Below are 144,179 nucleotides of genomic sequence, written 5' to 3'. Positions count from 1 at the left end.
ATGTGAGTGTGAATGGTTATCTGTGTCTGTGTCAGCCCTGTGATGATCTGGCGACTTGTCCAGGGTGTACCCTGCCTTTCGCTCGTAGTCAGCTGGGATAGGCTCCAGCTTGCCTGCGACCCTGTAGAACAGGATAAAGCGGCTAGAGATAATGAGATGAGATGAACTCCGCTGACACATGCATGAAGTCTGTTCTGACTCACACTCATCTTTTCCTTTCTTTTCACTCATCCCTTTTCCCACCTTTCACTTCCATTCATTTTGACACAATTGAAAACTAGACTGCCTTTCCATAAACAAAGTATAAAGTATGCTTGTTGAGCTGTAACAGAACAACTATCATGCTAACATGATAATGATTAACATGTTGACTTAACATATTAGCCTTAGCATGTTAGCATGCTAACAAGAACATTTTGCATGCTAATATCTAACATGTTAACAGCTGGCATGCTAACATGTTATGCATATGTTCAGCATATTAAGTTTACATATTAACCATTAGCATGCTAACCATTAACATGCTAACGGTTAGCATGCTAGCTGTTAGCATGTTAACTATTAACATGTTAACAGCTAGCATGTTAACATACTAATGGCTTACCTGTTAATTGTTAGCATGCTAACACTAAGTTTAACAGCTAGCATGCTAACAGCTAGCATGCTAACCGTTAGCATGCTAATGGTTAGCATGCTAATGGTTAATATGTAAACTTAATATGCTGAGGCTAATATGCTACTGGTTAACATGCTAACAGCTAGCATATTAAAAAGCAAAGGCTAACATGCCAACATACTATCATTAAAATATGAACTGTTAGCATGCTAACATGCTAATCCTAAGATGCCAACAGTTAGCATGTTAACATACTAAGGCTAATATACTAATGGCTATTATGTGGTGTGTGTGTGTGTGTGTGTGTATGCATGCACGTGCATGCAAGTATTCCTACTAAAGTGGCCATTGAGTTGATGATATGTTGTCAGTCTCAAATGAACAGATCCTTGGCAAGTGCATTATCATCTATGGGGGAATGGTGGGATGACTCAGTCAAGCCGCTGATAATTGGCGGCAATGTGGAAGAAAAAGGAATGGATGGAAGGCAAGACAAAGAGGAGTGTGGGTTCAGACCTTATATCATGTGTGTGATGGTTGAGTTGGCCTGAGGTGCCATATGAAGTTTGGTTGATGTGTGGTGAAGTCTTACTGAGCATAACTCCATTCATTTGAGATGCACCAAACCTCATGTGATCCTTCAGGCCAACTCCCCCAACACATACATGCAATCGGTTCTGACCTGCACTCAACTTTTCCTTTCTTTTTGCTCATCCCTTTTTCCTCCATTCATTTTTGGCCCCATTGAAAATGAATAGTTTCTGGAAAAAAACTTTCACTCTCTGTCAATTTTTTGAACTGACTGACCAAATGTCATGAAACTTCACATGATGCCTCAGGCCAAGTCCCTGCACATATCTATCCCCCTCATCTGAGACCTGCACTCGTCTTTTCCTTGGTTTTCACTCATCCCTTTTCCCTCCATAGTCTTCCATTGATTTTTGACCCCATTCAAATGAAAGTTTTGTTCAGTAACACTTCACCACACGTCCACCAAACTTCCTATGGCACCTCAGGCCAACTCACCCATCACACACATGATATCAGGTCTGACCTGCATTCCTCTTTGTCTTGCCTTCCATCCATTCCTTTTTCTTCCACATTGCAGCTAATCATTGAAAGCTTGACTGAGTCATCCCTCCATTCCCCCATAGGTCATAATGCATTTGCCAAGGATCTGCTCATTGGAGACTTTGACAACAAATCAACTTCAATTAAATGGCCACTTTATTAGAAATACTTGCATACACACATATGCTAGCAGTTAGCATACAAGCCTTTGCATGTTAACATGTTACCCATTCGCATATTATCATGCTAGCTGTTAGCATGTTAGCCTTAGCACGCTAACTGTTAACATCTTGGCCTTAGCATATCAACATGCTAACTTAACATTTTAACCATTAACATATTAACATGCTAATTGTTCGCATGTTAACCATAACATTTTAACCTGTTACCTGTTAGCATGTTAACATGCTAGTAATTAATGTTAGCATACTAACTTAAGCTGTGAACAGTTAGCATGTAAGTAGGGTTGCCACCTGTGTCTGACAAAAATCCTGGACATTTCGACCATCCAATCGACCTTTTTGCTTGTAAGCAACGTCGCCCTTCGCACATCTAACCCAAGACAAAAATCGCCCTTCTATGCTGAAATTGTATTGCTCTAATTAGTAAAAATGACGCTTTTGCTAGTTATTTGTTTAGTTAATTGCTTTACATAATATAGAAGGTCTTCATTATTTTGGTTTATTTCCAACAGTTTTTGGTTGTGGACACCTGGGGGCAGTAGTGGGCACAGGTAAAAGGGGAATACATACTGTAATTAAATTCTGTTTGTTTGCTTATGTGGAATAAAAATAAATAATCTAATTTTTCATTGTATCTAAGAATACCTGAATGTAACAATGTAAGGTGTAGTGTCAAACAGCTTACCTGATTGCTTAGAGTGTGGTGTGTGCTTTGCTTGTGCCTCTGCTGCTCTTGGCTAAACAAATACATAGGAGGACATGTAACTGATATAACTGGGCACATACAGTACTACACTACACTATTTCATTTAATTCACCAAAACCTTACCTAATCTTCCATTTATATTTGGTGTTTTTCTTTGCTGCTGCTATGAGTCCTGGCTGATTTTCAATGAATGTCTTGAACTCAGTACAGGACAACTGAAAGTTTTGCCTGACTTGAAGCTCAGCCTTCACCATTGCAACAGAGAGTCTGTTTCTTTTATCAGTCCAAGCATCCTCCATTGCCCCTTTTCCACCAAAGCAGTTCCAGGGCTGGTTCAGGGCCAGTGCTTAGTTTGGAACCGGGTTTTCTGTTTCCACTGACAAAGAACTGGCTCTGGGGCCAGAAAAACCGGTTCCAGGCTAGCACCAACTCTGCTGGGCCAGAGGAAAGAACCGCTTATGTCAGCGGGGGGGCGGAGTTGTTAAGACCAACAACAATAAAAAAGACCGCGAAAGATCGCCATTTTTAGGCGATGAGAAGCAGCAGCTCTACAAACGCGAAGTCATCCATTATTATTATTATTATTATTGTTGTTGTTGTTGTTGTTGCTGCTGCTTCTTCCGTGTTGTTTTTGCTTTGATATTCGCGCCAAGGTTTATGCAAACGTAGCGCCGTAACTGACGTATACAGCGACGTAAGTGACGTATACAGCGACGTAATGACGTATTCAGCGACGTAATGACGTGCTCCGCTTAGCACGGCGAGCTTGGAAAAGCAAACTGGTTCTCAGCTGGCTCGCAAGTTGAAATACACATTTTGCCCATTATGTACAAAAAACCGGGACATTCAGTGTCCCGGATTTTTTTTTTTTTCCGGGACAGACCATGAAAATCCGGGACAATCAGGAAAAACCGGGACAGGTGGCAACACTACATGTAAGCCTTAGCATGGCACACATACCCACAGTCTCTCAGAGATTCTGTCCCTCGAGGTGACACTCTGCTACAGCCCAGCAAGCATGCTTTGCATTTTCTCTGTGGAAATGCAGTTTAGTTTTGTGTGTGTGTGTGTGTGTGTGTGTGTGTGTGTGTGTGTGTGTGTGTGTGTGTGTAAACCGGCCATTGGAGTTATGGTCTGCATCTTATGGAGTGGCTTCTTTTAGTTTAGCCAGTAGCTTGTTGGTTAGCTTGCATAGCTAGTTTGTCAGCTTTGAGGTTAGTAGGCATGTTCCAGCTGTACTATTCCATTGACCAGGCTTCACTATCCTTGCCCCTTTTTTAGGGTGACCAGATTTCCCTAGTCTGAAACCGGGACACTTTTGTGCGCGACCATGCTCGTGCATGCACACCTTTTTTTTACGTAAACGTGACAGTCAGAGAGGTGCTCTTATCATTTTGTTGAAGCTCACATTTATCAACATCTCACATGAAATAAAACAAACAGGCATTTTGTTATCTAGTAGCATAGTGGTATACAGATCAGTTAAATTATGGTCAGACAACAGATTTTGTAATGGCTGAGAATAGGCCAGGCTATGTCCATAGGCCAAATTTAAACTGATTTATTTCACCTGTTTATGAGAACACCAAGAAGAATGCATATGCACATGTAGGCTATATCTCTAAAATTGTATGCACTATAGCATGAACTTAAAAAGTAGATATGTGACCTCAACATAGCCTAGGTCAGAATCAACCTTACTAACCATTCCCCACAACTGAATGAATAAAGCAAGAAGATGTGTACAAAAGTGAACACTTTAATGGAAGGTGCAACAAGCTGTTCAACACAGCAATATAACCAAACTGTCAGAATGGTATGTTAAACAGAAACAAAAAAAGAGACAAGTGATTTGAGAATATATACTACGGAAGCCGAGAGAGGCCCTTCATATAATCCTTTTTTTTTTTAATTCACCTTGTTATCCCGAGATAACGACATAATCATGGATTAAAGTTTTCCGTCGTGTGATAGTGGGTCAGCATAGCTAACCTATTGTGCATTTTGTGATACAAGCACCAAATTTGGCACAAATGTACATTGACATATGGCGAACATTTTCAGATATTGAGCCACTCGGAATTCTCTCTTCATGTCCGCCATATTGGAATTCAAAATGGCCGCCATTTGAAATCTACATTTGCGCTTATCTGACCTAAACTTCACTTCCCTGTTGTTTCCATTCTGTGGACTGTTACATGAAGAATAGATATTTTTATATTCCAATTAAATTTAAGGTAATACTAGCACTGTGTTTGCCATCCAGACTGGTCCTATTGCAAGAGGATAGTGATGTGACAGTGGATTTTATACTTTTCCTCATTAAATAATATTTGGTGCAGGTGATGACCTAATCAATACCTCATTCATCTCATCTCATTATCTCTAGCCGCTTTATCCTTCTACAGGGTCGCAGGCAAGCTGGAGCCTATCCCAGCTGACTACGGGCGAAAGGCGGGGTACACCCTGGACAAGTCGCCAGGTCATCACAGGGCTGACACATAGACACAGACAACCATTCACACCCACATTCACACCTACGGTCAATTTAGAGTCACCAGTTAACCTAACCTGCATGTCTTTGGACTGTGGGGGAAACCGGAGCACCTGGAGGAAACCCACGCGGACACGGGGAGAACATGCAAACTCCACACAGAAAGGCCCTCGCCGGCCCCGGGGCTCGAACCCAGGACCTTCTTGCTGTGAGGCGACAGCGCTAACCACTACACCACCGTGCCGCCCCCTAATCAATACCTCATTAAGTAAAATGAGATGTGTTGGAATCCCAGCACAGACACTGGAATGAAATGGCTGCCGTACACAGAGATGCTGATTTAAGAAAAGATTTAAGTGGTCTCTTATTTCTTTTTTTTTCCAGAGCTGTATGTCATGTCTCTACACAAAATAGCCCATATTATTGAGAAATGGATTGATCAGTATAGTTTGCAAAATTATTTACAAATAAAAAAATTAATTTGTCAACTATTCACCCTCCATTGGTGTAAAACCCCTAAATTAGTTATGGTTAAATCAGCTGAAAGTTTCCAGAAACTATGAGGTGATTTCCATTCTAAAGACAGTGATTTGATTGTAGAAAGCTCCAGGGTTTATTAGAGAGCATACTTAAGCAAACAGCATCATGAAAACCAATAACCTATGAAAACACATGCAGGACAAGGTTCTGAAAAAGTGTCAATTAGGGTTTGGTTATTAAAAAAATATCCCAAACTTGGAGCACCCACAGAGCAATATTAAATCCATCATTTTAAAAAAAGGAAAGAATTTGGTACAATCATGAGGAAGTCATCCACCAAAAGTCAGTGACTGAGTAAGTAACCAAGAAGCAGAGGACGGAATAGATGCTCATTCTTGTCATTCTTATCTAGTTGTTCCAGTTAAACTTTCAGGAACACACACCTTCTCCTGCTTGACAATGCAGTCACCTTCACCCTTCCATCCATCCATAGCCACTTATCCTCTCCAACAGGGTCACAGGCAAGCTGGAGCCTATCCCAGCTGACTACGGGCGAAAGGCGGGATACACCCTGGACAAGTTGCCAGGTCATCACAGGGCTGACACATAGACACAGACAACCATTCACACTCACATTCACACCTACGGTCAATTTAGAGTCACCAGTTAGCCTAACCTGAATGCCTTTGGACTGTGGGGGAAACTGGAGCACCCAGAGGAAACCCATGTAGACATGAGGAGAACATGCAAACTCCACACAGAAAGGCCCTCGTCGGCCGCTGGGCTTGAACCCAGGACCTTCTTGCTGTGAGGCGACAGTGCTAACCACTACACCACCGTGCTGCCCGTCACCTTCACCTACTTTAGGATAATTGCTTAACTGTTGGAACTCCTTTGGGTTCCATATCAAACCTAGAACAACACAGAATCTAATCAATAACTCAAACTTGTCAAAACAATTTTTACTTCACAGACATTGAGTAAAATGTTGTCTTGTCAAAAATACATGATGATGAATATTCATCTCTCATGAATTAAGTGGAGTACTGTAATAAAGTATGTCATTTTGAAAAATGGATACCAGCAAATATTGTCATGTACTATAAAAATATTTGACCCAGAGGTAATCGCACATGTAGAATTCAAGTGGTGGCCATTTTGAAATCCAATATGTTGGCTAATTTATAAAGATACACAATGCAGATTGTAACCATCGGATTCCTTTCCTCCCAAAACATACATTTGGACACCAGAATCGAGTCAATAGCAGCATTAGACCCAAAGATAATCGAAAATGTAGATTTCAAACAACGGCCATTTTGAAATCCAATATGGCGACTCATCGGTACAAAATATGCGATGCAGATTGTTACCATTGGATTCCTTGCCCCCCAAAACATACATTTAGACACCAGAATCGAGTCAATAGCAGGATTAGACCCAAAGATAATCGAAAATGTAGATTTCAAATGGCGGCCATTTTGAATTCCAATATGGCGGACATGAAGGGAGAATTCCAAGTGGCTCAATATCTGAAAATGTTCGCCATATATCAATGTACATTTGTGCCAAATTTGATGCTTGTATCACAAAATGCACAATCCTTTTGAATATTCGAGCTAAACCGCCCCACTATGACGGATTTCTGTCAACTGAACTTTCCCAAGGCCAAATGTGAGGTCGGTGCTGATCCGAGGAGAATTAAAATGACGGGTGGTTGGGTAGAGATTGGGTTATAACACTGATGTGTTGCAACACCATCAACTATCAGCAGGGTTTATTTAACTTTTTTGTTTTTGAGCCATGCTTTGTTTCATTCATTTCCTGTTTGATCATGTTTAAACGTTCGCTGTCTACAGTGCGGCATTAAAAAAACATGCGCTATCAAAATTGGCAAAATACATTCCCATGTGCTTGGCGTGCTTGTGTCTGACCATTTCTGTTTTGTATTAAATTAAATCTTGCCAAAATGACTTAGTTCAAACCTGGACATATAGAAATAGAGCATGTTAAAAAAAATGAAAAAATAAACCCCGGAAAGCCCGCTCCTCTGCTTCAGCCAGACTTGAAGACCCGACGGTGCAATGCTTGCAGACTGTCAGAAGTAATTAGACCTAAATTTATAGCTAACAAATCAGCAGACGTCCCAACAATTATTATTTTCGTTAGGCCAATGTGTAAGGTATGTTAGAACCGTGCCTTATAGCCTATGTTATATCACAATTTAAAGGACGTTTGAGGAGTTGGAGGCTGCGAGCGCAATGATGTTCCGACATGCGCTAAACTTTATTCCCTGAAAATCATACACCAGCGTTCAATGCCCCAAACAGTCAAAATGTCTAGAAGACTATGGTTAAATAATAATCATAGCCTACTAAGTTAAATTACGTCAAAACATCTGTTTCTGGCCTATGAAATGATGGAGGAAAATTAGAACGAACGCAAAGTAGATAGCAGCCAAATTCACGCAATCTTTTAGGTAACTTAACACTCGTGTTGGCCACAATATTTCTCTTAATAAAATCTTGAATTGTTTTTGAAGTCGTATTCAACACAAAGTAAGGTCAAACCCCAATTTTAATTTAAGCGAAGATCCAAACTTTTTTCTATATTGACGTTGAGCATAGAGGAGCATGCCATTCTGCTTTCGGTTTCGGCAGCATGAATGCGCTTTACATGAAAGAAGGCACTGATGTGTCTGCCATCGATAAAGGTGTAAAAAACAAGTGGAGGTGGGTTTGGCTGTACGAAATAGGTGAAAACAGAAAGCCATTTAGTTCATGGTGCAAAAAACTAAACATTCCAGGCACTTGCATTTGTGTGGTTTGCCACAAAAAAATAATATACGGAAGCAATGGAAAGAAAGTGCAATCAGTGGAGATCCTAGAGTGATTTACTCCCCGGGCGAAACCCCCTGCTGGCGCCCCCCCAGCCCAACCCGACAACCACCTCCCACCCACCACCTAAGAAAACATTAACTTCGTCCAGAACACACACGACCCCATACACAAACTCACAACAGCTATTTTCAAGAACAAATTTCCAGTTTTAATGACTAGTGCAATAAAAATACAAAGATAAACAATAAAAGATAAACAAAAAGACTCAGTGACTTCGCATTACAGCTATCCACAGCTATTTAAGAAAGCACAACTGCACTACAGCACCACCCGATGGTCAAAATATTGCACAAGTCAGTCAGTTTTACCAACAGAGTGCACAATGAATTATCATAGAGTACCATTCACCATTATTATTAACAAGAAGACTTAAACCTCCATTAAAGTCGCACCATATAAATAACAAAAGAAGCTAAACAGTTAAACAATCACAATTACAGAATAACATGAAGTGACAAAAGATCTAAAAATACTATACATTAAAGTGGCAAAAATGGTAAAACGCAATCATGTATCATAAATAAATGAACTAACTACAGAGAAGAGGTAAATCCTATACATATTACTGTACACATGAAATAACGTGTATCATAAATAACAATAAGTAACAAATGAAGAAGTTAACACTCTTTAAAGTAGCAAAAATGGCAAACCACTATAATTTGTCATAAATAACAAGACGTGCAAAAGAAGTAAGAGGAAAACAGTCTATATACATTTAAGTGGCAATTATATTCAGGATGCAAAAGTGAAAGCACAACCTAAAAGTTGGCTTTTCTGGCCTTCCTGGATGCAAATTCTTCCACAATGTCTTCATATGAGATTTGTTCCCCTAAGGCATGGTTTATGCTGATCACAGCAAGGCCACTGAACCGTTCCTGTGACATTGTTGACCTTAGGTAAGTCTTGATCAGTTTTAGCTTCGAGAAGCTCCTCTCTGCCTGAGCCACAGTGACAGGCAGAGTGGCAGGCTACACTATGACATTACACAGAGTCTTAAGTAATACGTTACAACTTGATCATTGCCATTCTGGTAACAGCAAATTTATAACGGGCCGTGTCCGCGACGTACAACACACGACGAGAAATGTTTAAACGACCATGTAAAGCTGTTAACATTCTGTTGGCTAATACAGAGCCCAACGTTAACCCAAGGCAATGACATCAATAACTTTTAAATGTTTTGTTGCAAAGCCTAATCGTTATGCTGAAATTAATTTCGTGTTGGGGGCAGGCCAGGCCAGGTCGTCCGACTTAGCAAGCATCAATAATATAAGGCTAATTAGGGCACTAATTCATGTCACTCACTGAAATTGATTCATAAGCATACCTTTTTCTTTTGCTCGTTTCTCCTCCTCTTCTTTCCTTTTCTTCCGGAATTGGGCACCTGATGGCTTTGACCTTTTCCTATCCATTAGATCTATCTCCGAGTATGACTCCGTTTATTTGTCATTCGACCTCCTCCTAAATGATTCCCCCTTCCCCCAACACAAACTCACCGTCAGTGTGTAGTGGTGATCACCTAACGCGAGAGGTGAGACTGAACCATTTCAACTTGACCAATTGACCACCACGACCACAATAATCTTGGGAATTAATTCGGTTCATACACACAATCAAACGTACAGCCGTTTTGAAGTTGTTTGGATTGTTCTGCTTTTCTGTTCTCTCTTCTTTCTCGCACGCACATGCACACACAAAAGCGTTTGCTCAATGTAATGTAATGTGGTCTGCACATTTGAGAGGCGTCTTGAGTTTGTGTCCTATGCATTGCGGCACCATATTTGGTTTGTTATTTAAATTATACGGGGTTTTGTGCCCACAGCAAACGTGATGCATGATGGCTTTTGCTGCATGTTACACTTGTGTGTGTGTGTGTGTGTGTGTGTGTGTGTGTGTGTGTGTGTGTGTGTGTGTGTGTGTAACAATGCTGCAAACCCTTAATTACAATTGAGCTACAAGAACTGACCAACTTCAGGTATTGACGCCTCTTGTTATGATGACGTCACCTGCGCAACTTTGGTATTGGGCTTCCCCATCCAAAATGTTCACCACCCCCCCCCCCACCCCCCCCCCCCACCCCCCCCCCCCCGTCTTTTTTTTTTTTTTGGGAGGTTTTTTTTGGGGACCTTTTTTTTTGGGGGGGGGACCGTTTTTTTTTTTTTTCGCGCCCGCGCTCGTGCCGCCCCCCCTGCGATGCCGCCCCGGGCGGTTGCCCGGTCAGACCGCCCCCAGGACCGCCCCTGAGTGCAATAAATTGAATATATTAATCCATTAATTAATTGATAATAAAGTTATCAGTTCTAAGTTAACCATTCTCAGAATTTCATCGAAATCCACCCATAACACCCCCCCGTAAATTTTCAGTCAAATATATATATTTTTTTGCTTTAATCCATGCATAATTAATTCAGAATCTCGAGAAAACAACACAACTAATTCGAGATCTCGAGAAAACAAAACCGCTATTCCGAGATCTCGAGAAAACAAAACAATTATTTCATGATCTTGAGTAAACAGCTGAGAAATGGTTCATTCAGGTGCGTCAAGAGACTTGTGATATGCTGACGGTCAATAGAATGTCTGGAATAATCGATCACCTAATAAGGCAATATTTTGATCAGGGGTTGACACAGGGAGAGTCTTTTAATAAGGGATAATTTCAAAATTAGTCCGCGGCACCTCCACAGAAGACTGGCCCAGCTTCGTCTCTACCGACGGAGATACAGTGATCCAGCTGAGATCATGAAATAATTGTTTTGTTTTCTCGAGATCATGGAATAACGGTTTTGTTTTCTCGAGATCTCGAATTAGTTGTGTTGTTTTCTCCAGATCCTGAATTAATTATGTCGTTATCTCGGGATAACAAGGTGAATAAAAAAAGATTATATGAAGGGCCTCTTACGGCTTCCGTAAATATACACTCAAACAAAACAGCAATAAAGGAGGAGAGGGGTGACAGCCCGAGGAAAGCCCCTACAGGAGCGCACAGCATTTGCAACATAGGCTACCCAACTCAGTACAAGAACAAAGCACTTACAGTGTGTGGAGTAGGCTTTGTGCACATTGTTCTGCACCTCTCGGAGGAAGGGGTAGGTGCCCTGTAAATCTTTGGAAAAGGTACATTTTCTTTTCGGCATAATTGCTGCGGCATTACTGCTGCTAGCTGCTAGACAAAGAACATTCGCGCCAGTTAATGTTTATTTTATTGTTGCATGGCAACACGTTCTGTTGTCTGGAATAATGTGGCTAAATAAACACCCATGCCACAGGGCCAGGGGGCAGTAACCAGGAAAGTTTGCGATTCCTGCCAATTCATCAAAATAGTAAATGCAGACATTTATCCGCTAATGATTCCCACGCTGCTCAGTCGCAAACGTCGCGAGTGGCGAAAACCGGGACATATCCGTGTCCCGACAGACTTTTGTCGGGACTCGGGACACACAACCCCAAATCGGGACTGTCCTGGTAAAACCGGGACGTCTGGTCACCCTACCCTTTCTTCATTTATGGACTAGCCGAGATTTAGGCCGAGTTAAGCACTGCCAAGATGGCAATGCCTGTAGCTTCCTTATTTGAGCTTCAAACCCACTCTTCAGAAATCCTGTGAGTGACATCACAGAGACTTTGTCCATCTATTTTTACAGTCTATGGTTTGTACTTGGTATTATTAAAGAGCCTGGCTAGAACTAGACAGGCTAGTTCTATTTATAAGTTCTATTATTTATTCAGCATCATGCAGCAGGAATATTGTTTTTTCCTTCTTCCTGACTAACTTTGCTGTATAGCTATCTAAGATGTACCTCATATAGTTATGGCAACCTTAAATTATTTCCCATGATGGCAAAACTTTTAATACTCATCTCATTATCTCTAGCTGCTTTATCCTGTTCTACAGGGTCGCAGGCAAGCTGGAGCCTATCCCAGCTGGCTATGGGCGAAAGGCGGGGTACACCCTGGACAAGTCGCCAGGTCATCACAGGGCTGACACATAGACACAGACAACCATTCACACTCACATTCACACCTATGGTCAATTTAGAGCAGGGGTGCCAGGGTGAAATTGGTAAGGGGGCCAGATTTTTTTCAAGTGGGACCTTGGGGGCCGAATTACACTTTTGGCCTGAAAAGACCAGACACTAACTCAACAAAAGGACATTATTTTATATGATTTTTGAAGGCCTATATGCCCAAAAGGAATTGTAAAGCTATAGCCTCAAAATGAGGCGCACAATAACATGGCAGACAAAAGCAATTTACCCTCTGAAAATGTAACAGTCTAAGCATGCAAGTAGCCTACATTTATAAAAAAAAAAATGCTACAGAAATGGACTAAGACACAAATAACACAAGTGTAAACTGTAAATGACTTAGATCAGATTTATTGATCTTGCACATCAAAAACATGTCAATGCATAGGCCTAATTAGGCCAGTTAAAACGATTGGCAAGTAGGCCTAAACGAGTCAAAAGAAAGAAGAAGTGCCAGGGTAAATAATTCCACCAATAGGTCAAGTGACTAAATATCCAGTAGCATTAGTTTAAAAGAGCCAAATATGACTGAACATACCAATAAAAACAAACTACAGATGGCACATTAACTTTGCTGGTCAAGTCCCACATATATTTCCACACACCCATCCTGTTTATTCCCCCTCAAGCACACAGCACAAGGTTACATGGGGGAGAAATACCAGCTACATTTTACATGTGGAAGCCAGAAGTCTTTTACTTTTTACCAGCTTGTCACCATTGGGGGACAGACTCTGGGCAGTTGCCATTTTCATGACATCGTTGAGATGTCCATGGGTCAGACGACTACGCGGTTTCGATTTATTAATATTCATTACTGAAAATGCCTGTTCACATAAATATGTTGTTCCGAACATACAGAGTATTTTACCGGCAAAGGCCGTGATAATTGGGTACTCTGGTGGCAATGACTGATTCTGGTGGCAATGATTGGATTCCAACAAATGCGTATTTATCCTTGACGAATGCACCCTCCGAAAATGGCTTGGACACTTTTGCGATCTCCCACACGATGATGTAGCTCGCCTTCACTGCCCCTAACATGAAATAAAATGTACAACAAAGATATTGAGACACCCTCTTTGAAAACAGCCGTATTTAACATTAAAGGAGAACTGAAGATGATGTATGATATTAAAACGAACCTTCATGTGTCTCTCGAGACTTTGAGAAAGCTGCTTGCTGTTTTTGAAGGTTTGAGGCAAGCTCATTTAACTTTTCAGTCCTGCGTTGCCCGGTGAATTGGCTGTATTTGTCGGCGTGGGTCTCGTAATGTCTTTTGACATTGTATTCCTTCGGTACAGCCACTTGTTGCGAACAAATCAGACAAACAGGTTTTCCCCCTACTTCCCAGAAAAAGTATTTCTCTCTCCATTTTTCCTGAAAGATGCGACCCTCAGAATCAACTTTTCTCTTTTTAGACAACATCTTGTGAATGAGCAACAACTAGCCGACTCTACATTAAATCCGGGTCATTGCACCTGCCCGTGCTGCAGCAAGCAGAGAGCAGCTAAAAACGAACCGATGGATTACACGAAAATGGAATCAAATTGAAACATTAGATTTAAAATCATTATGAAAAAAACCACACAAAACATTCGATTTTTATTAATTTATTATTTAAAAAAAAAAAGTCTCATGAACCACCGGGCCGGATGTGATGACCAATCGGGCCGTATCCGGCCCGCGGGCCGTTACCATGGCACCCCAGATTTAGAGTCACCAGTTAACCCAGCGGTTCCCAAAGTGGGGGTCGCGACCCCTTTGGGGGTCGCGGAGGGACTCCAGGGGGGTCGCGGAGAGACGGGACTGTTTGCATAACACAGAAAAAAAAACGGGCATTGGAATGTTTTGAATGGCGTCAGAATGTTGGTAATGCGTCAGCCGGCAGAGAGTCATTAAATCAGTCTATAGAACCCAATCACCCCCTTTCACTCCATAATCGCTCCCCGCCCTCCAATCTGTTGGATTGCTCTGATATTGTTGTTGTTATTAGCAAACCCTCCTCCTGTGAATACAAACTGTATAAAACAGGTCCCTATTTTGAGATTCAGAACAAAACATCGGACGGCGACTTTGACAACATGGACAAGTTTCTACGTGTACTTCCTACAAAACGCAAGGCTGCTGCACAGGACGAGTTCCCATGCACTTCGGCAGCGAAAAAGATAAGGCGGTATGATGATACATACATCGAAATGGGCTTTACGAGCACATTGGTGGGTGGTGAGGAACGACCGCAGTGTGTTCTCTGTCTGAAGGTGCTGGCGACAGAAAGTTTAAAGCCAAACAAGCTGAAGCGTCACCTGGAGACGGCACACCCAGAGCACAAGGACAAGCCGGTTGAATTCTTTCGGCGGAAACTTTTGAACTTTCAGGCACAACGGGTGAACTTCACTAAAGTTGCGTCTGTCAGTGTCAATGCCCAGCTCGCCTCCTACAAAGTGGCCTACCTCCTTGCGCAGAGCAAGAAGCCACACACAGAAGCGGAGGAGGTGATCCTGCCCTGTGCCACTGAAATGGTGAGGACCATGGTCGACGAGGCAACAGCAAACAAGTTACGGGCGATCCCCCTCTCAAATAATACGATTGGAAGACACATACATGACATCACTGGCGACATTGAGGAGCAGCTCACCGACCGAGTACGTGCAAGCACCCGGTTTGCTCTGCAGGTCGACGAAGCCACTGACAGCAACCGAGACTGTTTATTAATCACGTACATCCGTTTCGTTGATACAGAGGACATGAGAGAGGATCTGCTATTCTGCAAGGAGGTGAAAACACGAGCCACTGCTGATGAACTGTTCCGAGTGATTGACACTTATTTGCAAGAGGCAAAATTGAAGTGGGAGTGCTGTGTTGGAGTGTGTACGGACGGGGCTCAGGCTATGGCTGGAAAGCGCAGTGGGCTACAAGCGCTCATAAAGCGTGTGTCCCCCAATGTGCAGTGGACCCACTGTATGATTCACCGAGAAGCGTTGGCATCGAAGCAGCTGAGTCCCGAACTGAACAAGGTGATGACGGATGTAATCGCCACTGTCAATTATATCAAAACGCGCCCTGTTAAAGCTCGACTCTTTGCTGCTCTCTGTGAAGAAATGGGCTCCAAACACACGGCAGTTCTGTTTCACAGCAAAGCGCGATGGTTGTCACGTGGGAAGGTATTGAACAGGGTGTTTGAGCTGCGAGAGGAGATACGGATTTTTCTCAAGGAGGAGAATCATGCACTGGCACTCTGTTACAACGACGAATGGTTCCTGATGACAGTTGCCTACCTGTTGGGTTTCACCCAGAAAGAGACCCCGATTCCTTCATGAGCCCCCTCAGATCTGAGGACGAGAATGATCAGGTCGAGAGAAACAGACAAGGGAACACCAGAGAGTTCACATGCCAGTTTATTTGCACAGTCACTTCGTCAAAATGAAAACATTTTTGAAAACGTCTTATAGTGTCTCTGTGTTTATGTTTTGTCTTCATGTGTGTGTGTGATGGGTGTGCGTCTATGTGGAAGTGTGTAATGATCTTGAATCAATCATAATATAATAACATATTTTTGCTGACAGTAAGGTACAGATAGATATCAGAGTCTTGGCTAATAAGTATGGAATGTTAAACATAGATAATGTCTAGTCTACGGAGAAGGTCAAAGACACTAGTTTGCACAGAAAGGATCTTAATAATTAACATGAATAATTCTTAACACATGAATGTGTGTTCAGTCAGTAAATTACATCTTGATTCCATCAACATAAGTCTCATCTCATCTCATTATCTCTAGCCGCTTTATCCTTCTACAGGGTTGCAGGCAAGCTGGAGCCTATCCCAGCTGACTACGGGCGAAAGGCGGGGTACACCCTGGACAAGTCGCCAGGTCATCACAGGGCTGACACATAGACACAGACAACCATTCATACTCACACCTACGGTCAATTTAGAGTCACCAGTTAACCTAACCTGCATGTCTTTGGACTGTGGGGGAAACTGGAGCACCCGGAGGAAACCCACGGGGAGAACATGCAAACTCCACACAGAAAGGCCCTCGCCGGCCCCAGGGATCGAACCCAGGACCTTCTTGCTGTGAGGCGACAGCGCTAACCACTACACCACTATGCTGCCATCAACATAAGTAAAATAACAAATAACAATATGTCTTTAATAATGCTAAAACAAGGAATGTTATAAGAAAATAAACATAAAAAATAAGAACAACTTAACCACAAGAACAATGAGAATATGTCTGAAAGAGAGAGAACAATTAAACAACTAACAGGTTAATTAACTAAATTAGGTTAATGCTTTTAAACTAAAAACCCTTAGAATCATAAGATCTTAATTATAATTATAATGTCATTATGAAACTAATCTAGAACTATAAAACTAACATTAATCACGGAATGCATTCATTAATTACGGGATCCAAATCACTACCATAGTATATTTCAATATATTTCAGTATATTTCATAGCTTTTATGAAGCTATGACCTATTTTTCAACTGAAACATGAACTTTAATTCTACCATTTCAGAGTGTGTGTGAGTCGATTTAACACTAAAACAGACCTTGGTGGGTCCTTCAGACACTTCTCTGTTCAAAATACACTCTCATATCAAAGAATAAACAAAATGTTCCCAAACAATGTCCAGCCGAGACACAAGGTCAACTAATATAATTTTGACACAGAATAATTCGCTGAATTCTTAACTAAACTTACATATGTCTACATATATCTTGATTTAACCTACATATAATAAAATTTAACCTAACACTACCTCAGTGACATTTTCCAAAAACTGAACGAACTGAATCTGCAAATGCAAGGACCCAACACCCATCTCCCTCAGCTTGTCGCTAAAATGCAGTCATTTACAAGGAAATTGGAACTGTGGGGAAAGATGATTGAGGAGGGAACAACAGATTGCTTTCAGAACTTGCATTCATTTCTCCATAACACCAACAGTCACAGGAGGGCAAAAATGTGTGAACGAATGCATGGCATGATTGTGTAATCATGCCATGCATTCGTTCACACATTTTTGCCCTCCAACAACATTTTCAGAGGTACTTTCCTGTTATGGATTTGGCACACTATGAATGGATCACAGACCCCTTCAATACAAGGCCACCTGCTCATCTCAGTGTTACTGAACAGGAACAGTTCATTGATGTGACCTCAGACATAGGATACAAACAGCAGTTTAGGGCCAAGTCACTGTCTGCCTTTTGGATTGGGGTGGAAAAAGACTACCCACTATTGGGTGGAAAGGCTGTGGCCATACTCCTCCCTTTTGCCACATCCTACCTCTGTGAGGTGGGCTTTTCTGCAGTGGCCTCCATCAAGACCAAATACAGGGGAAAGTTGAACATTGAAAACAAACTAAGGGTGGCAATCTCACAGTTATCACCAAGATTTGAAAAACTCTGTACTGAAAAGCAAGCACACACAAGTCACTGAAAAAATATTCTGATGTTCTGTGTAATGTTCTGTTTTATTATGATGTGCAATGCTCTTTTGTGGATAATGCTCTTCTGTGAATAAAAAATAGCAACTTTAATATCTGTCTGATTATTATTATTATTATAGTTATTATTACTACACTACACACTGCATAATGGGTGGTGGTGGTGGTGGGGGGTCGATGTCAGGGGGTCCCAAAAATATTCTGAAGTCCAAAAGGGGGTCCCCAGCCAAAAAGTTTGGGAACCACTGAGTTAACCTAACCTGCATGTCTTTGGACTGTGGGGGAAACCGGAGCACCCGGAGGAAACCCACGCGGACAACATGCAAACTCCGCACAGAAAGGCCCTCGCCGGCCACGGACCTTCTCGCTGTGAGGCGACAGCGCTAACCACTACACCACCGTGCCGCCCCAACTTTTAATACATTTAAGAAAATGTAGTTCAGGGGCCGTATTCACAAAGAATTTTATTTTAATGTTAAGGGTACTCCTAAATCGCACTAAAAGTTTTTATGTAGGAGTTGTTTCTTAAAAGTAATTCACAAAGCCACTGAGACCTACTTTTAGTTAAGAAAACTGTGAACTCTTAAACTAAGAGTAACTCTTTGTTGCTATGAATGACGTCAATTCACATGCACGAGCTTAGACGCAATGACAATGGCGATTGGTTGTTGAGTGACAGGGCGGCTCATTGGAAAGTCATATGTAATGCATCAAGTGAAAATAAGGAAATAGTCTTCAAAGCTGGATGAGAAAGCCTATGAAAAGATAATGGATAGAGAAATACATGTACTGTATGAAGAGAATTAAGTGCAAACCCCAAAATGATGCTTTTGACAAATAAAAATAAGAAGATTGCGGTGCGTAAATTGTCAAGGGAATAAAAGCGCCTTTTGCCTTGTTAGTTGTTCACGTAGGCCACTTATTCAATAGGACAATTATCCAATTTAGAACAATATGTTGCATACTTTAAATGTCAGCACACACGTAATCCAAATTTGTTTTCCATAATGGATGAAACGCCTAGACGGAAATGAAAGCCCAATTGGTCCCAGGACCAGTTGCTGCTCCTGGCCCAGTTGGTGCTTGAACGCAAAACAATAATAAAAGGAAAATTTGGCTCCGGGGTAACAAGCAAAACTAAGAGGGATGCATGGGAAAGTGTCTCGTTCAATATCAAATCAAATCAAGTTTATTTGTACAGCGCTTTTAACAATAAACATTGTCGCAAAGCAGCTTTACAGAATTTGAACGACTTAAAACATGAGCTAATTTTATCCCTAATCTATCCCCAATGAGCAAGCCTGTGGCAACGATGGCAAGGAAAAACTCCCTCAGATGACATGAGGAAGAAACCTCGAGAGGAACCAGACTCAAAAGGGAACCCATCCTCATTTGGGCAACAACAGACAGCCTGACTATAATATTAACAGTTTTAACAGGTATAACCCTCAACTGTCCTCATGGGGCCATCCTTCACAGGAGTGGGGCGATAAAACTCCGACCAGACACAGGGCACCAGGATGGATCAAGCAGGTCCGAGGGGCAGAAGAGGCCAGCACCTCAATCCCAGGACCAACACGCAACTCAGAGGGACAGATGGGGGGGGGAGAGAGAGAGAGAGAAAGAAAACACGTTGTTAGGTATGCCCTAAAAATGACAAGTATTAAATCTGTGTGGTAGGCTCGCAGAGACGAGAGTCTTTACATCAGGCATAACACACAATGGCATGTTAATATGGTAAAATATATCATGACCTGCTCTGGCTGGATGCTTGATTGGGTGATGGGAGCACACTCCTCAGCAATGATGAGATGCAGATGGGACCCTTAGGGCTGGCCAAGACAAGTCAGTTACATTTCACCGGGTCTGGGACATGCGACAGAATGTCTGACGGCCGATTCCCTGCAGGCTACGATAGCCAGTCGAGGTCTCCACCATCTCCACCAAAAGATTTCCTGTTGACTCCATGTAACTCAGAGGGACAGATTTGGGGTGGGGGGGAGGGAAAGAAAACACAGGTGGTTAGGTATGCCCAATGTCACCTGAATAAGTAGGAACAGTATACATATTGCACCGAGTACAAGCAGGGACTCCGGCAACTAACTATGACAGCATAACTAAAAGGAGAGAGCCAGAAGGTAACACAGGCATGAGGGAGCCCCGGGACATAAAGCGGCCAGCCACTACACCGTCAACAAACTCGAGTGAGCAAGCGAGTGGGGACTGACAGCATCCATACATCCCAGTTTACCAAAACACTCTATGTCTGAGGACCCTCCAGATCTACTCCTTTACCTCATAAACACCATTAACAAAAGGCTTGACTAAACAGATATGTTTTCAGCCTAGACTTAAATGCTGAGACTGTGTCTGATTCCCGAACACTACTTGGAAGGCTGTTCCATAACTGTGGGGCTTTGTAAGAAAAGGCTCTGCCCCCTGATGTAGCCTTCACTATACGAGGTACCAGCAGATAGCCTGCACCTTTTGATCTAAGTAGGCGTGGCGGGTCATAGAGGAGCAGAAGTTCACTCAGGTACTGTGGTGCGAGACCATTTAGTGCTTTAAAGGTCAATAGTAGTATTTTATAATCAATACGAAATTTGATTGGGAGCTAAGAGCAGTGTGGATAAGACAGGCGTGATGTGGTAATATTTTCTAGTTCTAGTAAGGACTCTTGCTGCTGCATTTTGAACTAACTGGAGCTTGTTTATGCACTTATTGGAACATCCAGACAGTAAGGCATTACAATAATCCAACCTGGAGGTAACGAAAGCATGGACTAGTTTTTCTGCATCATGCAATGACATTAAATTTCTTATCTTTGCAATATTTCTGAGATGAAAGAAAGCTATCCGGGTGATGTTATCAATGTGAGTTTCGAATGAAAGACTGGGGTCAATAATCACTCCGAGGTCTTTTACTGCTGCACGTGAAGAAACAGAAAGGCCATCCAGAGTTACTGTGTAATCAGAAAACTTACTTCTAGCTTTATGTGGTCCTAGCACAAGTACTTCAGTCTTGTCAGAGTTAAGCAGAAGGAAATTTATAAGCATCCAGTGTCTAATGTCCTTAACACATTCCTCAATTCTATTAAGCTGGTGTCTCTCATCAGGTTTTGCAGAGACATACAACTGTGTGTCATCAGCATAACAGTGGAAACTAATACAATGTTTACGAATAATATCGCCCAGAGGTAACATATATAGAGAAAAAAGCAGTGGACCCAAGACAGAACCTTGTGGAACACCAAACTTTACCTCGGTATGTCTAGAAATATCACCATTTATATCAACATACTGATAACGATCAGTTAGATAAGCCCTGAGCCAGGAGAGGGCCATTCCCTTAACTCCCACAACATTTTCTAGTCTATCCAGAAGAATGGAATGATCAATGGTATCAAATGCTGCACTAAGGTCAAGCAACACAAGTAGCGAGACACAGCCCTGATCAGACGCCAACAGTAGGTCGTTTACTACTTTAACCAGTGCTGTCTCTGTGCTATGATGAGGTCTAAATCCTGACTGATACATTTCATGGATGTTATTCCTATGTAAATATGAGCATAACTGCTGTGCCACAGCTTTTTCAAGGATCTTGGAGACAAAGGGGAGGTTTGATATTGGCCGATAATTGGACAGCTGACAGGGATCAAGGTCAGGTTTTTTAATCAGGGGTTTGATAACTGCTAGTTTAAAGGATTTGGGTACATAGCCAATCATAAGAGAAGAATTTATTATTTTTAGAAGCGGTTCAATTACTCCAGGCATTATCTGTTTGAATAGATGTGTCGGTAAGGGATCTAGTACGCAAGTTGAGGCTTTTGATGTAGAGATTAATGAAAGTAATTCAGTTTCTTTTAGGGGAGTAAAACATTCTAACTGATGATCTGATACAGTTATATTGTTAACTACAAGGTCACTTTCATTGTCTAACCTTAAATTAGTAGTTTGAATTTTTTGTCGGATATTCTCAATTTTGTCATTAAAAAAATTCATGAAGTCGTTGCTACTACATACTGCAGGTGTGCATGTGTTGATAGTGGACTTATTCCTGGTTAATTTTGCTACAGTATTAAATAGGAATCTAGGATGATTTTTGTTATCTTCTATTAGGAAGGAGAAATATGTTGATCTCGCAGCACTAAGAGCTTTTCTATACTTCAGGAAGCTCTCCTTCCAAGCTAATTTGAACACTACCAATTTTGTTTGACGCCATTTACGTTCCAATTTTCGAGTGGTCTGTTTTAATGTGCGAGTGTCATCATTATACCAGGGTGCTAATTTTTTGTCTCTGACCATTTTCCTTTTTAGAGGAGCTACATTATCTAAAGTATGGCGGAATGTTGACTCTAAGCATTCAGTTGCCTGATCAAGTTCTGCAGGGGCTGACAGTGACCCAATCAAAGTTGACAGCTCTGGGAGATCATTTATAAAGCTCTGTGCAGTAGTTGACGTGAAAGTACGTTTAATACAGTAGCGTGGTGAGGTGCATATATTATTACTCAGACATATTTTGAATGAGATGAGACAATGATCTGAGATAACTTCAGACTGTGGAAGTATGACTATATTGTCTATGTAACAGAGTTAAAACGTGATCATTCTGTATTTGTTGAATTCTCATTCTGTATTTCATTTATAAAGCTCTGTGCAGTAGTTGACGTGAAAGTACGTTTAATACAGTAGCGTGGTGAGGTGCATATATTATTACTCAGACATATTTTGAATGAGATGAGACAATGATCTGAGATAACTTCAGACTGTGGAAGTATGACTATATTGTCTATGTAACAGAGTTAAAACGTGATCATTCTGTATTTGTTGAATTCTCATTCTGTATTTGTTGAATTCTCACAAAATCTGTATTTTTATTGCATTTATTTTGATTGTTGTACTGCATTCACTTGGTGGGCTGTGGGCGTGTGCGACTGCCTTTCGCGTTTGGTACTTTCTGAGCGTCTGCGCTCTCCGTACCTCCAGCTAGATCTCGCCATGCTGGAGGTAAGCTGTGTTTAGCAGCAGTCCGTGTAAAAGCCTATGTTTTTACGAAATAGAGGTGCTGCATTTACGAACTATGTTTTGTATATGAATATATATAAGTTGTACTAAATGATGCATAAAAAGTAATATTTGAATACAGCCTGAAACGGTGATTATTGAGATACAACATATTTCAATGGCAACCATGCCACGGTGTGCGGCATGTTTTGAGAGTAATGTCCTGTTTTTGTATTTTCATTTCTCATGATATTTTAGTTGCATGCAGTCATGCACAGAAGCCCTGATCTTTGTTTTTGTTTTATGAATGCAGGTACGTGGGAATGCAATGTTCATTATTGTTCTTTACATTGTACGATCAATATGCTTGTATGTTGTCTGCCATTTTGTCTGCTTTGTGCACTCCAGCTAGATCTCGCCATGCTGGAGTTGCATGCAGTCGTGCACGGAAGCCCTGATCTTTGTTTTTGTTTTATGAATGCAGACAATAATAAATCGAGTGACTGTGAATCCCTGGTGTGTATCGTCGTGCTTGAGGGTCGTTACATTGGTGCCGTGACCGCTACTGGATCGTCTGGATCAGCTTCGCAAGCAGATCGCCGAGGGTGCTGCATGTTCTCCTGGTGATTCCGTAGCATGTCCAGTAGGGGGTACTGTTGCACTGCATTTGTGCTCTGGTTCAATTTCATGCGGATTTATACTACCGTGCATTTGTCTATCAGTACTTCCATTTAGTTTTATTGTCGTAATTAGAAATATTTTTCTTACATCACAGTAGGCCTACAATATATACTGAATATTATTCATCAAAATTACTTCAATTACCAGTTGTTTTCTGTATTGTTTCTTCTGCTTTATTTCTGATTTTTTGGTATTGCTGTAAGTATAATGGCTGAAGGACAGAGAAGTCAGGATGATGAAGTTAAGGGCTTCTCTATGGGCAGGGGCAGGGGTGTTCATTTTAATGGTCTGAATGCTAACACATTTACTAGTGGGTATGGGAGTGAGGGTGCAGGTGGTCTCCAAGAACATGTTGGTGATGGTAGGGACAGGGGGCATAGTGTGAGCCCGAGCTGGTCTCCAAGTGAACAGTTCTTGGGGGAGGGTGCACAGGCTTCTACTCCATTGAGTGATAGCATTGCCATGCAACACCTAACTGATATGGTGGGCCGACTCGGAGAGCAGATAGGCAACTCCATTGTAGCTAAGCTTTTCTCTTCTGGATTCACTGATCACACTCATGCACATAACACACCTTTGACTGACAAAGCAGCGACTGTTCTCACTGCAGACGACCCTACACCACAAAACACAACGCCAGAAAACACAACGCCAGTAGTAGTTCATGTCAAGACTGAACGTGAACCTGTGACTTTTAGGGGAAATAGTTCTGACAAATACTCAGTTCAAGAATGGATCGCCATGACTAAAGCTCAGCTTAGGAAACAGTCCTACACAACAGCTGAAAAAGCAGATGAGATACAAGGAAGGCTTTTAGGAAAGGCAAGAGACGTAGTCAAAGTAGCTCTTAGGAGTGATGACACACTTGATGTGAAACAGAACCCAGATATCATTTATGACATTCTAATGCGATACTTTAGTCAGTCCTCATCATCTCTCCCTTTGCAAGATTTTTACACCACACTACCCACACCAAAGGAAAACCCAGTTGACTACTGGATCAGACTAAACAAAGCAGCAGACATGGCTGATGAGGGTTTGCGTCGCCTGGGTAGGAAAATGGAAAACCTTAGTGGAGAAGTGGCACAAATGTTTGCAAAGCACTGTCCTGACCCGCAGCTCTTGAACATTTTTAGATGCAAGCCTGTCAGTGAGTGGACTTCTAAGGACATTCAGCTCAGGATAGATGAATATCAAAGGGAATCGGGGACGTCTACTAGGTCTTGCAGTGTCCTTCAGCTGAAGACTTACCCGACTGCAGTGCTTGACAATGACTCTTACAGTTGTTCCTATTCTGACTCTACGGAGGCAGACCTCCAGTCCGCTTGTCCACCTTATTCCCATGTCACTCCTGATCCATGTGCAGGTTTCACTTGTGTTCGACAGCATGTCCAGCGCCCGCAACGTAACCCACCACAACCTAACCCACCACAGCATGCCCAGCGCCCACAGCATGTCTCACCTCCACAGACTGCTCAGAAAACTGACAGCGATGTCCTTGGCCGCATGATGAACATGCTTGAGAGAGTCTTGGCTAGAGTGGAGCCACGCAGTCCTGAGCGTATTCAGAGACGCTCCAGCCCCTTCAGCTCCCCGCCATGTAAGGTATGTGGAGGTGCCGATCACTCCACCCTGTCTCATTGCAGATCAGATTATCTCTGTTTCAAGTGCCTAACCCCTGGTCACTCCAAACAGCATTGCTTCAACTCGGCTCAGCTTCGGGAAACTAGCTGGCCTGTATTCAGAGGGAGGCAGTACAGGTCAAAATGAGTTCTCCCATCCACTCGATTTTAATTTCAATTCAGTTTTTAATTCTGACACTTTTTCACAATCTCAGTCAACCAACATTGTTTATCAAAACACACATACTGTGGGGGGCAGCGACAGTTTGTTCTATGTACCAGTAAAAGTGGGGGACAGTATGACTCTGGGGGGGATGTTGGATAGTGGCTCCATGGCATGTACAGTCAGTGGGACTGCTCTGCATAACCTGCTTTCTGTCAGAGCAGTGTGTAAAGAAGATGAATTCTCCACCGACGTGACACTCATTGGTGTTGGGGGTCGACGAGTGTGCCCAAAGTCAGCATTCAACATCAACATGAAAATCAATGACTGCAAAATGATTGTGCCAACAATTGTTGTTGAAGGACAACATGATGACCTAATCATCGGGACCAATGTGATCAAACACATATTGCATGAGTCAAAGAAGTGTAGTACGTACTGGACAGCAATCTCTACTCTGTCATCCACTGATGCTGAAACAGAGCACTTTCTTTCAATGCTAGCTGGCTTGCATAGATGGGGTGATGGTGAAATGCCTGAGAAGATAGGGACTGTACTCTGCAACTCAGCCACATGTCTTGAGCCCGGCCGTGAGTACCTCTTGTGGGGGAAGCTGTCAAAACCCGCACGAGTGTCTCCTGGCAGCGCAGCGGTGACAGAACCTACGTCGGCACGGTCTGCCCCCAAGGGTCTAATGGTCGCCAGAGTCGTCACACCCTTGTGGGCAGATGGATGGGTTCCATTGAAGGTGATGAATGTCACGGAAAATCCTCTGTTTTTGAGACGCAATGCAAAGCTAGCTGACTTGGTGCCCTGTGTTGCCTTAGAGGATTTAGACCTGGTCAGTGGTCACCAGAGCACTTCCGTTGTGCCTTCACCCCCTGTCTGTCCTGATGTGAGAAGTGCTGAGGAGAAGCTACAGTCCATTGGCTTGGGTGAACTGGATGTCAGCCAGTGTGATGCGTCGTCTGAGTGTAAAGACAAGTTGTCAGAACTTATTGTTCGCTACCAGGATATCTTCTCGCGTAATCACCTTGACTGCGGAAAGGCAAAGGACTTTGTTCACAGAATCCACTTGGTTGACCAAAAGCCATTCAGACTCCCTTTTAGGCGCGTGCCACCGAGTCAGTATCAAAAATTACGCCAAGTCTTGAATGAAATGGAAGAGAAAGAGATCATTCGAAAGTCAACAAGTGAATATGCCTCACCTTTAGTCCTTATCTGGAAGAAGAATGGTGATTTGCGTGTGTGCACTGACTTCAGGTGGTTGAACAAGAGAACCTTGAAAGACGCTCATCCTCTCCCACACCAGGCTGATTGCTTGGCAGCACTTGGTGGCAATTCACTCTTCAGCACAATGGACTTGACGTCTGGGTTTTACAACATGCCTTTACATGAGGATGATAGGAAATACTCAGCATTCACTATGCCTATGGGGCTCTACGAGTACAACAGATTGCCACAGGGGCTTTGTAATAGCCCAGGAAGTTTTATGAGGATGATGACCTCCATTTTTGGTGATCAAAACTATCTAAGTCTGCTATGCTACTTGGACAATATTTTGATTTTTGCCCCTGATGAAAGCTCTGCACTAGGACGTCTTGAGATGGTGTTCAGCAGGCTCCGTGCCCACAATCTGAAACTGGCCCCTAAGAAATGCCACTTCTTAAGAAAATCTGTAAAATTCCTGGGCCACATTGTTGATGAACATGGAGTGTCAACTGATCCAGACAAAGTTGAGAGCATAAGTGGCTGTGGCTGACTTGATGGAGGCGGATGGGGTGACACCTTCAGAGAGACGTGTACGCTCTTTCTTGGGCATGCTAAATGTTTATCAACACTTCATTCCGGGATACTCAACTCTCGCGAAGCCATTGTTCTCTCTGCTGGCTGGCCAGAAACAGAAGAAAGGCAGAAAGCCCAAATGTACTGTGGTGAGCCGCAAACTGAGGTCAGATGACTGGACTGCTGACCACAATCAGGCATTTGCAGAACTAAAAAGGGCCCTCATCCATTCTGTTGTTTTGGCCCACCCAAACTTTGATCGACCATTTTTGCTGTCTACTGATGCCTCAATGGATGGCCTTGGAGCCGTTTTGTCCCAAGTGCGTGAAGGTGACACAGTGGCTAGGCCAATTGCGTTTGCTAGCAAGTCCTTGACTCGGTCACAGAAGAACTACCCAGCTCACCGATTGAAATTTCTAGCGCTGAAATGGGCTGTATGTGACAAGTTTAGCCACTGGTTGAAGGGCCATGAGTTCACCGTGTGGACTGACAATAATCCGTTGACACACATTATGACTAAACCCAAATTGGACTGTTGCGAGCAGCGATGGGTGTCGAAGCTGGCCAGTTACAATTTTGAAATCAAATACGTGCCAGGTCCTAGAAACACTGTTGCCGACGCTCTCAGCCGTGTCCCTTTTTGCAAAAATGTTGGCCACAGACTAGTCAGTGAACCTCTTCGTGAACTCACTGCAGAAGCTGCTGTTTTGTCTGATACAGCCGTTCAACAGACTCTCAGAGACTCAACTGATCAGCCTGTCATGGCAGAGAAGCTGTCCCATTTTGTAGCCACAAATGCACAGTCCTTACACGTGTCAGCTCAGTCTTTGTCCAATCAAGAAGTTGCTGCTGTTATTCAGTCACACACTGAATGGACCTCTGGTGCAAGAACTCGTGCAGCACAACTAGTAAGTCACCTGCCCCAGCTTGTTCCTGATACACTGCCCAGGCTTCCTGCCTTCTCTGTTGATGACCTGAGAGAGGCTCAGTCCAAAGATAAGTTTTTATCTCGTATTCGTTTTTATGTGGAGCAGTCTCGGAGACCATCCAGACGTGAAAGAGCAAAGGAGACAAGTCAAGTTCTGAGACTGCTGAAACACTGGGAAAAGTTTGTTTTGAGTGATGATGTCTTGTACAGGGTATCCCGTGATCAGATTTCAAAAGCAAAACGCCATCAGTTTGTGGTTCCTGATTGCCTGAAGGCCGAAGTTTTGAAAGGGGTACACGACAGCGCGGGCCATCAGGGCCAGTCAAGAACACTGAGCATTGCCAGACAAAGATTTTTTTGGCTGCATATGGACAGAGATGTGAGGACGCATGTTCGTCATTGTCAGCGTTGCATAGTCAGCAAGGTCACAGAGCCTGCAGGGAGGGCCCCTCTTGAAAGTATTGCCACCTCCCGACCATTGCAACTTGTTTGCATTGATTTTTGGTCAGCTGAAGATTCACACAACAAATCTGTTGATGTTTTAGTAATAACTGACCATTTTACCAGATTAGCCCAAGCTTTTGCCTGCAGAGACCAGTCAGCCAGGCAAGTAGCTAAAGTTCTATGGGAGAAGTATTTTTGTATGGATTCCCTGAGAGGATCCACAGCGACCAAGGCCCAAGCTTTGAGAGCGAGTTGTTCGCTGAACTTCTACAGTTATCTGGTGTGCGCAAGTCCCATACTACCCCATACCACCCGATGGGAAATGGCAGTGTTGAGCGTTTTAATCGGACTTTAGGCAATATGATAAGAGCTCTACCCCCTGAGTCAAAGCAAGACTGGCCGAGACGCTTACAAACACTCACATTCATGTACAATTGCACTGCCCATGAAACTACCGGATATGCACCATTCTACTTGATGTTTGGGAGAGTTCCCCGTCTCCCAGTGGATACTCTGTTCGGTAATATTTTGTCTGACCCTGACATGACCAGCTTTGGCAGATATGTCACAAAACTGTCGGAAGACCTTAGGGAGGCCATGTTAATTGCTCAGGAACATGCAAAAAAGGAACAGGGCAGACAAACTCGACTGTATAACAGGGCAGCTAAAGGGCCGACAATTGGAGTTGGAGACAGAGTCCTTGTGGCTAACAAAAAAGAGAGAGGAAAGCGAAAAGTGGCTGACAGGTGGGAGTCTACTATTTACACGGTGACTGAGCTGAACCCTCAAACACACACATATAAAATACAAGACACCATCACAGGGAATGAGAGGGTCGTCCATCGTAACCTACTGATGTTAGTTAATTTTCTTCCAGTTCAAGACATGCAACAGTCCGATCTCTCAATGTCCTCTGCACAATCCTCTGTCTCTGCTTGTTCCACAATGCTCAGTCACACTGTGTCCGAAGGTTCTCAAGATCGAGTGCCTGCTCAGCCAACTCTGTCTCATTGTGCAGAGGACGATGTGTATAGCCTTGTAGGTATCTCAGGCCCCAACAATTACTCGGACGTCTCACCTGCGTCAGGGCAGAGGACCAGGGAGTGGGTACGTCACCTGAACTCTCGGAATTATGATCAATCTGAATGCTCTGTCACCTCTCACACTGACAACACTGTTGTTAGGGATGACATTTCGTCTGTTAGTGATCATGACACTGTTCAGTCTGTGGTGACTTCTGTCTCTGTAGGTGACGTTGGACGCACTGATCAACCCGAGTCTGCACCACACCGCACTACACGTTTGGGTCGTGTTGTACGACCAGTCAACAGGCTTCTTCACACTATAGCTAGACAGGATGTTACTAGACACCTGCAGTGTCATGTTCAGACTATGCGCAACACTGTAGTTCAAGCTCTTAGGGCATGATTTTTTTCTTTCTCATTTTTCTGCAATATCTTGCTGATGTTTTTTGGGGGAGGGGGTTTTTACGCTCACCTATATGTGTTTTGGACAGTCCTGGGCAAATGTGGAATGTGTAAGGCATTCTGTAGCCGGTGGTTGGTTCAGAGAGTTTTGATGTTATTCTCTGTCCACTGCATCCTTAAGGGATACTTCTCGAGTCGGTCCTAATGTATGTAATCCAATGACAACTGTTAAGTAATAAGTATATTTTTGTAACCAATTGTGAGATTTTGTCCAGAATTCAGTGGGGGGTGGGTGTAACAGAGTTAAAACGTGATCATTCTGTATTTGTTGAATTCTCATTCTGTATTTGTTGAATTCTCACAAAATCTGTATTTTTATTGCATTTATTTTGATTGTTGTACCGCATTCACTTGGTGGGCTGTGGGCGTGTGCGACTGCCTTTCGCGTTTGGTACTTTCTGAGCGTCTGCGCTCTCCGTACCTCCAGCTAGATCTCGCCATGCTGGAGGTAAGCTGTGTTTAGCAGCAGTCTGTGTAAAAGCCTATGTTTTTACTAAATAGAGGTGCTGCATTTACGAACTATGTTTTGTATATGAATATATATAAGTTGTACTAAATGATGCATAAAAAGTAATATTTGAATACAGCCTGAAACGGTGATTATTGAGATACAACATATTTCAATGGCAACCATGCCATTGTGCCAGTGTGCGGCATGTTTTGAGAGTAATGTCCTGTTTTTGTATTTTCATTTCTCATGATATTTTAGTTGCATGCAGTCGTGCACAGAAGCCCTGATCTTTGTTTTTGTTTTATGAATGCAGGTACGTGGGAATGCAGTGTTCATTATTGTTCTTTACATTGTACGATCAATATGCTTGTATGTTGTCTGCCATTTTGTCTGCTTTGTGCACTCCAGCTAGATCTCGCCATGCTGGAGTTGCATGCAGTCGTGCACGGAAGCCCTGATCTTTGTTTTTGTTTTATGAATGCAGACAATAATAAATCGAGTGACTGTGAATCCCTGGTGTGTATTGTTGTGCTTGAGGGTCGTTACATCTACGTTTAATCTGAATGTTAGTATTAGATCAAGGGTGTGACCACCATTATGGATCGGTCCTATGACATTCTGCTTAATCCCGACTGAATCTAAGATGGACACAAACGCTGTTTTTAAAGGGTCTTCTGGGTTATTGAAATGAATATTAAAATCTCCGACAACTAAAGCTTTGTCTAAGGAAATAACCAGATCTGAGATAAAATCTGCAAATTCAGAAAGAAACTCAGAATATGGCCCCGGGGGCCTGTAAATAATAAGCAATGGAATTAACTGGGTAGACTTATTTTTCGAGGCTACATACATTATATGAGTATGAAGAACTTCAAATGTATTAAATTTATAACCAGGTTTTTGTGTTACACCTAGATAATCATTATAAATAACTGCGACGCCTCCTCCTCTGCCAGTTAGACGAGGCTGGTGTATATAACTGTATCCAGGAGGACTCGCTTCATTTAATGCTATATATTCATTTGGCTTAATCCATGTTTCTGTTAAACACAGTACATTAAACTCCTGATCAGTAATGAGTTCATTAACCATTAGCGCTTTAGATGTAAGAGATCTAATATTTAATAGCCCCACCTTTAGATCAAAGGTGCTGGCAGCAGCTGTACAGTCAGTATGATCTAATTTTATCTTGATTAGGTTACCAGAACAAACTCTCTGAAAATTTCTACCTTTTTGTTGAGCTCGGGGAACAGACACAGTCTCGATGTAGTGGGCCCTGAGTGATGACTCTGTGCAGCTAGCAGACAGTCGGTTTAGCCTGTTCGTCTGCTCCCTGGCCTTGGCTCTGGATTGTCAGAAATTAACTAGGCCTGTTCTGAGACTATGACCTATGCTGCAGGAAATGAGAGCAGCACCTTCCCGAGTGGGATGGATACCGTCCCGCCCTAACAGGCCAGCAGTGCCCTCAAAATTAGCCCAATTATCTATAAAGCCCACACTGTTTTCAGAGCACCACCTGGACAGCCAGCAGTTCAGCGACCATAACCTGCTGTAAGCTACATCGCCACGCCGCAATATGAATGCTGCGTTCCCGGAGTCTCCCGCACAGCAGACGACTGTGAAAAGAGATGGTATTCACTGCAATCTCATTCGAGGACTGAGATTGCAGCCTACAAACGAGCCATCAGTAAAACAAGTAGGAATTAACATTCCTTATTTAGCCTACCATGCAATTTACAAAAGCTAAATGCAACATATTATTTATGTTTAGGTTCTTGGTAGACTCTTTTATCCAAAGTGCTATGAAGATGTTTATGTGAGGTAGCCTGCTTTGCATGTCATTGAAATATTCTATGCATATTTTAGGAGAAGGCTCAGCACCAAAGCCTCTGTCCCCAGTTACATCAGTGGTGTACTGTACAGCGTGCTGGGGTCAGATACAAGCATCACTGGTATTGAGGGTGCTGCTGACCCAGCAATGCAGTTATTGTTACAGATAGAGGCGTAAGCATTGTGCAATAATCAGACACTGAAATGTATGCATAGTGATATTTAATGAAAGAGTAAACAACACCCAGCTCCCAAAAATGTGCTCACAAAGTTATCCTAATAACAATATCTCCTCCCTAGGGCACAGGAGGATCAACACCCAGAAGATCCTCCTCTTCCTCGCCCACATCCTCTTCGCACTCTTCCTCTTCCAGCTGCAGCGTCTCCCTCCAGTGGGCCCTCTGTCTCCTCCTGCCACCCCTCTCCTTCCTGCTGCAGGTGCCAGTTCCTCACCCCTGATGGAAAAAAAAATGAAGATGGAAATACGCGTGCTTAGAAGGCAAAAGAAGGTTTTGAAGGAAAAAGAGAGGCTCTTGAAATTAAAGAGCGAATATTACACGTTGCTAATAGACAAAATGAAAAATGACAACCAATAAATGACCTAGGATGAAATGTTTTGCTGTTTTATTTTTTTCTTACCAGTGTGTATTCACAAAGTGATCCCTGTATGCCAGCCCACTTTGTTCCACTTCATCCAAGTTTATCACATTTTCATTGCCATCATCATCATCATCATCATTGTTGTCATCATTGTCATCATCACTATCCTCCGGCTGTGGGATATTCCTTTGCTGGCAGAGGTTGTGAAGAATACCACACACAGTGATAACTCTGCTGGCTCTCTCTTGGCTGAGTCTTATTTCACTGTGTAGTACATGAGATCTGCGTTTCATTTGGCCTATTCCTCTCTCCACAACAATGCGTGTCCTTTTGTGTGCTCTAACATACACCAAGAAAACAGTAAACATTGTTAAATGTGTGTGCAGTCTTTAAGTCATGATATGGAATTGTATGCATTGTAAATAGCCTTAATACTGTACAGTCATGACAACCTTACCTGTTATAACTTAAAGGGATAGTTCGGGATTTTTGACATGAATCTGTATGGCATCCCCATCAATAGTGTCGTGCAAACACACTGACTTACCCCTGACAGCATCCTGTGAGTCCAGTTCTTGTCCAGTTTTGGTCCAGATGAAAGTAGTCCGGCAAGTTTGTTGGGGTCACGAAAGTAAAACGTTTTTCGTCTCAAAACAGTATGTGTTCAAAAGAGTGATATATTTGCATCACAAAACCGTTGTCAAATAAAAAGTCAGACCTCGAAATCGCTCGGCACTATTTTCTCTCCCTTCTTATCACTGCGCGCTGCCACCAGGTGACAGCCATGGCTGTTTCATTAATTGTTGACTAGTGATGGGAATTTCGGCTCTTTTGGCTCTTCTTACTATAAGGAGCCGGCTCTTTCGGAAGATTTTTTATAATTATTTCTCATGACTTGTACATTCACATCGAGTACACATATCAATGCAAATTAACACGAAGGGATTTACTAGACCAATTTATATCTGGAACTATTTTCAGCCACAGCACAGGCAAAGCACCGCTGCAGGCGCAAAGACACCGCGCAGCGCCTGAAAACGGGTGCACAGCGCCTGAAAACCCGTTTTCAGGTGCTGCGCGTTGTCTTTGCACCTTCCTTTTCCTACCTATTCCTTTAATTGCTGCAATTAACTAGTTAATTCTGATTCTATTTCTCCTCTCAGTTATAATCTGTCCTGCTTTTGAAAAGATCCTCTCTGGGGGGACAGATGCTGCCACTATACACATCCTCCGTGCCATCACGTGTGTAAGCCGTGGATAGAGTGCAGCCTTGGTCTCCCACCAGCTTAGTGGGTCTGCGTTTCGCTGTCACCTGGCGGCAGCGCGCAGTGATAAGAAGGGAGAGAAAATAGTGCCAAGCGATTTCGAGGTCTGACTTTTTATTTGACAACGGTTTTGTGATGCAAATATATCACTCTTTTGAACACATACTGTTTTGAGACGAAAAACGTTTTACTTTCGTGACCCCAACAAACTTGCCGGACTACTTTCGTCTGGACCAAAACTGGACAAGAACTGGACCCACAGGATGCTGTCAGGGGTAAGTCAGTGTGTTTGCACGACACTATTGATGGGGATGCCATACAGATTCATGTCAATAATCCCGAACTATCCGTTTAACTGTGGTCCCGGCTGTGGATTGAGGTAAGGAGTCAGTAGCCACCTTTTGCATGGATATCCACTGTCCCCCAGCAAATGACATCCAGCTGGTACGTGGTGCCCCTCGAAAAGCTGCCTCAAACCACTCTCCATCAATATTCTTGAATCGTGTGTTGATCCGGGCCATTTCGCAACAATGTCCAGTATGGTGTAATGTGAGTCAAAGACAATTTGTGTATTTATTGAATTAAATTTTTTGCGATTGACAAAGACATATTCATCCTGAGAGGGCGCAATTATTCTTATATGCGTCCCATCAATGGCACCAATCACACCGGGCATACCTGCAATCTCCATAAAGTTGCCTTTGATCCTTTGTTGATGGCGATGATCTAAAGGGAACCGGATAAACTGACGGATTATATGGGGTTTACAGAGCGCGTTGATGGTTTGATTGATGGAACGGCTTACTGATGGCTGTGATAGTCCTAAATTGTCCTCGTTGCAGAGCTGCATTTTCCCCATAGCCAAATACCGGAGTGTTGACAAACACTTCAACTCCGGCATTATCGGGTTGTTTCGGTTGGTTGGGGATGTTATTGTGTCCCTCACCAACTCAACTACAACTTCTATCCCTTCACGATCCAATCGGTATCTTTTTAATAATTCCCCATCACCTAACGTCTCTAAAACATTGCATCGTGGAATGACAGCAGCCATTTTAGGACTTTTTGTGAATAGGTCTTAGTGAGTTAGGAGTCCTCTGGGCTCCTCTCCCAGACTTAAGTGCTATTTTTAGGCCTAAAATGTTTTGTGAATAACTCTTATTTTTAAAAAATAGGAGTCCTAAAGTTACAACTGACATGCCCATTATTTTTAGGAGTTTCTCCTAAATTCGCCTGTTAGGAGCTACAACCCCGATTCCAAAAAAGTTGGGACAAAGGACAAATTGTAAATAAAAATGGAATGCAATAACTTACAAATCTCAAAAACTGATATTGTATTCACAATAGAACATAGACAACATATCAAATGTCGAAAGTGAGACATTTTGAAATTTCATGCCAAATATTGGCTCATTTGAATTTTCATGACAGCAACACATCTCAAAAAAGTTGGGACGGGGCAATAAGAGGCTGGAAAAGTTAAAGGTACAAAAAAGGAACAGCTGGAGGACCAAATTGCAACTCATTAGGCCAATTGGCAATAGGTCATTAACATGACTGGGTATAAAAAGAGCATCTTGGAGTGGCAGTAGCTCTCAGAAGTAAAGATGGGAAGAGGATCACCAATCCCCCTAATTCTGCACCGACAAATAGTGGAGCAATATCAGAAAGGAGTTCGACAGTGTAAAATTGCAAAGAGTTTGAACAGATCATCATCTACAGTGCATAACATCATCAAAAGATTCAGAGAATCTGGAAGAATCTCTGTGCATAAGGGTCAAGGCTGGAAAACCATACTGGGTGCCCGTGATCTTCGGGCCCTTAGACGGCACTGCATCACATACAGGCATGCTTCTGTATTGGAAATCACAAAATGGGCTCAGGAATATTTCCAGAGAACATTATCTGTGAACACAATTCATCGTCCCATCCGCCGTTGCCAGCTAAAATTCTATAGTTCAAAGAAGAAGCCGTATCTAAACATGATCCAGAAGCACAGACGTCTTCTCTGGGCCAAGGCTCATTTAAAATGGACTGTGGCAAAGTGGAAAACTGTTCTGTGGTCAGACGTATCAAAATTTGAAGTTCTTTATGGAAATCAGGGACGCCGTGTCATTCGGACTAAAGAGGAGAAGAACGACCCAAGTTGTTATCAGTGCTCAGTTCAGAAGCCTGCATCTCTGATGGTAGGGGGTTGCATTAGTACGTGTGGCATGGGCAGCTTACACATCTGGAAAGACACCATCAATGCTGAAAGGTATATCCAGGTTCTAGAGCAACATATGCTCCCATCCAGACGACGTCTCTTTCAGGGAAGACCTTGCATTTTCCAACATGACAATGCCAAACCACATACTGCATCAATTACAGCATCATGGCTGCGTAGAAGAAGGGTCCGGGTACTGAACTGGCCAGCCTGCAGTCCAGATCTTTCACCCATAGAAAACATTTGGCGCATCATAAAACGGAAGATACGACAAAAAAGACCTAAGACAGTTGAGCAACTAGAATCCTACATTAGACAAGAATGGGTTAACATTCCTATCCCTAAACTTGAGCAACTTGTCTCCTCAGTCCACAGACGTTTACAGACTGTTGTAAAGAGAAAAGGGGATGTCTCACAGTGGTAAACATGGCCTTGTCCCAACTTTTTTGAGATGTGTTGTTGTCATGAAATTTAAAATCACCTAATTTTTCTCTTTAAATGACACATTTTCTCAGTTTAAACATTTGATATGTCATCTATGTTCTATTCTGAATAAAATATGGAATTTTGAAACTTCCACATCATTGTATTCCGTTTTTATTTACAATTTGTACTTTGTCCCAACTTTTTTGGAATTGGGGTTGTACTTTTAGCCTTAAGATTCTTTGTGAATACTTCCCCAGAGTCCGTATTCACAAAGAATTTTATCTTAATGTTAGGAGTACTCCTAAATCGCACTAAAAGTTTTTATGTAGGAGTTGTTTCTTAAAAGTAATTCACAAAGCCACTGAGACCTACTTTTAGTTAAGAAAACTGTGAACTCTTAAACTAAGAGTAACTCTTTGTTGCTATGGATGACATCAATTCACATGCACAAGCTTAGACGCAATGACAATGGCGATTGGTTGTTGAGTGACAGGGCGGCTCATTGGAAAGTCATACGTAATGCATCAAGTGAAAATAAGGAAATAGTCTTCAATGCTGGATGAGAAAGCCTATGAAAAGATAATGGATAGAGAAAAACATGTATGAAGAGAATTAAGTGCAAACCCCAAAATGATGCTTTTGACAAATAAAAATAAGAAGATTGTGGTGCGTAAATTGTCAAGGGAATAAAAGCTCCTTTTGCCTTGTTAGTTGTTCACGTAGGCAACTTATTCAATAGGACAATTATCCAATTTAGGACAATATGTTGCATACTTTAAATGTCAGCACGCACATAACCCACATTTGTTTTCCATAATGGATGAAACGCCGAGACGGAAATGAAAGCCCAGTTGGTCCCAGGACCAGTTGCTGCTCCTGGCCCAGTTGGTGCTTGAACGCAAAACAATAATAAAAGGAAAATTTGGCTCCGGGGTAACAAGCAAAACTAAGGGATGCATGGGAAAGTGTCTCGTTCAATATGAATGCTGCGTTCCCGGAGTCTCCCGCACAGCAGACGACTGTGAAAAGAGATGGTATTCGCTGCAATCTCATTCGAGGACTGAGATTGCAGCCTACAAACGAGCCATCAGTAAAACAGGTAGAAATTAACATTGCTTATTTAGCCTACCATGCAATTTACAAAAGCTAAATGCAACATAATATTCATGTTTAAGTTCTTGGTAGACTCTTTTATCCAAAGTGCTATAGCAGGGCTGCCAACTTTTCGAAATTCCTTGGAGTGAGACGGCAAAAATTTTTCCGCACACCATTCAGTAAGTGGGAATTTTGTATTCAGTTTGATATTCACTTGTCCCCCTGCATTCTGGTGTTTTGTTTGTGGGTCGTCCAGCTGGAGCTGGACAATGGGGGGGGGGGGGGGGGGGGGGGGGGTGAGATTTTGGATTTAGTAGATGTTCCTGCATTCTGGTGGATTTTTGGAGTGGCCTGCTGTGCCATACCTACATTCTTACACACCCTGACTTGCCAGGCCTTCAGCTTGTGGCCAACAAAAGCACCAAGTTTTGGCTTAAAAGCCCCCACACTAGAAAACTACAGATGACTGCCAATGTTCCTGTAGCCCTATAGACCTGTGTTTCAGATTTAAAGGCAAGTTCATGTTTGAAAATATTTCATCAGCTAAGCCTAAACACCTTCTGAATTGAAACTAAATGTTAAGTTTTTAATAACTGTTGCAAAAAATAAGATTGTCCCTCACTGACTATTCATTATGCATGTAAGGGCTTTCCCCACCACTGGGTTCAGCAGAAGATTGGCATGGGGAAAAATATCAACAGCAAAAGAACAAATAAAATGCTTAAACAGTAAGCAAAATGTGCATGTGCTACAAGAAACATTAAAATTATTAAGTTTGAACAGTATTGAAACACAAAAAGCTGAACCTTGGCCATAGGTGGGAATGTGCACACAAAGTTGGGCTTAAAAATTTTGGTCATACTTAAGCTATATTAATATATTTCTTTATTTCTTATCTATGTTTCTTATTAGTAATAGAGCATTCATCAGGGCCTGTTATCTGACAAATATTCTCTACCTGTCTTACCCTCTTTGAAACCCTGTCTCCTCAGTATATTGTTCTCTGTCTTTTTTTTTAATTATTCACAAGTTCAAGTTATTTGATATTACAGGTGACCATGCTTTATTTACTTTAACTGAGCAATTACATACATCATAAATAATTAAAAATAAATACCCTGTAAATAAACAATAGGTATGTTGGCTAATGGCTCTTCTTGCATTTGTAATATTATCTCTTACTTGCTTTATTTTACAACATTTCCAGTATGGCTTCAAATAAAGTCATAAAGTATGATAACATACATTAAACAAACTAAAAATGCACCTTAATAAACGTGTGCTAAGGAGGTGCTCTCCCGTGCTGCTTGTTGGGGAAGATAGAGGCTGTGGCACAGCAGTAGGCCTATAATGATTTAGCATGCCTAGTACACAGCTCTTGATATGGCATTAAATATTCTCACAACACTTATAGGCTAAAACGATTAAGAAACTTTATAAAGTTCATAATTACACCAGTAACACCACACATGGGCAGCACGGTGGTGTAGTGGTTAGCGCTGTCGCCTCACAGCAAGAAGGTCCTGGGTTCAAGCCCCGGGACTGGCGAGGGCCTTTCTGTGTGGAGTTTGCATGTTGTCTGTGTGGGTTTCCTCCGGGTGCTCCGTTTTTCCCCATAGTCCAAAGACATGCAGGTTAGGTTAACTGGTGACTCTAAATTGACCGTAGGTGTGAATGTGAGTGCGAATGGTTGTCTGTGTCTATGTGTCAGCCCTGTGATGACCTGGCAACTTGTCCAGGGTGTACCCCGCCTTTCGCCCGTAGTTAGCTGGGATAGGCTCCAGCTTGCCTGCGACCCTGTAGAAGGATAAAGCGGCTAGAGATAATGAGATGAGATGAGACACCACACATTGGCGTGCATATGTACAAACCTGTCTTCAACTCGGATACCTTCTTCTCTCTCCTCTTCCTCTAAATTAACGGTAGGCAATTATCCAACTTCCGGCGAGTGCAGCATCATTAGATGCGCCACCTACCATAGGGGAGTGTGTACAGAAGGGAACACCTCTCTGCCTGTTTAGCCGTGCATAAGGTGTAATTGATCAATCGCAAGTGGTTGGCGCGACACAATGGGTAGCCTAAATTAGATAGATAAACTAGATTTTTTTCTAGCATGAGAAATCGGAGGTATGGCGTGTGAAGACAATCAAATGCGTGTGTCTCACGCTCATTGCGTGAGAGTTGGCAGCCCAGGCTATAGTGATATGAAGATGTTTATGTGAGGTAGCCTGCTTTGCATGTCATTGAAATATTCTATGCATATTTTAGGAGAAGGCTCAGCACCAAAGTCTCTGTCCCCAGTTACATCAGTGGTGTACAGCGTGCTGGGGTCAGATACAAGCATCACTGGTATTGAGGGTGCTGCTGACCCGGCAATGCAGTTATTGTTACAGATCGAGGCGTAAGCATTGTGCAATAATCAGACACTGAAATGTATGCATAGTGATATTTAATGAAAGAGTAAACAACACCCAGCTCCCAAAAATGTGCTCACAAAGTTATCCTAATAACAATATCTCCTCCCTAGGGCACAGGAGGATCAACACCCAGAAGATCCTCCTCTTCCTCTCCCACATCCTCCTCTTCCTCTCCAACGTCCTCCTCCTCGTCTCCCATGTCCTCTTCCAGCTGCAGCATCTCCCTCCAGTGGGCATCTGTCTCCTCCTGCCACCCCTCTCCTTCCTGCTGCAGGTGCCAGTTCCTCACCCCGATGGAAAAAAAAATGAAGATGGAAATACACGTGCTTAGAAGGCAAAAGAAGGTTTTGAAGGAAAAAGAGAGGCTCTTGAAATTAAAGAGCGACTATTACACATTGCTAATAGACAAAATGAAAAATGACACCCAATAAATGACCCAGGATGAAGTGTTTTGCTGTCTTATTTTTTTCTTACCAGTGTGTATTCACAAAGTAATCCCTGTATGCCAGTCCACTTTGTTCCACTTCATCCAAGTTTATCACATTTTCACTGCCATCATCATCATCATTGTTGTCGTCATTGTCATCATCCCTATCCTCCGGCTGTGGGATATTCCTTTGCTGGCAGAGGTTGTGAAGAATACCACACACAGTGATAACTCTGCTGGCTCTCTCTGGGCTGAGTCTTATTTCACTGTGTAGTACATGAAATCTGCGTTTCATTTGGCCTATTCCTCTCTCCACAACACTGTGTGTCCTTTTGTGTGCTCTAACATACACCAAGAAAACAGTAAACATTGTTAAATGTGTGTGCAGTCTTTAAGTCATGATATGGAATTGTATGAATTGTAAATAGCCTTAATACTGTACAGTCATGACAACCTTACCTGTTATAACTTAACTGTGGTCCCGGCTGTGGATTGAGGTAAGGAGTCAGTAGCCACCTTTTGCATGGATATCCACTGTCCCCCAGCAAATGACACGTGGTGTCATACGTGGTGCCCCTCGAAAAGCTGCCTCAAACCACTCTCCATCAATATTCTTGAATTGTGTGTTGATCCGGGCCATTTCGCAACAATGTCCAGTATGGTGTAATGTGAGTCAAAGACAAATTGTGTATTTATTGAATTAAATTTTTTGCGATTGACAAAGACGTATTCATCCTGAGAGGGCGCAATTATTCTTATATGCATCCCATCAATGGCACCGATCACACCAGGCATACCTGCAATCTCCATAAAGTTGCCTTTGATCCTTTGTTGATGGCGATGGTCTAAAGGGAACCGGATAAACTGACGGATTATATGGGGTCTATAGAGCGCGTTGATGGTTTGATTGATGGAACGGCTTACTGATGGCTGTGATAGTCCTAAATTGTCCGTGTTGCAGAGCTGCATTTTCCCCGTAGCCAAATACCGGAGTGTTGACAAACACTTCAACTCCGGCGTTATCGGGTTATTTCGGTTAGTTGGGGACATTATTGCGTCCCTCACCAACTCAACTACAACTTCTATCCCTTCACGATCCAATCGGTATCTTTTTAATAATTCCCTATCATCTAACGTCTCTAAAACATTGCATCGTGGAATGATAGCAGCTATTTTAGGACTTTTTGTGAATAGCTCTTAGTGAGTTAGGAGTCCTCTGGGCTCCTTTTAAGCTCTCCCAGACTTAAGTGCTACTTTTAGGCCTAAAATGTTTTGTGAATAACTCTTATTTTTTAAAAATTAGGAGTCCTAAAGTTACAACTGACACGCCCATTATTTTTAGGAGTTTCTCCTAAATTTGCCTGTTAGGAGCTACTTTTAGCCTTAAAATTCTTTGTGAATATGGCCCCAGATCTGTAAAATGTAGGTGTATGAATGTGTAGCTGCAGCTTCATGTTACCAAACATTAAGTGAATAGATTTTATGTTGAGGGGGAAAAAAGAAAATAAGCTGTGATATTAGCTAATGCTTTGTGTAAACATGTTTTTAATAAATAAATAAATAAATAAATAAATAAAAATAAGTGTCTGCTGCAGTATCTAAATGTTAATTTTTTTTTTTATTTATTATGCAGCAAATCCAGCCACTGGGGGTGCATAAGCATACTCTTGGTGCCAGTCCCAAGCCCAGATAAATTGGAGAGGATTGCATTAGGAACGGGATCCGGCGTAAAACTATGCCAAATCTAACATGTGGATTGAAAAGAGAAATACCATACCGGACCAGTCGGGGCCCAGGTTAACAACGACCGCCTCTGGTACTGTTGGTCAACAGGGTACTGGTGGAAAGTATGCTACTGTTGTGTCAAAATGGGGGGGGGGGGGGGGGGGGGCAGCATCTTAGGAGAGAGCGTGAAAGATGGAAGGGAAGGAACTTAGAATTAAGGGTAGGAACACTGAATGTGGGAACACTGGCAGAGTGAGAGAGTTAGCAGGTATGATGGAAAGAAGGAAGTTAGACATTGTGTGTGCAGGACACAAGGTGGAAAGGAAGCAAGGCTAAGAACATGGGAGATGGATGCAAGTTGTTTTATTATAGAGTCGATGGAAAGAGAAATGGTGTTGGTATTGTTTTGAGGGGAGAGTTGGTCAACAGTGTGACTGTTGTGAAGAGAGTGTTAGATAGAGTGATAGGCATGAAGTTGGAGATTCAAGGAGTGGTAACCAATGTTGTGTGCGTGTATGCCCCACAGGTTGGATGTGAGCATGAAGAGAGTGTCTTTCTGGGAAAAGATGGATGAAGTGGTAGAAAGTATACCGAGGGAGGAGCACGTGCTGATGGGAGCAGATTTCAGACATGTTGGTGAGGGAAAACAGAGGAGATGAGGGTGTGATGGGCAGATATGGTGGACGAGAAAGAAATGTGGTAGGGCAAATGGTGGTTGATTTTTCAAAGAGGATGAATTTGGCAATAGTCAATACATACTTTGAGAAGAAAGAGCAGTACAGGGTGACATTTAAGAGTGGAGGAAGATCTACACAGGTGGACTACATACTCTACAGAAGGGGTAACCTGAAGGAGCTTGGAGACTGTAAAGTGATGGCAGGGGAGAGTGTAGCTAGACAACATTGAGTGGTCATGTGCAGGATGAGCTTGAAAGTGAAAAAGAGGAAGCGTGAAATAGTGGAGCCGAAGATTAAGCGGTGGAAACTAAAGAGGTTGAACATCAGAAGGAGTTTAGGGAAGAAATGAGACGAGCATTGAGTGGTAATGGAAGTCTGCCAGAAGATTGGGATACTACTGCTATACTAGTAAGAGAGGCAGCAAGGAAAGTGCTAGGGTGGTCATCGGAAAGGAGGAAGGAAGACAAGGAGACATAGTGGTGGAACAATGTAGTGCAGGAAATTATAAAAGAGAAGAGGCTAACACAAAGAGGAATTGGGACGATCAGAGATGAGGAAAGCAGGCGGTTATACAGAGAGATGAGACAGAAGGCAAAAAGAGCGGTAGCGAAGGTGAAAGCAGATGCATACCAGGAGTTGTACGAAAGACTGGAGACCAAAGAAGGAGAGAAAGACCTGTACAGACTAGTTAGGCAGAGAAACAGGGAAGCGAGGGATGTACAGCAGGTAAGAGTGATGAAAGATGTAAATGGAAATGTGCTGACAAAGAGAGTGTATTAAGAAGGTGGAAAGAGTACTTAGAGGATTTATTAAATGAGGAGAATCCAAGAGAGAAAAGGTCAGATTCGTTGGAGACAGCAAATCAGGAAGCAGAGTTGGTTAGTAAGGATGAGGTGAGGGCAGCCACGAAAAGCTAGACAACTGGGAAAGCAGTCGGACCAGATGGTATCCCGATTGAGGCTTGGAGATGTTTGGGTGAGACGGCTGTGGAGTTCCGAACGAGATTGTTTAATAAGATCCTAGAGAATGAGAAAATGCCAAATGGGGGGGGGGGGGGGGGGGGGGGGGGGGAGTGTGCTAGTCCCAATATAAAAGAATAAGGGAGATGTACAGAGTGATAAAATTGATGAGCCACACCATGACGTTATGGGAAAGGGTATTGAAGAGAGGTAGCAATCTGTGAACAGCAGTACAGGTTTACGCCAAGGAAGAGCATGTTGGATTTTTGCTTTAAGAATGTTAATGGAGAAGTACAGGGAAGGCCAAAGAAAGCTACACTGTGCGTTTGTAGACCTGGAGAAGGCATACGATATAGTGCCGAGAGATGAGTTATGGTATTGTATGAGAAGTATATCAGAGTGGTACAAGACATGTCTGAGAACCGTGAAACAGCAGTGAGGTGTGCAGTTGGAACGACTGAATGGTTCAAGGTGAAGGTGGGACTCCATCAAGGATCTGCTTTGAGTCCTTTTTTGTTTGCCATAGTGATGGATAGCTTGACCAACGAAGTGAGGCAAGAGTCACCATAGAACATGATGTTTGTGGATGATATTGTGATACGTGGTGAAAGTAGAAAGGAGGTCGAGTTGGGTTTGGAGAGATGGAGGTATGCATTGGAACGAAGAGGAATGAAGGTGAGCAGTAGCAAAACAGAATAAATGTGCATCAATGAAAATGGGAGTGTAGTGAAGATGCAAGGAGTAGACGTAAAGAAAAGTTGGTGAATTCAAGTACCTGGGTCAACTGTGCAGGAAAATGGGGGCTGTGATAGTGAGGTGAGAAAGAGAGTGCAGGCAGGGTGGAGCAGTTGGAGAAGGATTTCAGGAGTCATTTGTGAAAGGTAAGCTGTATAAGACAGTAGTGAGACCAGCTATGATGTATGGATTGGAGACCGTACCCTTAACGAAGAGACCAGAGGCAAAGTTGAAGGTGGCGGAGTTGAGGATGTTAAGATTTGCGATGGGAGTGATGAGGTTGGACAGGATAAGGAATGAGCACATCAGAGGGACCACACATGTGGAGAGCTTGGGAATTAAGCCAAGAGAGATGAGACTGAGATGGTATGGCACATCCTGAGAAGAGATTGGTTAGGTGACCCCTAATCGGGAGCAGCCAAAAGATGATGATTATGCAGCAAATGAACCAATCTGAAGATGATCCTTGGCCAGTGATTCCTGGGTCCTTGGATGATCAGATCTACAACAGTCCTAGATACAAAATTTTGAAATAAGAGATGTAGGTGTAGTTATAAAAATATATAAATATTCTATATTTGTGTGTTGCCTAATGAAATTAGAAAGATCCATTTTGTCCTGTATTTGACATTCCCTTTATTACTGCTACAATTCTATTTTATGAATTTGTATTGTTATATTCTGCAGTTTGATTCCTATGAATCTTATTGTGGCTTATTTTGTGAATCTTACTGTTAATACTTAATGTGTTCAAGTCATAGTGTATTAGTCATTAACTAATTTTGTGTAAAACAAGTGTGTACGGTTTGTGCTAAAAACATGCCTAAATGTGTGTAGCCAAGGACAGTACATAATGTGTTAATATTACACATCTTCCTGTTAACCTTCCTGACACATGCACTGTCAAAATTAACACAAATGCTGTACCAAAACTCACCCACTGATGTAAAAGAATTTAACACCGTTTGTGTCAGTTTTAACACTTCCTTTCTTAAGTGTAGACTGTCTAATAACTACCAACTTCTGTCTAATAATAGCCTCCACACTGACCCAACATGTCTCGACAGTACACATCATGTTTTCTGATATCTTGTAATTCAAAATGTGACATTTTTCTGTCAAACCCATAATGGTGTCTGTGGCTAAAAAAGGGACTTTATTTTGGTTCTTAGCTAGTTGGTAAAGTAACTGCTCCCTTCCTGCCATTTAAACAGTGCAGACCTCCATTAAGTTTCCACGCTTTCTGTAGTCTCCTTCACCACCCCATTTCCTGCTCCAAACATCAAAAAGCCAAGGATGGCTTATCCTGTCCTGGTATCTCTCAACACCATATTTCCAGAAAATTGGGTCCAAAGCATTCAGACATTTTCAGAAACAAACAATGAAATTAAAAATGTCAAACATTAACATCAATAAATGTTTGTTTTAAATCAGTATATTTAATAATAGTCAGCATGTTTAGCCATATGGTATGAATGTTCTTTTGCTTTCTAAACACCTAATAAAAAAGTTAGTTTTAGGCCTACATAAAAACTGGCAATGTTTGAACACACAAACTCCAAACATGTGTAGTGCCATTAGCCGATATGCAACATTCTTACTATAGAATGATTAAGTTCTTAATTTACAGGATTGTTTAAAAAAAAAAAAAGTTACAACTTCCTTGTGCGTTTTTGAGCGTTTAAGTATTTGTTTATCCCCGCCTTTTGCTCTCGTATCTGCCTTTTCAGTTGGCGGTAAGCATGGACCACCCTTTCATGTTCTTCCCCAATTATCTTCTGCCTTGCCAAGGATGGTGCAGCTGTTGAGACATCAGTGTGATCAAGTATAGAACTCCGAAGGAGGCTACTGGATGCTCTCTAGAGAAATTTGCCAAACATAAAAATAGTGAGACTTTTTAGTAGCAAAAAAAAAGACAGAATAAATGAAAATGAACATACAACCATTTAGTATGTTCAGTATTTATAATAGAATTTTTTTTGACAAATTACCTTCCCATAAATTAAAACCCATAATGGTTTCAGACATTGCTTACCTGAGGTTTCACGGGAGCCTTCTTTGGTTTGACAGACAGTGATGGAGGGGCCATGGCAACCTCTCCAAACTGTACTTTATCTTTAAGAAAACAAATAAAACAAAATTATTATATAAAATATACACACAAACTTGTGGTCAGAAGTTTACATACAGTGACATGAATGTCATCTTGGATATGGTGGTCATGGCAATATTTGAGCGTTCAGTAATTTCTTTGAGCTATTATTTTTCTGTGGTAGAATGATTGTACAGCATAATTTTAAAAAACCCACAAATTTGGTGCACAAGTTTTAATTTTCTTTGGGTTTTCTGAAATCAACACAGGGTTAAAATTATACATACAGGGACAAAAATTTACATATGCTTGCTTAGATTATTATTAATTCAGAGGTGCTGAAACTTCCAAAATGTCTACCTTGCCAAGGCTGAGGTCTTTTAACTTCCTGTTAGTGATCATGATTGACTACAGCTGGTAGCTTCTCTGTGCCTTCATAAAAAGGGTTTGTTTACAGCACTCATTGGATTGACCAACACACAATACAATGGGAAAGTCCAAGGAGCTCAGAGCAGATTTGAGAAAGAGGATTACAGATGTACACAACTCTGGAATGTCTCTTGGAGCCATTTCTAAAACAACTGCAGATGCCAAGATCAGTTCAAACAATTGTATGCACATTGTGAAGTGTAGTCACTTTGCTTCAAGAAAACCCAAATTGTCACCTTCAGCTGAAAGGAAGTTGGTTTGGATGGTCAGGAACAATCTGGGAACCACCATGGCACAGCCCTGCCACGAACTGGAAGCTGATGGATCACTGTCTACAGTTCAGCGAGTTTTACATCACCATGGACTAAGAGGCTGCTATCCAAGAAATAACCCCCTACTCCAAAATTGACACCTTCAAGCTTTAGTCAAGTTTGAAGCTAACCACATGGACAAAGAAAAAAGCCTTCTGGAGGATAGCTATACAGTCAGAAGAGACAAAGATCGAGTTGTTTGGTCACAATGACCACCATGCACAGAGGGACACTGTACCAGCTGGTGGTGGTGGTAGGATCATCATGCTCTGGGGCTGTTTTGCTGCCAGTGGAACTGGTTCATTGTACAAAGTGGATGGAATAATGAAGGAGGACTACCTCAGAATTCTTCAGCATAAACCATCAGAAACTTGAACACGACTTGGGACTTACAACAGGACATTGAACCCAAACATGCATCAGAGCTGGTTGTGGAGGATAAAGCAGGCTAATATTAAGCTTAAAACAAGTCCTGACTTCAGCCCTATTGAAAATATATGGACCGTGCTTATAAGTCGAGTCTATGCCAAGAAAAAACACAAATTTAATTTAATTCTACCAATTCTACCATGAAGAGTCATGAACTATCCAACCAGAATTCTGCCAGAAGCTTGTTCATGGTAAACAAAAATGAACAAGGTGAATCTTACAAAAAGACATTTTACCCAAATATTAGGTGTGCTGTATGTATAATTTTGACCCTGCATTGATTTCAGAAAACCCAAAGAAAATTAAAACTTGTACACCAAATTCTAGTGTTTTTGTTTTGTTTTTTTTAAATTAAAGATGCATGCTATACATTCTGCCACAGAAAAGGACAGCTCAAAGAAATTACTGGAAGCCCAAACATTGCCATGACATTCATATCTAAGATGACATTCATGTCACTGTATGTAAACTTCTGACCACAACTAACATTATATGCATGTCAGTGAGTTCTTTGTTAATGAGTACATGCCTTTTACCACATACTCCTGTTGCTTGACTTTTTTCTTATGCAGCCATCTTCGTTTATTAAACCTTATTAGAAAGTGCACACAAAGGATTTAAAAAAAACACCACCCACCCCCACACACACAAAATCTCAAATACTTCAGCAACGGAGTCTTTGACAATACCATTAACAAATGTCCATAAGTAGATGTAGAAAAACAAACTGGTATTCCACTAACTCTTTTTTTTTAATCTCTCTGTTTGAAGTTGCTGCCTTCTCCTCTAGGTATCGTTCCGGATGTCTCTCTGGCTGGTTTTTGGCGAGAAAGAAAACATGCCGTGTTTCTTGTGACATACGCCGCAGGTAAGCTGTCTCGGACTCTTGCTTTCCCCTCCGAAAGTGTGGAACTCTGATGCGTTCCTGCTCACAGATTTCTGTCTGTGCTTTGGGCTTATATACTATAGTAAGAAATGGACAAAAAAAAAAGTTAGCAAATTTTCAAACATTACAGTAAAAGGCCATCTTGGCTATACAAATCTTTAAGACCTTATAGACCGAATTTCTTAAAGGTGGATCATTCCATGCCAAAATGAACCAATGGGCCATGCCCTTTGATCTCACATTTTCTTCATTTTGCCACCAAAATGTTCCTTTAGCCACCAAATGAAATCTGAAATTTAAGTCTTCTTTGTCAGATATACATGGTATTTATACTGTTTTAGTCAAACTTGAAATGAAGTATTCTCATATTTTGAGACTTAAGATTTTTTTTTTTTACGCTGTTGGCCATAATCATCAAAATTAAAAAAGAAAAATGCTTGAAAATTTAGTTTATGTGGAATGAGTCTAGAATATATTAAATTTTTACTTTCTTAAATAACTGATGGAAAATATTGAACTTTTTCACAATATTCTAATTGCTTGAGATGCACTAGGTATTTCTAAGAACTTAAGAGACTTATGAGAGAGGGTAGCTCTTCGGTAATGGAATTACATTCACAGCAAAATGTGGTAACATTTTTATTTGCAGTACTCAAGATAATGTTATTAAATTAAAATTTCACACTGTATGGGGTATCTTTTGACCTTAAAAATGAATAGCAAAATTGGCTGTTTAATTCTGTACGCAAAATGTTTTATGAGGAAAGAAGTCAGTAACGGAATTACATTAGGAAAAAAATGAACTTTCATTTCTTAATATTCAAACCAAGATTTCTCTGAAGCGACGATTGAAGTGATTTTTAAATATGATTAAAAATCATATACACTTTGCCTTGGATGATTAAAAATCAAGGTGCACTTTGCTTTGGATTCCATACTTTGGCAAAATCACCAATAAATTAAAAAAAAAAAAAACCACCACACACACACACACTGCGGTTGTACAAGACAGTGCATACTTAGTGCCGGTCCCAAGCCCAGAGGAGGGGAGGAGTATCCAGGAAGGGCATCCGGTGTAAAACCTATGCCGAATCGAATATGTGGAACAGATCCGCTGTGGTGACTCCTAACAGGAGCAGCCAAACGAAGAAGAGTTTTAATAAAAAAAAAAGAAAAAAAAGTCTCCATTGACTATGCACCAGGGAATTACGTGATCTACACATTGTGGTATGGTTACCACCCCTTTTTGGTGGAAACTCTGGAGGCTGACAACAAGTATCTGTATTTTGATAAACTCCGTGGTGGTCAGTGTCCTTTTAACCGAACACTGGAATGGAGAGGTCGTATCCTGATATTTACAACTACCTCATCAAGTCTACAGGTAAATGTTGATTTCTGTCGTCTATGACATCTGTCTAGAGCGTTTTATATATAGCTGCCTTCTTAGACTGTTAAATGTGCAGATCCAGTTTGGCAGCTCTTAAACTAGACTGGACTGGAGATGGTAGTATTTTACCCTCACCTTCCTAGTTTATGTAGGTGAACAGTCCTTACCACTGCCATAAAATCAGTCTTTTGCTCTCCCTTTCCCTACTTGGTAGTAAGGAAAAAGAATGTGTGGATGTGTTTTACTGTTGATGGTGCAGGACACAACACAGCAACTTTTAGGCAACATTTAGTACTCTTTACACCTCTGCTAGCAATCACCAGAGATACCCTAGCAACCATCTAGGACACCATAGCAATTGCCTAGTAATATGTTAAACACTTGCTTAAGCTGCATAAAATCACTCTGCATTTAAACACACACACACACACACACACACACACACACACACACACCACCCCACCACACTTTTCTAGTTAGTTATCCTTTTCCACATGGGAGTATAGGGCTTTTTATTCCACTTTTTATGAAATCTGGCACAGAGTACAGTCTCTGTTACATTCATAGCAATTTTGGTGTATACCACTCAAGCACTCAATGCAAACTTGAACACATTTACAATAACGACAATCATGATTTCACTTTCTTCTGATTCTTCGAGTCATGCAAAGTTTGAATGCAATGATGTAAATTTTGATTTTTTTTATTCATTTTGTCTTCAATTTTGTGTCAGATTCATGAAACCAAGCCAAACAAAACTTATTTCTCCGATTTTTGGTACAGAATAGAGGATGGTTCATCCATAATGCAGAAACACTAATTTGACATGCAAGTCACCAAACAGGATGTGAGGCCATAGCTTGGCAACAGTCACTACGTTTACATGCACATAGAGAGAATCGAATTTCTGCCGTTGCTCGACTGAAATCGAAGTTCAAAATGCCATGTTAATTCGGCTGAAATTGAACCGAACTTGATTTCTCGGAATCGAGCTACACGACCTAGTTTATGCGATTTCTGCCGAGCTACTTTGTGCATGTATACCCTATCGAGCTAGTTGTCGAGCTACTTCCGGAAGTGACGAGTGACGAGACCACAAGCGGGAAACACAACAGCCTCGGTCGGCATGACAACAGTAGTAGCGAGCAGCAGAAGAGGTCAGGAGGAACAAACGAAGAAGAGAAAATGGCGATGTAGAGCTCTCTGAAGTGTGGGTGGAGCATAGAGGACGGCAGGACAAAGCTTCTGGTACTAATAGGCTTTTAATTGTCAGACTTTTCAGTTTAACAGCCTACTTTTATTCTTGAGAGAAGCGCGCGCGCTGTGTTCTAGTCCCGGGATGAGCTGTCCCCTCTGCTCTCCCTCTGCCTCCTTAAATAGGGCGCGGTTACTGGGAAGACACACAAACACAGGTTAATTACCGTCAGGTTTAGTGATTCTGCCACTCACCTTCCCTGGCTCCGCCCTCCTGTCACAGACCGGCGCTTGACCACGCCCCCACTGCCACAGGCAAGCAGAAATGTGCACTTCTGGAGCAATGAGGAGACAGAGTTCATGCTCATTCAGCTTAAGGAGTTGAATATATTAAAATTCATGGACAGGAGAAAAACGCGCAATGGAGAACACGGAACTGATAACTTTGTTTACACTCTTGAATAGCTCTTCATGACGACAACCGGAAGTGTACCAACACGATGGGGCATGTTGCGCCACCTGTGGCTCGGGTGCACCATGCACCTCACACAATAGCCCGATTTCAGTTGTGTGCATGTATGATTGGATTTCTCTGGCACCCTGCTGGGACCTTCAGCTCGATTACCGACAGCAGCTCGATTTGGATGTGCATGTAAACGTAGTCAGTGTGACAGTCAGACCAAACATTGTAGTTGACTGAAGAACCTCAACCTGAAGGACTCCAAGGTAGAGCCCTGCACTCCCGCGGGACCCGCCGCAAAGCAGTGCGGCGCGGGAAAAATTTTGAAAGCTCATTGCAGGCGCGGGCGGGACCGGAAGTGCACATATGCGCGTGTGGGTGGGAGCGGGAGTGCACATATGCGGCGCGGGCGGGAGCGGTGATAAGCTGCAGTCCCGCTAACTAAAAACGTGTTTGAAATAAAATTTATAAATTATTAATTTATGTCTATCATATATAATTTGTGCTGGATATTTTTATTTGGCATTAATAAAAACATTTTAAGATGCCTAAATTTGCAGAGAGAGTCAGATTGCCAGATTGAGTGAGGAATGGCATCTTAAATTTGCCACTGATCACCCTAACGGGAAATCCTTTGATCACTCTAATGACTCGCCGTTCACACCCAGCCTCCAGTGACCCACACTAACATGATGCCTCAATGACACCTTAGAGGAGCTGGTCATCAGAATTCTGATTCTGATCCAGGAGAGGATAAATATCTCTCGTTCGTTTCTCGATTCTTTTCCTCTTCCGTGTTTGAGATCTCCAATCATGGCAGAAGAGCAGAGCTCCTTTACTGAATCTCACAGTGCTTCAAAAGTAAGTGCTGGTTTAAAAAGAGGTACATTTACCGTTAAAAAGTCAAGAGTCCTGAAATCGGACATTTGGAAGTCGTTCTCACTCGTGTACGATGCGGATGGAAATCAGCTGCCCTTTGCTTGCTGTGATAAGTGCCAAAAGGTTCTGACATACAACAGCCATAAATCAGGTACATCAGACCTGTCATCGCATATGCGTGTGCGCAACGCCTAGACGCACTGCTGTCACCAAGTCACCTTGTCCCAAATGGAATTGACATGCTGTATAAAGTAGCAACTTTCCTTACTCCAAAGCTGCGTCATCTTAGGATGATCAATGCAAATGAAAGACAATACGTGACGGAAGCTGTGAAAGAGATGACCGAGGAGTTGGGGTTTGATGTCCAAACTGATGAAAGTGCGGAGCCACCTCCACCTAAAAAGGTCACTTTTCGTGAGTTTGAGGAATGGGAGGATGTCGGTGCTACGGGTGCTGAATCAAAGTCTGTAAACTCCGAGATTGATGATTATCTGAAAGTGAAACTCATTGGATCCGAATCACACCAATCTAAAGATATCCTGCTGTGGTGGAAAAATCACTGCTATGACTTTCCCACACTTGCCAAACTGGCACGGCATGTACTGGCCATTCCAGGTTCCAGCGCACCATCCGAACGCGCGTTCAGCATATGTGGTCGCATACTGGAGGAAAGGCGCAGTATGTTGAAGCCCTCAACAGTGAACAATTTGCTGTTTCTCCATAGCTGTTCAAAGAACCCGATATCCTAAGCAATAGGCTTAGTTGTTTCGTTTACCTGCGTTTGATTTTCTCGTTTTTCTTATTCATATTCAAACAAGGTCAGCTATGTTATATTGAGTTTAACACTTGCACGGAGGCTCAAGCCCAAATAGTTTTAGAAATGTGCAACCATAGCCCTATAATGTCTACAGTAGCCTATACTGTCGATTTTTTGTTGTTGTAGGCTAGGACTGTGTTTTGTTATAACATTTATATATGCTATGCTTATAGGGTATTCTATAGGATATTCTAGTTAGAAATGCTTAACAAATGTAAACTGGGTTAGCCTAATGTTTTGTATGGCTGAACAATAAATATACCAAATTTCCACTTGGAATTACGTGCTCGCCTGTCTTTTATTATTATTATTATTATTATTATTATTAGTGCTGTAAAAAATGTTGCGTTATTATCGCGTTAACTTGACTCAATTTTAACGGCGATAATTTTTTTTTATCGCGAGATTAACGCTCTGTGACATGATGTAGGTTTTTCATAAGCTTTTGAAACTAGTAGATATGGGATTTATGGCTCTTTGATGGGATCCGCATCTTTGTGATCCGTTCTTTGAAAAGAGCCGTTCAAAAGACTGGCTCATTTGGCTCTTTTTAAATATTTATTCAGTTTTAAGAAGACAGCGTCTGTAAACTCAATGCTATCCCAGAAATCCTTCCTGTAATATGCAAATTTGGCCACCTCTGATTGGACAGCGCGACACATCAACAGGCAGAAAAAGTGTAAAAGTACGAAATGTGTTAAGTGAGATGAAACAGTAAAGATCAGATTCAATGCAATATTTATCAACGAACAACTTAAAAGTTAATATAATAGTGTACTTTATATTATAATAAAGCATGTCAAGCCTACCGGCACTGTGTAACCTGTCTCTCTGATTAAAGTTGCAGACTAACTCAAGCAGTAAATCACTTCACTGAGTGAAGTGGAAGAAGAGTGAAGTTCACTCCTCTTGCTAGCTCTGCTTTGCAATAAAAAAAACAAAAAAACCCCACCATTGGTACAAAGCAAGCCCATTCACTTTTTTATGCTGATCAGAGAATTACAATGGTTTCTCATGTGATAAAAATGTGCGATTTGCGATTAAATATTTTAATCGCTTGACAGCACTTAACTTGATTGTTGTATTATTATTAGAGACACTACATGCTGAATTCAGAAACAAGGTAAATAATAACAAACGTGAACGTGAGCTGTAGAAATTTATGCTCAAATCCACTCAAAGTAGGGGGCGGGGCACCATCACGCTGTGTCAAGACAAGAACTTTCCTGAGAAATAACGCGAACGTCTGCATCATGCGGGATTTGTGGGTGGGATCGGGACAAAATATGGCAGGTGCGGGCGGGAGCGGGACTGAAAATCATAATTTTTTTGTGGGCGCGGGCGGGACTGAAAATCATAATTCTTTGCGGGCGCGGGCGGGAGCGTGACTGCACAATGCGGGCGCGGGTGGGAGCGTAACTGAAAAATCCGACCCGTGCAGACCTCTACTCCAAGGCTACATTCACATTACCAGGCTGAAGTGACTCAAACCTTATACATACGTGATGTTTTCAAATCAGTTTTGAATAATTTTGGCCATGTTCAAACGGTCAGTCTAAATTCCATTTATGTGCATATCTAATTGGAATCCAATCATACATCGAGTCTGAACAGCCAAATCATGAGATCTGATCTTTACAAATCCATTTAAAACCATATTTGCATGTATGATTCAAATCACATTTTTTTCAAATCCGTGTAGGTCTGATTGATTAGACTTTAGGTTAACGCCATGTAATGTTCACATTTACATATAAGAAACATGATAGTTTGGTGGCGCATGAAATAAAGCAGACCAGGCAAGACTCCTCCAACTGCGGCTCCACACTGCCATATGGTAAATAATCAATTAGACCAGGGGTTCTCAACCTTTTCTGCTTTGAGGCCCACCTATTCATACTTGTAATGAGTTGGGGCCCATTTAAAAAAGATCCAGTTATTTTGGCTCACTTATTCTATTAGAATCTAGTAATCTACTGTAAAGTGTATTAACAGAATGCAACATAACTCCCTGTTACAGATGGGGGCACAGGAATTAAATAAATGCAATAAAAACAAACTGGTTTTAATTGTAGGTATTCTATTTAAAACTGTATGGCTGTGTTAGAAGCCAGCATGAAACCATGCATGCAGGGCATTCTCAGTGAAAACGGATTAACGATCCAAAAGTGGAGTCTGATCGATTAACACAATAACTTATTGCCATGTTTGTGTACAGAAAACAAGCAAGTTATTAAAACCAAGTAGTACACTCAAAAGAAGTTGATATAGAAACCACTCAATGGGATAGATCCTTACACGATAAAGAGGGATTTTTCCTATGAAAGAAAAATTTAGGAGCTAAATTTGACATTAGTAGAATAAATTTTTATCCTATTGTAGCTGGAACTAAATACAAATAGTTAACTTATACATACTATTAATTAACTTAATATGAAGATAATTAACAGATACCTCAACTAATTTTAAATTAAAGATTGTATATAATTTTTAGTCTTTTGTATTTGTAATTATTTGTAACTGTGCATGCACAACCCCACCAGCTCTGCTGATCAACTTATCGTGTTTAAATAAAGTTATTCATTCATTCGTTCATTCATTATGAGCTGGAAAATTATCCATCCATTGAGTTCCCAGACTTCTCAAACTACCTGGTGCTGGAGGCATTGTTCTACATGGGCAAACAGATGAAAACCTGCAAGAGCATGGAGGCGTACACCTTTTTATATATGACTGGGTCAAAAATCTGGGGATCAAAACACTACAAGATAAATCCTGTATCACTTTTGCCCTGGCAAGGAGGAATTTCTGGGCTTTGCACACGTCTTTGCGATGGTTGCTAGGATGCTAGAAGTTTTAGTATCGGGTGTAAACAAACCACAGCTGCTCAACTCCCAATCCTCCCTGCTCTTCTCTTCCAGCAGGCATCACAGATCCATATAATTTACCCACAAATGGATTTATTTATTTTGTCCACTGCACGTGCAAGCTCTGTGTGTGTGTACGCACGCACAGGGGGGTTAAATGCAAAGGAGGAACATGTCTATTATTGACCCATTCTTCTTAATTTATCCACAAATGTATTTATTCCATTTGAAAGGTGTTTGTCAAACCAGCTACCGGATTTGCGACACTATGACATCTTGAACTATTTAGTGTTTGGCTTCAAACCTGATAAAAATTTGCAGCCCTGTGGTTGAGAAACAGTGAACTAGACTGCATTTTCTCTGTGGAAATGCAAAGTGTGCTTACTGAGCTGTAGCACAACAGCTATCATGCTAAGACACTGGGACTAACAGCTAGCATTCTAATATGCTAATGGATAACATGGTAACAGCTAGCATACTTATGCCCTGTCCACATGGCAACGGATTCAGGTGACTCCGATACAATTGCTTATCGTTTAGGCCTGGCGTCCACACGGCACCGGCGTTTTGGGTGCCCAAAACGCAATCTTTTTGAGAACGGGTTCCAGAGTGGAAAGATCTGGCAACGTTGCCGTTGTGAAGTCGTCTGGATGAGTAGAACGGATTTGTTTACGATGACGCCACAACCACATGACTGAGTGCTTCACGCCGGGTAGAAGTGTAACGAACTCGATGCGAGTTGTCAACAAATCCTATAACTTGGTTCATGAAACGCGCTTACAAAATATTTTCACTGTGAATATTTATTGTGTAATGGTGCAAAGTGAGAGAGAGAGAGAGAGAGACTCTGCCCTTAGGGCAGAGTCAATCCCGCCATCAAAAATAGGGAAAAAAAGGAGCGATCTTACCTCTTCAGATGTGGGTTTAAGTCCTACAATACATTCCTCAAAAAGGGCGTAGAAGAAATTAATCCATCAATGTGCATCATTCAATTTATTCCGGACCATTAAAGATGCTGCCTTCCGCGTAGAATCATACATCATCCTCGTCGCCATATTGGATAGGTCAAAGCGGAGAATAAAGATTCATGTGCTGCGTTTAACTGTACCAACAGGTTTACCATCCAAACGAGATCATATGGGATTACCTTTCACAGGTGAGAAACAACAAATTAATCCATCAACGTGTATCATTCAATTTATTCCGGACCATTAAAGACGCCGCCTTCCGTGTAGAATCATGTCATCCTCGCCGCCATTTTGGAGAGGTCAAAGTGGAGAATAAAGATTAGCTGCGTTTAACTGTACCAACAGATTTGCTGTCCAAACGAGATCACATGGGATTACCTTTCATTGCATTTGGTCATTATAATGTAATTTTACAAACAGATTTTCCTGACTTTGTGGCTAATATGAAGTCTCGTGCATAATAGTTTATGCACATGCGTCCTTACTACTTCTATTGTTCTGGTGTCTCCGAAGGGACCGTCTTACAGCGCCCCTAGAGGTGTGGCATGTGTATTGCATCGTTTTCAGCAAGCGTTGCGTTGCCATATGGACCTGATATTTTACTGATTGTTGCCCATTTGGACGCGATATATTTTTAAATAACATCTCGTTGTCGTTGTCGTGTGGATGTAGCCTAAGGCTCATATGCGAACAGTTAACGTGATAGTCTACTAATGACAAACATGCTACCAGCTAGCATGCCAACAGATATGTCAATTGTGAGCATGCTAACAGCTAACATCCAAACATGCTAAGGTATTCACTAACACTTTCTGGCTAACATGTTAACTCTTAGCATGGGAACATGCTAATGCTAACAGCTAACACAGTAAGGCTTATATGCTAATGGATAATTTGTGTTGTGTATGCACGCGTGTGTATGCAAGTATTCCTAATAAAATGTTTACTCAGTTTAAGTTGATTTGTAGTCAAAGTTTCAAATGAGCAGATCCTTGCCAGATGCGTTTTTACCTATGGGGGAAATGGAAGGATGACTCAGTCAAGCTTTCAATAATTAGTGGCAATGTGGAGGAAAAAGGGATGGATGAAAGGCAAGACAAAGTCGAGTAAGAGTCAGACCTGAGATCACGGGTGTGATGGGTGAGTTGGCCTGAGGTGCCATATGAAGTTTGGTGGATGTGTGGTGAAGTGTTACTGAACAAGAGTACATTCATTTGAATAGGGCCAAAAATCAATGGAAGCTTATGTAGGGAAAAAGGGATGCATGAAAACCATGGAAAAGATGAGTGCAGGTCTCAGATGAGGAGATGGATATGTGCAGGGACTTGGCCTGACACCATGTGAAGTTTCATGATGTTTGGTCAGTCAGTTAAAAAAACTGAGTGTAAATGTTTTTCCTCCCGAAACTCGATTCATTTTTCAGTGGGGCCAAAAATCAATGGAAGCCTATGGAGGAAAAAGGGATGAGTGAAAAGAAAGGAAAAAGACAAGTGCAGGTCAGACCTGATTGCATGCATGTGTCAGAGTTGGCCTGAAGTATCACATGACATTTGGTGCATCTCCGATGGAGCGTGTCCAAGCAGGATGATTCAATTCATGAGCCCTATTCATTCTCTATTTGGGGGGAACACATGACAGAAAAACAGCAAGAACAAGAGAACGGGTGCATCGATCCAAAAGCTGTATACAAGCACATTCACTGGTTCAGGATGGACATTTCTGAATTGGAACGATGTCAGTATCTCAAAAGCTGTAGGAAGAGTAGCAGCTCCAAAAAATGAGTGTACAAGAATAAATAACTAACTAGACTGCATTTCCGCAGAGAAAATGCAAAGTGTGCTTGCTGAGCTGTAGCAGAACAGCTATCATGCCAGCATGCTAAAAGCTAGCATGCCAACATGCTAACAAGCTAACAGTTAGCATACTAATATGCTAACAGCATACTAACATGCTAAAAGCTAGCATGTTAACATGTTAATGCTAACATGTTAATGCTAACATGCTAATAGATAACATGTTAACAGCTAGCATTCTAAGGCCCTGTCCACACGGCAACGGATTCAGGTGAATCCGATACAATTGTTTATCGTTTCGGCCTGGCGTCCACACGGCACCGGCGTTTTGGGTGCCCCAAAACGCAATCTTTTGAGAACAGGTTCCAGAGTGGAAAGATCTGGCAACGTTGCCGTTGCGAAGTCATCTGGATGAATAGAACGGATTTGTTTACGATGATGTCACAACCACATGTGCTTCACGCCGGGTAGAAGTGTAATGAACTCGATGCGAGTTGTCAACAAATCCTATAACTTGGTTCATGAAACACGCTTACAAAATATTTTCACTGTGAATATTTATTGTGTAATGGTGCAAAGTGAGAGGAGAGAGAGAAAGAGAATGGAGCACTTGCATGTGACGTCACAGCCGATCCAGATTGTGACAGACGCCATCTTGTCGGTCAAACGCCATATTTCCGCCTTCTACTTCTGGTTCTACCTTTTCTTCTGGAAAACCCTACTATATACAATTCTACTACAACGGCTGCGGCTACAAGCTCTCCCTACTTGTGCACGTTTTTTATGTTTTTTGTGTGTATTTTTGCGTGTTGTTCGTCTGTACCGGACTTCAATATCCACTACAACCGTATGGACTTACTGGACATTGGTTTCCAGCAGAAAATGACGGTTTGTAGCGATTTCCATCGCATGCACAACATTCTGGACGAGATAGCGAGACCAGCAGGGTCTCCGTGGATTATCATCGGAAGCAAAGCGAAGGAGGCGGCGCCGGGAGCGGAAGCAAAAGCGAGGCTGCAGAGCCGGTGTTCTGTAAAGTTATCCTACCTCTTGGATTTGTCCTACCAAGCCTACTGCGCATGCGAGAAATCCAGGAGGGTACACCGGCCTGTTGACTAAGCTCAGAAAACAGCCACTCAAACCTCCACTGCTAAGCCTCTATCTCTCCAACGCCAGATGCATGGTAAACAAGACGGACGATTTGGAATTACAGCTGGAATTACCTTATTCTATTCTATAATCGGCTGGTCAGTGCTATACTTAAGTGACTTACCCATCCAATGAGGATTATTTTCTTGTTTACAAGATGCCACATCTAAGTCGCTGACAAATCCTGAATTTCTGTAAAGATAACTGTCCAGAGATTTATAAGCATGCAGTGCTTCACCACTGAACAGCGAGGGAAAGTTGATGAGGTAATTATACACGTCTGGGTATTCCGCTGGCAGTTCAACATCCACTGACACGGTCGTGAAAACTCCGTCCGGTAAGCCATAAGGGTCACTAATCTATAGATCGTTTATTTTAGACATATATCTAGTTATCTGTTCATTAGAAAAATGAGCCGTGTAGTCCGTCGGTTGAAATTGATCCATTCTGTACACGAGTGCAGCAGTATTCAGTGGTGTTTTTTACCGACAAGATGGCGGCTGTGTACTTTCCGGTCACGTGACTGCAAGATCTCTATAGCCCTTAGGCAGAGTCAATCCCGCCAGCAAAAATAGGGAAAAAAAGGAGCGATCTCACCTCTTCAGATGTTGGTTTAAGTCCTACAATACATTCCTCAAAAAGGGCGTAGAACAACAAATTAATCCATCAACGTGTAGCATTCAATTTATTCCAGACCATTAAAGACGCCGCCTTCCGCGTAGAATCATACGTCATCCTCGCCGCCATATTGGATAGGTCAAAGCGGAGAATGAAGATGCCTCATTCATTTGCTGCGTTTAACTGTACCAACAGGTTTACCGTCCAAACGAGATCACATGGGATTACCTTTCATTGTATTTGGTCATTATAATGTAATTTTATGAACAGATTTTTCTGACTTTGTGGCTAATATGAAGTCTCGCGCATAATAGTTTATGCGCATGCGTCCTTACTTCTTCTATTGTTCTGGTGTCTCCGAAGGGACCGTCTTACAGCGCCCCTAGAGGTGTGGCATGTGTATTGCATCGTTTTCAGCAAGCATTGTGTTGCCATATGGACCTGATATTTTACTGATCGTTGCCCATTTGGACGCGATATTTTTTTTAAATAACATCTCGTTGCCGTTGTTGTGTGTATGTAGCCTAACATGCTATTTGTTAAAATTCTAACACTTTAAGGCTAATATGCTGACAGCTATCATGCTAACAGCTAACAGGCTAACGGCTAGTATGTTAACTTTTAGCATGCTAACACGCTGAGGGTGACATGCTAACAGCTAACATGCTCAGGCAAACTCGCTAACAGCAAACATGCGAACTCTACATGCTACCATGCTAATCTTAACATGTTAACAGCTCTCATGATAACATGCTAACAACTCACGAGCTAACAGCAGGCATGATATCGTAATGGGTAACATACTAACAGCTAGCATGGTAACACGTGAATGCTTACATGCTAATTGCTATGGTGTGTGCGCGCATGTAAGTATTCCTAATAAAGTGGCCATTGAATTGAAGTTGATTTGCTGTCAGTCTCAAATGAGCAGATCCTTGCCAAATGCATCATCACCTATAGGGGAAGGGAGGAATGACTCAGTCAAGCTTCCATTGATTAGCGGCAAAATGGAGAAAAAATTGACGGATCAAAGGCAAGATAAAGACGAGTGTGGGTCAGAACCGATATCATGTGTGTGATGGGTGATTTGGCCTGAGGTGCCATATGAAGTTTGGTGGATGTGTGGTGAAGTGTTACTGAGCAAAACTCCATTCATTTGAATGGGGCCAAAAATCAATGGAAGCCTATGGAGGTAAAAAGAGATGCGTGAAAACCAAGGAAAAGACGAATGCAGGTCTCAGATGAGGGGATGGATCTGTGCAGGGACTTGGCCTGAGGCATCAAGTGAAGTTTCTTGAAGTTTGGTCACTTGGTTAAAAAAAAATTGATGGAGAGTGAAAGTTTTTCTCCTGAAACACCATTCATGGGGCCAAAAATCAATGCGGCCAAAAATCAATGCAAGCCTATGGAGGAAAAAGGGATGAGCAAAAAGAAAGGAAAAATATGAGTGTGGGTCAGAATCGATTGCATGTATGTGTCGGGGGAGTTGGCCTGAAGTATCACATGAGGTTTGGTGCATCTGCGATGGAGCGTGTCCGAGTAGGACGATTCGATTCATGAGCTGTATTCATTCTCTATGGGAAAAAAACAAAAGGAAAAAAAGAGAATGGGCGCGTTGATCCAAAAGCTGTATACAAGCACACTACACCACTTCGGTCCAGACGTCTCAGAGTTGGCACGGTGTCTATCTAGAACGCCCTAAGAGGAGTAGTGGATCCAAAAAAACGTGTCAGAATAAGGCAGAATAAGTAAACTTAAGAACAATAGTGTGCTAAAGCTTGAGCAAGCACACTAACTAGATTGCATTTCCACAGAGAAAATGCAGTGTGCTTGCTGAGCTGTAGCAGAACAGAAGGAAAAAGAAAAGACGAGTGCAGGTCAGACCCGATTGCATGAATGTGTCGGGGGAGTTGGCCTGAAGTATCACATGAAGTTTGGTGCGTCTCTGATGGAGCATGTCTAAGTAGGATGACTCGATTCGTGAGCCCTATTCATTCTCTATGGGTTAAAATACAACCCCAACTCCAAAAGAGTTGGGACGCTGTGTAAAACATGAAGAAAAACAGAATGTGAAGATTTGCAGTCATGGGAACCCTATATTTCATTGAAAATGGTATAAAGACAACATATTAAATATTGAAACTGAGAAATTTTATTGTTTTTTGAAAAATATATGCTCATTTTGAATTTGATGTCAGCAACACATTTCAGAAAAGTTGGGACAGGGGCAACAAAAGACTGAAAAAGTTGTGTAATGCTAAAAAAAAAAAGCTAATTTGATTAATTGGCAACAGGTCAGTAAGATGATTGGGTATAAAAAGAGAATCCCAGAGAGGCAGGGTCTCTCAGAAGTAAAGATGGGGCGGGGTTCACCGCTCTGTGAAAGACTGCGTGGACAAACAGTGCAACAATTTAAGAATAACGTTCCTCAATGTAAAACTGCAAAGAATTTGGGGGTCACATCATCTATGGTCCATAATATCATTAAAAGATTCAGAGAATCTGGAGAAATCTCTGTATGCAAGACACAAGGATGAAAACTGACATTGGATGCCTGTGATCTTCAGGACCTCAGGAAACATGTGTCTGTAGTGGAAATCACTGTATGGGCTCAGGAACACTTCAGAAAACCATCGACTGTGAAAACACTTCATTACTGCATCCACAAATGCAAGTTAAAACCAGATATAAACAATATCCAGAAACCCCGCCCCCTTCTCTGGGCCCGAGCTCTTTTACGATGGACTGAGGCAAAGTGGAAAACTGTCCCGAGGTCTGATGAATCAAAAGCAGAAATTCTTTTTAGAAATAATGGACACCATGTCCTCCAGGCTAAAGAGGAGAGGGACCATCCGGCTTGTTATCAGTGCTAGCTCAAAAGCTAGCATCTGTGATGGTATGAGGGGGCATTAGTGCATATGACATGGGTAGCTGGGAAGGCATCATTAATGCTGAATGATATTAACACGTTTCACAGCAATATGCTGCCATCCAGACAAAATCATTTTCAGGGAAGGCCTTCCTTCTTTCAGCAAGACAATGCCAAACCGCTTTTTGTACATATTACAACTGCATAGCATTGCTCCATAGCAAGAGAGTCCGGGTGCTAAACTAGCCTGCTGCAGTCCAGACCTGTCTCCCATTTAAAACATTTGGCACACTATGAAGCGCAAAATATGACAAATGAGACCCCGAACTGTTGAGCAACTGAAATTGTATATCAGGCAAGAATGGGAAAACATTTCTCTTTCAAAACTACAGCAGTTTGTCTCCTCAGTTCCCAAACGTTTACAGATTGTTGTTAAAAGTAGACATGATGCAACACAGCGGTAAACACACCCCTGCCCCAACTTTTCTGAAATGTGTTGCTGACATCAAATTCAAAATGAGCTATTTTTCAAAAAACAATAAAATTTCTGTTTCAACATTTGATGTTGTCTTTGTACCATTTTCAATAAAATATAGGGTTTCCAGGATTTGCAAATTCTCTCATTTTGTTTTTATTTATACTTTACACAGCGTTCCAACTTTTTTGGAATTGGCGTTGTAAAAAAATAAATAAAGACAGAAAAATGACAAGAATGACAGAATGGGTGCATCGATCCAAAAGCTGCATACAAGCATATTACACAAGTGGATATGTGGTGAAGTGTTACTGAGCAAAAGTACATTCATTTGAGAATGAGGCCAAAAATCAATGGAAGCCCCGGGGGGGGGGAATGCATGAAAACCAAGGAAAAGATGAACGTGGGTCTTAGATGAAGGGATGGATATGTGCGGGGACTTGCCCTGAGGCATCAAGTGAAGTTTTTTGAAGTTTGGTCACTCGGTTCAAAAATTTGACAGAGTGAAAGCTCCCCCCCCCGAGACTATTCATTTTCAATGGGGCCAAAAATCACTGGAAGCCTAAAGAGGAAAAAGGGATGAGCGAAAAGAAAGGAAAAGACAAATGCAGGTCAGACCCGATTGCATGTATGTGTCGGCGGAGTTGGCCTGAAGTATCACGAGGTTTGATGAGTCTCCAAGGGAGCATGTCCGAGCAGGACCATTTGATTCGTGAGGCCTATTCATTCTCTCGGTGGGGGGGAACAAAAAGACAGAAAAATGACAAGAATGAGAGAAAGGGTGCACCGATCCAAAAGCTGTATACAAGCACACTACACTGCTTCAGGACTGATGTTTCTGATTTGGAACCATGTAGGTATCAAACACACACACACACACACACACATACAGGAATAATAAAGAAAACGTAAACTTGGTGTGCTTACTGCAATCAGCAAGCACACTAAAAGTAAACTTAAGAACAATAGTGTGCAAGCACACTAACTGATGCAATTTCTTACCTTCTTAATGCATTTGAGATCAAACAGTAAATAATAAAAATGCCCTATTCCACAACTGTAATAAATCCATATTATGTCAAGAACCTCTCAAGTAAGTAAAGGGGAATGACAGTCCATCGTTAATCCATAAGGTGTCTTTTAATTAATAAAAATAAAGAAAAAACATTGAATTGTGTGTCCAAACTTTTGCCTGCTACCGTATATATATGTGGCCCTTGATCAGATATGCATCTGATTTGTGGCCATGTGACATGAATGAGAATGGTCATATTGGAATTCACGTGGCTTTCAGCCTATACACGTGCGCTGAGCTCTGTCTTCATGAGTCAGCACTGGTAGCTTGACCTGATCATGTACAGCTGACAAACTGCTTGCTGTCCTCCAGAATTAGAAGAATGCCTTTATGGTCACTATACACATGTACAATGAGATTAAAAGCAACTCCAAATCACAGTGCAAACAGCATAAAAATATGCAATATAAAACACAGAACAAAGAATATAGCTGCAAGCAGCAATGTGGGGGCCAAGCAGGATATGAGCCTAGTCGTCAGGCTAGCAAAATGCATTTGGGCCAGACAGATGGTCACGAGCACCCTCAAGAAGTTTCATGTCGATATACCATCGTTTGACTGAGATACAAGGTCATTTGCTGTTCGGCGGCTTCACCATCAAATTCGATTGACTGTGATGGCTGAAATTACTTCAAGTGTACTAGGTGTGTGTGTGTGTGTGCTAAAAGACTGCCGAGATATGAGCTCAATGACATATGAGCCAAAACACATTTTGTATAGTTATAGCGCCCCCTAATGGCCAAGGTGCACCAAATTTGGTATGGGCCCTTTTGGAGGGGTGGGGCATAATCCCACCAAGTTTGTTTAAGAAACATCAAAGGGCTGCCGAGATATGAGCTCACTTCCTGTTTGGCGTCTTCGCAGATGCGTTTCATTGGCTGCTGCAGCCAAATAGTTTTAAAATTTCAAAACACGGAGAATAAATTCTGTGTGGCTTGGTCCAAATATACTATGTACCAAGTCTGGGAAAAATTAGTCAAAAACTGAGGGAGGAGTAGCAATTTAATTGATTTTAGCAAAATTCAAAATGGCGGAAAATCTACCAGGTGGAATATGACGAGATAGGGTGCGTTGGATTCGTTTTGACTGAAGGATTCCAGCGATATTAAGATTTTGACGATCAGACGTACGGTTCAAAAGTAAGCAGCAGAAATGTACTTCCAACTTTGACCTGTTGGTGGCGCTAGAGTGTTTGAGGTGGTGAGTTGAAATTTGCTGACAAGAACCTTGAGGCAGCCTAGAATCAGTGTGCCAAATTTCACAACCTCTCGTCAGACGGTTCTATGGGTTGCCATAGAATTTAATTGATTTTAACAAAATTCAAAATGGCAGAAAATCCTCAAGGCAGAATATGACGTCATAGGGTGCGACGGATTCGTCTTGAACCAAGGATTCCAGAGATAGTGGAAATTTGTTTCTACCCAAAACGTATCATGATTATGATATTCAAAACACTGAGTATAACTTTTGTGCGGCTTGGTCCATTTATGCTATGTACCAAGTTTGGGAGAAATTGGTCAAAAATTGAGGGAGGAGTAGCATTTTAATTGATTTTCACAAAATTCAAAATGGCGGGAAAACTATCCGGGTGGAAAACGACGTCATGGGGTGCGTTGGATTCGTCTTGGCCCAAGGATTCCAGGGATACCAAGTTTTTGAAAATCAGACCAACGGTTCAAAAGCTACAAGGAGAAATGTACCTGTGACTTTGACCTATTGGTGGCGCTAGAGGGTTTGAGATCGAGGCCTGAAATTTGCTGAGAGAAATGTTGAGAATGTCTAGAATAAGTGTGCAAAATTTCACAACTTTTTACCAGACGGTTCTATGGGCTGCCATAGACTTGCAGAGGTGGAAGTGGACTGAATAATAATAATAAATATAGCTGCAAGCAGCAATGAGGGGGCCAAGCAGGCTATGAGCCTAGTCGTCAGGCTCGCAGAATGCATTTGGGCCAGACAGATGGTCACGAGCACCCACAAGAAGTTTCATGTCGATATACCATCGTTTGACTGAGATACAAGGTCATTTGTTGTTCGGCGGCTTCATCATCAAATTCGATTGACTGTGATGGCTGAAATTACTTCAAGTGTACTTGGTGTGTATGTGTGTGTGTGTGTGTGTGTGTGTGTGTGTGTGTGTGTGCTAGAAGACTGCTGACATATGAGCTCAATGACATATGAGCCAAAATATATTTTGTATAGTTATAGCGCCCCCTAATGGCCAATGTGCACCAAATTTGGTAGGAGAGCTTGCGGAGGGGTGGGGCATAATCCCACCAAGGTTGGTTAAGAAATGTCAAAGGGCTGCCGAGATATGAGCTCACATCCTGTTTGACATCTTCGCAGCTGAGTTTCATTGGCTGCTGCGGCCAAACAGTTTAAAAATTTCAAAAGACTGAGGATAAATTTTGTGCGGCTTGGTGCAATGATGCTATCAACCAAGTCTGGGCAAATTTGGTCAAAAATTGAGGGAGGAGTAGCAATTTACATGATTTTAACAAATTTCAAAATGGCGGAAAATCTACCAGGTGCAATATGACGAGATAGGATAGGTTGGATTCGGTTTGACCGATGGATTCCAGCAATACTAAGATTTTGACAATCAGCCGTACGGTTCAAAAGTAACAAGCAGAAATGTACTTCCAACTTTGTCCTGTTGGTGGCGCTAGAGAGTTTGAGGCGGTGAGTTGAAATTTGCTGACAAGAACCTTGAGCGAGCCTAGAATCAGTGTGCCAAATTTCTCAACCTCTTGTCTGACGGTTCTATGGGTTGCCATAGAATTTCATTGATTTTAACAAAATTCAAAATGGCGGAAAATCCTCAAGGCTGAATATGACGTGATAGGGTGCGATGGATTCGGCTTGAACCAAGGTTTCCAGAGATCGTGGAATTTTGTTTTTAGCCCAAACGCATCATGAGATATGAGCCAAAATTCATTTTTGCTAGTTATAGCGCCCCCTAGCGGCCAAGTTGGTCCACGTTTTTTGGGGACCTTTCTGGTGGTGTCTGTCATAATGCCACCAAGTTTCGTTAAGATCTGCCAAAGGGCGGCCGAGATGTGAGCACACATCCTCTTTCGCGTCTGTGCAGCCAAATTTGATTGGCTGCCACAGCCAAACGCTTATGAAATTCGAAAATCCGTGTAAGATTCTTGTGCAGTTTCCTCCACCGTTGCTATGGACCAAATTTGGGAGAAAATGGTCAAAAACTGAGGGAGGAGTAGCATTTTAATTGATTTTCACATAATTCAAAATGGCGGAAAATCTACCAGGTGCAATATGACGAAACAGGGCGCGTTGGATTCATTTTGACCCAAGTATTCCAGAGATACTAAGCTTTTGACGATCAGACGTATGGTTCAAAAGTAACAACCAGAAATGTACCTGCGAATTTGACCTGTTGGTGGCGCTAGAGAGTTTGAGGTGGTGAGTTGAAATTTGGTCACAAGACCCTTGAGGGTGCCTAGAATCTGTCTGCCAAATTTGAAAACCTCTAGTCATACGGTTCTATGGGTTGCCATCGAATTTCTTTGATTTTAACAAAATTCAAAATGGCGGAAAATCCTCAAGTCAGAATATGACGGCATAGGGTGCGATGCATTCGTCTTGACCCATGGATTCCAGAGATAGTGGAATTTTGTTTCTACCCAAAACGCATCATGAGATATGAGCCAAAAGACATTTTTCCTAGTTATAGCGCCCCCTAGCAGCCAATTTGTTCCAAATTTTTTGTTGCCCTTTGGGGAGGGGTGCTGCATAAAGCCACCAAGTTTCGTTAAGATAGGCCAAAGGGTGGCCGAGAAATGAGCACACATCCTGTTTTGCATCTGCAAGCCAAATTTGATTGGCTGCCACAGCCAAACGCTTAGGAAATTCTAATTACCGGGTAAGATTCTTGTGCAGATTAGTCCCCAGTTGCCATCTACCAAGCTTGGGAGAAATTGTTCAAAAATTGAGGGAGGAGAAGCATTTTAATTGATTTTCACATAATTCAAAATGGCGGAAAATCTACTGGGTGGAATATGACGAGACAGGGCGCGTTGGAGTCGCTGTGACACAAGCATTCCAGCGATACTAAGATTTTGATGATCAGACATATGGTTCAAAAGTAACAAGCAGAAATGTACCTGCAACTTTGACCTGTTGGTGGCGCTAGAGAGTTTGAGGTGGTGAGTTGAAATTTGGTGACAAGATCCTTGAGGCAGCCTAGAATCAGTTTGCCAAGTTTAAAAACCTCTAGTCAGATGGTTCTATGCGTTGCCATAGAATTTCATTGATTTTAACAAAATTCAAAATGGCGGAAAATCCTCAAGGCAGAATATGACGTCATAGGGTGCGATGGATTCGTCTTGACCCATGGATTCCAGAGATAGTTGAATTTTCTTTCTAGCCAAAACGCATCATGAGATATGAGCCAAAAGGCATTTTTCCTAGTTATAGCGCCCCCTAGCGTCCAATTTGGTCCAAATTTGTTGTGGCCCTTTGGGAAGGGGTTTTGCATAATGCCACCAAGTTTCGTCAAGATTGGCCAAAGGGCCACCGAGATATGAGTGCACTTCCTGTTTTGCGTCTGCGCAGCCAAATTTGATTGGCTGCCACGGCCAAACGCTTGTGAAATTCAAATCACCGGGTATAACTTTTGTGCAGGTTAGTCCAATTATGCTATCTTCCAAGTTTGGGAGAAATTGGTAAAAAATTGAGGGAGTTGAAACATTTTAATTGATTTTCACAAAATTCAAAATGGCGGGAAAAGTATATGGCGGAAAATGACGTCATGGGGTGCCTTGGATTCGTCTTGGCCCAAGGATTCCAGGGATACCAAGTTTTTGAAAATCAGACCAACGGTTCAAAAGTTACAAGCAGAAATGTACCTGCGACTTTGAGCTGTTGGTGGCGCTAGAGGGTTTGAGGTAGAGGCCTGAAATTTGCTGAGAGGAATGTTGAGAGTGTCTAGAATCAGTGTGCCAAATTTCACAACTTTTTACCAGACGGTTCTATGGGCTGCCATAGACTTGCAGAGGCGGAAGTGGACTGAATAATAATAATAATAATAATAATAAGAAACAATGGAATCACTATGGGTGCCTTCGCAGCTTCGCTGCTTGGCCCCAATAAACAATAGAAACACTATGGGTGCCTTCGCAGCTTCGCTGCTTGGCCCCCAAATATAATGGAAAAAAAGGGGTGCGATGTACAGTGTTGTGTTCCACATTATGGAGTGGGGTATTGCGCATTATAAATATTACGCAGAGAGAGTCCAGGTATTGCACATAAGTATTATACGTATTGCACAGAGAGAGTCCAGGTATTGCACATTATAAGTATTGCACAGGGAGAGTCCAGGGGCTGGGGGGATTAGACTATAAAAAAAAAAAAAAGAGTGCATATTCAAGTTCAGGGTGGTTATGGCTTTTGGAAAGAAGCTGTTTTTGAATCTATTTGTTTTTGTCTTTATGCACCTGTAGCACCTCCCTGAGGGCAACAGGTCCAACAGATCAAAGCCAGGGTGGGAGCTGTCCTTGGTAATGTTCTTAGCTCTGCTGAGGCAGTGGGAGGTGTAAATGTCCATCAGGGAGGGGAGAGGACAGCCGATGATCTTCTGTGCTGCCTTTACTACTCTCTGGAGCCTCTCCCTGTCCGCAGCAGTGCAGCTGCCGTACCATACTGTGATACAGTACGTCAGCAGGCTCTCAATGGATAAGCAGTAGAAGGTCAGCAGCAGGTTGGAGTCTAGGTTGTACTTCCTGAGGACTCTCAGGAAGTGTAGCCGCTGTTGAGCCTTCTTGATGACTGCTGTGATGTTCTCTGTCCAGGAGATGTCGGCGGAGATGAGAGCGCCAAGAAACCGGAAGGTGTGGACCCTCTCCACACACTCGCCGTTGATATGAAGGGGGGGGCTAGGTCAGTGGTGTGCTTCCTGAAGTCAATGATGATCTCCTTGGTTTTCTTGGTGTTCAGAGCAAGGTTATTCTCTGAACACCAGGCTGCCAACTTCAGGACCTCCGACCACAGTGGTGTCATCAGCAAACTTGACGATGAGGTGGTTGTTGTGGGTCGAACTGCTGTCGTGGGTGTAGAGGCAGTACAGGAGGGGACTCAGCACACAGCCCTGTGGAGAGCCGGTGCTCAACATGCGGGTGGAGGAGAAGTGGGGGCCAAGTCTCACAGTCTGGAGCCGGTTGGTGAGAAAGTCCTTTATCCAGGCACATGTGAGACGGGGAGGCCGAGAGTGTCTAGTTTTCTGATGAGGATGTCCGGAATTATTGTGTTAAAGTCTGAACTGTAATCCACAAAGAGCATCCGGACGTAGCTCTGGCGCTGCTCCAGGTGGTTCAGCGCAGAGTGGAGAGCTACGGCAATGGCGTCCTCTGTGGATCCATTCGCACGATATGCGAACTGGTGGGGGTCGAAGTCTGGGGGGAGGTAGTCTTTGATGTGCTGAAGAACTAGTCTCTCAAAGCACTTCATGATCACTGGGGTGAGGGCCACAGGACGGTAATCATTCAGGCTGGTGACGGGAGACTTCTTCGGCACTGGGATTATTGTTGCTGATTTTAGGCAGGGCGGGATGACTGCCTGAGCCAGGGAGAGGTTGAAGATCCTGGTGAAGGTGAGGGCGAGCTGATGGGCACACGCTCTAAGCACCTTGCCAGGTACTCCGCCTGGGCCGGTAGCTTTCTTGGGGTTCACTGCCAGGAGCATCCATCTGACATCATGCTCCTGTACGGTGAATGGAGTAGTGCAGGAACCGGGTGGGAGTGGGGGTAGGGCTGGAGCAGAGGAGTGCTGCTGGGATGTTTCAAAGCAAGCAAAGAAGCAATTTAGCTCCTCTGCCAGAGGCGCACTCAGGTCTCCTGTTGACGCATTACAGCCTCTAAAGTTTGAGATGTCTTGTATACCCTGCCACACCTCCGGTGTGTTGTTGCTGGACAGGTGGGACTCTATACTCATCCTATGGTCCACCTTGGCTTTTTTAATTCCTCTTTTCAGGTCAGCTTGAGCAGCTCTGTACAGAGCTCTGTCACCTGACCTGAAGGCAGCATCGTGGGCCCTGAGGAGTGAGTGGACCTGGCTGGTCATCCAGGGTTTCTGGTTTGGGAAAACTTGGACGTTTTTGTCCACTGTCACATTCCCGATGCAGAACTTGATATAGTCCAGTACCATTCCTGTCAATATCTCCAGCTCCTGGTGTTCAAATAGTCCCAGTCTGTCTGATTGAAGCAGTCTTGTAGTTGAGAGTGCATTGTCAGGCCAGGTTGTAACATTCCTAATGGTGGGCCTGGCTCTGCATCTGAGGGGGGTGTAGGCTGGGGAGAGCAGACTGGGGAGAGCAGGAGGGAAAGATGGTCTGATTGGCTGAGGTGGGGGAGGGGTATGGCTCTGTACACGTGCCTGATGTTGGAGTAAACATGATCCAGAGCGTTCTCCCCTCTAGTAGAACACTTGACATGTTGATAGAACTTCGGCAGTACAGTCTTCAAGTTGGCCTTATTAAAAGTCTCCCGCAATTATGTGAACACCGTCAGGGTGGGCTCACTGCTGTTCATTTATGGTGTTCAGCAGGAGAGAAAGTGCTGTGTTTACACTGGCATCGGGTGGAATATACACAGCCGTGACAATCACTACAGTTAGCTCTCTTGGTAAAAAAAAAAAGGCCGGCATCTTACAGACATGTACTCGAGGTCTGGGGAACAGTGTTTGTCTATAATTGTTCCATTGTTCCACCAGTTATCATGCACGTAAATACATAGCCCCCCTCCTCTGCTCTTACCAGAGTCCTCAGTCCTGTCCCAGCGGAGAAGAGTGAGACCTGCTAGCTGCAAGCTAGCATTGGGAATTCCCGGGTGAAGCCAGGTTTCGGTGATAATCACAATACAGCAGTCACGAACATAGTGATTTCCAGCGAGTTGTAATTCCAAGTCCTCCATTTTATGCACCAGGGATCTGGCATTGGAGATATACAGGCTCGGTAGAGGTGGCTTGTGTGGTTGTTTTCTTAGCCTTAGCATAATACCGGACCTGCGGCCCCGCTTCTGCTTCCTCTCCCTCCTCCGTCTGCGCCGCCTCCTAGACCCGATAACAATCCACGGAGAGCCCGGCAGTCTCGCTATGTCGTCTGGGATGTTATGAGAGTAGTGAAAATCGCTTGAAACAGATATCTGGTATTGGTCACCGATGTCCAAAAGTGTCTGGCAGGTGTACTGGATGTTCGCAGAACCAATGGTGCACAAACAAGCAAGAAAGAAATACAATAACAAAAAAGAGCACTGAAAAGGAGAGCCGTGAGCTGCTGCAACCATGCGCGCTGCCATGTTCATTTTAACCCAGAGCAAGATATGATGCAAACATAATAATAATAAAATATTCTTCAGTTCAATTTCTATAGCACCTTTCTCACACCCAGGGTCGCTTTACAATTAGGGAAAGAAAAAAGTCCACCAAAAGAGGGTTAGGATGTAATTCCAACAGCGTAGCTACCACAGTCCCACCAGGCACACAGAGGTAAATTCCACAGAGCCACTGCCCGGCAACATCGCTCAGAACACCGTGCTGTGGATCCACAAAGTGAGCACAGAACCACCGCCACACAGAGCGCTGGTATGTCCCAAACCACCTGCACAGCCAACACGACGCCACCAGGCAACATCGCTCGGAACACTGCACCAAGCACAGAAGCACCATTGCACAGAGTGCTGGACAACCCTGATGTTAAAAAGAACAACGAGCTCACTGCAGTCCATAGCAAGGAGCACAGGCATCACCCTCAAGGCTTGAAATCTGTTTTGGCCTGTGTTCAATTTGTCTAAATTCATGAGCAGGTGGTAAATGTAACTCGCATAGCTGTAAATCTGTAAACAACTTTTGAAATGCTCTACATCAAATCAAGAGTCTTCCTTCTCTTGATTCCCTGGAAAGGGCTGAATGATTTGGATACAAGAAATATTTGTAATTTTTTCTAAGTTTCTGCTTCTTCTCTTGCAATTTTTGTCTAATAACCATGAAGACAGCACTGGGAGAACCCAAACAAAAATTCTCTCTCAAATTTGACAGGCTGGAAGTTTGGTCCATAATGCACAAATAAAAATTGAAGTTGCCAAACAGCAAGTGAGGGCATATCTTTAGTGTATTCAACCTTGAGTAAATAACTGTCCTTTTCTGCTTCAAGGCCCACCTGTTCATACTGAATCCAATTCGGGGCCCATTAAAAAAAGATTCCCAATTATTTTGGCTCATCTATTCTATTAGAATCTAATAATCTATTGTAAAAAGTGTATTAATGGGATGCAACATCACTCCCTGTTACAGATGGGAATTAAATAAATGCAATAAAAAAATTTTAGATTGTAGGTATTGTATTTAAAACTGTATGTCTGTGCCAAAAGCCAAACCATGCATGCAGTGCATTCTCAGTCAAAAGGGATTAATGATCCAAAAGTGGAGTCTTATCGATTAACACAATGTGTGGAGGAGTGTGACTTTTTATAAATGTGGTTGGGTTAAAGATCTGGGGATCAGGACACAATAAATCCTGCATTGTTTTTGCCTGGGTAAATAGAGGTTTCTGGGCTTTGTCCACGTCTTTGCAATGGTTGCTAGAACGCTACAAGTTTTGGTATCGGATGTAAACAAACGACAGCCGATGGATTCCCAATCCTCCCTAATCTTCTCTTACAGCAGGCATCACAGATCCATAGAATTTGCCCACAAATGTATTATAAACGCTGTGTCTCACTTACACACACACACACACACACACACACACACACACACACACACGGAATGTGACAAAAAGGCTTGTTCGTCTTAAATTTACCCACAAATGTATTTATTCCACTTGAAAAGTGGATGGCAACGCAGCTACCGGATTTGAGACATGACATCCTGAACTATTTAGTATTTGGCCTCAAACTTGGGGGGGAATTCACAGCCCACTCGATGGTGCTCCCAGTGGTTGAGAAACACTGTCCTAAGGGACTCCAAGAAATTGTCTAAATCCCCTCTAGGGGGCACTATAATTCACATTTCCAAATGGCTCATATCTTTTGAACTGCTCAACATTAAATCATGATTATTCGTTTTCCTGATTCCGTCGAAGGTGGCAAGTGTTCTAAATTTTTTTTTAAAAGCCAAACAAAGTTGGTCATTTAAAAAAAATAAAATAAAAAAATTGACCATTTTAGAAAATTGTTTTTTTTGCATCTTCTACAGATTTTATCCAGGTCATCATGAAACTTGGAACACAGCACTTTGAAACCAACGAGAACAAAACTTGTTTCTTGGGTTTTTGATACAAAGGATGTTGTCCATGAACTACAAACAAATCTGACGGCCAAGTCATCAAACAGGAGGCATCAACACCAAACTTGCAAGATATATTTAGCAACATGACCTAAATCTAACAAATAAGCTTCACATCTATTTACCCATAACCTGAGAGGGATAATGAAAACAGGACATGTTGCAAGAGCTCAGCATCTTGACATTTTGCCTTCAAATTTATTATACCTCCTTGAGAACAGCAGCTGATGGCCCCACTGGCTTCTGGTTGTCTTTCCTTTTGCACTGTTTATTGGAAATATAATTTACCTACATAATCCCCGTTTCATTCAAAGAAGACTTCCAGCTCTTAATGAGGGTCTGGATTTTTCTTGGAAATAAAAATAAATTCTCTTTTATGTTGCACTTTTATGGTTTTCATATGACTCAAACTAGTACTAGCATGAATATATGTTTTCTATATGCATTTCATGGAGTCTACAAAGGACTTCTTTATATTGGTCTGGTAAGGGAGTCTAGTTAAAATTGTAAATATAAATAGCTATAAATGTGCAGTGCTGTGAAAAAGTATCCCCCCCCCCCCCCCCGATTTCTTCCATTTTTGCTTATTTGTCACATTTAAAATGTTTTAGGTCATCCGACTAAGTCGAATATAAGATAAAGACAATGCAAGTAAACAAAATGCAGCTTTTAAATTTAATAAATGCATTTATTAAAAGTAAAGGGTTAATCAAAACCTGAGTGGTGCTTGAAAGTTTGTGAACCCTTTAGAATTTATGTTTCTGCATAAATATGACCTAAAACATCATCAGATTTTCACACAAGTCCTAAAAGTAGATAAAGAGAACCCAGTTAAACAAATGAGAAAAAAAATTATACTTGGTCATTTATTTATTGAGGAAAATGATCCAATATTACATATCTGAGAGTGGCAAAAGTATGTGAACCTTTGCTTTCAGTATCTGGTGTGACCCACTTGTGCAGCAATAACTGCAACTAAATGTTTCTGGTAACTGTTGATCAGTCCTGCACACTGGCTTGGAGGAATTTTAGCCCATTCCTCTGTACAGAACAGCTTCAACTCTGGGATGTTGGTGGGTTTCCTCACATGAAGTGCTCGCTTCAGGTCCTTCCACAACATTAAGGTCAGGACTTTGACTTGGCCATTCCAAAACATTAACTTTATTCTTATTTAACCATTCTTTGGTAGAATGGCTTGTGTGCTTCGGGTCATTGTCTTGCTGCATGACCCACCTTCTCTTGAGATTCAGTTCATGGACAGATGTCCTGACATTTTCCTTTAGAATTCACTGGTATAATTCAGAATTCATTGTTCCATCAATGATAGCAAGCTGTCCTGGCCCAAATGCAGCAAAACAGGCCCAAACCATGATACTACCACCACCACCATGTTTCACAGATGGGATGAGGTTCTTATGCTGGAATGCAGTGTTTTCCTTTCTCCAGACATAATGCTTCTTATTTAAACCAAAAAGTTCTATTTTGGTCTCATCTGTCCACTAAACATTTTTCCAATAGCCTTCTGGCTTGTCCATGTGATCTTTAGCAAACTGCAGACGAGCAGCAATGTTCTTTTTGGAGAGCAGTGGCTTTCTCCTCGCAACCCTGCCATGCACACCATTGTTGTTTAGTGTTCTCCTGATGGTGGACTCATGAACATTAGCCAATGTGAGAGAGGCCTTCAGTTGCTTAGAAGTTACCCTGGGGTCCTTTGTGACCTCGCCGACCATTACATGCCTTGCTCTTGGAGTGATCTTTGTTGGTCGACCACTCCTGGGGAGGGTAACAATGGTCTTGAATTTCCTCCATTTGTACACAGTCTGTCTGAGGATTGGTGGAGTCCAAACTCTAGAGATGGTTTTGTAACCTTTTCCAGCCTGATGAGCATCAACAAGGCTTTTTCTGAGGTCCTCAGAAATCTCCTTTGTTCGTGCCATGATACACTTCCACAAACATGTGTTGTGAAGATCAGACTTTGATAGATCCCTGTTCTTCAAATGAAACAGGGTGCCCACTCACACCTGATTGTCATCCAATCGATTGAAAACGCCAGACTCTAATTTCACCTTCAAATTAACTGCTAATCCTAGAGGTTCACATACTTTTGCCACTCACAGATATACAATATTGGATCATTTTCCTCAATAAATAAATGACCAAGTATAATTTTTTTCTCTCATTTGTTTAACTGGGTTCTCTTTATCTACGTTTAGGACTTGTGTGAAAATCTGATGTTTTAGGTCATATTTATGCAGAAATATAGAAAATTCTAAAGGGTTCACAAATTTTCAAGCACCACTGTAATAAGTGGTTAGGCCACCCTTGGCAGCAACAATTGCAATTAAACATTTGCGATAATTTGCAATGAGCCTTTTACATCACTGTGGAGAAATTTTTGCCCACTCTTTGCAGAATTATTTCAATTCAGCCACATTGGAGGGTTTGAGCATGAGCTGCCAGTTTAAAATTTTACCACAGCAACTCAATTGGATTCATGTCAGGACGTTGACTAGGCCACTCCAAAACCTTAAATTTTATTTCTTTTGAGCCATTTGGAGGTGGACTTGTTTGTGTGCTTTGGATCATTGTCCTGATGTATAGCTGTGCAGCTTTAGGTTGCAAATTGATGGGCAGACATTTTCCTTCAGGATTTTCTGGTAGAGAGCAGAATTCATGGTTCCATCAATTATGGCAAGTCATCCAGGCCCTGAAGTAGCCCCAGACGATCACACTACCACCACCGTGTTTGACTGCTGGTATGAGGTTCTTATTTTGGAATGCTGGGTCAGCCTTATACCAGATGTACCGGGACCCATGTCTTCCAAAAATTTCTATTTTTGACTCATCAATTCCACAGATTATTATCCTAAAAGTCTTCAAGATGCTTTTTGGCAAATGTGAGATGAGCCTTTGAGCTGTTTGCGTCTCGCAACTCTCCCATGGATACCATTTTTGCCCAGTGCCTTCCTTATTGTAGAATTATGAATACTGACCTTAACTAAGGCAAGTGAAGCCTGCAGTTCTTTAGATGTTCATCGGGGTTCTTTTGTGACCTCCTGGATCAGTCGTCGAAGCGCTCTTGGTTGAATTTTGGAAGGCCGGCCACTCCTGGGAAGGTTCACCACGGTTTCAAGTTTTTTCCATTTGTAGATAATGGCTCTCACTGTGGTTTGCTGGGAGTCCCAGAGTCTTGGCAATAGCTTTGTAACCCTTTCCAGACTGATAGATTTCAATTATTTTGTTGCACATCTACCCCGCCTCTCACCCATAGTCAGCTGGGATAGGCTCCAGCTTGCCTGCGACCCTGTACAGGATAAGCGGCTACAGATAATGGATGGATGTTGTGCATCTGTTCTCGTAACTCTACTTTGTGGCATCTTAAGATCTATTCCAGTGTTTCTCAACCATTGGGCCATGGCCCATTAGCACCATCTAGTAGGCTGCATTTTTTTTTTTTTTAAGTTGAAGTTAATTTTTTACTCATAGTAGGGTACAATTGCTGGGTTTCATCTGATGTCACATCCGCATCATTAAGCTATGGTCACACTACAGCTCGCGATGCTTTGCGATGGGTTATTGATGAAAATGAGGCATTTTGGTAGCGATATACACGAGAGCTAAAAGTTGTGGTCACGCAGTAGGTGAACACTTGATTGTCACACCTTTGCGTGCTTGAGTCTGGCACAGCTCAAGCAGGCACATGCACTCATGGAGTGTTTTTTGCACACGCTTGGGACCCAGTCGTTATGGGAAACACCCGATACTGATTTGAGCACAATCAGCACACACAGATACGGAAGCTGTTTTTACAGAAGCTTTACGAAGTATCATCACAGTCACGTTTCTTTCAAGACACGGTCAACCTCAGGTTGGACATCTGTTCAACCTGAGCTTGAAGCTGGGGAGAGTACCACAGCTATGGAAGACATCCTGCATGGTACCGGTGCCCAAAACTCTGCACCCCAAGGACCTCAACAACTACAGGCCAGTGGCACTAACAGCACACCTGATGAAGGCCTTGGAGCAGCTGGTCTTCGTCCATCTGCACCCTGTGGTGCACCCATCCGTGAACCTGCTGCAGTTCGCCTACCAGCCAGGCAGGTGGATGACGCCATCATCTTCCTCCTTCACCGAGCTCTGTCTAACTTGGAGAAGCCTGGAAGTTCTGCGAGAATAACATTTGATTTCTCCAGTGCCTTCAACACCATCCAGCCCACACTTTTGGGGGACAAGCTAGAGCATGCAGGAGTAGACCCCCACCTCACATCGTGGATTGTGGACTACCTCACTGACCTTCCACAGCATGTGAGGACACATGGTTGTCTGCAGCACAGGGTCCCCACAGGGAACATTTCTGGTCTCGTTCACCCTCTACACTGCAGACTTCTATAATTCGCCCACCTGTCACCTGCAGAAGTTCTCTGACGACTCAGTTATCATTGGACTTGTCACAGATGGGGACAACAGGGAATACAGAGGACTGTTGCAGGACTTTGTGGATTGGTGCCAGCAAAATCACCTCCAGATCAACGCAGGGAAAACTAAGGAGCTGGTGGTGGATTTTCACAGGTGCCCTCACTCCCAGTGAGCATCCAGGGGAAGGACATTGAGCTGGTGACATCTTAAGTACCTGGGTGTTCACCTGAACAAACTGGACTGATAAAACCACAGCACTGTACAGGAAAGGTCAGAGTAGACTGTATCTGCTGCAGAGACTCTGGTCTTTTGGAGTGCAAGGGGCACTTTGACATTATGGTGGCATCAGCCATCTTTCATGGTGTGGTTTGCTGGAAAGTAGCATCTCCACAGCTGCCAGGAAGAGACTGGACAAACTGATCAGGAGGGCCGGCTCTGTGCTGGGATGTCCCCTGGAGCCAGTGGAGGTAGTGGGTGGGAGGAGGATGGCGGCAGAGAACAACTCCCACTCCTTACAGGACTTACTCACTGGACTGCAGAGCTCCTTCAGCAGGAGGCTGCTCTACCCCAAGTGTCTGAAGGAGCATTACCACAGATCATTCCTTCCCACAGCTGTTAGACTATACAACCAGCACTGCTCACAGTGGACTCGCATCTGTATGTCTGTCAATAGTTGTTGCATTGTTTTTTTTTCTTCTTCGTTTTATCTTTTGCAATTACAACCACCTGATATGTGCAATGTGTGTTTCATCTACTTCATAATTCATCCCATTTAGTATTATCGTGTGTATATTTTTTTTAACTTGTGTGGCTTGATATGTCCTCTTCTGCTGCTATCCACTATGCTGCTGCAAACAGGAAATTTCCCCATTGTGAGATAATAAAGGTCTTCTTATGTTTATAATTCTGTTTAAATATTCTGCTTTCTGTTTTCCTTTTATAAAATATTACACCTGCTAATAAACACTTTTCCTGCACTTAGATCCATCTACCGCCATCTACAGTGGGGCACAAAAGTATTTAGTCAGCCACCAATTGTGCAAGTTCTCCCACTTAAAAAGATGAGAGAGGCCTGTAATTTTCATCATAGGTACACTTCAACTATGAGAGACAGAATGGGGGGAAAGAATCCAGGAAATCACATTGTAGGATTTTTAATGAATTAATTGGTAAATTCCTCGGTAAAATAAGTATTTGGTCACCTACAAACAAGCAAGATTTCTGGCTCTCACAGACCTGTAACTACTCTCTTTAAGAGGCTCCTCTGTCCTCCACTCGTTACCTGTATTAATGGCACCTGTTTGAACTCATTATCAGTATAAAAGACACCTGTCCACAACCTCAAACAGTCACACTCCAAACTCCACTATGGCCAAGACCAAAGAGCTGTCAAAGGACACCAGAAACAAAATTGTAGACCTGCACCAGGCTGGGAAGACTGAATCTGCAATAGGTAAGCAGCTTGGTGTGAAGAAATCAACTGTGGGAGCAATTATTAAAAAATGGAAGACATACAAGACCACTGATAATCTCCCTCGATCTGGGGCTCCACGCAAGATCTCACCCTGTGGGGTCAAAATGATCACAAGAACGGTGAGCAAAAATCCCAGAACCACACGGGGGGACCTAGTGAATGACCTGCAGAGAGCTGAGACCAAAGTAACAAAGGCTACAATCAGTAACACATTACGCCGCCAGGGACTCAAATCCTGTAGTGCCAGACGTGTCCCCCTACTTAAGCCAGTACATGTCCAGGCCTGTCTGAAGTTTGCTAGAGAGCATTTGGATGATCCAGAAGAGGACTGGGAGAATGCCATATGGTCAGATGAAACCAAAATAGAACTTTTTGGTAAAAACTCAACTTCTTGTGTTTGGAGGAGAAAGAATGCCGAGTTGTATCCAAAGAACACCATACCTACTGTGAAGCATGGGGGTGGAAACATTATGCTTTGGGGCTGTTTTTCTGCAAAGGGACCAGGACGACTGATCCGTGTAAAGGAAAGAATGAATGGGGCCATGTATCGTGAGATTTTGAGTGAAAACCTCCTTCCATCAGCAAGGGCATTGAAGATGAAACGTGGCTGGGTCTTTCAGCATGACAATGATCCCAAACACACCGCCCGGGCAATGAAGGAGTGGCTTCGTAAGAAGCATTTCAAGGTCCTGGAGTGGCCTAGCCAGTCTCCAGATCTCAACCCCATAGAAAATCTTTGGAGGGAGTTGAAAGTCTGTGTTGCCCAGCGACAGCCCCAAAACATCACTGCTCTAGAGGAGATCTGCATGGAGGAATGGGCCAAAATACCAGCAACAGTGTGTGAAAACCTTGTGAAGACTTACAGAAAACGTTTGACATCTGTCATTGCCAACAAAGGGTATGTAACAAAGTATTGAGATGAACTTTTGTTATTGACCAAATACTTATTTTCCACCATAATTTGCAAATAAATTCTTTAAAAATCAGACATTGTGATTTTCTGGATTTTTTTTTTTCTCATTTTGTCTCTCATCTTTTTAAGTGGGAGAACTTGCACAATTGGTGACTGACTAAATACTTTTTTGCCCTACTGTATCTTGTAGCGTCCTGATCACCAGATCTTTAACCTAGCCACATATAAAAAGTTGTACGCATCCATGCTCTTCCAGGCTTTCACCCGTGTAGAACATCATCTGCAGCAGTTTGAGATGTCAGTAAACTCAAGGGATGGATAATTTTCCAACTCGTAGGAAAAATCCTTGAGCGAGGCACCTAACTCCCAACTGCTCCCCGGGCGCTCTTAGCAGGGCTGCCTACTGCTCTGGGTATGTGTGTGTGCTCATTGCTCGTGTGTGTTCACCGCTTCAGATGGGTTAAATGCAGAGAGGAGTTTCACAAGTGTGTGATGAATAAAGTTGGGCTTTCTTTCTTTGTTAATGTGTAAGGGTCTATCCCACCAAGTAGTTTCTAGATTCACTTCTTTTGAATGTACTTCTTGGTTTTAATAACTGGCTTGTTTACTGTACACAAACATGGCAATAAGTTCTTGTGTTAATCGACCTGACTCTACTTTTGGATCACTAATCCCTTTTGACTGAGAACGCCCTACATGCATGGTTTTATGTTGGCTTCTGGCACATCCATACAGTTTTAAATACAATGCCTAAAATTAAAAAGTTTGTTTCTATTGCATTTATTTAATTCCTGTACTCCCATCTGTAACAGGGAGTGATGCTGCATTCCATTAATACACTTTACAGTAGATTATTAGATTTGAATAGAACAGATGAGCCAAAATATTTGGGGATTTTTTTTTTTTTTTTAAGGGGCCCTGACTCGTTACAAGTTTGAATAAGTGGGCCTCAAAGCAGAAAAGGTTGAGAACCCCACCTACATTGCCAGCCTGGTTCTATTTGTAATATTTAGATTGAACAGGTCTGGCAGTAATCATGCCTGGGTATGGCTAGTAAAATTGAACCCAATTATCAATTAAGTTTGGTTAATTCGTTGAGGGGGTAATTACTTTTTCCACACAGAGCCAAGTAGGGTTGGGTAATTCCCCCCAATCAACTAATGAAATAATCATTTGAAAACTGCATTTTGTGTTTACTTGGGCCATGTCTGGGCTTTGTCTAATATTAAAATTAGTTTGACATAAAACATTTGTGACAAATATAACACATCAGGAAGGGGGCAAATACTTTTTTCATAGCATTAACATATCGCAATAGTGCCTTGCAAAAGTATTCATCCCCTTTTTGTGTTTGTCCTGTTTTGCTGCATTACAAGCTGGAATAAAAATGGATTTTGGGGGGGTTAGCATCATTTGACTTACACAACATGCCTACCACTTTAAAAGGTATATTTTTTTTTTAAAAATTGTGACACGAACAATAAGATGAAAAAACAGAAATCAGGAGTGTGCAAAGGTATCCCCCTCCCCCCCTTCGTATGAAACCCCTAAATAAGAGCTGGTCCAAACAATTCACTTCATAAAAGGCACATAATTAGTTGATTAAGATCCACCTGTGTGCAATCAAAGTGTCACGTGATGTCTGTATAAAATCAACCTGTTCTGGAAGGACCCTGACTCGTTCTGGGCTTGTTTTGGAGCGGAGTTTTGGGTGCGGGGAGAGAGGCGCTCGGTTTATTATGAGGACTGAACGATTTAAAGCTCTTTGAAAAGTAAACAAATTTTTATTTTTTAATTTTTTTTTGGGTACCTCAGTTGAATGCAGGGTGGGAGGGCTGGCTCTCAGTCATGGGGAGTCAGGAAGATGAGAGTCGGAGTATGGATGGTTCAGAAGAGGATGACGGTAGCTGGCAGTTAAGGAAAAAAGCTTAAGGCGGTACGGCCGAGGGAAGTTAGAGACAGGGATGACAATTTTAGAGTTGTCGTGAGGTTTGAAGGGGATGGAGTGAAAAACGTGGATCCAATAAAGCTGACGAGTATTATCAAGAAGCAGGTTGGTGAGGTGAGATATGCTGGTGTGTTAAATGATGGCAATTTATTAATTGTTTGTGCGTCTGAAGAGCAGGCAGAGAGAGCAGGAAAATTACAGATCATTGAGAAGGAAGTACGAGTTGTGAGGGTTGGTACTTCTGGTAGTAAGGGTGTGATCTATGGCATTCCTTTGACCACGCAGATGAGCGAGCTTGTTAAAAATCTACGAGAGAAATGTGACGCTGTTCAAAGTGCAAAACGGTTGACAAGGGGTGTTGAGAAGAAGGCAACGGAGTCAGTTTGATTGAGTTTAACACAAAAGAGATGCCTAGAGAGCTTTACTATGGATTCATGAGATACAGAGTGAGGGAGTTCATCCATAAACCAATGAGATGTTTTAAATGTCAAAAGTTTGGTCATGCAGCCAAAGTTTGCAAAGGGCAACAGACTTGTGCTAAATGTGGTGGAGCTCATGCGTATGAAGATTGTGGTGAGGACATGAGACCTAAATGCTGTAACTGTGGAGGGTCACACAGTGCTGCGTATTGAGGTTTTTCACCCACGTGACCAAGTCATGTGATGCATCGTTAGGCTGCCATTTTGGACGTCACGGCTCGAATCAGTTTGAATGCAAGGAAGGCAACAAACACAAAACATAAAAGAAAAAGGAGCGAGATGCAGAAAACACCTTCACTATCCAGCGACGTAGGGCATTTACAGGGCGAGCAGAGGGAGAGGTATTTGCAAAAATTGAGGTTAGCAGGCTTAGAGAACGACGTTTACCTGCTTCCACCAGGATTGTTCACTGACGTACGGAAGTACACGAAGCCCTCGTCTTTACCTGACTTCGGCCCACATGACCTGTATACCTATGTCGTTAAAAACCCATCGCCATACACAGGTATTGATCTGAAAGCGTACAAGAGAGTTTGGATGCCTACAAATATTTTGTGTCAGGCTGGGTAACATGCCTACATCAGTGGGTCGTCCCTGGAGCCGGTGGTCGCCATCTTATTACAGCTAAGGTTTGTTTACATTTTAATTTACTTTCGGTCCTCAGGATAAACAAAATGTTATTAAATGTCATTGAAATAACTTTAGTCTGTTGAGACATGGCCCGTTATAAATTTGCTGTTACCAGGCAATGACCAAGAACTGTATTATTAGGGTCGGTGTTGTAGCAGTGTACTAGCAGCTAGCTGTTAGCACTAGCTAATGTCAACAACATAGCTAGTATGTTACTGTAGCAATGTTTACGTTCAGTCATTTGGATGACTGTTAAAACCTTTCAGTCTCAAGTTTTTCCTTTACTGTATTTACTAGTTTGATCTTACTAGTTTTACTAATTATGATCTGGCAGCTATTTACACCGGATCCAGTGTAAATAGCTGCCGGAGCGCGCTTTGGCTTTCTCCCCCTCAAATTAAGCGGCGCGCTCCGAGCAAGCCGGAGCGCGCCGCTTAATTTGAGGGGGAGCAAGCCGGCGCGCACTCCGGAACCTCGGCCAGAGCACTCCAGGAGCAAGCCGGAGCGCGCTGCTTAATTTGAGGGGGAGCAAGCCGGAGCGCGCTCCGGCAGCTATTTACACTGGATCCGGTGTCTGTAACACGTTTTTTTTTTTTTCAAGCTGGTTCTCCCTCTCTGTCTGCAGCGTTAGTATGTAGCTTGACCTTCAAAATGGCGGACACCGGGGCGTCATGTGACCCTGTGACGTCAGGTGAAAAACCTCAATTGGGGCTGTGAGGTTATGAGGAGAGAGACAGAGATACATAACGTGAAATTGAAGGGAAAAATCTCATATGCAGAAGCAGTTAAAAGAGTGGATCAGTCCAGGAGTATGGGGAGACATAGGGGGGATGCAGTTACAGTGAAGGACCACCAGGTGGAGAGGCAAGACTCAGCTAAGGAAAAGGAAGTCAAGGAGAGAGAGAAGAGAGATCTGGTCATTTTTATTGCAGGAGTGATTAATGCTACCTCTGAGGTTAGGTCAAAAACTGAGAGAATTCAAATTATCACAAAGGCAGCGATTCAGCATTTGGGGATGTTGGGTTTAAAGTGGGAGGAGGTCAGGGATGGCCTTAGTGTGACACAACTGAGTCAGGAAGGAGGGGCAGGATGATCTCTTTATTATGTTCCTTTTTCAATGGAATGCAAGGAGTTTGTTAGCGAATGGACAGGAGTTTAAACAGGTAATAGATGGCATGGATGTAAAACCAGAGGTTATATGTATTCAAGAAACGTGGCTTAATCCCAAATTTGATTTTGTTTGACTATATAGTCATTAGAAGAGATAGAGAGGGGGGAAATGGAGGGGGCTGTGTTACCTTTATAAGACAGGGGATTCCATATAGGGTGCTGGGCATAGGCGGAGAGCAAGAATATGTGGTAGTTGAAGTATGGACAGCTACTAGAAGAAGTGTGGTGGTTATAAACTACTACAACCCTTGTAAGCAGCTTGAATTGGTTACTCTAGAGACTGTAGAAGGGCAAGATAGGGATAATGTTATATGGACTGGAGATTTTAACGCTCATAGCACACTGTGGGGAGGGGATAAAACAGATAGCAATGGTCAAGTAATTGAAGAAGTGATAAATGACAGAAATTTAGTCTGCTTAAATGATGGTAGTGGGACTAGGATTGATGTTAGGACAGGTAAAGAGTCAGTACTAGACCTAACTTTTTTGTCGAATAGGCTGGCCCCAAAGTGCGAATGGGAAGTGAATAGAGACAGCACTATTGGTAGTGATCACTATCCAGTGTTATGTAAAGTAGGCATTGATGTAAGGCTACGTTTACACTAGACCGTATCTGTCTCGTTTTCTTCGCGGATGCACTGTCCGTTTACATTAACCCCCCTGAAAAAGCGGGGAAACGGGAATCCGCCAGCGTCCACGTATTCAGTCTAGATCGTATCAGCTCCGGTGCTGTGTAAATATTGAGAATACGCGAATACGCTGTGCTGAGCTCTAGCTGGCGTCTCATTGGACAACGTCACTGTGACATCCACCTTCCTGATTCGCTGGCGTTGGTCATGTGACGCGACTGCTGAAAAACAGCGCAGACTTCCGCCTTGTATCACCTTTCATTAAAGAGTATAAAAGTATGAAAATACTGCAAATACTGATGCAAATACTGCCCATTGTGTAGTTATGATTGTCTTTAGGCTTGCCATCCTTCCACTTGCAAGTAATAAGTGATATGCGCTGGGATCTCACACACAGCGGCTCAGTCCCGAATCGTGGCTTGTTCACTTCACTCGCGCGCTCTGTGAGCTGCGCAGGGCCGGAGTGCACACCCTCCAGAGGGCACTCGCTGTTCAGGGCGGAGTGATTTGGAGCGCAGGATGCCTGCGGAGCCGAGCGTATCCGCGTATTGGTGTTGCTGTGTGCACGGCTAACGGTTTTAGTGTAAACGCGAATCATTTTAAGAACATTAATCTGATGATCCGCTGATTCGACGTAATGTAAACGTAGCCTAAGGCTGAGCTCAGACATTGGCCAAGGGAGGTGGATTTTTGGAAAAGCAGACTGGGAGGAGTACAACCCCGATTCCAAAAAAGTTGGGACAAAGTACAAATTGTAAATAAAAACGGAATGCAATAATTTACAAATCTCAAAAACTGATATTGTATTCACAATAGAACATAGACAACATATCAAATGTTGAAAGTGAGACATTTTGAAATTTCATGCCAAATATTGGCTCATTTGAAATTTCATGACAGCAACACATCTCAAAAAAGTTGGGACAGGGGCAATAAGAGGCTGGAAAAGTAAAAAGGTACAAAAAAGGAACAGCTGGACGACCAAATTGCAACTCATTAGGTCAATTGGCAATAGGTCATTAACATGACTGGGTATAAAAAGAGCATCTTGGAGTAGCAGCGGCTCTCAGAAGTAAAGACGGGAAGAGGATCACCAATCTCCCTAATTCTGCGCCGACAAATAGTGGAGCAATATCAGAAAGGAATTCGACAGTGTAAAATTGCAAAGAGTTTGAACATATCATCATCTATAGTGCATAATATCATCAAAAGATTCAGAGAATCTGGAAGAATCTCTGTGCGTAAGGGTCAAGGCCGGAAAACCATACCCGGTGCTCGTGATCTTCGGGCCCTTAGACGGCACTGCATCACATACAGGCATGCTTCTGTATTGGAAATCACAAAATGGGCTCAGGAATATTTCCAGAGAACATTATCTGTGAACACAATTCACCGTGCCATCCGCCGTTGCCAGCTAAAACTCTATAGTTCAAAGAAGAAGCCGTATCTAAACATGATCCAGAAGCGCAGATGTCTTCTCTGGGCCAAGGCTCATTTAAAATGGACTGTGGCAAAGTGGAAAACTGTTCTGTGGTCAGACAAATCAAAATTTGAAGTTCTTTATGGAAATCAGGGACGTCATGTCATTCGGACTAAAGAGGAGAAGGACGACCCAAGTTATCATCAGCGCTCAGTTCAGAAGCCTGCATCTCTGATGGTATGGGGTTGCATTAGTGCGTGTGGCATGGGCAGCTTACACATCTGGAAAGACACCATCAATGCTGAAAGGTATATCCAGGTTCTAGAGCAACATATGCTCCCATCCAGACGACGTCTCTTTCAGGGAAGACCTTGCATTTTCCAACATGACAATGCCAAACCACATACTGCATCAATTACAGCATCATGGCTGCGTAGAAGAAGGGTCCGGGTACTGAACTGGCCAGCCTGCAGTCCAGATCTTTCACCCATAGAAAACATTTGGCGCATCATAAAACGGAAGATATGACAAAAAAGACCCAAGACAGTTGAGCAACTAGAATCCTACATTAGACAAGAATGGGTTAACATTCCTATCCCTAAACTTGAGCAACTTGTCTTCTCAGTCCCCAGATGTTTACAGACTGTTGTAAAGAGAAAAGGGGATGTCTCACAGTGGTAAACATGGCCTTGTCCCAACTTTTTTGAGATGTGTTGTTCTCATGAAATTTAAAATCGCCTAATTTTTCTCTTTAAATGATACATTTTCTTAGTTTAAACATTTGATATGTCATCTATGTTCTATTCTGAATAAAATATGGAATTTTGAAACTTCCACATCATTGCATTGTTTTTATTTACAATTTGTACTTTGTCCCAACTTTTTTGGAATTGGGGTTGTATATGGTAACTGCTGACTTGAACATAAGCTCAGTTCAGGAGACAGGAGATGTTGAAAGCCATGAAATGGAACTGCGCCAGAGTATTACTATGGCTGCAGCAGCCACCATTCCTAAAAGCTCAGGAGATTGGGTAGAAGAGCAGTCCCTTGGTGGAGTGTTGAATGTAATGAAGCTGTGAGGGCAAGAAACAGAGCCTTTAGACAGCTAAAAAGGACGCATAACTTTCAACATTTAATTGCTTATAAGCAGGCTCATGCAGTGGTGAGGAGGGTGATAAGACAGAGGAAAAGAGCATACTGGAGGGAGTACTGTAGCACCATTGGGAGTGATGTTGACATTAATGATGTGTGGGGAATGATTAGGAGAATGGAGGGGAGTTACAGCCACCATTCCTAAAAGCTCAGGAAGATTGGGTAGAAGAGCAGTCCCTTGGTGGACTGCTCTTTCACCCATAGAAAAGGAGATAGTAGAGAGTGGAGTTACCCAATCTTGTCAGATGGTGATCAGTTGGCTGTCACTAACATGGAAAAAGCAGAAATGATGGTGAACACATTGAGCATAGTACATAGTTCTAGGAACCTGACAGATGAAGAAAGAAGAAGTAGAGAGGAAACAAGGAGTTTGTATGCTGATGCTATTCAAAAGAAGGGAAAGCTGGAGGATAAATATAACGTTCCTTTTACTATTAGAGAACTGAGAAATGCTTTGGAGCAGTGCAGAAACTCAGCCCCTGGTAAAGACGGCATTTGCTATAGAATGTTATCACATATGAGTGATATAAGTATTCAGAAAGTGTTGAATTTATATAATAAAGTTTGGGAGGGGCGGCACGGTGGTGTAGTGGTTAGCGCTGTCGCCTCACAGCAAGAAGGTCCTGGGTTCGAGCCCCGGGGCCGGTGAGGGCCTTTCTGTGTGGAGTTTGCATGTTCTCCCCGTGTCCGCGTGGGTTTCCTCTGGGTGCTCCGGTTTCCCCCACAGTCCAAAGACATGCAGGTTAGGTTAACTGGTGACTCTAAATTGACCGTAGGTGTGAATGTGAGTGTGAATGGTTGTCTGTGTCTATGTGTCAGCCCTGTGATGACCTGGCGACTTGTCCAGGGTGTACCCCGCCTTTCGTCCGTAGTCAGCTGGGATAGGCTCCAGCTTGCCTGCGACCCTGTAGAAGGATAAAGCGGCTAGAGATAATGAGATGAGATGAGAAGTTTGGGAGGAAGGCAAAATTCCTACAGGGTGGAAGGAGGCCATTATTATACCAATTAAGAAGCCAGGAAAAGATGCTAGCGATCCAGCAAACTATAGACCAATAGCATTAACCTCTCAGTTTGGAAAATTGATGAAAAGGATGGTAAATTGTAGGCTAATGCACTTCATTGAGGAAAAGGGGCTTTTGGCTAGTTGTCAGAGTGGCTTTAGAAAGGGAAGAAGTACCACTGATTCCATAATTTGTCTAGATGATGATATAAGGAAGGCACAGTTAAATAAGGAAACTGTGGTGGCAGTCTTCTTGGATGTGGAGAAGGCGTATGATATGCTGTGGGTTGATGGCCTTTTAATTAAAATGCACTTACTTGGGATTGGCGGGAACATGTTTAACTGGGTGTTAGATTTTTTGAATAACAGAAGCATTCAGGTTAAGATAAGGAATGATGTATCAAGAAAATGCTGGGTTGAAAATGGAACTCCTCAAGGAAGTGTGATAAGCCCACTTTTGTTCAATATTATGATTAATGATGTCTTTAATAATGTTCAGCCAGGAATTGGAAAGTCGCTGTTTGCAGATGATGGTAGTCTGTGGAAGAGGGGGAAAAATGTTAAGTATGCTCTGAAGAAGGTCCAGGAATCTCTCAGTACAGTGGAGGACTGGGGTAGGAAATGGGAGTTTAGATTTTCAGTGGAAAAGACTAAAGTGGTGTTTTTTACAAAAAAGAAAATTGATGAGTGTTTGCGATTGTATTTGTATGGAAGTCCCTTAGAAAGGCAGAAAAGTTTTAAATTCCTTGGTGTTATCTTTGATGAAAGGCTGACATGGAGGGAACATATAAAAAGTCATAGATAAAAGTAAAAAGGTCCTCAACTTAATGAGATGTCTTTCTGGACTGGAATGGGGGGCTGATGTAGCCTCTCTGAAGCAAATTACAAGTTACTTAATCAGGGCAAGGATGGATGCATAGTCTATGGGTCTGCAGCTAAATCAGTGTTAGCTGGATTGGATGTTATCCAAGCTAAGGCTTTAAGGATTTGTACAGGAGCGGTGTGATCATCCCCAGTCTGTTCCTTGCAAGTGGAGACAGGTGAAATGCCATTTGAGTTGAGAAGGAAGCAGCTTCAAGCAAACTATTGGGTGAATTTGATGGGTCAGAGACCTGACCACCCAGTAAAAAGTGTAATTCAGCCAAGCTGGGAGAGAGAGGGGGCAAGATTATTAAGCTTTGGGTGGACTGGGGAAGCTGTAGCACAGGAGTTGAAGGTCCTTGATAAGTCTTTTAGTTTAGGAGTAGTGTGGCCTTCTATACCTTTGTGGCAATTGGAGGCTCCAGAGACTGATCTATGATTGCTTAGAATCAAGTGTGATAATCCTGAAGTGGATTTAGTACGAGTTTCATTGTCATGTGGGTGAAAGATATAGGGATCATATTTTAGTATTCACTGATGGATCAAAAGACCAAGACACAGGTGTTACAGGTGCAGCTTTCATTGTTCAAAGGTTTAATATTCATGCTTGTAAGCAAACCTCAGACTTTTTAAGTGTTTTTACAGTAGAATTATATGCCATCCTGATGGCTGTGCAGTGGGCCGAACAACTTCAGAATAAGAAAGTGCTGATTTGTAGTGATAGTGTGTCAGCTATCAGTAGTCTTGGTAAGGGGTTGTCAAAGAGCCGGCAAGATTTGATCTATGAAGTCCTGATGGAAATTAGGGATGCCAAGAGGAGGGGCGTGGAGGTGTCATTTTTATGGGTCCCGGCACATGTGGGCATTTCATTAAATGAAAAGGCTGATAAGTTGGCCAAGAAGGCAGCCAAAAAAGACATAATTGATGTCCACATACACTTATCTAAGTCAGAGGGTAAAAGCATTGTATGGCATGAGATAATTTTGAGTTGGTAGTCATGTTGGGAGCAAGAACAGAAGGGCAGACACCTTTTTTCACTTGCTAGTAGAGTAACAGACTCAGTTCAGGTTTACAAAAGAGGAGGAGGCAAACGGAAGGAGAATGTTATTTCTAGATTGAGAATTGGACACACATTTCTGAACAGTACCTTATTTATTTTGGGAAAACATCAGACTGGATTATGCACCAATTGTTCCTGCCAGGAAATGGAGACTGTACGTCATGTGTTACTCTCTTGTGGGAAATACGATTGCCAAAGGCAAGAACTGGTCAGACAGCTGATGGAGATTGGTCTGGAAGAGGTGTCTCTGAAAAGTGTTGGACATGGGGTCAAGTGGGAAGGGAAGAAGACCTTTTTTCCAGTTTTTAATGGACACTGGACTATATGGTAGAATTTAGAGTGCTGCGTTTTTAGTTCAGTAGGTGGCAGCAATGCAACTTTTTAGGATGCCGGCTGCCTTAAAACCCCAAAGAAGAAGAAGGACCCTGACTCTGTAACACTACTAAGCAAGCAACATGAGAACCAAGGAGCACTCAAACAGGTCAGAGACAAAATTGTGGAGAAGTATAGGTCAGGATTGGATTATAAAAAAATCCCAAATTTTGAATATCCCAGGGAGCACCATTAAATCTATTATAGCAAAATGGAAAGAACATGGCACCACTACAAACTTGACAAGAGAAGGCCACCCACCAAAACTCACAGACCGGGCAAGGAAGGCATTAATCAGAGATGCAACAGAGACACCAAATAGAACACTGAAGGAGCTGCAAAGATCCACAGCAGAGATAGGAGTATCTGTCCATAGGGCCACTTTAAGTTGTGCACCCCACAGAGTGGGGCTTTATGGAAGAGTGGCCAGAAAAAAAAAAAAGCCATGGCTGAAGAAAACACGTTTGGAGTTTGCCCAACAGCATGCGGCAGACTCCCCAAACACACAGAAGATTCTCTGGTCAAATAAGACAAAAATTGGACTTTTTGGCCATCATGGGAAATGCCATGTGTGGCACAAACCCTGAAAACACCATCCCTACAGTGAATCGTGGTGGTGGCAGCAGCATCATGCTATGGGGAAGTTTTTCATCTGCAGGGATAGGAACGCTGGTCAGGACTGAAGGAAAATGGATGGCACTAAATACAGGGGAATTCTGGAGGAAACCTGTTCGAGTCAGCCAGAGGTTTCAGACTGGGATGAAGATTCACATTCCAGCTGGACAAGGACCCTAAACATACTGCAAAAGCTACACTGGAGTAGTTTAAAGGGAAACATTTAAATAATGTCTTGGAATGGTCTAGTTAAAGCCCAGACCTCAATCCAATTGAAAATCTGTGGCATAACTTGGGTTGCGTTGGTGTACAGCAATCTTCATCCAACTTGAAGTTGGAGCAGTTTTGCCTTGAGGAATGGGCAAAAATCCCAGTGGCTAGATGTGCTAAGCTAATAGAGACATACCCCAAGAGACTTGAAGCTGTAATTGTAGCAAAAGTTGTCTCTACAAAGTATTGACTTTGAAGGGGGTGAATACCTATGCACACTCCAGATTTCTGTTTTATCATCTTGTGTCACAATTTATAAAAACACACCCACAAATGTGCACTTTTAAAGTGGTAGGCATATCGTAGAAATCAAATGGTATTACCTGCCCAAAAATCCATTTTAATACCAGCTTGTAATGCAACAAAACAGGACAAACACTAAGGGGGAGGAGTACTTTTACAAGGCACTGTATATACACAAAATGACAACCTAAGCATTTCTGGGGTCTCTCAAAAAAGGAAAATGAGGTTGAGTCTACTGTACAGGTCCTGAAATCCATACCTCTCGTGATTTTCTTCAGTTTATTGGATCCCATATTCATTTTCTCTTTACTTTTCATAATTGCACGCAGTCGAAAAGGTATCTGCTCCAGATGTTCTTCCTGTCGAGGTTTCACATCTTTCTTCACCTTTTTGCTTTAAAAAAAAGTAAATAAAAAGTCCTTAGTGGTACATAACCCTCAAATTTGAGAATTTTGATAAAAACAGTTGGCAACAAGTTTATTGGACTGTGTCATGCAGCACTTCACTTTGACTAAAACAAGTTTCATAGAAATGACTGAGCACAGAAGAAAAAAAACAAACAAAAACCACATGCACACAATGGTATGACTTCCACTAAAGTATAGGAACACTTTAAAACTATACTGCTGATCAAATAATTAAATTTGTGTTTTATAACGTGTAATATTTAAATCATGTTTGATAACCATGTATTCTTTGGAGTTGCTCTGCCTTTTTTTTTTTTTTGCTGTATTGCATAATTATGGTAAGACTGATCACTTTCTTCATCATACAAGCATTACTTCCTGTTACTTTGCCCAATAAAAGTTGGTAGTTATAGTGGTATGTCTGTACGTGCACACCTTAGGGCTGTGCATCTCCATCCCTGAGGCAGATACGATACACATCTTGATGCATTGGCAATGATCTGATGCATTAACAATACATATGCAGTGTTTTCCCCAGAAAAAAATTAAAGCCCTAAATTCTGGCATGATAATACACAAACAATTGAGTGCCAATGGTGTGAAAGCAAGCGCCACAGGTGCAAAGCGAAACTAGGGGTGGTGTGGGGGCATGGTCCCCCGGAAAATTTTTTGAAAATAGATGCTCTCAGGTGCATTTTCAGGGTCTCTGAGAGGTTTTAGATACATGATTATAGAATAGATTTTACCAGTGTTTCAATGATTTCTGACCTAAATAGTATTAATGTATACACATTTGAAATTTCACCTTAAAGTTCAACATGCAAGTTAAACTGTTTTGTTATAGTTTACTGAGGTATATGATAGATTGAAAATCTACGGGGATCCCTTAATTATCTATGATCAAGTAGTGTTGTAACAAAAATGTGCATGAAAATATGAACAGTGGTTTGCTCCGTCTTATGCAATCCAATGAAGAGAATCGATCATCATGACCTCCTGTTGATCACAAAGGAATCTGAACCTAAGACCTGCCACCTTAAAATAAGTTGCTGTATTACTATAACTGTAATGATTTAGAATGTTTCTGATGCAATTACCGTAATACATGTATAACTAAGATGCACTGAAAAGAAAAGTAAGGCAACTGCATATTATACAGTTTAAATTTTGGCACTTTATTAAATGGACTAGATTAAGATTAAAACATATTTAAAGGAAAAGAAAACTTAATTCATACATTTAAATTTGCAGAAAGATTATGTACTTTTAAACACATTTCATGAAGGGAATTTGTTTATAAGTGTCAAATGTAGCATAATTTCGAATAATAATAAGCGTATTTGGCAGTGTGAGGTCACTGTGAGCCTTTAACAAAAGAATAATACGGAGCCTTCTTTTGTTAAATGGATCCCAGTGACATCACACTGCCAAAAATGCTTATTATGATTATATGAAATTATGCTATATTTGACGCATTTGGACAACTTCACTTTGTGAGAGTGTTTATAAGTACATATTCTTTCTGCAAACCCAAATGTGGCAGCGGGGGCGTGGTCAAGCGCCGGTCTGTGACAGGAGGGCGGAGTCAGGGAAGGTGAGTGGCAGAATCACTACACCTGAGAGCAATTAACCTGTGTTTGTGTGTCTTCCCAGTGACTGCGCCCTATATAAGGAGGGAGAGCAGAGAGCAGAGGATCCCTCTCCCGAACCAGACACCCGATGTGTGTGCGCGCGAGTGTCTGTCTGTGTGTTTATGAGAGACCACTGAAAAGTGTGTAAAATAAAAAGATTACGAAACTTAGCTCTGTCCTGCCGTCTTCTGTGCTCCTCCCTTCTACACGAACCGCTACAGTGGTGCTGAAACCTGGGACTGGAGCACCAACGCCGAACCGCCCCATGGAGTCTTCCCCATTCACCGACCTGGTCCATGCCCTCGCCACGGCCCAGCAAAGCCAGCACCAGGCGCTAGTCACGCTCCGTAAGGAGCAGGAGCAGCACTTCGAGGCCCTGGTGTTGGCCCAGCAAGAGGACCGACAGGCGTTCCGGCACCTCCTCGCATCGGCGGGGACAACTGACGCTTCCACTGCGGGCCCGTCCCCCCTCACCCTGACAAAGATGGGCCCGCAGGATGACCCCGAGGCATTCATTATGCTCTTTGAGCAAGTCGCGGAGACCTCGGGGTGGCCAATGGATCAGCGTGCGGCGCACCTCCTCCCCCTACTAACGGGAGAGGCGCAGCTGGCCGCGCTACAGCTCCCCGCCGACCGCCGGCTGGTCTACGCGGACCTTCGCCGGGCCATCCTCCAGCGTGTGGGGCGCACCCCCGAACAGCAGCACCAGCGCTTCCGCGCTCTGCGCTTGGAGGAAGTCGGCCGGCCGTTCGCGTTTGGCCAGCAACTCCGGGACGCCTGCTGGCGGTGGCTGAGGGCCAACAACCGCGACGCCGAGGAGATCGATGATCAGGTGGTGCTGGAGCAGTTCATCGCGCGCTTGCCTACAGGAACCGCGGAGTGGGTCCAGTGCCACCTCCCGACGTCGCTGGATCAGGCCATCGAGCTGGCGGAGGACCATTTGGTGGCTGTTCCGGCGGCAGGACAACAGACAGCATCTTCTCTCCTCTTCTCTCTCTCTCTCTCCCCCTCCTTCTGTGTCCCGTCCTTGCCCCATTCCCCCACCGCGGAGGTGGGGGCCGGCACCACCCCAGCCGGCCCACCGCACCCGCGGTGCCCTCCCGTTTCTCCCTTCTGTGTCCGTCTCTCCCCCCCCTCAGGTGAGTGAGCCCCAGAACACCGGTGCAGAGAGGAAGCCCGGGCCGGTCTGCTGGCGCTGCGGGGAAGCGGGCCACCTCCAACAGCAGTGCACAGCAATGGAGATGGGCGTGGTGGTTCGGATCCCCGATGCGCCAGAAGCCGCCCTCGATCGGGCCGGAGCGTATCGCATACTGGTGAGTATTCAAGGGGATACATATCAGTCCAGATACAAGGCCAGGGAGCAGACGAACAGGCTAAACCGACTGTCTGCTAGCTGCACAGAGTCGTCACTCAGGGTCCACTACATCGAGACTGTGTCTGTTCCCCGAGCTCAACAAAAAGGTAGAAATTTTCAGAGAGTTTGTTCCAGTAACCTAATCAATATAAAATTAGATCATACTGACTGTACAGCTGCTGCCAGCACCTTTGATCTAAAGGTGGGGCTATTAAATATTAGATCTCTTACATCTAAAGCGCTAATGGTTAATGAACTCATTACTGATCAGGAGTTTAATGTACTGTGTTTAACAGAAACATGGATTAAGCCAAATGAATATATAGCATTAAATGAAGCGAGTCCTCCTGGATACAGTTATATACACCAGCCTTGTCTAACTGGCAGAGGAGGAGGCGTCGCGGTTATTTATAACGATTATCTAGGTGTAACACAAAAACCTGGTTATAAATTTAATACATTTGAAGTTCTTCATACTCATATAACGTATGTAGCCTCGAAAAATAAGTCTACCCAGTTAATTCCATTGCTTATTATTTACAGGCCCCCGGGGCCATATTCTGAGTTTCTTTCTGAATTTGCAGATTTTATCTCAGATCTGGTTATTTCCTTAGACAAAGCTTTAGTTGTCGGAGATTTAAATATTCACTTCGATAACCCAGAAGACCCTTTAAAAACAGCGTTTGTGTCCATCTTAGATTCAGTCGGGATTAAGCAGAATGTCATAGGACCAACCCATAATGGTGGTCACACCCTTGATCTAATACTAACATTCAGATTAAACGTAGATAATATAGTCATACTTCAACAGTCTGAAGTTATCTCAGATCATTATCTCATCTCATTTAAACTATGTCTGAGTAATAATATATGCACCTCACGCTACTGTATTAAACGTACTTTCACGTCAACTACTATACAGAGCTTTATAAATGATCTCCCAGAGTTGTCAACTTTGATTGGGTCACTGTCAGCCCCTGCAGAACTTGATCAGGCAACTGAATGCTTAGAGTCAACATTCCGCCATAGTTTAGATAATGTAGCTCCTCTAAAAAGGAAAATGGTCAGAGACAAAAAAATTAGCACCCTGGTATAATGATGACACTCGCACATTAAAACAGACCACTCGAAAACTGGAATGTAAATGGCGTCAAACAAAATTGGTAGTGTTCAAATTAGCTTGGAAGGAGAGCTTCCTGAAGTATAGAAAAGCTCTTAGTGCTGCGAGATCAACATATTTCTCCTCCCTAATAGAAGATAACAAAAATAATCCTAGATTCCTATTTAATGCTGTAGCAAAATTAACCAGGAATAAGTCCACTATCGACACATGCACAACCGCAGTATGTAGTAGCAACGACTTCATGGACCAAAATGGAAACAAGCGCTGCGCGCTTTATTGTGTTATCCTGGTATGATTGTCAATATTCTATATATTTATTTATGTACAATTTTTACATGTTTATACCGAATAAATCAATCAATCAAAAATTCATGAATTTTTTTAATGACAAAATTGAGAATATCCGACAAAAAATTCAAACTACTAATTTAAGGTCAGACAATGAAAGTGACTTTGTAGTTAACTATATAACTGTATCAGATCATCAGTTAGAATGTTTTACTCCCCTTAAAGAAACTGAATTACTTTCATTAATCTCTACATCAAAAGCCTCAACTTGCGTACTAGATCCCTTACCTACACATCTATTCAAACAGATAATGCTTGGAGTAATTGAACCGCTTCTAAAAATAATAAATTATTCTCTTATGATTGGCTATGTACCCAAATCCTTTAAACTAGCAGTTATCAAACCCCCTGATTAAAAAACCTGACCTTGATCTCTGTCAGCTGTCCAATTATCGGCCAATATCAAACCTCCTCTTTATCTCCAAGATCCTTGAAAAAGCTGTGGCACAGCAGTTATGCTCATATTTACATAGGAATAACATCCATGAAATGTATCAGTCAGGATTTAGACCTCATCATAGCACAGAGACCGCACTGGTTAAAGTAGTAAACGACCTACTGTTGGCGTCTGATCAGGGCTGTGTCTCGGTACTTGTGTTGCTTGACCTTAATGCAGCATTTGATACCATTGATCATTCCATTGTTCTGGATAGACTAGAAAATGTTGTGGGAGTTAAGGGAATGGCCCTCTCCTGGCTCAGGGCTTATCTAACTGATCGTTATCAGTATGTTGATATAAATGGTGATATTTCTAGACGTACCGAGGTAAAGTTTGGTGTTCCACAAGGTTCTGTCTTGGGTCCACTGCTTTTTTATCTATACATGTTACCTCTGGGTGATATTATTCGTAAACATTGTATTAGTTTCCACTGTTATGCTGATGACACACAGTTGTATGTCTCTGCAAAACCTGATGAGAGACACCAGCTTAATAGAACTGAGGAATGTGTTAAGGACATTAGACACTGGATGCTTATTAATTTCCTTCTGCTTAACTCTGACAAGACTGAAGTACTTGTACTAGGACCACATACAGCTAGAAGTAAGTTTTCTGATTACACAGTGACTCTGGATGGCCTTTCTGTTTCTTCACGTGCAGCAGTAAAAGACCTCGGAGTGATTATTGACCCCAGTCTTTCATTAGAAATTCACATTGATAACATCACCCGGATAGCTTTCTTTCATCTCAGAAATATTGCAAAGATAAGAAATTTAATGTCATTGCGTGACGCAGAAAAACTAGTCCATGCTTTTGTTACCTCCAGGTTGGATTATTGTAATGCCTTACTGTCTGGATGTTCCAATAAGTGCATAAACAAGCTCCAGTTAGTTCAAAATGCAGCAGCAAGAGTCCTTACTAGAACTAGAAAATATGACCACATCACGCCTGTCTTATCCACACTGCATTGGCTCCCAATCAAATTTCGTATTGATTATAAAATACTACTATTGACCTTTAAAGCACTAAATGGTCTTGCACCACAGTACCTGAGTGAACTTCTGCTCCTCTATGACCCACCACGCCTACTTAGATCAAAAGGTGCAGGCTATCTGCTGGTACCTCATATAGTGAAGGCTACATCAGGGGACAGAGCCTTTTCTTACAAAGCCCCACTGTTATGGAACAGCCTTCCAAGTAATGTTCGGGAATCAGACACAGTCTCAGCATTTAAGTCTAGGCTGAAAACATATCTGTTTAGTCAAGCCTTTTGTTAATGGTGTTTATGAGGTAAAGGTGTAGATCTAGAGGGTCCTCAGAGTATTTTGGTAAACTGGGATGTATGGATGCTGTCAGTCCCCACTCGCTTGCTCACTCGAGTTTGTTGACAGTGTAGTGGCTGGCTGCTTTATGTCCCAGGGCTCCCTCATGCCTGTGTTACCTTCTGGCTCTCTCCTTTTAGTTATGCTGTCATAGTTAGTTGCCGGAGTCCCTGCTTGTACTCGGTGCAATATGTATCAGTATACTCCTACTTATTCAGGTGACATTGGGCATACCTAACAACCTGTGTTTTCTTTCCCTCCCCCCCACCCCAAATCTGTCCCTCTGAGTTACATGGAGTCAACAGGAAATCTTTTGGTGGAGACCTCGACTGGCTATCGTAGCCTGCAGGGAATCGGCTGTCAGACTTTCTGTCGCATGTCCCAGACCTGGTGAAATGTAACTGAATTGTCTTGGCCAGCCCTAAGGGTCCCATCTGCATCTCATCATTGCTGAGGAGTGTGCTCCCATCACCCAATCAAGCATCCAGCCAGAGCAGGTCATGATATTTTTTACCATATTAACATGCCATTGTTGTGCGTTATGCCTGATGTAAAGACTCTCGTCTCTGCGAGCCTACCACACAGATTTAATACTTGTCATTTTTAGGGCATACCTAACAACATGTGTTTTCTTTCTCTCTCTCTTCCCCCCCCCAATCTGTCCCTCTGAGTTACATGTTGGTCCTGGGATTGAGATGCTGGCCTCTTCTGCCCCTCGGACCTGCTTGATCCATCCTGGTGCCCTGTGTCTGGTCGGAGTTTTATCGCACTGCTCCTGTGAAGGACGGCCCCATGAGGACAGATGAGGGTTATACCTGGAGAATGCTCTGGACTCTTACAGTAATACTTTTATGGCTGAGGACTACAGTTGTCTTGCTAACTTTAGGACTGCAGTTATCATGAACAGTTTTGCACTCAAGTTTCCATCAATGAAGAGTTTCCATCAATGAACATCAACGAAACTGTCCTCATGTTAAAACTGTTAATATTATAGTCAGGCTGTCTGTTGTTGCCCAAATGAGGATGGGTTCCCTTTTGAGTCTGGTTCCTCTCAAGGTTTCTTCCTCATGTCATCTGAGGGAGTTTTTCCTTGCCACCGTCGCCACAGGCTTGCTCATTGGGGATAGATTAGGGATAAAATTAGCTCATGTTTTAAGTCGTTCAAATTCTGTAAAGCTGCTTTGCGACAATGTTTATTGTTAAAAGCGCTATACAAATAAACTTGACTTGACTTGATATCAGGCGTTGGTGGATTCCGGTTGTAATCAAACCTCAATTCACCAAAGCCTGGTTCAAAACGAGGCACTGGGGGGAGCACAGGGGGTGAAGGTGTTGTGTGTGCACGGGGATGTTCACAGCTACCCTTTGGTGTCGGTCCACATTTTTTTCCGAGGGGAAAATTTTATAGTAAAGGCGGCGATTAATCCTCGCCTCACCCACTCGATAATTTTGGGGACTGACTGGCCGGGATTTGGGGAGTTGATGAGCCGTTTAGTGGAGAGTGGGTCCTGCCGTACATCAGCGGGGGAGGTCCCGGTGTCGCCTTGGCGGGAGCAGCTGTCACAGAGCCGTCCACGTCATCTCCGCGTCAGAGTGAGGAGCCCCAGGCTCCTCCTCTCTCTCTCAGGGAATCCATCGCGGATTTCCCGTTAGAACAATCGCGAGACGAGACTCTGCGGCATGCGTTTGACCAAGTGAGAGTAATCAATGGTCAAACGCTCCCGCCAAACGCCACCCCGTCCTTCCCCTATTTCTCTATTATGAAGGATAGATTATACCGAGTGACGCAGGACGAAAAGAAAGACGAAAGAGCAAATCACGCAGCTTTTAATTCCAAAGAGCCGCCAGGAATTGGTATTCCAGGCGGCTCACTTTAATCCCATGGCTGGACACCTAGGGCAGGATAAGACACTAGCCCAAATAATGGCCCGATTCTATTGGCCGGGGATTCGCGGCGATGTTCGTAGGTGGTGTACGGCGTGCCGCGAATGCCAGTTAGTAAATCCAGTGGTCATTCCAAAAGCGCCTTTGCGCCCTCTACCTTTAATCGAGACCCCGGCTGAAAGAGTTGGGATGGATCTCATCGGGCCATTAGATCGGTCAGCACGAGGGTATCGCTTTATATTAGTTCTGGTGGACTATGCAACGCGATACCCGGAAGCAGTGCCTCTGCGCAATATCTCAGCACGCAGTATTGCAGAGGCGCTCTTCCACGTTATCTCCCGAGTTGGAATCCCGAAAGAGATTCTGACTGATCAGGGCACCACGTTTAATGTCACGGACACTGCACGAACTGTATGGGTTATTGGGGATTAAGCCAATCCGCACCAGCGTGCATCACCCATAAACGGACGGTTTAGTGAAATGGTTCAACCGCACCCTCAAGAATATAATTAAAAAATTCGTAAGTGAGGACGCACGTAATTGGGATAAGTGGCTCGAGCCCTTGTTGTTTTCAGTGCGAGAGGTTCCCCAAGCCTCCACGGGGTTCTCCCCGTTCTAATTATTATATGGGCGTAAGCCGCGCGGCATTCTAGACGTGCTGCGGGAAAATTGGGAGGAGGGACCTTCACAAAGTAAGAACGAAATTCAATACGTTATGGACCTGCACGCAAAACTCCACACGCTCACCCACCTAACCCAGGAGAATTTGCGGCAGGCCCAAGAACGGCAAGCCCGCCTGTACAACAAGGGTATGCGCCTTAGGGAGTTCACACCGGGAGATAAGGTACTCGTACTGTTGCCCACATCGAGCTCCAAATTGATCGCCAAGTGGCAAGGACCCTTTGAGGTCACACGGCGAGTCGGGGACGTCGACTACGAGGTGAGGCGAACGGACAGGGGTGGGGCGCTACAGATTTACCACCTCAATCTGCTTAAACTCTGGAATGAGGAGGTCCCCGTGGCGTTGGTGTCGGTGGTTCCGGAGAAGGCGGAGCTGGGGCCGGAGGTTCAAAAAGGGGCATTAGCATCACATACCTCCCCGGTCCCCTGTGGAGACCACCTCTCCCCGACCCAACTCACGGAGGTCGCCCAGTTGCAGACCGAGTTTTCGGATGTGTTCTCGCCCATGCCCGGTCGCACTAACCTCATAGAGCACCAGATAGAGACGCCCCCAGGGGTGGTAGTGCGTAGCCGCCCTTACAGGCTACCTGAACACAAAAAAAGGTGGTTCGGGAAGAACTTGAAACCATGCTTGAAATGGGCATTGTCGAGGAGTCCCACAGTGACTGGAGCAGCCCGGTGGTCTTGGTACCCAAGGCTGACGGGTCGGTCTGGTTCTGTGTGGACTATAGAAAAGTCAACGCGGTGTCTAAATTCGACGCGTACCCAATGCCTCGTATTGATGAGTTGCTTGATTGACTCGGCACGGCTCGCTTTTATTCGACACTGGATTTGATGAAGGGATATTGGCAGATCCCCTTGACTCCACTATCCCGAGAAAAAAATGGCCTTTTCCACACTGTTTGGTTTACACCAATTATTCACACTTCCGTTTGGGCTGTTTGGGGCGCCCGCTACGTTTCAGCGGCTGATGGACAGGGTCCTCCGCCCCCACGCCACCTATGCGGCCGCCTATCTCGACGACATCATCGTCTATAGTAATGACTGGCCGAGGCACCTCGAACATCTAAGGGCCGTCCTTAGGTCGCTGAGGTGAGCGGGTCTCACAGCCAACCCGAAGAACTGTGCGGGTGGAAGTACGGTATCTGGGCTTCTACTTGGGCAACAGGCAGGTGTGTCCCCAAATTAACAAGACCGCAGCAATTGCTGCCTGCCCGAGGCCCAAGACCAAAAAGGGGGTGAGACAGTTCCTGGGGCTGGCTGGCTATTATCGTAGGTTTATTATTATTAATTATTATTATTATTATTATTATGAATTATTCGGACGTCACCAGCCTGCTGAATGATCTCACTAAAAAGGGGGCGCCAGATCTGGTCCAGTGGACGGAGCAATGCCAGCGGGCTTTTCCTGAGGTAAAGGCTGCACTGTGTGGGGGGCCACTTTTACACTCCCCTGACTTTTCTCTCCCCTTTGTGTTGCAGACTGATGCGTCGGACAGAGGGCTGGGGGCGGTTTTGTCCCAGGAGGTGGAGGACCGATCCGTCCTGTACATCAGCAGGAAGCTGTCGGTGCGTGAGGGGCGCTACAGCACCATAGTGTGTGTCTGGCCATCAAGTGGGCGGTCCTCGCCCTCCGTTACTACCTGCTGGGGCGCCCTTTCACCCTATGCTTAGTCGCTTTAGTTAAAATCCGATACGCTTAGATTTATACTGATGCGTTAAATTTCCTACCCACAAGTAACTAGATACATAGGAGAGTAAATAACAGATCCATTTACATACTGATTGATATGTGTTAAACAAGCGGCCTTTTTTTCCAATGTTTGTGTTGATTCTGTCAAAGTAATATGTCTGCGTGGTATGATGTAAACAAACTGTAATTTGTTGGCTATGTCAAGATCACATGTTCAAACCATCCAATAAAAACATCGAAAGAAAACGTCAAACATCCCGGAAGTTTCCGATTCATTATAAGTGATCTCATTGGCTGCCGATGTTGTCTCCCACCAGACGGACAAAGCCGACTGACTTTAATAAGCTAAGAGAAGACTCGCTGCACAATTTCATCCACATCAGCATGGATGACAGCGAGATGGACTATGAGAGGGCTGCCCAACATTGGGCCAAGCAAAAGCCAAGGAGAATTAATCTGCTTTAAAGGAGTAGAAAACTTAATTCATTAGTTTGGTGTAGTGGTTCGTGTAGAAGGGGGGAGCACAGAAGATGGCAGGACAGAGCTAAGTTTCGTAATCTTTTTATTTTATACACTTTTCAGTGGTCTCTCATAAACACACAGACAAACACTCGCGCACACACACATCGGGTGTCTGGTTCGGGAGAGGGATCCTCTGCTCTCTGCTCTCCCTCCTTATATAGGGGGCGGTCACTGGGAAGACGCACAAATACAGGTTAATTGCTCTCAGGTGTAGTGATTCTGCCACTCACCTTCCCTGAATCCGCCCTCCTGTCACAGACCGGCGCTTGACCACGCCCCCGCTGCCACATACCCCCACCGCCCGACTCAGGCCGGGCGGCTGTCCGGCCTGCAGCCGACTCCTCCCCCCCCCGACGGGAGAGGAAGTCCGCCACGACCATCTGCGCCCCCGGCCTGTGGACCACCTTGAAATTAAAGGGTTGGAGTGCCAGATACCAACGGGTGATCCGCGCGTTGGCATCCTTCATGCGGTGGAGCCACTGGAGGGGCGCGTGGTCCGAACAGGCAGAGCAAGCGTATCGGGCCCGACACGCTAAAACGCTTTGGGGAAAACCATGATATGAAGCAACTACTAATACAATACTGATACAATACACTCCTATTGCAATGCAGTGCGATTTGACTCAACAATGCAATTCAACATATGATGCTATACAATTCAATACGGTAGTTCTTCAGGTGGCACGGTGGTGTAGTGGCTAGTGGGTTCAAGCCCAGCAGCCGGTGAAGGCCTTTCTGTGTGGCGTTTACATGTTCTCCCCATGTCTGTGTGGGTTTCCTCCAGGTGCTCCGGTTTCCCCCACAGTCCAAAGACAGGCTAGGCGGCTCTAAAATTGACCATGTGTTGTGTCAGCCCTGCGATACCCTGGCAACTTATCCAGGGTGTACTCCACCTCTTGCCCAAAGGGATAGGCTCCAGCTTGCCTGTGACCCTGTAGACTAGGATAAGCAGCTAGAGATAATGGATGGATGGATGGACAGTTCTTCCTCCCCATGATAATCTTCCATGTGAATTGAGGAGGATCAGGCATAAAAAGGGACTCATTTTGAAATCCAGTTGGTGCAACTGGCCACTGACAACAGTGGAGATGAGAACATGCACTTCAGAAACAGTTTAGGAGAGAAGGAATCAATCCAAATAAAATTATTGGTCACATTCCTAAACAATAAGAGGCACAGATACACCACCACCACTACTAAAGTACACTTTACTAATGCAAAGATGTGAGAAACAAATCGTATCCGGTGCACACTTTTGGTGCACCAATATGAAACTAACCATCCCCTTTTTAATCAGATTTGCACAAGATGTACCGGTAAAATTGAAAAGGGAAATCCCTGCATACAGTCAGGTCCAGATGTTTTTGGACAGGGACAATTTTTGTAATTTTGCCTCTGTATATCACCACAGTGAATCGGAAATTAAGCAATCAAGATTTGATTGAAGTGTAGAATTTCAGCTTTATTTCAAGGCATTTAACAAAAATTATCACATTAACCGTTTAGAAATTACAGCCTTTTTTTTTTTTTAAACATAGTCCCTCCATTTTTACAAGCTTAATTGGCAATTGACTAATAAGCAGTTCCATAGCCAGTTATGGCCCGTTTCCTCCATCCATCCATTATCTGTAGCTGCTTATCCTGTTCTACAGGGTCACAGGCAAGCTGGAGCTTATCCCAGCTGACTATGGGCAAGAGGCAGGGTACACCCTGGACAAGTTGCCAGGTTATCGCAAGGCTAACACAGACAAAACAACCATTCACACTCACATTCACACCTACAGTCAATTTAGAACCTCCAATTAACCTAACCTGCATGTCTTTGAACTGTGGGGGAAACCGGAGTACACGGAGGAAACCCACACAGACATGGGAAGAACGTGCAAACTCCACACAGAAAGGCCCTCGCCGGTTGCTGGGCTCAAACCCAGAACCTTCTTGCTGTGAGGCAACAATGCTAACCACTACACCACCGTGCTGCCCCCGTTTTCTCCATTTTTGTCATGAAAGGTCTGCTGCCGGTTTGAGACCAGTCTTAAATTTGCTCATTGATTAGACTAATGTAAATTAGACCATGTCACAAAAATAAAGACTGACTAATTTTAGGCCAAAAAGTTAAACGCCTTACCCCCAGGATAACTCAAGCCCAAGACTCATGGTACCATGGTAACAATCAAGAAACAAGTACTGAGCCCTGCCACATTAAGTAGCCACAGCATCCCAGTGCTGCTACAGGTTTGCACTGCATTGAGGTTTTATGCAACAGGCATTTTCCTAAATGTTGTTCATGGCACTGTGGGTCTTAACAAATTTTCAGTGTCAAATAAGCTTTCAAATAAGCTCCCCCAGTTTCCAAACCACCCTGCTGAGCTAAACAAAATTACAAGTGGGTTCTTCAGCACTGAAAGGTTTCCCAGTGTTGTAGGAGCCATTGATGGGACACATGTCAGACTTCAGGCATCATCAACTGATGAACATTTGTCTGTAAATAGAAAAAGGTTATCACAACCTACAGTGGTGCTTGAAAGTTTGTGAACCCTTTAGAATCTTCTACATTTCTGCATAAATATCACCTAAATTATCAGATCTTCACACAAAGTCCTAGAAGTAGATAAAGAGAAACCAGTTAAACAAATGAGACAAAATATTATACTTGGTAATTTATTTATTGAGGAAAATGATCCAATATTACATATCTGGGAGTGGCAAAAGTATGTGAACATCTAGGATTAGCAGTTTTAATTTGAAGGTGAAATTGGAGTCCGGTGTTTTCAATCAATGGGATGACAGTCCGGTGTGAGTAGGCACCCTGTTTTATTTAAAGAACAGGGATCTATCAAAGTCTGATCTTCACAACACATGTTTGTAGAAGTGGATCATGGCACAAACAAAGATGATTTCTGAGGACCTCAGAAAAAGCCTTGTTGATGCTCATCAGGCTGGAAAAGGTTATAAAACCATCTCTAAAGAGTTTGGACTCCACCAATCCACAGTCAGACAGATTGTGTGCAAATGGAGGAAATTCAAGCCCATTGTTACCCTCCCCAGGAGTGGTCAACAAAGATCACTCCAAGAGCAAGGCATGTAATAGTCAGTGAGGTCACAAAGGCCCCCAGGGTAACTTCTAAGCAATGGAAGGCCTCTCTCACATTCGTCAAATGTTCATGAGTCCACCATCAGAAGAACACTTAACAACAATGGTACGCATGGCAGGGCTGCAAGGAGAAAGCTCTCCAAAAAAGAACACTGCTGCTCATCTGCAGTTTACTAAGAATCACGTGGACAAGCCAGAAGGCTATTGGAAAAATGTTTTGTGGATGGATGAGACCAAAATAGAACTTTGTGGTTTAAATGAGAAGCGTTATGTTTGGAGAAAGGAAAACACTGCATTCCAGCACAAGAACCTTATCCCATCTGTGAAACATGGTGGTGGTAACATCACGGTTTGGGCCTGTTTTGCTGCATCTGGGCCAGGACAGCTTGTCATCATTGATGGAACAATGAATTCTGAATTATACCAGTGAATTCTAAAGGAAAATGTCAGGACATCTGTCCATGAACTGAATCTCAAGAGAAGGTGGGTCATGCAGCAAGACAACGACCCTAAGCACACAAGTCGTTCTACCAAAGAATGGTTAAAGAAGAATAAAGTTAATGTTTTGGAATGGCCAAGTCAAAGTCCTGACCTTAATCCAATTGAAATGTTTTGGAAGGACCTGAAGCAAGCAGTTCATGTGAAGAAACCCACCAACATCCCAGAGTTGAAGCTGTTCTGTATGGAGGAATGGGCTAAAATTCCTCCAAGCCAGTGTGCAGGACTGATTACCAGAAATGTTTAAATGCAGTTATTACTGCATTGTACCTTTAGGACTTGTGCAAAAATCTGATGTTTTAGGTCATATTTATGCAGAAATAGAAAATTGTACAGGGTTCACAAACTTTCAAGCACCACTGTAAACATTCAGGCTTTCTGTGATCCCAAGCTCCAGTTCCTTGACCGTGTTGCCTGTTGGCCCGGCTCAATTCATGATTCATTAACATTGCAAAACTTTCAACTTGACCTTGCCTTTAAGCAAGGCATTATTGATGCCTGTTGAGGGACTCTGGATACCCTCTGAAACCATAGCTTCTTACTCCTTTCCTGAACCTTATCACACTTGTATAGAGGAACTTACAATGTAGCCCATGGTTTGACTCAACACAGTAGAGAGGGCTTTTGGAGTACTGAAGAGGTGATTTCCATGTTTTCATGGAGAATTGCGGATGGCACCTGTTGTGCTGCATAACTTGGCAAGATAGGTCCGTGTTACCTTCTGGCTCTCCCCTTTTAGTTATGCTGTCATAGTTAGTTTTGCCAGAGTCCCTGCTTGTGCTCAACCCAAAATGTATACCGTTCTTACTCATCAGGTGACACTGAGCGTACCTAACAACCTGTTTTTTCTCTCTCCCCCAATCTGTCCTTCTGAGTTACATGTCAATCCTGAGATCGAGATGCTGACCTTTTCTGCTCCTCAGACCTGCCTGATCCATCCTGATGCCCTATGTCTGGCTGGAGTCTCATCACATCGTTCCTGTGGAGGACGGGCCCCATATGGACAGATGAAAGTCACACTTGGAAGATGCTCTGGACACTTACAGTAATGCTTTTATGGCTGAGGACTACAGTTGACTTGCTAACTTTAGGACTGCAGTTGTCATGAACAGTTTTGCACTCAAGTTTCCATCAACAAAGAGATTATAACATCAACGAAACAGACTTCATGTTAAAACTGTTATAATCACGTTGTCGATTATCACCCAAATGAGGGTGGGTTCCCTTTTGAGTCTGGTTCCTCTTGAGGTTTCTTCATGTCGTTGGAAGGAGTTTTTCCTGCCATGGTCACCACAGGCTTGCTCAGTTGGGATAGATTAGGGATAAAATTAGTTCATGTTTAAAGTCATTCAAGTTCTGTAAAGCTGCTTTGCAACAATGTCTATTGTCAAAAGTGCAATTAAGAAGAAAAAAAAAATTGACTGGCTATCTGACAACAACAATAATAATAATAATAAATTCGATCCAGTCTATTTCAAATATTTTCACACTAAGGCTACAACTATAATCGAAATTACTTCATTAATTATAAGGAATCTCTGGTTTCCTGCCCCAGAAAGAGAAGATATCAGAGATGGAGATCGTGATGAAACTATTGAGGATATAGAAGATTCAGAGGAGCAGAATGGAACTGGACAATGTGTGTGACAGACATGTACTGATGGACGTTTCACTGCCTGACATCACAACAACAAAACACAGGAAAGTGAGCCGTCTGTGTTGCCTGCCTCCTCTGTCCATTCAGTTACATAAAGTAACAAGCAATATAACAAATAATGTCTCAGGTTTTTTTAATAATTCATTGTGGGAGTGGGGGCATGGTCAAGCATTGGCTGTGAATGGTGAGGAGGCAAGTTGAACCAGAAGATAACGTGATTAGGTGCACCTGTGTCGAATTACTGGCCGTCTATTAACCCATGTCTGTGTGTCTTCCAGACAGCCAGGAGAGAGAGCACGCACACCCCACGTGTGCTTATGTATGCGTGCTAGAACGCACCAACGCTTCCGCTCATTGGCATATGGCAAAGTGGGTCAGCCGTTTGCATTCGCACAACAGCTCCAGGACACCTGCCGACATTGGCTGCTGGCCAGCAAGTGCTACATCGAATCTATCATGAAGCAAGTGACACTGGAGCAGTTAGTCACCCAGCTGCCAAGCGAGACATCAGCGTGAATCCGGAGTCACCGAACAACACCGCTGGAGGAGGCGGTCTGGCTGGCCAATGACCATCTGATGGCGTTTCCAGAAGTAAGTGCTCTCTTTCACCTTCTCCTTCTCTTCCTCCCTCTCCTCACCCCTCCCCTGGACCAGCCCCGTGGAAACGGAAGCCAATTCCCCCGAAACCCGCTCATGTCTTACCCCGCGTTTCTACTCTCCCTTTTCCCTCCATGTCTGTGCCGCCATTAACCCCCCCAGATGAACTCATCCATGCCCACCAGAACAGAGCGAGCCCAGGCAGGTCTGTTGATGCGGTGGGAAGGCAGGGAATCCGTGCTTCTGCAAGGAGGCAGGGCTACTGATTCGCATCTCTGATGCACCACAGGCTTCCTCTGATCGAGTGGGGGCATACAAGATAATTGAGAGTATTCAAGGGGGTACACATTAAGCTTTGTTAGATTTGGGCTGTAATCAGACCTCCATACATCAAAGCCTGATTCAATGCGAGGCACTAGGAAAGGCACGTTTGGTGAAGGTTAAGTGTGTGCATGGTGATGTACACAAATATCTGCTAATGCCCATCACCATTTATTTCCAGGGAGAGAAGCATAGCATGGAGGTGGCAGTTAGTCCGAGCCTCACCCACCCTCTGATCCTGGGAACCGATTGGCCGGGATTTAAAACATTAATGAAACAGATAGTAGTGGGTGGGTCCTGCAGGAGTACATCACAGAGAAATCCTGTTGCAACATTAGCTGAGGCCATCCTGAAAAAAAAAATCCATTTCCTGTCCACCAAGTGAGCAAAAAAAAAAAAATAAATTTTCAGTAGGGAGGGAGAGATTTTATATATATATATGGATGGATGGATAAGAAATCGTGCTTTTTCTTTCAGTACTTTATTACAAAAGCAGACACATTTAATAAAATATGACAGTTTAATCAACTGAAACTGGTACAAAAACATTAGCATTTTAAAAAAAAGTTAGCATTTTAAATGCTGACTGCAACATTTGCAAAACTTTTACAAAGGTACTTAAAATGTTTTGAACACTAAACTTTGTACTGCACTGCACTCGTTTGACATTCAGAATTTTTATGTAAGAGTTCCGTTCTCATTTTGAATAGATCTATTAGGTTCTCCTACAGATCTGTCAGGGTCATTAACAAAGTAGGTAATGAATTTCGCATAACAAAACTCAAAAGCTGTTTGTAACATCTCGGATGGATCAAGATCAAATGAATTTTCCAGTAACTGTTTGTGATGGTCCGACACACGGACTTCTTGTAGTTCTAAATCGACCGTTAGGCCTAGTTCGGATGAAATTACACTATTAAAATGATCACTGAATGATTTGTTTTTCTGAATCTTTACCATTTTGTTGTTCGCTAGAATACCATTTTGCGATTTCACACTTAAGCAAATGTTTGAAAACTCCGGATCTCCTTCCTTCATGGTGGCTGCCATTTTTTTGTGCTGCACGGCGCATGCACAGAGCTGATTCGATTCTATATTCAGCACGGAATGCGTAAATGTCAAGTTCGATTTTAGATTTACGAACCCGAAAAAAATGTCGAAAAACCGGCGTTAAAAAAATTATTTCAACCGCACAAACGGCACTCACCCGGCCGGTGGACCGGAAACAGAACATTTTTTAAAGGTCCCATGGCATGAAATTTTCACTTTGAGGTTTTTTAACGTTAAAATGAGTTCCTCTGACCTTCTTAAGTCACCCCAGTGGCTAGAAATTTCATAAGGTGTAAACCAAACTATGCCCAACATTTGAGAATGGCGCGTCAAAACGGCGCGTTGATAAACTCTTCCCTTGCCTACGTCAGCAAGGGAGATGATCCCCATGCCCCCCCCTCTGGATTCCCACCCACTGTATGGATTGCCCGCCCAGCTCAAAAGTTGCCACCAAACATGGAAGTTGCGCTGTACATGGATGTGACAACACAGAAAGGAGTCTGTTTTTACTGCCGACGGGAGAGCCCCTGAAGACGCAGTGGCTTAATTTTATTTACTCCAATAATACGGCGTCGAGTCTACCTAAGACGGTGTATGTTTGTCGGAAGCATTTTCCTGATGAATGTTTCCACAACTTGGAACAGTACAGGGCAGCTTTTGCACATCAACTGTCACTGAAGCCTGGGTCCATACCAAGCATCCCTGCCGCATCAGCCACAAACACCGAACAAGTAAGTGTATAACTGTTAAGTCGTTTGGCCGTGTTTTAAAATCGGTGCCACGTTAGCCTTGCAATGGCTACATTAGCTGTGCAGCTAACCGCTTCCTGCAGTTAGCCAGGTACTCTGCGCTACAAAACCAAAAAGCATGCAGCATGCTCTGTTATAATAGCCATTCAAAACAGTTTTTACAAAGACACCCACATTCTTTTTTTAAGTCACTCGTTCATTTTATTTGTTTGTTTGTTCAGTAAAAACCCAAACATTTGTTGAATTTATTTTATTTCCTCATGTCGCACCTTAATGATGTCAGCGCGCGGTATTTTTCCCTTCGCGGTTTGTTCCTTCTCTCTCGCCATAGTAAGACACCGACATCCGCTTGTTCTGACCCACTGGAGGTAGCGTCACAGTGCTGTTAGCCAATCAGAGGTAACACGTTTGCATGTCATGAATATTAATGATAAGACCCACCCCCACCCTCTACCCTTCCCCGCCTCCTGCTTCTCATTAGCAAAACGACGCACTGGGAAAAGCGCTGAAATGGGGCTTTCTCCCAGGAGGCTATATCTACGTGCCAAGGGTTCATTTCGAGAAAGGCTGCGGATATAACATCCGGAAACCTCCACGAGCCCGTTTAAAGCATCAACAAACCACCATGCCATGGGACCTTTAATAATGGCCTGAGGAAGCGGTCCCAGGGCCATCCGCATCAGCGCTGTGTCATGATGACACAGAAAGGGGGGAGAACCCTCCTTCCTCTCTGGGGAATCCTTAAAAGAAACTTCCCATTGAAGCATGCACATGACGAGTCTGAGAAATGCTTTTGACCAAGTGAAAATAATTGATGGCCAAATCCTCCAGTTTAACTTTGTGCTTTCCTTCCCATACTTTTATATTTTTAAGGAAGATGACACAGTTGTTGGTCCTGAAGAGCCATAAGGAACTCTTATTCCATGCAGCTCATCATATGGCTGGACATTTGGGACAGGATAAAACACTAAATCGTCTCATGGCCCTTTTCTATTGGCCAGGGATTTGCACCGATGTCTGCAGTTAGTGTGCAGCATGTTGCGAATGTCAGCTGGTAAACCCAATGGCCACACCAAAAGCGCCATTGCACCCACTACCATTGATAGAGATCTCCTTCAAAAGAATTGGCTTGGACCTCCTTGGGCCATTAGATCAATCCACACAAGGGTATCACTTTGTATTAGTCATCGTGGATTATGCAACGTGATATCTGGAAGCAGTGCCTCTCCACAATACAGCATCTCAGCATGCAGTGTTATGGAGGCACTCTTCCATGTTATCTCCTGAGTCAGGATTCCAAAAGAACTCCTGACTGATCAAGGCTACGTGACTTGTATGAATTATTGGGGATTAAGTCAATTCATATTAGTGTTTATCATCCACAAACAGTTGGGTTGGTTGAACAACTTAACAAAACAATTAAGAACATGATTCGTAAATTCGTTCATGGGGATGCTAAAAATTGGGACAGGTGGCTCAACCCTCTGTTTACAGTGCGCAAGGTTCCACAAGCCTCCACTGGGTTTTCCCCATTTGAATTGCTATATGGGCGTGTGGCAGCGGGGGCGTGGTCAAGCGCCGGTCGGTGACAGGAGGGCGGAGTCAGGGAAGGTAAGTGGCAGAATCACGACACCTGAGAACAATTAACCTGTGTTTGTGTGTGTCTTCCCAGTGACCGCGCCCTATTTAAGGAGGGAGAGTGAGAGCAGAGGGGAGCGCCGGACTAGACGCTGGCTGTGTGTGTGTGTCTGTCTAGTCACCGTAACGATTGTTCACTGAAAAGTGTGGCAATAAAGCCTTTTCCCAAACCTGATCTCTGTCCTGCCGTCCTCAGTGCTCCACCCACACGTAGGGAGTGTTACAGTGGGGCGCTCCCCTCTGCTCTCACTCTCCCTCCTTAAATAGGGCGCGGTCACTGGGAAGACACACACAAACACAGGTTAATTGTTCTCAGGTGTCGTGATTCTGCCACTTACCTTCCCTGACTCCGCCCTCCTGTCACCGACCGGCGCTTGACCACGCCCCCGCTGCCACACCTATTTAAGGAGGGAGAGTGAGAGCAGAGGGGAGCGCCGGACTAGACGCTGGCTGTGTGTGTGTGTCTGTCTAGTCACCGTAACGATTGTTCACTGAAAAGTGTGGCAATAAAGCCTTTTCCCAAACCTGAGATGGGGGAGAGACAGACACAGAAGGGAGACACGGGAGGGCACCGCGGGTGCGGCGGGCCGGCTGGGGTGGAGCCGGCCCCCGCCTCCGCGGTGGGGGAATGGGGCAGGGACGGGACACAGGAGGAGAGGGAGAGAGAGAGATCAGGTTTGGGAAAAGGCTTTATTGCCACACTTTTCAGTGAACAATCGTTACGGTGACTAGACAGACACACACACACAGCCAGCGTCTAGTCCGGCGCTCCCCTCTGCTCTCACTCTCCCTCCTTAAATAGGGCGCGGTCACTGGGAAGACACACACAAACACAGGTTAATTGTTCTCAGGTGTCGTGATTCTGCCACTTACCTTCCCTGACTCCGCCCTCCTGTCACCGACCGGCGCTTGACCACGCCCCCGCTGCCACAGGGCGCAAGCCCCATGGTGTCTTAGACGTCATTAGAGAAAATTGATAGGAGGGCCTTCTCAAAGCAAAAATGAAATTCAATACATTCTTGACCCGAAAGCAAAACTCCACACCAGGAGAATTTGCTACAGGCCCAAGAATGTCAAGCTTGCCTGTACAACAGAGGGGCACAGCTCAAGGAATTTGCACCAGGAGATAAAGTCCTCATTTTACTGCCCACCTCAAATTCAAAATTGCTCGCCAAGTGGCAAGTGCCCTTTGAGGTCATACGGTGAATTGGGGGATGTCAACTATGAAGTCAAATGGCCAGATAGGGGCGACACAATGCCAACGGGCAACAGCGTGCGGAATGCCACGCAATGGAGCCACAAAGTGAATACAGAAACATTGCCACACAGAGCGCTGGGAAACCCCGATGTTGACAAGTGCAAAAAGCACACTGCAGTCCATAATGAGCAGGAGAACATGTATCACTCATGGCGGACCAAGGCCTGAGGAAGCCAACACTCAAGACTGGGTCTGGACTTGCACCACAACCATTGGACAAAGAGACAAAATCATCAAAACATTAAAACAGAAAACAAACTCAGGAAGAAAAAATGAAAAAGCTCCAGTGAGAAGCAGCAGCCAAAACACATACAGCATATTCTCAAACAGAAATGTTATTATCTCAGGAGAGACCAAAAAATGTATTTCCTGTTTGAGAGACTGTATCCGAAATCACTCACTATATAGTGGAATATATAGTGAGCTCGCCATTTTGTAGTGCTGTCCGAATGTATAGTGAGAATTACACCCTATACAGTGGGCTCGTAGTATCCCGCAATGCACTGTGAAAAGTAGTGTACAATCACTGAGCTCTATATAAAATCTTGAGAGCTCATAGGCTCGTCAGAGTGAAGTCATCTGACTGCCATCTTACCATGCACATCGTGTGTGCTTGGTTTATGTGTTAAACCGTCGTATCCAATCAAACTTGCCCCAAGAAAAGTATCTCCTGACACCCCCCATTACCTCCTCTTATTTTCTCAACTTTACCAACATTCCTTACATATCTTTATAGCACTCTCCTTCACTGTTCTTGTCCCCCCCACTTTTCCAGTCCAGTCTCTGGTAATTTTTGAATGGCTCTTTTACCACTATATTTTTATGGAGATTATTTCAGTTCTTCTCTTTTGTATATTTCTTCTTCCTGTCTATGTAATTATTTTTATATCAAAGGCTGTACAATACTTCCTTTCTATTTAGGACAATTGTTGAAACAGGATTATTTTCTCATGTTATTTGCTATTTCCACTTCATTCTCGCGTCTTAACAGTATTTATTGGTCACATAATTCACAGTCACAAACAATTCAATTTTGATGCTTTTTCCTTTTTAAGTCCACACAGTGTTTAGCAAATGGGGTAACTTTTAAAGTAATATAGACACTTATAAATTCACTCTTCCCTATGTCTCCATGAAAAAGATAATTATGATAATTTTCACCCACAATGTGGTTGTGAATAATAAGCCTTTGATGATTTAAAAAAAAGGGGGGGGGAAGGGGGAAGCAGCACGATCAAGCAGACTGGAACTGCAGTGCCTTGTGACATAGATCAGGGAATCTCCAGAAACCCGAAGTGTGCACAAAGCGTCTGAAGCCAGGCCTTTTAAACATCATTTTCCATCACTACCAAAGGAATACAGAATCCCAGTCACACAATGGCATGGCAGTTTATTTACAAATATTATGGTATTAATGCAGTATTCATTTGAGGTATTTTACAATACTGAAAAGGCTTTAAATTAATACTAACACCTATATAATTTCACTCTTCTCTCTGACTCTGAAAATAAAGCAATCTGGCAGACAGATGGTGCACTCTATTGTACACACTCCATTACCCCAGTGTGTTGAAAACAATGAAACAAGCTTGAACAGTGAGTATAAATACTCTTAGGTAGCTAGGAAAATATTTTATTCTAGCCTTCAGATAATAAAATAAGTAGAGTAGATCTAAACTAACACTGTTCTGCTACACTGGCTGCAGCCTAGTGACTACTTTCCACTACAGTTGTCCACACACTGTCACACTTGCGTGGCATGGCATATGCATCAGAGTGACTCTCAGGCGCGCGCTCTGGACAGCGCACACACCGTAAACAGTTCACACCTGCACAGGATTAAGGCACAATCAGCACACCTATAATATGCATGCGCCATGAGGGAAGAAAAACAAAACAAACAAAAAAAAACTTGCAGATAGTGTAGTATTGCATTGCTAACACATTATCGAGCCTTAGTTCCTGTTTGCTTCTTTTGGTTTCCAAACCTTGATTTCCTGTTTGTTTCCTGCCTAGCCTTTAATAGTCTGTTTGTGCCTCGCTCGACCTATTGCCTATTTCACCATTTCTCGATTTATGCTCATCGATTTAGATTGTTTGAATTTATTTTTTTAATTTCAAACATGTATACTATGTAACTATTTGTACATACAAAAGAAAGAAAACGAGAAATTAATTTTTTTTTTAAATAACAGAGCTAAGACATTACAAAACACCGCACATTGTTCGAAAAAGGAGTGGGAAGAAGTACAATACTTTTTTAATTTCCCACACCTTTTCAACTACCCCGAAATCCAAACTACATTAATACACCTATAAAATGTATACCATATATACACTTCATGAATATCTATATAAATATATAATTACAAAAATAAATATCTACAATATACCTATCCCTGTAAATATAAATATATAAACTATCCCCATAAATAAATATATACCATATACTAAGTTAGTTCTAACAATCAACCCTATTCTATTTATAGATTTATCCCTCATCATCCTCCGTTAACATACTTCCTCTTCCATATACTTGTTTAAAATATTTTTTGTACCTTTTTTAAAAATTTATATTTGCACTTTGTTTTATTTCTATCTCCAGTCTGTTCCATAAAGTCACCCCACAGCTCGATACGCACATGCTTTTCATATTTGTTCAAACCTTTGTTTTTTGAAAATTTAGGTCTCCCCTTAGATTATATCCCCTCTCTCTCACTAAACATTCCTTGTATATTTTTTGGCAATACATTATTTGTGCTGTTCTGAATTTGACCAGATCCATAAATTTCAACGTGTGATTTTATGCATAGTGAGTTTGTGTGATCTCTGTATCCTGTTTTGTTTATTGTCCTTATTGCTCTTTTCTGTAATGTACATATCGGCTGCAGAGTGGTTTTGTAGGCGTTTCCCCAGACTTCAACACAGTAAGTCAGATATGGCAAAAATAACGAGTAATATAGAGTACGCAAAGATTTGCAATCAAGAATATGTTTTGTTTTCCACAGAATTGCCAAGCACTTTGCCAGTTTTGCTCGTATGTATCCTACATGAGGTTTCCAGCAGACTTTATGATCCAAAATCACACCAAGAAATTTAATTTCCTGTACCATTTCTATCTTAGTATTGTCTATTATCAATTCTACATTACAATCTATTTTCATCTCATCTCATCTCATTATCTCTAGCCGCTTTATCCTTCTACAGGGTCGCAGGCAAGCTGGAGCCTATCCCAGCTGACTACGGGCGAAAGGCGGGGTACACCCTGGACAAGTCGCCAGGTCATCACAGGGCTGACACAGACACAGACAACCATTCACACCTACGGTCAATTTATGGCCCTTTTCCACTACCCTTTTTCAGCTCACTTCAGCTCGCTTCAGCTCACTTCAGCCCGACACGGCTCGCGTTTCGACTACCAAAAACCAGCACGACTCAGCTCGTTTCAGCCCTGCTTAGCCCCTAAAACTCGCACCGTTTTGGAGTGGGGCTGAAGCGAGCCAAGCGAGGTTGGGGGCGTGAGCAGACACTCCCCTGTGCACTGATTGGTGAGGAAGCGTGTCCTCACATGCCCACACACGCCCCGCGAGCGCGCTGGGATCTGTAAACACCGCAAACCCGGAAGAAGAATAATTACGAATTACGAGAATTTCTGAAGCCTTATGCGCCTCGCCTCATCTATACGCTCTTGCCAGTATCTGTCCGCGTTGTCGGTGACAACAAGCCACAGCACCAAGACCAGCAACACTAACGACTCCATGTTTATTGCTTACTATTCGGGTCGTGAGACTACTGCTTAAAAGATCACTGAATCAGTGACTATACAGAGCATCGTGGACGAGTTCGCGGAGCGCAAGGCTCGTTGTATGCCCTTCAAATAATGCGCGCAGTAGGCTATTGATGTTTTATTATGAGCCATGTACAGTATGTCGCCGAATGTTTTTTTGTTTCTGAGTTACATGTTCGTTTGAAGGACTTAATGTACAAAATAACATAGTTGCACCCCGTAGTGTTGAAATTGGTAAACACAGTGCATTCAGTGAGGTTTGCACCGCCCTCCTTTTATTTCTGACTCTTCCTGTCACCGTTGCAACCTCTGAGCGCTCATTCGTATGCCCTTCAAATAATGTGCGCAGTATAGGCTATTGATGTTTTATTATGAGCCATGTACAGTATCCTAATGTTTTTTGTTTCTGAGTTACATGTTCGTTTGAAGGACTTGATGTACTAAATAACATAGTTGCACCCGGTAGTGTTGAAATTGGTAAACACCGCAGTTGCGGACATTTTGTAGCCTAAAATGATGTTATGATAAGCTTTAATAAAGGGCCCGGTCATTTGCCCCGCCCCCGGCCCGGCTCTGACTTGTTCCGCCACTGTCATTGATGTCACTGTTTGCGCTGCTTAACGACATCACATGACGTCCACCCACTTTCGCTAACTCCACCCAATGTGTCCACCCACTTCCAGCCAGCACGGTTCAGCGCGGTTGTAGTCGAAATGCAACTCCAACAGCCCTGCTCAGCTCGACTCGGCACGGCTCAGCCGCGTTTGTAGTGGAAAAGCGGCATTAGAGTCACCAGTTAACCTAACCTGCATGTCTTTGGACTGTGGGGGAAACCGGAGCACCCGGAGGAAACCCACACGGACACGGGGAGAACATGCAAACTCCACACAGAAAGGCCCTCGCCGGCCCCGGGGCTCGAACCCAGGACCTTCTTGCTGTGAGGCGACAGCGCTAACCACTACACCACCGTGCCGCCTACAATCTATTTTGTGTCTCCCAAACAACATGATCTTTGTTTTGCTTAGATTTAATGATAATTTATTTTTGTCAAACCATAGTTTTAGTTTATTTATTTCAGTTGTGATTGTCTCCAAAGTCTGCTGCAAATTCTCACCGGAACAAAAAATATTGGTGTTGTCTGCAAACAAAACAAATTTCAGTACTTGCGAAACTCCCCTTAGCAAAAAGAAGTTTATTCAAGTGTACTATGAGTATACTTATTTTTTACTAAAACTGCAGAAGTATACTTGAATTTGACTTTTTATAAACTATATTTTATATGCTTAAGAATAGTATAGTGAAGTATACTTGGCTTATACTGAAAAGTATAAATAAAAGTCTAAGACTAAGTACATTAATACTAAGACTTATACTTTAATACTAAAACGTATACTTTAGTATACTTTTCACGTTTTTCTGCCACAAAGTACTAATACTTAGTATATCTTGCTCCAAGTGCATAATAAGGTCAAGTCATTGACTCATGCTTAACATTTAATTTATATATTAATATAATATAATGCTGGAGTTTAAAACTTTACAGTATATAGTATGTGTGCTCAATTGCATTATCTTTATGTACCTTAAAATCATACACAAAAACAGAAAAACTTTTGACTTGACTTTATTGATCAATTTCTCCAGTAAGGAAGGACTTGATTTCATAGGTCTTTATTTTTGAAATGTTTGAAAATATATCAAACTTGTTTTCAACATTCTGTCTTGTGATTTTGTAAATGCATCACACTCTTGTGTACATACAGTATGAGTAAACTTTAAGAATACATTAAGGAGTATATTTCCAGTATATAAATAGTAAGCTACAAGTAATATGCCAAGCAAACTTAAAGTATAACAAGAAAACTAGTGAAATAACCAATGTTTATAACAGTATACTTAAAGTATACAATAATAAACTAAAAATAGGGACTTGAAGTATGTAACTAAGGCGTGTTGTGGCTCAGTCAACTAAAGCGCCATACCATAAATCTGGGGACCTGGGTTCGATTCCAACCCAAGGTAATTTCCTGATCCCTCTCCTGCTCATTTCCTGTCTCTACACTGTCCTATCCAATAAAGGTGAAAAAAGCCCAAAAAAAGAAGTATATCAATAAGTGTACTTCTGGTATACTTTAAGCATGCAAGAAGGATATACCAAGTACATTGATAGTATATAGATGAGTGTACTTGTTGTATACTTTAAAGTATACTTTTATAAACTTGAAATGTTCCAGTTTAGTCCGAAAAAGTATTAAATTTGTATACTTTCTAGTACACTAAAAGTACATGGTCTGTAGTATACTTGCTATACTTATACTCATACTGAAGCATACTTAATAAAATGAACTTTAAGTATACTACTTTTTGCTAAGGGTCTGCATATTTCATTGATATATAACATGAATAATTTCGGACCTAATATTGACCCTGTGGTACCCCGCATGTAATGTTCATGAAATCAGATTTATGGTTACCTATCTGCACAAACTGTTGCCTGTTTCTTAGATAGCTCGACAGCCAGCTCCACCCAACTCCCCTAACACCACACTTTTCTAGTTTACTTAATATTATACTATGATCAATGGTATCGAGGACAGCACGGTGGTGTAGTGGTTAGCGCTGTCGCCTCACAGCAAGAAGGTCTGGCTTTGAGCCCCGTGGCCGGCGAGGGCCTTTCTGTGTGGAGTTTGCATGTTCTCCCTGTGGGTTTCCTCCGGGTGCTCCGGTTTCCCCCACAGTCCAAAGACATGCAGGTTAGGTTAACTGGTGACTCTAAATTGACCGTAGGCGTGAATGTGAATGGTTGTCTGTGTCTATGGGTCAGCCCTGTGATGACCTGGCGACTTGTCCAGGGTGTACCCCGCCTTTCACCCGTAGTCAGCTGGGATAGGCTCCAGCTTGCCTGCGACCCTGTAGGACAGGATAAAGCAGCTAGAGATAATGAGATGAGATGGTATCGAATGCTTTTTTTTTAGGTCCACAAATACTCCAATTGCTATTTTTTTTATTGTCTATACAGTTTGTGATTTCCTCTATTAGTTCCATTAGTGCCATCAATGTTGATCTGTCCGTTCTGAATCCATACTGACTGTCCGTAAGGAGGTTGTGTTTTTCAATGAATTTGTCCAGTCTATCTGAAAAAAGTTTTTCGAGTATTTTGGAGAACTGGGGGAGTAAAGAAACAGGCCTGTAGTTTGTGAAATGGTGTCTATCTCCAGTTTTAAACAATGGTATTACTTTTGCAATGTTCATTTTGTCTGGAAATGTGCCTGATTGAAAAGATAAATTGCAGATGTGGGTGAGTGGTTTCACAATTCCCTCAATAACTGTCTTTACTGTTAACGTGTCTATATAATTCCAGTCTGCAGAGGTTTTGTTTTTACATTTTCTTACAATTTGCATAATTTCTTCATCATCAGTTGCAGTTAGAAAAATTGTACTTGGATTTCTGTCCCCCATATCTTCTATGTCCCCACATTGTGTTGTCTCGGGTTCCTTTATTTTTGCCGCTAAATCTGGTCCCACATTTACAAAGAATTGGTTAAAACCATTCATCATATCCTCCATATTATTTATGGTCTTGTCATTTTCAGTGTAGTACTCTGGGTAATTTGTAGTTTTGGATCCATTTCTCACAATACCATTTAGTACAGTCCATATTTTTATTTTTCTTACATATCCTCATAATATTAGTCAATTTATTTTTATATTTTTCCTCCGCCTCTATAGTTCGATGCTTTAATTGGGGGCCAAGCAGCAAAGCTGCGCAGGCACCCATAGGGATTCTACTGTTTCTTATTATTCAACGTTCTTCCGCCTCTGCGTCTCTATGGCAACCCCTAGAACCGTCTGGCGAAAAGTTGTGAAATTTTGCACACTGATTCTTGACAAACTCAAGGTTCTTCTCAGCAAGTTTCAAGTCACCACCTTAAACTCTCTAGCGCCACCAACAGGTCAAAGTCGCAGGTACATTTCTGCTTGTAACTTTTGAACCGTTGGTCCGATTTTCAAAAACTTGGTATCCCTGGAATCCTTGGGCCAAGACGAATCCAACGCACCCTATGCCGTCATTTTCGGCCAGGATAGTTTTCCCGCCATTTTGAATTTTGTGAAAATCACTTAAAATGCTTCTCCTCCCTCAGTTTTTGACCAATTTCTCCCAAACTTGGTACATAGCAACTTTGGACTAAGCTGCACAAGGGCATTACCCGGTGTTCTGAATTTCATAAGCGTTTGGCCGTGGCAGCCAATCAAATTTGGCTGCACAGACGCGAAACAGGAAGTGTGCTCATATCTCGGCCGCCCTTTGGCGCATCTTAACGAAACTTGGTGGCATTATGCCCCACCCCTCCAAAAAGGCCCACAAAAAATTTGGAACAAATTGGCCGCTAGGGGGCGCTATAACTAGGAAAAATGACTTTTGGCTCATATCTCATGATGCGTTTTGGGTAGAAACAAAATTCAAAGGTCAAAGTTGGAAGTACATTTCTGCTTGTTACTTTTGAACCGTATGTCTGATCGTCAAAATCTTAGTATCGCTGGAATCCTTTGGTCAAAACGAATCCAACGCGCCCTATGGCGTCATATTCCACCCGGTAGATTTTCCGCCATTTTTCATTTTGTTAAAATCAATTGCTACTCCTCCCTCAATTTTGGACCATTTTTCCCCCCCAAACTCACTGCATAACATCTTTGGAGTAAGCCACACAAAAGTTATCCAAGGGATTTTTGATTTTCATAATCGTTTGGCTGCAGCAGCCAATCAAATTTGGCTGCGAAGACACAAAACAGGATGTGAGCTCATATCTCGGCTGCCCTTTGTATCTTAATGAAACTTGATGGCATTATGCCCCACCCTTCCAAAAGCGCCCACAAAAAATTTGGAACAAATTGGCTAATGGGGCGACCATCTGTCTGGCCCAAATGCATTCTGCTGGCCTGACGACTAGGCTCATATTCTGCTTGGCCCCCACATTGCTGCTTGCAGCTACATTATATTTTTCTTTTTGCAGGCATTTTGTAGCCCCTTGGTGACCCACGGACTATTTGTATATTTATGTATATTACTGCATTTCTTTATAGGACAATTTTTATTATATAGTTCATTGAATATTATTAAAAATTCCTCATATGCTTTATCAACATCTTTTTCTTTATAAACTACATTCCAGTCCTGCATCATTAAAGCCTAGGTCACAACCGGACGTACGATTTTTTGGCCGTGCGATTTTTGGCGTTTCCCAAATCGTTGCGTTTTTTTTTTTATTCATGGAGAAAGACGCACATTGGCCGCAAGTTTGTCTTGCAACCTGAAAAAAATGTAAGCGCCCGTAGAGTTTGTTTAATATGACAAAGAACCTCTGCGGCCAGTCTACGGCTCGAAAATCAGCACGTCACGCGCGCCCTCTGTGCGTTTCTTGCATTTTTTGCAGACCGGCCGTAGGAGCACATACGGCCAGTTGTGACCAAGGCTTAAGTCATTTTTTAGTGCAATCATGGTTTCTTCAGTTTTCACTCTTATATATTTATAATTTTTAGTATCCTTTTTCTTGCTATAATTACAGTAATATACATTAAAAATAGGTAGGTGATCACTGATGTCTGTTAATAGTAGTCCACTCTCTATATTATTTTCTAGGATATTAGTAAATATATTATCTATTAAAGTGGTGCTGTGAGAAGTGATCCTGCTTGGTCTAGTAACAGCTGGATACAGTCCCATACTGAACACTGAGTTAATGAACTCTTCTGTCATTTTATGTTTCTTATGATTTAAGAGGTCGATGTTAAAATCACCACAGATGTACATGACCTTCTGTGTTGATTTTATAAACATACTTTCCATCCAGTCTATAAAAACTTCTATGCTTGATCCAGGAGATCTGTATATACAGCTCACTGTTATATTTTTCATTTTTTCACAACATATTTCTACTGTAATAGACTCCATCCAATCAACAGCTACCGTCATTTTATTATTAATTTTATATTCCAAACTATTATCAACATATATTGCCACTCCCCCTCCTCGTTTGTTCTTTCTGTTGATATAATTAAGTTCATACCCGTTTAGCTCAAAATCTACTCCCATCTCATCATTGATCCAAGTTTCTGATATGGCTATTATATTGAATGGAGTATTGAACTGACTGAGATATTCCTTCATTTTATGGAAATTGGCATACAGACTTCTGGTATTGAAATTAATAATTGATATCTTATTTCCTTCTCTGATCGTTGCATTGTATTGATTTTCAGTGTAATACCGGCAGCTGATATTGATGTTGCTGAAAAGATTATTTTCCGGATCAATATTATTTTCCATATCTTGTGTTTTATGCTCAGTATAAAGGAAAGTGTCCAGTTCTTGTGTCATGATTGTAAGTTGCTTTGATGGGCTCCCTCAGAATTTGTCCAGTTCCCCAATATCTCGGATGACCAGGATCTTGGCCTCTTCTGGAGATCCCTTCAGCTTTATTTTGCAGTTTTGTGTCCAAGTGTTTTAGATTTTCCCATTTCCTCAGGAGTCTCGCCTTTCTTGCAATGTCCACATTTTTTTCGTTAAGTGCTCATTTAGAAAAACGTCTGAGCCTTTCAGTTTCCTCCCTTGCTTTAACAGTTGCATTTTATACTTTCTGTTGGCAAATCTCATTATTAAAGGCGTCACGCAGTGGCGATAAAAGTCGCATTATTCTGCACCAGAATGCTTTCGAGATTCGAAATAAATTGACCGTCGATTTTTCAAAAGCTTCCCGCGGTTGTAATCGGTCCTTATTTGATCATGCCCATCACTTGAAATTTTCTGCGTTCGCAGCGCCCCCTCTCGGTCAATGGAACAGCTGCGTGACGTCATACCAGTAACCACTCGGTGCAGTTGCAATGACGGACACACCAGAAAATAGGAGCGATGCTGAGGAAATTAGTTTTGATTTTACCGATACAGAAGAAGAAAATGGCCCACAAGTAGAGATTTTGACAGCTGAATGTCCTGGTGGTATTCAGCCTTACAGATTTGAACCTGAGCGTTCATCTTCAGAAGAAAACGAGGACAGTTCTGACGACGACAGAAACGAAGACGAGAATGAAGACCGGCGACTTGAAGACTTGTTTTGGTTGGTTTCTCTGACTAAATCACTACTTATGTGTATTTTTAAAGACCATTTTCACTTGAATTAGAATGCTGTGTGATTAATCTATGATTATGTGTAATACTGATAGCTGTAGGGGGTGAAAGTATAGCTAGAAAGATTGAATTCTAGCAACTTGACAGCTTACGATCTCGCGAAATGCAGTGGGCCTTCTGATACAGTAGACCCCTTGATATTCCAGTTTTCATCATTTTCCTTTTATTGCGGTTGATTTTAACTTGATATTCAGTATGTTATAGGCTGGGAGTATTGAGCTTTGTATTGTATTGTTTAGTAAACATACAATCGTCAGTAATAAGTGATAATTATTAGTTAAAGGCAGCTCTGTGGCATAAATCTTTCAATTAACCTTCTGTCAACCATTTGCTAAAATTATGTGCCACGTGTTATCAAGACAACACTTCATGTGACAAAGAAAGATATGACAAACACAAATGTATGAAAATCATTTTGTACAATTAATGATTGATACATAGAAACACTTAAAACATGCGTGGCAGCGGGGGCATGGTCAAGCGCCGGTCTGTGACAGGAGGGCGGAGCCAGGGAAGGTGAGTGGCAGAATCATTACACCTGACGGTAATTAACCTGTGTTTTGTGTGTTTTCCCAGTCACTGCGCCCTATTTAAGGAGGCAGAGGGAGAGCAGAGAAGAGCTCATCCCAGGACAAGAACACTGTGTTTCACTATCAGATTAAAACTGGCGGTTATACTGAAAAGTCTGGCAATAAAAAGCCTATTTGCATCTGAAGCGTTGTCCTGCCGTCCTCTGTGCTCCACCCACACTTCAGAGAGCTCTACAGTGGTGCCAAAACCCGGGACAAGGTGGAGCACCAACCTCGCAGCCCCATGGAATCCTCTCCGTTCGCGGACCTGGTCCACGCCCTCGCCACGGCTCAGCAAAGCCAGCACCAGGCGCTCGTCACGCTCCGAAAGGAGCAAGAGCAGCGCTTCGAAGCCCTGGTGCTAGCCCAGCAGGAAGATCGCGAGGCGTTCCGGCATCTCCTCGCGTCGGCGGGGTCCACCAGCACCCCGGCCGCGGGCCCATCTCCCCTCACCGTGACCAAGATGGGCCCGCAGGACGACCCCGAGGCGTTTCTCACATTGTTCGAGCAGGTCGCCAAAGCCTCGGGGTGGCCGATGGAGCAGCGCGCGGCGCGCCTCCTCCCACTCCTGACGGGAGAAGCGCAGCTGGCCGCGCTATAACTCCCCGCCGGCTGGCCTACGTGGACCTTCGCCGGGCCGTCCTCCAGCGCGTGGGGCGCACGCCAGAACAACAGCGCCAGCGCTTCCGCGCGCTGGAGGACGGCCCGGCGAAGGTCCGCGTAGGCCAGCCGGCGGGGAGTTATAGCGCGGCCAGCTGCGCCTCTCCCGTCAGGAGGGGGAGGAGGCGCGCCGCGCGCTGCTCCATCGGCCACCCCGAGGCTTCGGCGACCTGCTCGAACAATGTGAGAAACGCCTCGGAGTCGTCCTGCGGGCCCATCTTGGTCATGGTGAGGGGAGACGACCCCACCGACGCGAGGAGATGCCGGAACGCCTCGCGATCTTCCTGCTGGGCTAGCACCAGGGCTTCGAAGCGCCGCTCTTGCTCCTTTCGGAGCGTGACGAGCGCCTGGTGCTGGCTTTGCTGAGCTGTGGCGAGGGCATGGACCAGGTCTGCGAACGGGGAGGATTCCATGGGGCTGCGAGGTTGGTGCTCCACCTTGTCCCGGGTTTTGGCACCACTGTAGAGCTCTCTGAAGTGTGGGTGGAGCACAGAGGACGGCAGGACAACGCTTCAGATGCAAATAGGCTTTTTATTGCCAGACTTTTCAGTATAACCGCCAGTTTTAATCTGATAGCGAAACACACACACACTGTGTTCTTGTCCCGGGATGAGCTCTTCTCTGCTCTCCCTCTGCCTCCTTAAATAGGGCGCGGTGACTGGGAAAACACACAAAACACAGGTTAATTACCGTCAGGTGTAATGATTCTGCCACTCACCTTCCCTGGCTCCGCCCTCCTGTCACAGACCGGCGCTTGACCAAGCCCCCGCTGCCACAATGTGTTTTAAAAAAAAATAATTTTTTTCTATTAATACCTAGCCATGACCTTGAAATCAGATCCATTGATAACAACAGTCACAAATAGTGTTCAGTGTTCGTTGTTACAGCCAAACACAATACACCGATTAGGCATTTTGTATCACAGAATATTAATACATCATTTCATAGTGTTTTGAGTGTTCAAAACTATCCACAAACTGAATAAATCCACAAAATCCGCAATGTAAACAACTCTGGTAAACGCACGCTATAGAGAAAACATGGGGACAGGCCAGCATCACCCAAGGGAGGTTACTGGTATGACGTCACACATAAGTTGACCTAGTTAACGGCTGGCTGCCTAAATTTGGCTGTGCGCGTCAACTTTAAATGCTTGTAGCGGGCGCATCGTGACACTGAGATCGCGGGAAACCGAGGGGCTTGAATAACCCACCAAACCCGACATTTTGACACATGATATAGCCTGATTGCTGAAATTACCGCACGACGCCTTTCAAGCTGGTTTGTCTGTGTTGCTTCTCCGTGGGAGAGGGTGGCATGCTTCGATGTTTGAACTTTTTACCTCTATCCCTTTAGAGTGCAGGAATGCTATCACCTGTTACTCCACAGAGTTAGCATCCTCCTCGCTCTGCTCCTCTCCGTCTCCTCTCGCCACTGCTCCAGCATATGACCGGGGTTTAATCTGCAGTCCGGTCACAATAATGTTATTTATCTGGGTGTATTGCTCCAGATCCTCCACTCGGTTCTCGAGAAAGGTGATCCTCTTTGCCTTCTCCGTGTTCTGCAGCTGCAGAACTTTGACCTCTTCCACCAGGTCCAGGATGGTCTTCTGCTGCATCCTGACAGCAGAGATTTCCTCACCCAGAAAGTCAAGGGATTTTTTGATGTCCTCAATCTCCTCGACCGTAGGCGCTCTCTTCGGGGGCATTGCGTTTTTTGTTGTTACGCAGCCCGCAGGTAGCTCTCGGCCCACTCCCGCGCAGCCTCTCAGCCCGCTCTCGCACAGCCTCGCTCCCGCGCAGCCTGAGCAAGAGCAGAACGCTATGACGGCAGACGGAAAAGTCCCGTTTTCATAGTTTGCCCATTTTCATTTTTTTTTAAATAATAAACTGTCTCCCACACATTCCTGACACAGTACTTCACCCACCTGACACACTAAGCAACATATCTCTGTGCCACACTGTGCTTTTGGGAGGTCGGTATTCGGTAGGCAATTGCTGAATTGGAACAAAAATAATTCTTATCTTGGCCCGAGTTATAACTTGAAAGGAATTACTATTATACTAACAATTACGTCAGTAAACTATTTTAACAGCTGGTATTGGCAATTATTAATGTAAACAAAAACACAGGTAGTCTACTACAATCATCCACCTTCTCAGCTTTCCGACATCTGAGTGGCAGTCACTCACTTCATTGTAGTTGTCAATGTGACGGTCCTAGTACGGCTCAAACCGGTAAAGCTCTCAGCCACAGCCCTACGTTCTCCCTTTCCTCCTCTCTCCCCATCATACAAGACATGCACTGTGTCCGAAATCACTCAATACTGACTATACAGTGAAGTCACCATTTTGTAGTGCTGTCCGAATATATTGAGAATTATTACACCCTATATTGGACTCATAAGAAGCGGCAAAGACGACAGTATTCAGCCTTGATTTAAAAGAACTGAAAGATGCAGCAGACACAAAGTACTTTGTTTATTAATATGGGAAATACGCTCAGTATATTACGTATTTATCACAAAAATACATTATTATTTTGAAAAACTCACCAGCCGACTGATGCGTTTTAATTGTGCGACAGTAATTACGTAAATAACGGCGCCGTGGAGTAGTGTCCGAAAGTGTTTTTTCTTTTTTCTCATTTTACCAATGAGCTCACTATATAGTCCTCTATATATAATTCCCCAAAGAGTGAGTAGGGAGTAGTGAATGCGCGAGTGATTTCGGACACAGCCACTGACTGGTAAGGAAACGACTGTTTTTCACGACTATAACGGAAGTGACAACAGACCTGCAGTTAACTAGCTATTCTAAATTGTCAACAAGTGTGAATGTGTATATGAATGGTTGTAATCCCAAGCCCGAAAATGGGAGGATAGCTGGTGTAAAACTATGCTGCAATGAATGACATGCGGATCAATAGGGTCCACATGGCAGCGACCCATGGGGGACAAGGTGGAGGCAATGAGTGAGTGAGCGAGCAGGCGGAAGTAATAAAGTCCTTTTTAAATCGCATCGGGGTCCTGAATCACCCTATCGGGATTTAGTTCGCAATAATAACCGGCTTGCTGCAAGTTTTCCGTAGCCTACATAAGGCGCACTTCTGAAGAAAACCTACACCAAGTTTATAACTAGTACTCAGAACACCTGAAAGCCTAGATTCATAGAGCAATACAATTGAATATTTGTCCACGGATGATAATTCCTACCTTGAAATCTGTTCTGCTGTTTGCTGCTGATAGAATTCTGAAGCTTTATTTCGACTGTTTTTAACCATGTTGAGTTCCACTTCTTCTTCTACTTCTTCGGAGTTTATTGGCGGTTAACGGCGTATTAGCGCCACCGACTGAACTGGAATGTGAGACAGGAAATTAACACTGATCTCTACGTAAAAAAAAATCTGGAGTGTTCACTCACCTAACGCGTTGTACAGACGAGCGAATCGTCCAAGCGGCCGTTTGACCACACGCGTGTATTTGGTTTATATGTTAAATCGTCGTATCTGATCAAATTTACCCCAAGAAAAGTATTTCCTGACTTTTTATTCCCTTTCATTACCTCCTCTTATTTTCTCAACTTTACTCACATTTCCTACATAGCTTTGTAGCGCTCCCCTTCATTGTTTTTTTTCCCTTTTCCAGTTCAGTCTCTGCCTTTTTTTTTTTTTTGAACAGCTCTTTGCCGACAAGAGCGGCGGCTACAGTTATCGACGCCTTAATGATCTTTTGGCCATTGCAAAAGTAGAAAAGACTTTCAGTACGTAAATTGTGCATGAATATAAGTACTCTAACACTGGGGGAAAAAAAGAGCTGGGCCCTGTACTACGAAGCGGGTTTTCTGGTTTACCAGGGTAACTTCGAGAGTAACTTGATCACGTGCAGCGTAACTTCCCGATTAACCCATACTACGAAAGTTGGCTATGTTCAAACCGAGGTATGCTGCCATGGCAATTTACGCTGCATCTCAAACCTGCTCGTCTCAGGTTATGTTCTTGGTTAACCCGAGGTTTCTGATTAACCACACCCTTTTTAAACACCACCTCTCCACCGACATTTCCTCTACTGTGAGGAGAGCACAGGTGAATAAGGAATCCGTAGTGGCTGTCTTTTTTGACCTTGAAAAGGCATATGATTTAATGTGGAAGGACGGCCTACTGATTAAACTGCACCAAATGGGGCTCAGGGGCAGAGTGCATGCATGGGTTAAGGAGTTTCTGACTGACAGGAGAATAATGGTGAGGATAAATGGGGTAATGAGTAAGCAGTATATTACAGAGAATGGAATTCCACAAGAGAGCATTATTAGCCCATTATTGTTCTCATTAATGATTAATGGTATTTTCAAAGATGTGGAGGGTTTTGTTGAAGTTGCATTATTTGCAGATGATGGCGCCTTATGGAAGAGAGGGAGAAATGTGGATTTTGTGACGAGCAAGATCCAACAAGCAGTGCATCTAGTAGATGACTGGGCTACCCAGTGGGGATTCAGAATCTCCATTGACAAAACCAAAATAATGATCTTCTCAAGAAAGAATCGTATCAAGGATATTCCTGTTAAAATTTCTGGAAGGGAGCTGGAAAGAGTAAATTCATTCAAATACTTGGGTATTTGGTTTGATCAAAAGCTTACATGGATTCAACATATCCAAACAATAGTGGATAGAAGCAAAAAAGTGCTAAATGTGATGAGATGCTTGTGTGGAACGGAATGGGGAGCAAGCAGGCCTGCGCTGAGAACTATATATATTGGTTTAATCAGATCTATTTTTGATTATGGGAGTATGGTTTATGGGTCTGCATCCAAAACATTATTGAAAAAACTTGATGTTATACAGCATCAGGCATTAAGAATCTGCTGTGGAGCTATCAGAACCATGCCAGTTGCAGCCATCCAGGTGGAAATGGGGGAAGCACCTTTGTGTCTCAGAAGAAAACAGCTAGCTGTTGTATATTGGGCAAACTTGAGGGGGCATTGTGCCAATCACATGAGTCAGGCAGTTTTGCAGCAATGTTAGGAGCGGCGAAGCACTAAGATAGGGAGCTTTGGTTGGAGCATTAAGGATACAGTGACAAAAATGGGCCTCTCAGAACTAAAATTAAGTCCCACAATACCACTTTCTGCTGTTCCGCCATGGACTTTTGAAGAACTTGATGTTGACTTGGGTATACTGGAAAATAAGAACCAAGATGATTTTGACAAATACTGGGTGCAGAGTTATCTAATGGAGAGGTATGAGGATTGTCTGAAAATATTCACAGATGCATCGAAACAAACAGATAGTAGAGTTGGGGTGGGATATGTCATTCCTACATTGAAACATGTAGAAGGGAAAAGAATCACTGATGACCTGGCAGTATACTCAGGGGAATTGATAGCTGTGTGGCTGGCTTTACAGTGGGTTGAGGAGAAAAGACCAAGGAAGGTAGTGGTGGTGTCAGACTCCAGTTCAGCGCTGATCACCATCAAAACTGGACAATCAGAAACCAGGCAAGATATTGTCCTGGAAATTGTACTTCTTGCAAGTAATCTAATGAAGTCAGGGGTTGGCATTACCTTTGTGTGGGTGCCAGCTCATATAGGAGTCTTGGGGAATGAAATGGCTGACAAGTGTGCAAAAAAAGCGACTGAACATCCAAGCATAGATATGGCAGTAAACGTCAGTAAAGCAGAAGTGAAAAGTATGGTGAAACGCAAAGTAAAAGGAGAGTGGCAAATGTTGTGGGAGGATGGGCTGACTGGCAGACAGTTTTATAACATTCACAAAAAAGTAGGAGTACTTAGGCCTACGAGCAGGAGCAGGAGAGAGGAGAATGTATTTTCAAGGATGAGATTTGGACATACCAGTTTGAATAGTAATCTACATCGAATACAGAAACATGCTGATGGTAACTGTGTTTACTGTGGTTATCCAGAAACTGTAGATCATGTTTTTATACAATACCCAAGGTACCAGGAAAACAGGCAAAGTCTAATAGAACAGTTAGAGAGAGAAAAGATTCAATTTAATTTGCAAGATATTTTACAAAGGAGTACTGGAGAGGTTTGTTTAAATTTTGTTTTTAGATTCGTGAAGAACACAGGACTGTTTCATAGAATTTAGAAGAACAATTTAAAAAAATTTTTCTCTTTTTCCTCATATTATTTTGTATTTCCTTGTTAGGGTTAGACTTCAGATTCATACCCCAGTCCAGCTGGTGGCGGTAATGCACCATTAACGTTAGTTTGCCAACCGCCATAAAACTTAAAGAAGAAGAAGAAGAAGAAGACATTTCCTCTAGAGACAATGCCAGCGTACCTGGATGACCCGTGCGATATCGGAGCGCAGATTAGAGATGGGATTTATGGCTCTTTACGATTCGCACGGGATAAGTATTACCTATGGACCTCTGGTAATTCGCAATTACCCCCGCACCTCTGTGTTATTGTGTGGCGCATTCGGACAGGATAAGCAAAAGTCTGTAATTCACTGAATTTACAGACATTGTGACCGGATGTGTCGTAAGTTCACAGCATCCTGTTTCGTCTTGTAGACAGTAGAGATGGGATTTATGGCTCTTTGATGGGATCCGCATCTTTGTGAGCCGTTCTTTGAAAAGAGCCGTTCAAAAGACTGACTCATTTGGCTCTTTTTAAATATTTATTCAGTTTTAAGAAGACAGCGTCTAAAGAAGCCAGATCCCTCTGCTTAGACAGTGACATCAATATTTCTGGACATACCTTTTATATAAAGCAACCTAGACTTACATTATTGTAACCCCTAAACGCTCATAAATAAATAACCATTAAAAAACAATGAGGGCTTCAATGAATGTCCATGCAGAATGGCTTTTCTGTAAAAAAAAAAAAAAAAAAGAACCCACTCAAGAACATAATTATCAAGAATGCAAGAATATTTTATAGAAAAACACTTGTTTTACAAAAATATTTAAGTCTGAGATACAAAATAGATACAACTACAATAAATATAACACAAGAACTAGTTATCACACAAGAACATTTTAATAGAAAAAAACAAACTTTCTATATTAAAAATATTGAAATTGTAACAAAAATAGATACAACTAAACAGTCAGATAAACAGAAAGTTATAACAAGAACACAAGATTATTTTAATAGGAAAAAACAAAACGCAAAAAATATATTATTAGAAAAATAGATACAACTAGACAAACAGATAAATAAATAAAATACACAAAAATAGAACAAACAAAATGACGATAGAATAAATTAAATGAACGTCCGTGCAAAGTAGTTTTCCCACAATATTATCATTAATATCACACAACAACATTATAAACTATATACAAAACAATTTGAACTATTAGGCAAACAGATAAAACTTGAATAAATAAAAGGCAAATGCTGTTTAGCCTACTTCTTGTCCTTGGGCAAAAGCTTTTTCATCTGAAACACAGTATAGAAAAAGAACGACAGAAAGAACGGCTCCCCCAGCTCGAGACTCGGTTCTCATCGTTCATGCCTAGGAGCCGTTCAAAAGAATCGGTTCGTTCGCGAACGTCACAACACTAGTAGACAGGAGTTCAAAATGCTTATCTGGTTCAAATACGGGATAGGCCTACTACCACTTGCCCCTGAAATGCTGTTTATCAAAATTTCACCCGTATCCTCCATTATTCACTCCAGAAAAGTACAAGAGACGCGCGTTTAATAATTACAAACACAGACATGCGCATTCACACGGGACTTGTATTACCACTGGACATCTGTGTTTTGCCGAAACACAGTAGGTAATTCGCGGCAGAATTATTACTTGGCAAATTACGGACATGGCGCATTCGCACGGGACTAAGAACTCAGACATTCTCTGTAATTATTCCGAATTACCAGAGGTCCACAGGTAATACTTATCCCGTGGGGATCCGCATCTTTGTGATCCGTTCTTTGAAAAGAGCTGTTCAAAAGACTGGCCCATTTGGCTCTTTTTAAATATTTATTCAGTTTTAAGAAGACAGCGTCTAAAGAAGCCAGATCCCTCTGCTTAGACAGTGACATCAATATTTCTGGACATACCTTTTATATAAAGCAACCTAGACTTACATTATTGTAACCCCTAAACGCTCATAAATAACCATTAAAAAAACAATGAGGGCTTCAATGAATGTCCATGCAGAACGGCTTTTCTGTAAAAAAAAAAAAAAAAAGAACCCACTCAAGAACATAGTTATCAAGAACGCAAGAATATTTTATAGAAAGACACTTGTTTTACAAAAATATTTAAGTCTGAGATACAAAATAGATACAACTACAATAAATATAACACAAGAACTAGTTATCACACAAGAACATTTTAATAGAAAAAAACAAACTTTCTATATTAAAAATATTGAAATTGTAACAAAAATAGATACAACTAAACAGTCAGATAAATAGATAAAGTTATAACAAGAACACAAGATTATTTTAATAGGAAAAAACAAACTATTAATGCAAAAAAATATTATTAGAAAAACAGATACAACTAGACAAACAGATAAATAAATAAAATACACAAAAATAGAACAAACAAAATGATGATAGAATAAATTAAATGAACGTCCATGCAAAGTAGTTTTCCCACAACATATCACACAACAACATTATAAACTATATACAAAACAATTTGAACTATTAGGCAAACAGATAAAACTTGAATAAATAAAAGGCAAATGAATGCTTGCTTGCACACACACACACCATTATGAATGATGTTTTTATATTTCATTTTCACCTGTTGCCAGGTGCGTTTGGCACTGCTGTTGCCTCTGAAATGTTCACAGGACATACACCAACTTAGTCAAAGGGACTGAACAGTCAGTCATCCTAATTCATGTGACTCTGTGCACATATCAGCTTAAGTAGGCTACTCCATGAATTTACCATACCAAATTTTATTCAGGATTTTTCGGACATTAAACAAGCTATATATGACTGGGGCCACGTCGAAGGACCATTTTCTGTGACTTGTGATTGATCATGAAGCTTTCTCTCATCCTATACTTCTGTTCTGGAACAGGGCCGTGCAAAGACCTTTGGAGGGGCAGGGGCTCAACATTCAAAAAAGGGCACTTGGAACAAATTTCCTCACTATCTTCAGCCTCTTCCTGAGGTGTGTCCCTATTATCTTCAGGCTCTTTCTGAAGTGTGCCCCTGATATCTTGGCTTTCTGTCTCAGTCTCACACACACTTTCTCTTTGCTGTTCTTCACAACTTTCCTGGTTCTGTATAATTTCTGCCTCTGGATTTTCTACATCTTCCACACTCTCTGCACTCTCTTCCTCGGTATCTCCTTCCTCCACATCAACATCTCTCTGTGACTTCGCTGTTTCCTGCACACTTCCTGTGCCTCCTGCGCTAACTCCAGCTTCTGCCTCAACCTGTTCATCTGATCTGGAACTTTCCACTCCTGAGAACAAGTAACAGTTTGTTATTTACCATTCAGTAGTCTATTCAGCAATCACTTCAATGTGAGCAACTGGTACATTAGTTCAGAATTGACAACATGCATCTGACTTATTACCAACATTTTCATACTGTATTTTTGAAGCATTAATATGAAAATATAGTTGATCTTGGTAACAAGACATGTCAGATAGTTCTTGTTCATTCTGAAGTGAAGATTAGTCTGACCTGTAGTTTTCTTTCTGACCCAACTGGACAGAGATCCACTGCCTTTTGCTGCCTCCCGTAGCTCCTTCTCTTTCTGCTTCTTTATCCTCTCTTTCCTTGGCATCTTTGCATAATGCAGGCTTTCACTTATTTAGAAAACGTTTCCCTATGTTTTAACTCAACTAACCTAAGCTACTATAACATAATAGTCTTGATAGAATATGTTGTGGACGTCGTCATTCAGCCTTAAGTTTTCGAAGCTGCTAGAATGTTATTAACGCCGTCATTCAAACTAAAGTTTCCGAATCTGCCACGTTAATGAAATGGATGGAGCAAACGGTTTAAATATAGCCTAGGCGGCTTCATTAAATGATAAACAACCCTACGCATTTACTGTTGTGTTCTAAGCTGCACAATATTGCATGTTCAGATAAGAAATAAAAGGAGACTTTCAGTGTGACCTTACCATGCTGTTCCTCGCACTGTCTCCCACTGTCAACCGCCTGCATGCGCTTTCTGCACGGAGGCTCACTGAATGCATGACGTCACAGATTGATGCCCGCATTTACATAGAAAAACGTTATTTTATAAATCTATAATTTCATATATTATTGTCAAATTGTAGAGAATATTGATGTTGGAGCTAACTTATCTTTTACAAATATTAAAAAAAACAAAACAGTCCCTATGAAAAGGGCACTTTGGACAGCAAACAGAAAAGGGGCAGGGGCTAGAGCACCTGTAGCACCGGTTCATTGCACGTGGGTGTTCTGGAACATGTAGAAGGGAGAATGTACTTACACATTTACCTGATCGGCAATTCGTTGCCAACATGCTTGCCGCTCCTTATTGGCAGCCGCTGTGTTAGATTTTGCTCTTAATGTTGTTTTGAACTCCTCGTAGCTTTGCATTATGACAGCGCATTCTTCCTCCATGAAGTACGGCGACCGTGCCATTGTGAACAGTGGTGATTTGCGCTGATAACCTCCCCTTTAACGTGAACGCGCATTAACCCTGATTAGGTTAACACAGGTTCAACAAATCAACTTCATAACTGGCGTCGTAGTACTGTTTAACCCCAAACAAGATAACCAGGTTTTGTCAACCCCGGTTTAGCGGGGGAACCCTGGGTTACTTCTGGGTAGGTTGACCTACGTTCGTAGTACAGGGCCCTGATTTCCGATTACTTAAGCGTATCAGATCACGTGACACCATTGCACAATTATCGTCATCCAGAGGATTTATTTATTTTAAAAAAATAATCGGTATATGGTATTAACAAAACAGTTTTTGTTTAAATTTTGTTTTACATAGACTTATTTAGTACAATATATCTTTTTTATAAATATATCGATATCGGCGCTTACGTAAATGAGGAAGTAATTCTAATGTTTGTAAACAAATGCCCTGATAATGTTTAACCTGTGTCAGAAAATCTTTTTGTTCCACGTTCTACCCACTTTCTAAGTATTTTCGTTGATCACATTTTGTTAATCATTCATTGTTGCTTGTATTAATTTCTAGTTTTGTAGTTTACCAATAAATGCCAACAAGCAATTGACATTAACCACATAAAAATCCAGGTCAAAGGTCGCATGTTATTCCTTGAACCAAAAATTTATATTTTTACATCTAAAAATATAAAATTACAATATCAGTAGACATATGTGGTAGATTTTCACAACAAACTGAAAAAAAATTCTGAATGGAATAGAAAAATCTGAATATTTCAAGCATGCAATTTTTTTAATATGCTAGGAATTTAATTCTGGTCTAATTCTATTTATTGCAATAGGCTTCCAAACACTTTAAGCATTCCATTGTGTTATCTCATCTCATTATCTGTAGCCGCTTTATCCTTCTACAGGGTCGCAGGCAAGCTGGAGCCTATCCCAGCTGATTACGGGCGAAAGGCAGGGTACACCCTGGACAAGTCGCCAGGTCATCACAGGGCTGACACATAGACACAGACAACCATTCACATTAACACCTACGGTCAATTTAGAGTCACCAGTTAACCTAACCTGCATGTCTTTGGACTGTGGGGGAAACCGGAGCACCCGGAGGAAACCCACGCGGACACGGGGAGAACATGCAAACTCCGCACAGAAAGGCCCTCGCCAGCCCCGGGGCTCGAACCCAGGACCTTCTTGCTGTGAGGCGACAGCGCTAACCACTACACCACCGTGCCGCCCCCATTGTGTTATGCATCAGAAAAAATATTATAAGTCACAGCACTTTTAATTTTTAAAGTACTTCATCTACTTCAACAATGTTACACAAAGATCAATACATAACAGTTAATAAAAAAAAAATTCCATCTCAGGTAACGAGCTGTGTCATCAGACAACAAGATCAAAGGGCGAGGGGGGGGGTCTTCCGGTTGATTAATTAAGAAGTTATAACTGTTGTAGATAACTGAAACTCACCTTTTGTAAAATTGTTTTTTATTGGTAAATCTGAAAAGGTGTCGAAAATTATGGACTGTCGATAATTGTAGCCACTGTGCTATAATTATTTTTACAGAGATTTCAGTTTTTCTTTTATACAGTGTATCTTTCCCTTCCGTATATTTCTTCTTCCTTTCTATTTACGACAGTTGTTGAAACAGGATTATCACTTAATTCCACAGGGTGTTGATAATGGTGGACACTGGTGAAAAAAGTGATCACTATTATCGACATCTCACGTGACTTCTCAAATGTGCATTTTAGATACAAAATGGTGACTGTCAAATGAAAGCGTAAGAGACAAAGGAGGTTTCGACAAGGATATCATGAAATATTGGTGAATTTGATGAGTAAAAACATATCCATGATCTTTCCGCCACGCTCACTTGCGATGATAGCACCTAGGTTTTCCTCAAATTGCTGATTGTGCTAAAAAAAAAATTCCATCTCAGGTAACGAGCTGTGTCATCAGACAACAAGATCAAAGGGCGAGGGGGGGGGTCTTCCGGTTGATTAATTAAGAAGTTATAACTGTTGTAGATAACTGAAACTCACCTTTTGTAAAATTGTTTTTTATTGGTAAATCTGAAAAGGTGTCGAAAATTATGGACTGTCGATAATTGTAGCCACTGTGCTATAATTATTTTTACAGAGATTTCAGTTTTTCTTTTATACAGTGTATCTTTCCCTTCCGTATATTTCTTCTTCCTTTCTATTTACGACAGTTGTTGAAACAGGATTATTTTCTCATGTTATTTGCCATTTTTACTTAATTCTCACAGTCATGTCTTAACAGTATTTATTGGTCACATAATTCATTGTCATTTTAGACATTCACTTTATACAGGCAAACTTAAAATCATATATCAGACGCCATCCAAAATAAGCAATAAAATATGGAAATATGATCAACCCTGATTTAAGAGTACTTATCAATATACTTGCACTCAAGTTAAACTAAAATCATGCAGTTAAAACACACAATCATGCCCACTTTGTCAATTTGTGCGAGTGGGTGTGACGTGTAGATTACCTGGCTTATTGGACCTTATTTTACTCATAATTGGGTACAATTGCTGGGATGCATCCGATGTCACATCCGCCTCATTAAGCTACGGTCACATTGCAGCTCTTGATGGGTTATCAATGAAAACGCGGCATTTTGGTGGCGATATACACGTGAGCTAAAAGTTGTGAACATTCGACTGTCGCGCCTTTGCGAGTCTGGCGCAGCTCAAGCCGCGCGCACTCATGGAGCGCGTTGTGTGCGCATGGGACCTGATCGTTATGGAAAACAACTGGTACTAATTTGAGCGCAATCAGCAGATAGGGATGTTGTTTTCACAGAGGCTTTGCAAAGCATTATCACTGTTATGTTTGTTTCTAGCTATTATAAAATGCTGTTTAAATATTCTGCTTTCTTTTTTACTTTTGTAAATATCACGCCTGCTAATACACATGCTTCCTGCATTTAGATCTGTCTACTGCTGTCTATCTTGTAGTGTCCTGATCCCCAGATCTTTAACCCAGCCACATATAAAAAGTTGTACGCCTACATGCTCTTCCCAGTTTTCATCTGTTTGTCCGTGTAGAACAATGGCTGCAGCACCAGGTAGTTTGAGATGGGGAACTCAACGGATGGATAATTTTCCAACTCGTAGGAAAAATCCTTCTTTGTTAGCATGCAAGGATCTATCCCATTGAGTGGTTTCTATATCCACTTCTTTTGAATATACTTCTTGGTTTTAATAACTTGCCTGTTTGCTGTACACAAACATGGCAATGAGTTCTTGTGTTAATTGAACAGACTTCACTTCTGGATTATTCATCCCTTTTGACTGAGCATGCATGGTTTTATGTTGGCTTCTGGCACATCCATACAGTTTTAAATACAATACCTACAATTAAAAACAGTTTGTTTTTATTGCATTTATTTAATTACTGGGCTCCCATCTGTAACAGGGAGTGATGTTGCATTCCGTTAATACACTTTACTGCAGATTATTAGATTCTAATAGAATAGGTAAGCCAAAATAATTGGGGATTTTTTAAAAATGGGCCCCAACTCATTACAAGTATGAATAGGTGGAAAAGCGGAAAAAGTTGAGAACCCCTGATTTAGACTACTGAGGCTAATTTACTCAGTTCATTTTTCTTTTTGAATTTGAGCCTTTGAGCTTGAGGTCTCGCATTCAATATCAGACATGTCTAGACTTAGGCTTTGATCTACTCTGGGACATTTCCATCAAAAATCTGACCATCACAGTGTTCATCCCAGATATAGTGCTCAGTGTAAATGAGTACACCCCCTTTGAAAAGTAACATTTTAAACAATATCTCAATGAACACAAACAATTTCCAAAATGTTGACAAGACAAAGTTTAATATAACATCTGTTTAATTTACAACCCCGATTCCAAAAAAGTTAGGACAAAGTACAAATTGTAAATAAAAATGGAATGCAATAATTTTCAAATCTCAAAAACTGAGATTGTATTCACAATAGAACATAGACTGTTAGGACTGGGACTGTTTTGGCCTCTAGAGGCCGCTGTTATGTTTATCTTGTCATGTTTGTTTTGGCCTCTAGAGGCCGCCACTGTGTTGTGTTTGTCTTGATTGTCTGTTTCCTGCCCCGCCCTGTTCCTTAATTAATTTGTGTATAAATACTCCTCTGTTTGTTCCCTTGTCACGGAGTCTTTATGCTATGCTGTCTAGTGTTAGTTTCCTCTGTCCCACGTATCTTGCCTGTGCCCTTGTGTTTTTGATATTTTTGCTTTCTTTGGACTTTGTACCTTTTTGATCTTCTGAGCGTTCAGCATTTTGCCTTTCCTTTTGTTTTTGGACATTTTACCTTTTGGTTTATCTTCTGAGCTTTTGGATTTTCTTTTTGTTTTTTCCATTGGATTGTAAATAGTGTAAATAAACTTTTTTTTTTGATACTCTACTTTCGCCTCACGCCTCTGCACTTGAGTCATCCCCCTGGTGGCCTAGTGGGGGTTTGCTGGATTATCACACCAACGACCCGGGTTCGAATCCCAGCAAAACCCTAACAGAAAGACTCCGTCATGACCGACTCAGCAGAGGCGTCTTCAACGGTCTACCCGGCCATAATTCCTTCAGGGAATTATGGCT

The 144,179-nt window shown here is 42.6% G+C and overlaps 2 protein-coding genes across 6 annotated transcripts; both read right to left on the bottom strand.

The window, feature by feature from the left end:
* Positions 1-40,361: 40,361 nt before the first annotated feature.
* On the bottom strand, positions 40,362-42,281 carry LOC132869224 (putative nuclease HARBI1). Of its 3 annotated transcripts, XM_060902564.1 has the most exons (3): positions 41,233-42,281; positions 40,821-41,114; positions 40,362-40,672 (listed from the first exon to the last, which is right to left on the bottom strand). In XM_060902564.1, exons 2-3 carry the CDS (start codon positions 41,066-41,068, stop codon positions 40,453-40,455), a joined length of 468 nt encoding a protein of 155 aa, XP_060758547.1. In that variant the 5' UTR covers positions 41,069-41,114; positions 41,233-42,281; the 3' UTR covers positions 40,362-40,452. The 3 variants fall into 3 exon arrangements, with proteins under 3 accessions (XP_060758547.1, XP_060758545.1, XP_060758546.1); XM_060902562.1 differs by having other exon boundaries at positions 40,821-42,281; XM_060902563.1 differs by having other exon boundaries at positions 40,362-40,630; positions 40,821-42,281.
* Positions 42,282-46,288: 4,007 nt separating this feature from the next.
* Positions 46,289-132,676, bottom strand: ccdc137 (coiled-coil domain containing 137). Of its 3 annotated transcripts, none has more exons than XM_060901446.1 (6): positions 132,198-132,676; positions 50,036-50,142; positions 48,874-49,093; positions 48,660-48,721; positions 46,905-46,984; positions 46,289-46,728 (listed from the first exon to the last, which is right to left on the bottom strand). In XM_060901446.1, the coding sequence occupies exons 1-6, from the start codon at positions 132,263-132,265 to the stop codon at positions 46,522-46,524; spliced, it is 744 nt and encodes a 247-aa protein (XP_060757429.1). In that variant the 5' UTR covers positions 132,266-132,676; the 3' UTR covers positions 46,289-46,521. The 3 variants fall into 3 exon arrangements, with proteins under 3 accessions (XP_060757429.1, XP_060757430.1, XP_060757428.1); XM_060901447.1 differs by lacking the exon at positions 50,036-50,142 and adding an exon at positions 51,699-51,793 and having other exon boundaries at positions 132,198-132,675; XM_060901445.1 differs by lacking the exon at positions 50,036-50,142 and adding an exon at positions 94,778-94,911 and having other exon boundaries at positions 132,198-132,639.
* Between the last annotated feature and the right edge of the window lie 11,503 nt (positions 132,677-144,179).

This window comes from Neoarius graeffei, chromosome 20 (genome assembly GCF_027579695.1).
Source record: "Neoarius graeffei isolate fNeoGra1 chromosome 20, fNeoGra1.pri, whole genome shotgun sequence".
NCBI classification, from domain to species: domain Eukaryota; kingdom Metazoa; phylum Chordata; class Actinopteri; order Siluriformes; family Ariidae; genus Neoarius; species Neoarius graeffei.
This window is presented reverse-complemented; position numbering and strand designations above follow the sequence as displayed.

Excerpts from the sequence above, each read along its gene's own strand:
- LOC132869224 (XM_060902562.1), bottom strand. The coding sequence starts at position 41,143 with ATGTTTACTGTTTTCTTGGTGTATGTTAGAGCACACAAAAGGACACAC. Across the intron at positions 40,673-40,820 it reads TACTTTGTGAATACACACTG|CACGTGTATTTCCATCTTCA; the intron begins GTAAGAAAAAAA and ends TTGCCTTCTAAG.
- ccdc137 (XM_060901445.1), bottom strand. The coding sequence starts at position 132,265 with ATGGTTAAAAACAGTCGAAATAAAGCTTCAGAATTCTATCAGCAGCAA. Across the intron at positions 94,912-132,197 it reads ACAGCAGAACAGATTTCAAG|CAAAAAGGTGAAGAAAGATG; the intron begins GTAGGAATTATC and ends TTTTTTTTAAAG. Across the intron at positions 49,094-94,777 it reads ACTGAAGAAAATCACGAGAG|TATATAAGCCCAAAGCACAG; the intron begins GTATGGATTTCA and ends TTCTTACTATAG.